The sequence below is a fragment of the Adiantum capillus-veneris genome, chromosome 29 (genome assembly GCF_014529385.1).
Source record: "Adiantum capillus-veneris isolate H3 chromosome 29, ASM1452938v2, whole genome shotgun sequence".
Taxonomy (NCBI): Eukaryota; Viridiplantae; Streptophyta; class Polypodiopsida; order Polypodiales; family Pteridaceae; genus Adiantum; species Adiantum capillus-veneris.
Window position 1 is genome coordinate 96,883,416 of NC_140959.1, and position 118,451 is coordinate 97,001,866.

General features: G+C 44.1%; 1 protein-coding gene across 1 annotated transcript; it reads left to right on the forward strand.

Annotated features, from left to right (window-relative positions):
* The first annotated feature begins 26,071 nt into the window (after nt 1-26,071).
* On the forward strand, nt 26,072-117,107 carry EMB1187 (Protein kinase superfamily protein). Its single transcript, XM_086505574.1, has 11 exons — nt 26,072-26,283; nt 26,378-26,469; nt 50,926-51,032; nt 51,475-51,580; nt 51,666-51,788; nt 51,899-51,990; nt 115,692-115,776; nt 115,896-116,001; nt 116,076-116,142; nt 116,394-116,486; nt 116,565-117,107. Exons 1-11 carry the CDS (start codon nt 26,087-26,089, stop codon nt 116,670-116,672), a joined length of 1,176 nt encoding a protein of 391 aa, XP_086361700.1. The 5' UTR covers nt 26,072-26,086; the 3' UTR covers nt 116,673-117,107.
* The last annotated feature ends 1,344 nt before the right edge of the window (nt 117,108-118,451 follow it).

A 118,451-nucleotide genomic window follows, 5' to 3' on the forward strand; every position in this document is an offset into this window, starting at 1 on the left:
TTTTGGCCTTTCCTATGGCTGTACTAATGGAGATAAACACATGAGGTAATGGTGTTTGCTTAGTATGGTAACTAGGGCATGGTACACCCCCATCTGCTATGGGCTAACATGGTATGATATAACATCATGATAATGCAAATGCGAGGTGCTCCTGACCTTGAATTGGTTTTTTCGCGTCTTTGGTAAACTGTCGGGGTATGTCGGCTGTTCATACTGTGTGTGGTTGGCACCTCTTAGGCTAGTAAAAATAATGACTGGCTGGAATGATTTGACATACATTGGTAGATAGAATTTTTTGCTACCGACTGTTTCTTGCTACTGAGTGTTGTACTGGCTCTTTCTCGAGCAGTCGCTGGTTTATAGCTATTGGTTGTTGTTGGCTCTGCAAGTGGTGCGCTACTGGTTGTAAAAGTGACGTGTGTTCGCATACTGAATGATTGGGGAGCTGTTCTTAACCATTACAGGGCGTTAATTTACATTTTTTTGACATATTGCATGACGTACAGGATTGGAAGCTATATGTTAAAAACTACTTGTGTTAACTTGGCGTGATAAATTGTTGGGCTTTGGTACAGCTTGGCTCTTGTAATTTCATATAAAAACAAATGGTTGGGGTTGTACTCATTGCATCTAGTACCTCTGGTTGATAAACAAGTAAGGTATCTCACTCTGTCAAGGGCCGGACACTGTCGTTCTTGTAAAATGAATAATGACTTGTGGATATCATTGGCATTATAAGGGTAAGTATATGGATGGTATTTTTAGCTTTGGCATAGCTTCCAAGCTATGATTCAAAAAATTGGGATTCCATGTGCTAGAAAAGGTCGGACATGACCTATGTTTGAATAAAGGGATACCAATGATACCATGGGATTACTAAGTCTGAAGGTAAGTATATGGTTGCTATTTTTGGGCATAAGCATAGCTACCGAGCTATGGATCTTGAAATGTTTTTGACTCTTGATGAACTTCACCACTCACATTAAAAAGTAAAATATATCACTCATTTATAAAAAAAAAGAGACTACTAAATAACCTAGCTTGTCTAAAGTAATTAAATCCTATAAGATGGACATGGATAACAACTGATATGGTCCATTGATACCTGTAAAACACATCCAAGGCTAACTGAATTGTTGTCTTTTCTGGATGGATGCAGGTAAGGACTCTATCTTATCTTGGAGGGTTTCTTTTCTTTGGCAAGCAACATTACTGTTATGAAATATCCATTGAAAAACGGGGAAGTTTTTTTACTACCTACCACATTGAAAGAGGATCTCTTTCTTACAATCATTGTACTTAGATAATTCTGATACTGAGTTATTTTTGTACAAATCAGTTCATTGATCCTTGGCCAGTTGTCTTTTGAATGTAAAAGTTCAATTATGTCTTATTAAGTAAGATTTAATACAGCTACGCACACATCCTATACATAAGGTCTCCCCTCAGGGGAAACCGGGATGCTGGCCTAGGAAATTTTCGGTAGAATAGAGCTCTAAATTGGGACCCACAGTCGTTAAATCCTTCATCGGTAGACTGGTGGTAGGTGGCCCGTTTGTTAGACTCTCTTCTGGTCCCCTGCTCACGGCTCATAGTCTCTGACTCAGCCGGTTTAAGGTTTGCAGGACCAAAAAAAAGACACTTTTTCTAATCTTTATATCAACTATGTTTCAGGACTACTCACAATATAGATTGACAGCTCGCATGAGTACAAATTACAACCCTAAGAATCATGCAAAGATCCTTGACCAGATCAAGCTCTTCATTAAAGACCATGCACCAAAAGATACCATAGCTGCTAGAACTAGACCTTTCCTTGCTAGGAAAGCGAAAACATGTATCACATACGATGACAAGAAATAATTTACCTGACCTCAATTTGTTTTGGAGACTCTTGCCCTTTCTCAAGGTTTGGAACTCACCTCGGAGGCCCTCTCTGTGGCCTCGTCTCTGGTCCTCAGATGTATTAGCAGTTTGGATGCGTCACAACTTATTTATGATTCTACCCTAATTTCAGACAAGAATCTTTCAGTCTTACATATGTTATCATTTAATGATTGGGTAAAAATTCTAGCATCTTTAGACAAAGACCCTCTAGAAGGTGTTAATCGACTATCCCAGTACATTGCCCAACTTCCCGTCCTTGCTTCACAATATCAGCAAGAACTTGCCCTGTTCGCTTCATCTAGTGCTGAGCTGACAAATTTCCTTAGAAAACTCTGTGGACTTAATCCATCATTTGTTTGCACCCCTAATACCCCCGCCATCCCTTCAACAGGTGGCATCTTCTATCGGGATAGCGCCACTCTAGAGGCAGTAAAAGAGTTTCAATCTAACCTCTGCTCTCTCAATGATGTCAATCTCCTTGAGATGGTCCCTAAAATCTCAAAAGTCTTCCCTGTATTACCTTTAAGACAAATAGAAATTGAATCTCTTGGTGTAGACCATCAACTCTGGGTTCTACCAAACAAAGCCTTCTTGGCTCCTATTCTTAGTGAAACCTGGGTATACTTGGCCAACCTCCCTTCATCAACGGTGGAGGACTGCAAACTTAAATTCTAAAAGGAGGACATTTCTTGGACAAAGGTGAACTGATTAAAGCCCCTTTTAACCTACACCTGATCGATCACTCCAAATGGCCATCGAACACTGGATTATACATACGTACTAAAGGTAGCATGGAGTTTTCTAAAAGTAATCCGGACTTCTACACAGAGTCTATATGGAATATCTTTCGCCCCTATGTAAAATGTGCTTGCAGATTTCTAGACCCCAAGGCTTCCTGTGAATCAAGCATTATGTGGTTTGACCATGCTATATGGTTTGTACTCAACCTTTTGGAACTTTTATTCCCAGAGAAACCAGTTGACTTTCATCTATCCCTCATCTGCTCTTGGCTAGGTGGACAGGCCAAGCAGATTGTGATTGCGTAAATTGCCTTTAACATCTTCCAAGGACTTATGCATGATATTCTGAAAGAACTAAAAACGGAGGAACCCAGTCTTTACCTCACCACATATGCAAATTACAAAGGAGTCAAATTCATCACTAATCTGCTAAAACCATGTATTGAAGAAGATGATTCCCCTGCTTTTAAAAGAGCTAACTCTTTAGCTACTCCCAACTCCTTTACTTCCTTTTTTACACCTAGCTCCTCATCTAATCGAGGAAAATCTCGTAGCATTACTAGAGGGAGAGGCAGATTCCCGGCTATCAGAAACTTCCCTAAAATCTAACCCTTAAACATATTGCAGGTATTTACAAATCCATGTGGAAGAAGAGTTCTCAGCAAAGTTGATTCGAATTTCGGTGCTACCTACATACACTGTCTTTATCACAACATTCTCCTTGAATGGATCCCACCCAAAAGTTTCTTTTGTGAGTGTCTTGACATATTTTTTGGTAATCATAAACTACTTGACAACATTCTCATTGGATGGAGATATCACCATCCTTTAAAAGGATTAGTTCTTAACAATGACTTTCTTAGACAAAAAACAATCCCTCACTTTACTTGCATTCATTTTCCCACATTCTGTAGGATTTTTAAAGAATGTGGTAACCATGTCTGTACTCAGAACCTCAACATTATGAACAATGCTACAGTACATAAGCTCCTCGCCAAAGGACTTAATCACATTCCAAACTATCCGAAAAACCCCTACCTTGCCTTAGCAGCTTTACTTAGCTGCCTCACTGACCTTGTCAGTACTCTCCGACTAGAGATGACAGTCCTACCGGACTTAAAAGAGTTAGTTAAGGAATGCTTCCTTTAAAAAAATCTCTCTACTTCCTAGAAAATGGCTTTCTTCTTATAATTCTTGGCTTACACCTCAGTTGGCCGCCGACTTTCAACTGATCTCAGAGAATTGGTTGGTAGTAGGGCTTGACAAAAGCTCCAACTACCCTACTATTATGTGTAAACAACTAGCTTGGAAAGTTGCACGGGAACGAGTTGCAGGAAGAGAATTCTATCATACTAACAAAACACCACAAGATATTTCCAAAAAAATATCTAAACATCTAGGACAGCTAAGCTACTCTATCAGTGACACCAAGTTACCAATACTATTTCCGACTTATAAAATCCACAAACATAAATTCAGGTGGATATCTGATGCCTCCAATTGTATCTTCACAGATATCACCAAAGATATTACTCTTTGCCTTGATCTTATTCTCACAGAATTTGAAATCATCTGTGCATAAAAACAAAAAAATTGGAAGGATTTTCTTAATATCCAATGCAATCCCTTCTGGCTTACAAAAAATGCCACAGAAGTTACACTTAACCTTCCTCAACGTATTTTTCACATCTTTACAGCTGATATCACACAGTGCTACGAAAACATCCCACTTAACGGAGATCTTGGCCTTAAAACTGTACTTGCCAAAGTCATTAACTTAGCATTTACCAATGCCAAAAAAAGAAAGCATCTCTTTATCTCTCTTGCCAAAAAACCGAGATGGATTCTAGCATCTCAATCCATTAACCCTTTACATTTTGATGAAACAAAACTATGCTCCTACATTTTCTGGTTGTTAAACAACTGTACTATTGTAGCAGGTGGCAAATGCTATAATCAATGCCTTGGAATCCCAATGGGTTTCTCTTGCTCACCACTTATGTGTAACATCTACTTAGCTTTCTTTGAGTACAAATGGTGCCTGAAAAACATGGAAACCAACCATAAAAATCTCCCACTATTCAAACATACCTTCAAGTATATGGATGACATACTTAGTATCAACAACAGATTATTCTCATCTGAGATTGATCAAATATACCACCATTGCCTAAAAATTGAGCCAACTTCTATCCCGGAGGACTCAACTCTTGGGAACTTCTCCAAAAGAGCTCACTTTCTTAACCTATCAATATCCCTTCACTCTCCGTCTACAGGTGGATATGACTTGAGATTCATCTGGAAAAAGGATCTTCTTAAACTACCACACATAGAATTCATCAAAAGAAACAGCAATAGGCCATACAAATCCTCTATCAGCTCCTATATTGGGCTTCTATACTTAATCTGCTACTCTTCTTCTTCACCTTCCATAGCTTGGGAGGAAATTTCAGTACTTATTAAAAAATACTGCCTAAATGGATTTAATCACAATCAGATCCGTAATACCATCACTCAAGCTCTCATTAGGCACAATAAGCCTGGACTGTTATTCCAAAAAGAGAGTCTTATCCCTCTCATAAGGTAGTAGGCCCATACACAATGGGCCTACTACTGACCCATTGTGTATGGTGCCTGGGTTAGGGCGGGTACACACACACACACACACACACACACACACTATGGTTAAACATCATGAAGTTAGATACTTCTTTCCCTCATAAGGTTCCTCCCTTTTTTTATATATAAAAAAAACAAACCCCCCCCCCCCCCCCGCTATTGACAAAATAGGGCCTTCATTGCTACATTGCACCACCGACTTGGGTATTGGGCAAATGGCTCATAAAAAATCCTCAAAAGTATCATGACAATAAGAAGGCGGCTCCTTCCACCCTCGGACCGTGTAAAGGCGCTCTCTCTCCCCTGACAGTAATGGCTTCTGACGCGTGAGAGGACTCCCACAGCAAGGGGCGGCTCTGCTCTGCTCTCTTCACTTCAGACACTCAGGAAGCGTGCATACCAACCTATAAATTCTAAAGGTGAGGGCACTCCTTTGCCCTCACTTAGCTTGAGAGTCAGTGTTTTGTGTGGGGTAAACCCAATTCTGTGTCATTTCTACTTGAAAGTCCGAAAACAATGGAGCTTGCTGCTCAGACTCCATAGGTATTATAGTTTACCTAGACTGTCTTTTGTCATCAGAGACCGACTGTTGTGTTTTTCTAAAAAATCTTTTAACATGGGGCTTGATCAAGCCTAATGGGTGTTATTCCGTGACCAAATGTGGTTCTTAAGATATTTTAGCATAACATATGGTTGCTAATTACTCAAAGGCTGTTTTTGCAGTCGTTAAACTGACTGCAGATTAGGCATTTTACTGGTTTTTTGGTTTTTTTGAGTACTCTGCCTGACGGGCTCTCTTAGAGCTAGATTGTAGTAGCACAACAATGGGTAAAAAGTTGGTATATAACACTAGGTAACTGGTTCTTTTGGGCCGGGGCATGGTTTAGCATTGCCTTAAAATATTCATATGTATATAATGGGACACTATGGTGGGCCGTTGAACTGCTTGTGCACAGAAAACAACTGTTTTTTTTTCTTGTTTTTTGCCTTTCCTATGACTATACCAACAAAGGAATGGAGTTTGTTTAGTAACTATGGGCATGCCACACCCCTATCTACTATGGGCTGAAATGGTATGATATAAACATCATGGTAATACAAAGGAGAGGTGCTCCTGACCTTGGACTGGTTTTCTGCCGCATCTTTTAGTAAACTATCAGGGTCTGTGTTTTTTTTTTCTTCGTACTGTGTGTGGTTGGCACCGTTTAGTGGTTGTTTTGCAATAAGGGTAGCTTGAGGAAGACTGGTTTTTTCGACAGATATTCGTTGTGGCTCTTAAATATTGGAGCAAGGCATTTTACTATGGGGATAAATACCTAAGGGAGTGATGTTTGTTAACCCTCACGGCTCACGGACACCCCATCACCTACGACGGACGTGTATTATGTATTTGGTAGAGTCAGGTACCGGGCTTGTCGGACCAATAGGAAAAGGGTAAGAGTGATCGCCGATGAGAGGCGCACTCTAACTGGGACATTCAAGGGATTAGTTGGCTAAGCATGGGCGCCCAAGTGTGAATGGGGTGAGCTCATATAAAAGCCAATTAAACCTAAAATTCACTCATTCTCTCATTTGTGCAATAGAAGAGTGCTCTTGCTCCATCTCCATCTCCATCTCCATCTTCTTCTTCACCTCCTCGTGTGTGTGTGTATGTGTGAGAGAGAGAGAGGGAGAGTGTGTGTGCGATCGAGCATTACGAAGGCATGATGGCGGCGAAGCGGTTGAGCGCGGCACGACTGCAGCTTCTTGTTCATCGCAGCGAGGAATCCTCCACGGCATGAGCATAGAGCGGTGAGTGACACACCATTGCCCTCTTTTGAGCTTGCTAGATTAGTCTTGTTGTGTGCTTGGAGCCATTTGTGGCTCGCACATGGTGTATTGGCAAGTCCCTTGCTTCGACAGTGCGGCAAGGAGCGCACATTTTTGGCGCCGCTGCCGGGGAATCGCCTTGCACTAAGCCCAAGAGGCACTTTGTGCTTCTCCTATGAGTTGTTTGTAGTAGGAAAGAAGAGGAATGAGTTGTTTTTCTGCAAGTTGTTAATTTCTGTGTTGTCCGCAAGTTCTGTGATTTCTGCATAATGTTGTGTTTTCTGTTTGCACACAGTCTTTGCACAATTAGTAGTCGTTAGCTTGTTTGCAGTGAATGAATAAGTAGGAAGGCAGTTAGCAATTTCTGTTTGCACACAGTTCTGCACACAGTTTTCTGTCAAGGTTTGGCTACACACAGTGTTTGCACAGCAGGTAGTGAGAGAGGAAGTAGGTGGACAGTTAGCTCACTGTCAGCAAGCAGTTAACAGATTAGTTAGTAGATTAGTTAGTGGTTAGCAGCACAGTTAGTAAGTAGATAAGGTAGTGAGCTGTCTGCGAGCTGTTGACTGGGAGGTTAGGTAGGTGAGAGTGTGTGTGGCCAAGAAAGGGTCACCAAATCCGCGCACGGTCATCGCCCAAAAAAAAAAAAAAAAAAAAACTGAAAATATTTAAGCGTGAGTGACTGGGGGGCTACACTAAAATTTTGATCGGGATCGGGATCATTTCCCCAAGCCCAAGCCCAGGCCCAGGCCTCAGTCCTCAGTCTTATGATATATACTAGACTCACTCTTATATATATATACCCTACTCCCTCAAGAGGGAATGAGAGCATGTGGGGCAAGTCCTCCACTCTCCTCCCTTCTCTTCCCACTTGCACCCTTAGACTTTCTAATTCGGGCCTAGTTCCCTACTAAAAATTGACGGTTTTAGGGATTCCGAGGGCATAAAGTGACCAAACGGAGGGCTGTAAAGCACGGCACGTCCCTCTGACCGAAAGGCTCGTTTTGAGCTATCATACGTTCTATTCTATAGCTGGGTCAGAAAAAAAGGACCAAAAAATCAAAAAAATAAGAAAAGACTTGGGTTGCAAAACACCCAAAATTACTAGGTGAGCAGCCTTCACGGGCCCTCACTGACACTTCTAGGGGATCCAAGTCATGTGAACCTACGCTCTGGACGAGTGTTAGAGCACAAGCACATTGGTAGTGCCTCCATTTACGCGGGTACCCATTATTCCTCCACCCTAGATTCTGGACCTTCGGCCGGGACTCAAGGTAGCGCGACCCAAGATCCTCATATCGCGTCTAGTGATTCTTCCTCTGACTACGAAGTCATGGAGGGGTATCCTACACCAAACCCTGATAGTTCAAGTCAAGACATGCATGCCATGGGCCCACGGCTCGGGTCCAGCATGTTTAGCCGCTTAAAAGAGACCCTTAGTAGAGCTACTCGCTCCGAACATGCGGTTAATGAAATAAATGAAGGGAGTGGGGAAGTAAATTCGTCATTCATACCTAAAATAGACCCTATGCTTCTTGAGAGTGTGCATGTGAATGTTCCATCCACTGCACCTCCTGATCCTTTAGGACTATCTCCCTCTGAGGTTTTACTACTCGATGGTAGGAGTCTTGCCGAAGTGCAAGAGATCTAACGCTATATGCAAGCAACAAGGGAGAGGGAAATTGAGAACCTACGAGGGCTAGAACAAAGTCGAGCCCTGAAAGCAAAGGATCCTATGACAACAATCATGCCAGCCGAGCAACCGAGTGCTCCTAAGGTAGCAGTCACGGAGGGGCAAGCTATGGGGAGCAATAATGCTTCCACTTCAAGGGAAACCTCCAGCACGCCAGGCCTAGATGGGATATTCCTAAACGAAAATTGGGAGTATGACCTACAAGCAGAAGCTTTAACTGATCGGTACATAGGACACACCTATCATGTGGGTTGGTTAGATGTTCTACAATCCACATCGGGTGCTACTAGCATAGATGAGCAACAACAGAAAGTCTGTGATGTCCTCCATAGGATTGTCGAGTTAGAAAGACAAAACACAGGGATCAACATGCCTTCAACAGGCCTAATGAGATTCTTGGATACGGGAAAGGCCAACCAACCAACCCTATCACAAATAGAGACTCCCTCAGTGAGCCCCATTGATCCTCCATATGTTGTTTCGCCAGGAGCCTCAGTACAATCTGAGCCCACAAGTGGCAGCTTTACCTTCCCGGATCTAGCTCATCTTTCTCTTAATGACACTACGGCTACCATGCATATCCCAGTGGTGAGCATGACAAGAAGTACACCATGGAGTTCATTTGTTAACATTGCACCGATGCCTAGTAGCACAGTGCCCCCAACTATACCTACATGTATGTATCAATCATGTGCACCTGTCGTACCTCAGCCTCATGTAGCTCCTACACCTCCGATTATTCCAAGAGCTTACAATCCACAATGGAATTATCCAAGCTCTTATACAAGTGGAGCCATGCCATTTAATAATAACATGCCATATCAGGCACCCCCTATGCCTAGGGCCACGCCTGTAAACTTTGGACCACCGTCTGGTACACCACCATACGAAATATGGGACCCAAGAGCCGTGCGTATGCCAAGGCCAAGGCCAAATCCCATCTCACATGTGGTTCCAGGAGCACATACACCCATTATACCTGCTCAAATAGGAGATTTGGCAGCATTTGCTCAAACTATCGGTCGCTCTATTGCGGAAAACATGCGTAGTGCACCTGATAGAGAGCCTAGGAGCAAGGCAGTTCAAGTAGCTAAGCTCACACAGAAATTCAATGGAGACGGAGATGCTAGAAAGCATATGGAAGTCTTTGAACATGTGTGCGATTCCTTGGAAGAGCACAATGAGCTACATAAGTGTAAGGCTTTGAGTTTGACCCTAAGCGGAAAGGCTGGAGATTGGTATAGAACCTTAAGAGTAGAAGAAAAAACGATCTACTCTACTCTTAGGAGACTGTTCTTAAAAGAATACATATGAGAGGGAGTACTTTGGGGTGTAGCCTCTCAGCTCCAGAAAGCCCAACGAGAAGAAGGCGAATCCGTGAGAGACTTCATTAGTCGCCTAAAGAATTTGAATTCTCGATGCAATCCAAACGAGCGATTCAACAACAACCAATTGCTCGATAGATTCATTAGGGGACTACGACATGAAAGTATCTATAATGGCCTAGTCATTAGAGGTATCACTACTTGGGAAGCAGTCACCATGAATGCAATCCAATTGGAGGATAATTTAATGATTGCAGGAGAAAGAGTGTCTGCCGAGCCGAAATCAAGTAGCTCGCAAGCATCAGGGCATGAGCCAATGAAGATAAAGCCAATCGTGAAAGAGCAAACGATATCTGAGATGACTTTGGCAGATCTCACAAAGGCCATCCAAGAAAGCCTTAGGGGTAATCGTGCTCCACAAAACACTCATATGTATCCAAGAAGGGAGCAACAATGGTGCTCAATTTGCTTGGGCCCACATACTACGAGTGAATGCCCTACTTTCAGAGTAAAGTTTAACGGGACTTGTAACGCGTGTGGTAGGTATGGCCATCAAGCGAAGGATTGCCTAATGCTTAAACGCATCATGGAAAATAGACCGCCTATAGCTTGGGCAGACTCACCTCGAGTTCTGCATTGATGCCTACCCCACCCATGGAGCAACAGTTGCCATTACAACACATGGTCCCTAGAACCCAAAATGTGGTCCAAACCACACCGTTGCCACCTCCAGTGCTAGGACCGCAACCCCCTCATCCAAGAGTTACACCTATGAACCAAATAGGTTGCGAGTCATCTAATACTTATGTAGAATGCGAAGAGGACATAGACTCTAGTATCACCTATGGAGTCGACATGCTTGAGGAGTGTCCCATGTACTATATGGAAGACCATTGGGGACAAATCAAACCGGTATATCAAGCTACTGCGCTAGCAGCAAGAGGCCAAAACATTAATAGTTTTACCAAGAGACCACCTCTTCAGTGCTACGAATGTGGTGGACCACATCGAGTAGCTGAGTGCCCCATTAGAATGCAAAAGAATGCTGCACTAATGCAAACAAGTCAAGGGAGTGCATTGGCAATGCCAATACTCACTTGTAATCGTTGTGGCATAGATCATTTGATCGCACAGTGTCCTAACAATCCAAACGCACCGAAAATCACACCATTGAACATAATAGAGATTGTTGATGGGACACCACCAATTATAAACATAGCACCAGTGAATGCACTCACACGGTCGATGCTCCAAAAGCAAAATTACATCCTCGAAGAGAGAGATGCTGCATCCATTGGCCGAGCGAGAAAGAAGAAAACACGAAGAAAGAAATCCCTTAATGCTTCTAGCTCAAAACCTAGTTCAAAGACTAACATAGGGACAGGAGAGGATCCCGTGTATATGAATGACCCTGAGGATGACTCAGATTCGATAGAGACCACGGAGACCAAAACTGTTACTACAAAGAAAAAAGCCAGTGAGGAGGATCACGAGAGGGAATTACGACAAACACCAAAAGAGTATTCAAAGTTAAACTACCCAGTTGCGAACCCCCAAGATAAGCCACGAGAGACAAAAAATGACAATTGCAAGAGAAAGATTGGAACCTATCCAAACCCAACGGTGGAAATTGAACGAGTCCAACAACTGAGGGGTTTTGTGGAAGAAACTCAACGAACATTAGAACCTAAACCCAAACATATCCAGATGTCGGACACAGTGTTTCCCACACAAGTTCAACCTCACAAGAACTACAGGCCGTTAGCTATACCCAGTATCATTCGGGAAGAGAGTGAGGGTAGGACATCTGAAAGTGGACACACACCTTTCCTACTAGAGAGAATGTTTGGTGAGGGAATGCCCGACCCCCTTGAGAAAGTGGAGATTCCATCTTCACCATTCTCTTGTCAGGGTCCTACATCCCACAAGATGCCATTAAATGTTGCCAAATTGATGGATTTCATGTCTTCAGAAGTTAGAACCACCATCATGTCCAAACTATATAAAGACCCCGAGCTAGTCTCAACTCTTCGAGCCTTCCTCAATGGAGAATTACAGGCCGGATTACCACAGTTTGCACATATGAACAAACCTGACTTGGTAATGAATGATGAGGAACATTTAGCACCACCATCTGACCTAGCGGGACATGAATCTGTAATTGAAGTACCCGTTAACAAGTTGGGGCAATACTTTGAAGGTGATGAATCTAATGCTACTTTACCAATCACTACTAAAGGATTAACTGTAAACGGAGTCCTTGACGGTGGGGCGGGAGTCAGCATGGTGACAAAGAGTTGTTGGGAGTCTATGGGGCGACCTCACCTTGAAGCCACAAGCGTAGTGGTAAAAATGGCTAATGGATCTATTGTTACGCCTATTGGAATGCTAAAGGATCTTAGAATCAAGGTCTTGGGACACAAGGGTAAGGCAGACTTTCATTGTTATGGATTTTTCCAAGCATCCTATGTCATTTGAGATGATCTTAGGGCGTCCATTCATGAGGGAAGCAAAAATGGTGCATGACTGGTCCAAAAACCACGTCTACTTACAGTTCCAAGACTCTGTCATTCGAGTTGATCTTTTAAGTGGTCGAACGCATCCTCTAGGAAATAAATTCATCATTGATAACCGATCAGACACAACAATTCACTCAGCTCCATTACAGTATTGTTACACGTGTAACGAAGACACGGATATTGGGGAGAACTCTCCTTATATGGATATCCTACCCGGAATGGTTGAGTCAGATAATGTCGATTGGGTACACCTAGCGGCAACTATAGATACATAGGGAGCTAGAGCAACAACCTGGGTAACACCAGATGGGGAAGAGATACCACACATTGCACCAGTAAACATGTTAGGTGTAGCGCATGTAACATCCGATGATAAGAAAGAGGCACACCTACCTGAGAGTGAAACTGATGATTCCTCAAAGGCTTCAGGCCAATACACATCAGAAACGGAATCTCAGGGAGAAATGGATTCAGAACCTGAGGAAACATCGAGTGAGCCAAGTATAGAAACTGAACACTCAAGGTCTAGTACGACCATCTATGGTAATTTATATGAGAGTGAAGAAGATACAAGCGAAGACCTATCAAGCGAGTCGAGTTCAAACATTTACCAAAATCAAAACCTTAACAAGAAACAAAGGTCATATAAGAGACGACGATATCGAGCAAATGTGAGAGCTAGGATAAACAAGGAAAGATCTACTGCAGAATGGCTTAGGTATCTAGGGGCATGTGATGCTCATCGAAAGCTAGTAGACAATTGGGGTGAACATCTCCAGAGTGTCATGTGGTGCAGCCCGCGACCCATTGACCTCGCTCAATTGGAGGTTACAGAGCCGGAATTGAGTCGAACTATAAGAAGACGTCAAAACCGAGAGTTAGCACAACAACAAAAGGAGGTAGAACTAAAAGAAAGGTCTCCGTCAGGACAAGATCCTGTTGACTTACATACGGCTCCTGAACATTTTAAATCTTATACCACGGGGGAGCGAAAGGTTGTGTATGCCAAAGCCCAACGAATACCTACCAATGGAAGCAATGGAGTCTATGATGGTCCAGCGGTAGTTAAAGAGATAGAATTAGCAGAACCAGGTGAGGAGTCTAAACCAGTCTTTATTGCTCAAGACCTTATCGAAACTGAAGAGGCTGTACTTAAGGAGCTCCTCAAGGAATACAAGGATATCTTTGCTTGGACATATCATGACATGAAGGGCGTTCCACCTTCTGTGGTGCAACATACAATTCCCATGATCAACACTGCTAAACCCGTCCAGCAACGACCCTATCCAATGAATCCTAAGTACGCCAAAATTGTACAAGAGGAGATTGAAAAACTTATCCAATGTGGATTCATATACCCTATTGAGCACTCAGAATGGGTTTCTCCAATAGTCATTGTGCCAAAAAAGAATGGGAAACTAAGAGCGTGCGTGGACCTCAAGAAAGTTAATGCAGCCACTAGGAGAGATCATTATCCCTTGCCATATTCAGAACATGTGCTTGAAAGAGTTGCGGACAAGGAAGCTTATAGCTTTTTAGATGGGTACTCTGGTTACAATCAAATCACAATTGCATTAGAGGACCAAGCTAAAACTGCTTTTATCACAGAGTTTGAAGTGTTTGCATTTCGTGTTATGGCTTTTGGCTTAACGAATGCCCCTGCTACATTCCAACGATTAATAAACACTGCGTTTAAAGAATTTCTAAGGGAGTTTTGTGAAGCTTTCCTAGACGACCTTTGTGTTTATTCTTCTTGGGAGAAGCATTTGTTATATCTACGAAAAATATTTGAAAGGTGCACATTTTATCGCATCTCATTGAACCCTTTCAAATGACAATTTTGGGTTAAGCACGGAGTCATTCTAGGGCATATAGTGTCCAAGAACGGGATATCCACAGATGACAGTAAGATTAAAGCCATTGCCGATTTGCCACCACCTACTAACTATAAAGGAGTTCAAAGATTTATGGGCCATGTGGGTTATTATCGAAGGTTTATTTTAAACTTTGCCGAGATAGCGCGTCCATTGTACAAGCTTCTTATCGAGTTTCACTGGACGGAAGAATGTCATCAATCTTATGAGTTATTAAAGAAGGCCCTAACAAGTGCTCCAATCCTGCGAACACCTGATTGGAATGTACCTTTTCATGTGCATATTGATGCATCAAATTTTGCTATTGGGTGTGTTCTAACTCAACCAGGAGAACATAAATTGGACTACCCTATTAGCTTTGCAAGTCGCCAATTAAATGATGCCGAGATGAACTACACTACTACAGAGCGCGAAGGTCTAGCTATGATTTACGCAGTAAAGAAATTTCGCTATTACCTTCTTGCTACCAAGTTTGTGTTTTATGTTGATCATCAAGCATTGCTATATTTGGTAAACAAGCCGTGTTCCACATGTCGAATTACATGATGGTTGTTAATTCTTCTTGAGTTTGACTTCACCGTTGTTGTGAGGCCTGGGAGGAAACATGTCATGGCGGATCATTTATCTCGTATCCCTAATGGCGAAGCTCCTACGGGGGTTGATGATGAATTGCCTGATACTCCTTTGTTCATTGTTGAGACAATGCCTAAATGGAGTGAAAAGATTGTTAACTTCTTAGTTAATGGTTTTCCACCCAAAGAACTGCGAAAAGATATAGCTCGAAAATTAATCAAGGAATGCGAACCCTATTGCTTAATGGCTGGAACTCTCTATAAGAGAGGAAAAGATGATGTTCTTAGACGCTGTGCCCGCGAGGATGAGTATTTATATATTCTACAAGAGGTACACATGGGCGTAGCTGGTGGTCACTTTTCAGGAAACTTGACTGCCCGAAAGATCTTACAGTCAGGCTATTGGTGGCCCACTCTGTTTAAGGATGCATCACTTTTTGCAAAGGGATGTGATGAATGCCAACGCTTCAACAAGCCACAAAGAAGGGATAGGATGCCTCTACATCCCATCAAGGTAACCCAACCATTTGAAAAGTGGGGCTTAGACTTTGTAGGACCGATTAGTCCGGCTGCACGTAACACGCAATCACGATATATCATTGTCACTACCGACTATGTAACCAAATGGGCTGAAGCAAAAGCAACACGAAAGGCGGATGCAAAAACAACAGCTAAGTTCCTCTTTGAGAACATTATCACACGTTTTGGATGCCCCTTTGAACTTGTGAGTGACAATGGAACTCATTTTATAAATGAAGTAATAAAAGAACTCACATCAAACTTCATGATATCTCACCACAAGTCTACACCCTATTATCCCCAAGCAAATGGCCAAGCTGAGAGTACCAACAAAACTCTCATCTCCATTTTGACAAAGACAGTCGAGGCTCATCGCACTGATTGGGACCTAAAGCTTACATCATCTTTATGGGCTTATCGTACTGCGTATAAAGTTGCTATTAATTGCACACCGTTTAAGATGGTGTATGGCCAAGAAGCAGTTATGCCATGGGAGTTTGTCATTCCTAGTCTTCGAGTAGCTTCTCAAGAAGGTTGGGATGGTAACCCCTTAGTGGAGCGATTATATATCCTGGAAAGGCTAGATGAAGAAAGGCAATTAGCTGTGCGAAATGCTCTAGTGGAGAAGGATAGGAGAAAGAAGTGGTTTGATAGCCATTTAAAGGATAAAGACATCAAGGTTGGTGATAAAGTTCTTATGTACGGGGTACGTAATGAAAAGAAGAAATTGAAATACGCTGGTAAGGGGCCATATCGAGTGTGTGAAATTACCCCGCAAGGTACCATTCGTTTGGAGACTTTAGATGTTGTTGAAACCATTGGATTCTTGAATGGGAGTAAATTCAAAAGATATTATGATCCTCTAAGCCAGGAAGAGTTGCAAGCCATCCATCAAAAGAAGGCTGCCAAGGAACAAGCAGAGCTTAAAAAAATACAAGCAAGAGTTGAGGCTCAAGAACGACAACAACGTCTTAGACGCCAACGAGAGGCTAATCTGGGAATCACGCAAGCATTTTTCAAGGACACAGATGACGACTCATTAGAATCTGAGCCACCCCTACGATACCCAATTGAGCTAAATAGCCCCTATGGGAAAGTGCTATACAATGCCTTATTAGATACGGGAGCTAAACACAATATGTTATCCTATGGAGTTTGGTGTCAATTAGGGAAACCGCCCCTATCCCCGAGTACGATGCAAGTCAAGGGCATTAATAAAAAGAAAACTGCTATTCTTGGAGTCCTTCAGACCCCTGTTGTCTATGACAATGGAAGCATAGTGCAGAGGTTTCTAGTCATGCCCGCGGGAGATATGGAAGGCCACGTAAACTTGGGACGCACGTGGATGTTGGCAACCAAATTCACTATTGATTGGGATACTGTTAGTGTCACGACGCGACCACCGACTCTTACCCCTATCATTCAAGCAAAGTCACCTACGTTGCAAACTCTAGCAAAGTTGAAGGATAGCCAACATTCACAAGCCAAGGTGGTTAACTCGTCTTCGCCAGCTACCCATGAATCTAGCACTTCAACACTTGTAGTTGCAGCAAGCAGTAATATTGCAAGTACTCAACCTGCACGACCTAAGAGTACATATCAATGGGTCCCCAAGGCCTTACTTCCAACTACCTCAACCCTCCCATCCATTCCAAGAAAAAATTTCCCGGGAAAACCAAGAGCGCGCCCTAGGAGAGTCAAGACCAAATCACGATGGATTCCAAAACAACTATTAGAAGCCCAAGGCTACTATGATGGAAATGAGCAAATTTGGGTACCTAAACGTAAAATGTGTCCTTCCCTATTGACAACAAACCCATATGAGTCAAACAGTGTAACGCTAAAGCCAATGGCAGACCGTGGGAAGGGAAAGATCACAGTATGCTACACACGTAGTCGAGAGCTAGTTTGGGCTCCAAGGCAAAACCAATTTATTCCACCTAGCTCAGGAAGGGGGGAGTTCCATGAAGCTTCTAGCTCCTCATGTAATACATCCATAGAGGTACAAGCTTCTACACAGCCTCCATCTATAGTAATGGACCTCCATGAAGCTACAAAAGAATCCACACCTCCCAGTGTTCAAGAATCACCTGATGAACCACTTCAAGTTCGATCATGGGAGAGTACCTTACCACCCTTGCAACTTGACGAGGCACCTAGGGTAATAAAAAACTAATGGCAAAAATCCTCACCTATTACCAACTGGAACAATTGGTTTCAAAGGGTGACGACATCATTTCAAACGATATGATCTACCCAAGGAAGGGGGGAGTGTTTGTGGACATCCATCATTCACTTGCTTCCCTCTCAACCTTTCTCCCTAACCTCTTAATCTCCGATCTTAGGGAATGTATATATAAAGCCTTATACTCACAAAAACAAGATAAAAAAGTAAAAGAGCAAGAGCCATAACACAAATCATAAAAACAAATTATGCACAAGAACACGACCCTTGTAATATGGGCACTCTAACCATCATCTATTTGCGTGTACACATATGGCTAGTACGCTAGAGTCATCCACTCTTGCCTTGGGTGAGAGGTACCCTCGTTACTTTTCACAAATATTTCACATGGTCTTTCCAGTTCTTGCATGTGAATGGAATTTGATAGGTACGCTAGCATGTGAGAGGAATTTTGAGGAGTTAGAATGGCTGATACGTCTCTTGACCACGTCTGATCCATACTTAGAAGAGAGCGTTTCTCCCATTGCACAAGCCTACCCTTTTGACCAAGATGACTATAGGCGTCTAGTGACCTTCTTAGTAAACATGGGCACCTATGATGAAGAAGAAAATTTACACGACTACACGGATGGCACATATGGTCTCATGGATGATGACTTTGTTTATCTCGACGACGAGGATAGGGGTTCAGCCTTAGAGTTTCCCCCCAACCTCTACAATATCCTATTCCCTTGACTCTCTAGGGGGAGTGCAAATAATTAGGTTAGGGTTCCTTATGTTTTTTGTTGTGTTCAATAAGTGTTGGTACCTTTTTCCACTAATGTGCCTCCTGGAGGTATTCCTTTTGCTTCCTAGTGTGTACAGGAGCGTGTTGCTATTGGTAGGATTTGGACCTTCATGGAATCTTTATCTCAACTCACTCTTCAAATCAAGCGCGACCATTGACACAAACAGGTGTTTCTTGTCCATTAACATTGCCCCTTATCTTTTTTGCATCTATGATTGTCAGCTTTAATTGTGATTGGTAGCCTAATATTCACCGCATTTGCTTAGTATCAAACATTTAATTCAATGTAATTTTTTGTCATAATCAAGTGTCTAGGTTTAAAAATCAAGCAGTCCGACAAACTAGTTTGACCAAGTTAGGTGTTAGAAATCTTCTCTTAATACCATAGGGAATGCCTTCCTAATAATTAATGGTTACTTAGGTTCTTAATCCGATTTAGGCAGCATTGTGTGAAATGTACTAGGGCTTTCTAGTGGGCTTAAGTATTATAAAGGGAGTTTACTAGTGTGATGAGCCTGGGGAGGTGTATCAGTGTTATATGACCCCCCAAAGTTACAAAATTAAAATGCTGAAAATGAACAAACAAAAAATCAAAGTGCCACACTGTGAAATCTTAAGCTGGAAGAGAAATCTCAGCTTGATTTGGTACTTCACTCACATGTATTGCCTATGGTACTAGAGCCCTAGAGGTTCCCAGTATGGGCGCTTTTACTTGAAAAGCAAAAAACCCAAGGCATACAAATTAAGCACACACATCAAAATTGAATCATTGTGAAAAGACTTTGGGGGGTCAAAGAAAAAGTAATCAATCAGACAATGATTTCATGAGAAATTCCTTTTATGGTAACTTAACTACAAGGTCTTCTAGATATAGCCTCTAGTCAGCCCTCGAACATGAATACTTGTCTCTCGCGATTAAACAACTTAATTGACCACAGAAAATTAAGAAGCTTACCCATGGTATTAATATTCGATCTCTAGTGCCTTTCGACCGTCAAATTAGCGACCCAGACTTGTTTTATTTTTTACCTTTACATCTGTTTATGCATTTGATTACATTGCAATTTAATGTTCATTGCTGACAAATTGTTTGAAATTCTTTTACCAATCAATTTTTCTACCTGAAACTGCATATGCTTTTTAATCACTTTTGAGAATGCAATTACTGTGCCAATGTTGTTTGGCTTTGCAGTGACCGAAGAAGGCTAAGGACATTCATCTCAAATGCTCTTCCACCTCGACGAACGAGCTTCAACTCAATAGTTTTTGAGGATGGAATCTACATCAGGAAGGGGGGCATGTTAACCCTCACGGCTCATGGACACCCCATCACCTACGACGGACGTGTATTATGTATTTGGTAGAGTCAAGTACCGGGCTTGTCGGACCAATAGGAAAAGGGTAAGAGTGATCGCCGATGAGAGGCGCACTCTAACTGGGACATTCAAGGGATTAGTTGGCTAAGCATGGGCGCCCAAGTGTGAATGGGGTGAGCTCATATAAAAGCCAACTAAACCTAAAATTCACTCATTCTCTCATTTGTGCAATAGAAGAGTGCTCTTGCTCCATCTCCATCTCCCTCTCCATCTTCTTCATCACCTCCTCGTGTGTGTGTGTATGTGAGAGAGAGAGAGAGAGGGAGTGTGTGTGTGTGTGCGATCGAGCATTACGAAGGCACGACGGCGGCGAAGCGGTTGAGCGCGGCACGACTGCAGCTTCTTCTTCATCGCAACGAGGAATCCTCCACGGCATGAGCATAGAGCGGTGAGTGACACACCATTTCCCTGTTTTGAGCTTGCTAGATTAGTCTTGTTGTGTGCTCGGAGCCATTTGTGGCTCGCACACGGTGTATCGGCAAGTCCCTTGCTTCGACAGTGCGGCAAGGAGCGCACAATGTTAAACTATACAAATGGCCATATTGGGTTACCTGGGCATGAGTTTTTTGTTATGGATTTTTTGTGGTAAGGCACCTGGTTATGAATTATGGCATGGTTGGCTTCAATCGGGAGCTTGTTGGTATACACACTCATTAACTGGTTTTTTTGAATGAAATTACTAGGCCGAAGCATGTTTTAGCATTGCCTTAAAACTTCATATGCATAGAATGGGACATTATGGTAAGCCTTGGGACTGCTTGTGCATAAAAAACAACGGTTTTTTTGGCCTTTCCTATGGCTGTACTAATGGAGATAAACACATGAGGTAATGGTGTTTGCTTAGTATGGTAACTAGGGCATGGTACACCCCCATCTGCTATGGGCTAACATGGTATGATATAACATCATGATAATGCAAATGCGAGGTGCTCCTGACCTTGAATTGGTTTTTTCGCGTCTTTGGTAAATTGTCGGGGTATGTCGGCTGTTCATACTGTGTGTGGTTGGCACCTCTTAGGCTAGTAAAAAATAATGACTGGCTGGAATGATTTGACATACATTGGTAGATAGAATTTTTTGCTACCGACTGTTTCTTGCTACTGAGTGTTGTACTGGCTCTTTCTCGAGCAGTCGCTGGTTTATAGCTATTGGTTGTTGTTGGCTCTGCAAGTGGTGCGCTACTGGTTGTAAAAGTGACGTGTGTGCGCATACTGAATGATTGGGGCGCTGTTCTTAACCATTACAGGGCGTTAATTTACATTTTTTTGACATATTGCATGACGTACAGGATTGGAAGCTATATGTTAAAAACTACTTGTGTTAACTTGGCGTGATAAATTGTTGGGCTTTGGTACAGCTTGGCGCTTGTAATTTCATATAAAAACAAATGGTTGGGGTTGTACTCATTGCATCTAGTACCTCTGGTTGATAAACAAGTAAGGTATCTCACTCTGTCAAGGGCCGGACACTGTCGTTCTTGTAAAATGAATAATGACTTGTGGATATCATTGGCATTATAAGGGTAAGTATATGGATGGTATTTTTAGCTTTGGCATAGCTTCCAAGCTATGATTCAAAAAATTGGGATTCCATGTGCTAGAAAAGGTCGGACATGACCTATGTTTGAATAAAGGGATACCAATGATACCATGGGATTACTAAGTCTGAAGGTAAGTATATGGTTGCTATTTTTGGGCATAAGCATAGCTACCGAGCTATGGATCTTGAAATGTTTTTGACTCTTGATGAACTTCACCACTCACATTAAAAAGTAAAATATATCACTCATTTATAAAAAAAAAGAGACTACTAAATAACCTAGCTTGTCTAAAGTAATTAAATCCTATAAGATGGACATGGATAACAACTGATATGGTCCATTGATACCTGTAAAACACATCCAAGGCTAACTGAATTGTTGTCTTGTTTGGATGGATGCAGGTAAGGACTCTATCTTATCTTGGAGGGTTTCTTTTCTTTGGCAAGCAACATTACTGTTATGAAATATCCATTGAAAAACGGGGAAGTTTTTTTACTACCTACCACATTGAAAGAGGATCTCTTTCTTACAATCATTGTACTTAGATAATTCTGATACTGAGTTATTTTTGTACAAATCAGTTCATTGATCCTTGGCCAGTTGTCTTTTGAATGTAAAAGTTCAATTATGTCTTATTAAGTAAGATTTAATACAGCTACACACACACACACACACACACACACACACACACACACAGAGAGAGAGAGAGAGAGATCCCATTAGGTGTGTAATCTATGCACTCTGGACTGTGCGAGAGTTGGTTGCATGCTCCACTGACACTGTGCATCTCTGCCATGTAAAAGAGCGACGCACGTTGCCATTTAAGTGGATCAGTGTTCACGGTCTCCAATGTCCATGTCCAATGCACCATTGGACATGGGCAATGGCAGTCGAGGGGCAAGGTCACTGAGGTGCTCTGTTTGTGCTGATTCCCATACTAATTTCATGCAGGTGAAACATTGTCCGACGTTCCGACCACCTCCTTCACGTACCTTTACATCACAGAATGATCTTATATAAAATTGATGATGATGCTCCGAGACTAGTCATAGTGACGTGGTGCCACCTCCAAGCATCTCAAGTCCCCAAAAGCCCTTTAGACTACAATGTAGATAGGCAAAGAGTCAATGCTCACGAGTTGGGCTCTAAGGGTGCCTGTTATCACCATTTTTTGTTGCCAAAGCACCTCCTCAATGAATCGAATGCTAGATTAGGTCTTGAAGCCTCTAATATAATCTTGGGCGGGTTTCATGGGCGACCTTATGGAAAGTGTCATTTCATCCTCTAATGCGGTTGAGCTCATGGAAAGTGCCATTTCATGCTCTGATGCCGTCAATGCCTCTCTCTATATTGATGTTACTTAGCTCACCTCACCTCAAGCACCGCAATCCTCTTGGCAAGTTGTCCAGCCTCAAAGCATCACACAATGATTAGATCTTCTCAATATACCCAACAGAGAGCATCCACATTTTCATCACCCAAATATGCAGCTCTTTGCGATGTCTCATGGTAATGGTGATCAAATGGATCTAGACATGCACCAGAGCATTCAAACAAGGGTCATGACAGGATCACAAATCATTGACAACCCTCAAACACCCACTTGCAACAGTGATGATGGTGCATGAGCCTGAGTCATAGCATTTGTCCCCGATGCAGATTCTAATGAGAAAATGCAAAAATCAAACCTCAATCTCTTGCATCTTTTACTTGCATGCACAAAGGTGGTATGAGGTCTCGACTACAAGAGCGATCATGTGAGTATGGAACTCCTTTGTAAAGATTGGCTTTTTATTTAATTGAGGTACTTGAAGCTAGGCTCATGCCCTCTTCTAAAGAGGAGTTGTGCAAGTCTCTAACTAGGATGTCTTTACCCGCATGCGATATGCTAGAGGCCTTCTGTGTACTTTACAATGTGAATCTCATAGGGAGGTTCTACCATCTAACTCTTAACCAGTAATACTAGATAACACCTTATCAGATATACAACACTTCCGATCATTGATCTACACATAGCCTATGACATGCAATGGGAAAATTTTCTTTATGTAGTCGCATTGAGGCCTTGTGGGCCTCCCAAGTTGAGATTGACAGGAACATGGCCTCTGGAGGAGCCATTGATAAGCATAGGGAACAAGCCAACGAACATGGAAAATTCCTTGCACGTGTCTTTGTTTTTCTTCTTAGTCATCTTTGATGACGTCTCAGTTTGGCAGGTGATGACGGCCATCTTCTCTCTCTCTCTCTCTCTCTCTTCTACCACCCATTTCGGAGTCTCTGGCTCTCAAGGTTTGGTAGCCACAATATTGGAGGCTTCTTCCTGTGTCTGTTGCTATTCTCTTTGTATCTACTGGCTTCTTCGCCTCAATCTATGTCACAGCCCTAGGGTAAGGAGACTTGCAACCATCATGTGCTCTGTGTGTGTGTGTGTGTGTGTGTGTGTGTGTGACGTGGGTCTATTTTGGCAAATTGTAGCAGATAGGTGTATTTTTGAAGGAATGGCTTAGCTATGGGTGCAGTAGCATGGAGGCCCACAAGACTCTTGCTTATATACTGATGTGGCCAAGGCCATGTATGCGAGGCTCTTGCAAAGGCCTGCTTCTACCGCCATGCACATCTCAATAAGATAAAATTTTACTATGTTTCCATGTGTTTTATTGATTTAAAGCACACAAAAGCCTCTCAATATGGCATCAATGTGATCTTTTCGCAAGGTTGCGAGGGTAAGAGCTTACAATTTTGAGTTTTGATGGGTTGTGAGAATGAGTGCATGTCCTCCAAATCATTTTCCCTCCGGCCTTCATTATCTTTGGGTGAGAGAGAGAGATTGTGTGTGTGTGTGTGTGTCAGCAGCGTGGAGAGAGAGAGAGAGAGAGAGAGAGAGAGAGAGAGCGAGAGAGAGATATCTGATGTGCATCGTGCAGAGAGAGACTTAAGTCAGCCAGAGAGAGAGAGACTCAAGTTAGCCAGCTCTCTCTCTCTCTCTCTCTCTCTCTCTCTCTCTCTGAGAGAGAGAGAGAGAGAGAGAGAGAGAGAGAGCTGGCTAACTTGAGTCTCTCTCTCTCTGGCTGACTTAAGTCTCTCTCTGCACGATGCACATCAGATCTCTCTCTCTCTCTCTCTCTCTCTCTCTCTCTCTCTCCCCCTAAAACACACACACACACACACACACACACACACACACACACACACACACACACACACACACACACACACACACACACACACACACACACACACACACACACACACACACAGAGTTAGGATTACTGAACATTGCATCATTGGCTTTATGTCCACGTGAGAGAGAGAGAGAGAGAGAGAGAGAGAGAGAGAGAGAGAGAGAGAGAGAGTGGAGGATAGGAGGGGAGAAAGAGAGAGCACTGCAGTGTTAGGGAAAAATCGTTTTGGCAACCAGACAAATCATTTGCTGCTGTAGTTCGGGAAAAATCATTTTGGCAACCAGATTAATCATTTGTTGCTGCAGTTCGGGAAAAAACATTTTGGCAACTAGACAAATCATTGGTTGCTGCAGTTTGGAAAAAAATCATTTTAGCATTTGTTACTGTGCAGGTGATCCTTAGTTAAAGCTCCACTCTCGGCAATTCATGTTGCAAAGTGAGCGGAAGACCCTCACTTTTGAGGGGGGGTGCTGCCCAAGTGAAGGCTTTTTTCTATTACTAATGGTTGTGTGGTAGCGTGGACGAGCGCTCTCTATCACCAGGTCATCCTGAGCCCAGCCTAAGAGGTTATTTGCCAAAATTTAGGAGTATCTAGATAAAAATACACAATTTTTTCCCAAGATATGTAGGTTTTTTCACCCTCAAAATGTATTTCATGAGGTAAATTTCAAATTTTGGAGGTGAGATTACACTAGCTAGACCATCGAGATGTGGTGCAATGATAGAGAGAGAGAGAGAGAGAGAGAGAGAGAGAGAGAGAGAGAGAGAGAGAGACCTTAGAACTAGGGGTTGATTTTTTCCCCCCAAAAAACTTGGTATAATTCTTAAATACACTAGATTTTTCAACTCTTTTAAGGTAGATTTCAAATTTTGAGGTAGATTTCAACTCTTTCAATTCTTTTAAGGTAGATTTCAAATTTTGAAGATGGGATTACACTAGACCTAGGTAATTTTCGAGCACTACTCAATGGATGTGAGAGAGAGAGAGAGAGAGAGAGAGAGAGAGAGAGAGAGTACTTTTCTTGATCTACTTTTATAAGATTTGTCAAGAGCAAGGGGCTTGAGGGTAAGAGGGGCCATGCCGCCGTCGGAGGCGATGTCGTTTTACTAGTATATATTCAAATAATATGTACTGTTTTACTAATATATATGCCAAATAGCATTTAAAGAGCTTTCACACACAAGGAACGCAACTGTGCAAGCCAACTAAAAAATGGAAGAGTTGGCTTGAGCTAGGCCTAATTAACAACCACAAGTTTTTGTAGTGGTAAGTGAACAATCTTGGCTTTACTCTCTTAATGCACATGTGTGAATCATACCCAAATGCGGCGACGGTCGGTTGCTTTTCAGGTCTAGTGATCAACGGTTAAGATTCCAGCACCGACATTCTCAAATCTCCACCCTCGATCCGCTGAAAGAGAAATGCAGAACGCTTTTGAGAGGTTAACGTGCACGACACATGGCAGCAAGCAAGAGAGGGGAGAAAATCAGTGCTAGTCTAGCCCACTCTCAGCCGCTTTCAGGAAGGACGGTAGGCGCACAGCCAATGGGGTACAATGTGAAGGCCGCCATCGCTGGCCCTGACAGCGGAGTTCCTAGCTGCGATCTCTTCATTGAACCTTCTCTGCCCTCTCCGCTGCTTCATTCCAAAGTAAGGTACGACGTGTATACCCTGTGGTTACATGCATGACTTCAATTTCTGTTGTATCCGTGTGGCTACCTAACCTTTCACTCGTCTTGCTTAATTCAGAAATGTGTGCCGTGCTCTGCTCGAGGAATGGTCCCATGTCACGGATGATCAGCTCAACGTTTCCCAAGTTTCTGGGGGGATCACAAATCTTTGTAAGCACAGAGAGAGAGAGAGAGAGAGAGAGAGAGAGAGAGAGAGAGAGAGAGAGAGAGACGTTATATCATCGTCTTCCAAAGGCCAAAATGACCCATGAGACCAAACAATTACATCATAATGAATCTGAAACAAGGTCTGGATAAAAAGAAAGAAACGAACTAAATAGAAACACTACTAGAGTTATAAAAGGTGGGTATTAGAGGTACACATACAAAAAGTGGGTGTTTATCTTGGATATGTGTATCAGAATCCAACAATGGCTCGCATCAGTCCTTGCAGGAGAGGCAAGAAGAGCTAGAAATCAGTGTCTAGAAGTGTGTATGAGAGAGAGAGAGAGAGAGAGAGAGAGAGAGAGAGAGAGAGAGAGAGAGATTATATCATCGTCTTTTAAAGGCCAAAATGACCTATTAGACCAAACATTTACATCATAGTGAATTTGATACAAGGTCTGGATTAAAAAAAAGAAACGAACTACATAATTACTACTAGAGTTATAAAAGGCGGGTATTAGAGGTACACATACAAAAAGTGGGTGTGTATCTCAGAGAATAGATACAAAATGGTGGATATGTGTATTAGAATCCGGAGATGGCTTATCAATTGTTGCCTGATAGAGTCGATAAAGAGTCTGCGCAGGACGTCTTTGATGTCTCGCCAATATAGATCTGATCCTCTGCTGCAACCTCCTCTATGGATGGGAGCATCCCCTCATTCTTAGCCTCTAGGATCTCCCAGCTCTGCTGCTCGATCACTCAATATACCTTTGCTAGCGATGTGCCCTGTATCCCTCCTCTCTGGCTGGTCTCGTCTTTGCTCAATTTTGGATGGAAGAAAACTGTGATATGTCTATGGGTACGTCTCCCGGTGTGTGAGTCAGTAACCCTACTCGTTATTGGTGAATCTCCAATAGATAGAGGCCAAGACATCTTTGATCGTGCTATCTCATAATTCTAGATAGTGTCACAAGCTTGGGCACCACGTGCCAATAGAAACGAATAGACTGAATAGACTTTTAGCACTTCAATAACAACCGAACTGAAAGAGATGCACGACACACGAGACGGGGAGTGGCAGAGTTCCACCCCAAAGAGCATTGGGTCCAAACCTTGGCGCCCCTTTCAATATTTTTTATATTACTTGAACTCGGTACAATGCTGGTACTCACGCTCTGCACCTTCTCTAGGAAGCATGCCAGAGAATGAGCCTTGGCTCATATTTTAAAGGCCTTGGCTTATGAAAAGGTGTTTACATGAAAAGCTATAAACTTAAAAGCAACTGGTCCAAAAGCATATGCCCAAAAGCTGCCAGCGCAAAAGCAGAAATTCGTACAGCTCTATTGCGTCAGTAGCAGTTAGCGTAAAACGCGGAAATCTGTACAGCCTACCAACACAATTTTCGAAAATCCGTACAGTCTACCACGTGGCACTAATAGCGCAAATCACGGGCGTCCGTACAGCTGCCACGTCATCATTTTTTGCGCAAGTTCTTTGGTTGCTTTATTTTAATACCTTTAGTCACTTGGGCCCCATCGGATGGGGTCCCATAAGTTGGTGTGAACTCTTTCGCTTCTTCTTCTTGTGCTGCTTCTGCTTCTGCTTCTTAGGGCTAAGGCCCCTCGGCCGGGATATGAAGGTTGGCTCCGTTCTTCAATGACTTGACACGTTAGCAGTTTGTGACAGAAAGAGGCAGTGACGTATCTCAAAGTATGTTGTACGATTGCATATATAGTGGAGCTCTGTCTCTGGCTCTTTGGCACAGTCGACACAACCTCCCCTCAGGTGAAATGCCTCGAAATCGGCTAGCCTCAATCTCCAACTGGTGTGATGATGTCGATCTGTCCAATAGCTCAAACCACGTTACCATTCGTGCATACCGACATGATGTATCTCCCTCTCTCTCTCTCTCTTATGATGTACAAACATGAGAGAGAGAGAGAGAGAGAGAGAGAGAGAGAGAGAGAGAGAGAGAGTCACAAAGTGATGACGTGTTTGTCCGGGAGCCGAAACCATGTCTGCTATTGAACAAACCCTAACCCTAAAACCTGCAAACCCTAAAATCTGCCAAAACCCCTAAAAACAGCAGAAACCCTCCCCTAACCCTAAAAGTGCAGCAATGCTGATTTCCGAGCTGATGACGTGGTAGAATCCCGTGATTTGCGGCAGAATTTTAGCCTTTTGCAACAACTGCTTTTTGTCTATGCAAATTGAGCATGGGAGAGAGAGAGAAGATTTCATTGCTTTATTTTTATTAAAGCTCTCTTATGTGAGAGAGAAAATTTTGCTTTTGATTCTGAAGCTTTTGGGGCTCTGCTTTTGGCATCCCTTGTAAAACTTTAAATAAATGGTTTTGGGCACACTCTGGAGAGCATCTGGATGCAGAGTCTGAGAGTGAAACCCTAACCGCTCTCTTTTACTGTGAACATTGATTAATACATAAAGAAATGCCGAAAGGGGCGCCAGTCTTTGGGGCCAATATCTCTAGGCACGGAACTCTGTTGGGCCAGTGCAAGTCTATTGTGAACTGTGAACTGTTTTGAAGTGGTTAATTGGTGCTGTCATGATTGATTCTTGACTTGGAGTGTCCAAGTCTGTTACAGTGGTATCAGAGCACGGCCGATTTCTCTTCTATGGGAAATCCGATCCCCAATTTTTTTTTCGCGGCACCTATGGCTTCACGCAAGGATCAGTTGACTCCCTCTGCATCCGGAGATGCTGGCAGGGATCACAATGAAGATTCCGGCAGAGAGTATGGCCCGCCTCGGTCTACTCAGGCGAAGCAACGAGAGATGAAGCTTCGTCAATTGATCGGCGATGCAACAAAGATGATGCTCAGTTTTGCGAAGGACCCGAAATTGGCAAAATATATGAGCGAGACTTCTTTTCAGGAAGTGCATGCGCTGTGGCAAAAAACCACACCACCACCCCCTGATGTCGCTCTCAAGAAACCTTTTGATCACAAGCAATATTCAGAGAAGGAATTAGAAGAGGTGGTTGATGCACGGATTGCTCAGCTTTTTGACGCGTAGAAGAAAGCCAAAAAGCACGGCAAAAAGCAGAAGAAAGGCACTGACTTCCCGGGTTATTTGGGTCGTCAGTCGACATTTGACAAAGCAAAGAAACAGAAGAAGCGTGTTTAATTTGAAGAAGTACCCAGTTCTTCTTCTTCTTCTTCTTCTTTTGACAGTTCTTCTAGCTCTTCAGATTCGAGCGAAGAAGTCAGAAAAGGTAAAAAGCGAAGCAAGAAACAACGCTTCGGAAAGGGCAAGAAAAAGGCAAAGAAGTCTAAATCTCGCCCAGTGAGTGACAGTTCTGCAGAGGACTCGTCTGTAGATAGTTCAGACTTCGATGACGGAAAATTTTATGCGAACAAGAATAATTTTTATAAAGCCAACCAGTATGACTTTTTGGAAGATAAAAAGCAAGAAAAGTGTCAAAATCAAATTTGACACTTTTTCAGGATACAAAGATGCTTCAAAGGCTTTGTCTTTTATACAGCAGTTTGACATCGCTTTCGCGGGAGGACGCTACTCAGAGCACTCCAAGATTCGGAGAGCTACCTCTTACTTTAAGGGGAATGCTCGAACTTGGTGGTCTACGCTTCTTTTAAACAAGACTGCGCCAGTTAAATGGCTGAAATTTAAGAAGCTTTTTATTTCTTCTTGGTTGACGCAAGAGTATGAATGCGATATACGAGCTGCTTGGAACCATCTTCGGATGACCAAGAGAGATACAGTGGATGCTTACTGTGTGAGATTTTGAAGCTCTTTTCTACCCGCCTCTTTATTCAAGAAGATCTCGTTCAAAGAACAGATTGAGCGGTTCACCTTGGGTCTACCTACAGAGATCCGAGATCACTGCTTGGAACAGAAGTCAGCTTCTATTCAAGAGTTGATGAGTCGTGCGAAACGGGGCTTTGCCATTCACTCTGGCAGTCTCACCTACCCCACCGATGAGGTCATGACACAACGAGCCGAACATACTTCTAGGAATGAAAGTAGAAAGAGAGAGAGCAACCTAGAGAAGAAGGATACACGACCCAAGCTTACTCCTCAGGAGAGAGCTCGCTTCATCAGAGATGGGAAGTGCTTTGGATGCGGGGAACATGGACATATCTCCACGAAGTGCCCTAAAAAGGCACAGAAAGAACAAAATGATAAGGACGACGACAGGCCTGAGAGTTCGAGAGCAGCCGAGGAACGTGGCAGAAAAGGCAAGATGAAAACAGGACTGGTTCCAGATTGTGTGGGTACCGATCCCAATACCATGGATGAGAGTACAGAACTTTGCCGAGCTTGGGGCAAAGTGAAAGACCAAGAGGCCCTGATCTTCTTTGATGGAGGAGCCAAGACCAACTTCATTTCACCGAAATTGGCGGCGCGGCTCGAGATCACTCCCGATTGGATGGGACCACTTGCGTAGCGGCACCCGACAGGGACGTAGCCATTACACCTATCATTGGCAAACTTCGGTTGCATTGTCAGGGGTATTTGGGGCATGAGGACTTTTTCATAATGCCTTTGGAGGGTTGTGATGTTCTCTTAGGGATTCCCTGGTACCACAAGAACAACGCCGTGGTCGATTATCGGGCAAGGAAAGAGACATTGGCTACAGAGAAGGACAGAACCATTGTACTTGATACTAAACTGAAGGGCGAGTCTGTCCCTATTGTATCGGCTTTGGCCATTTCTAAATGAATGAAACCCAGTCTGTTTGTTTACTCGATCTTTATGAAAGAATTGAGCGATAAGGATAGGACAAATATGTCTAACCTTGATAAAGAATGCCAAGATTTTCTCCACTCTCATGCCGATTGCTTCTTAGAGGGCCTACCGGGCGAGTTACCACCTGCTCGTCCTGAAGATCATTGATCATACCATTGATCTGATACCTGGAAGCACACCACCGAACCGGCCACCTTACCGTGTGAGTTGAGCACAGAACGAAGAGATTATGAACCAAGTGAAAGACCTCTTGGAAAAGGGTCTTGTCCAGCCTAGTACTTCACCGTATTGCTCTCCAGTGTTGTTGGTTTTGAAGAAAGACGGATCTTGGAGAATGTGCATTGATTATAGAGCTCTCGACAAAGTCACCATCAAGAACAGATTTCGGATTCCTAGGATCGATGATATACTCGACAAATTACAGGGATTCTCGTGCTTTAGCAGGATTGATCTGAAGAGTGTATATCATCAGATCAGGATGGCGCCGGGAGACGTCTACAAGACAACTTTTCGGACGACTTTTGGGTTATTTGAGTTTTTGGTGATGCCTTTTGGCTTAACCAATGCTCCTGCGACATTTAATCGGATGATGGACATGATTTTTCGAGAGTACAGGCTATTTGTTAGCACTTTTTTTGATGATATCATTGTTTTCTCCAAGAATGAGACAGAACACAGAGATCACCTGCTTCAGGTCTTTCAAGCATTACGAGATCACACCAGAGATACACTTTTTGGGACACATTGTCTCAACAGCAGCAGGAGTGCAAATGGATCCGGCCAAGATAGAGACTATCCATGATTGGCCCGATTTGAAGAATGTCCATGAAGTTAGAAGCTTCTTGGGACTGTGTTCGTACTACAGGTGGTTCATTCAAAAGTTTGCAGAGGTTGTTTCCCCTTTGCATATCTTGACACAGAAAGAAGTCCCTTTCTCGTGGGGATCCTCAGAGGTGACTGCCTTTCAGACATTGAAAGAGAAATTGACTACGGGACCACTTTTGACTTTGCCGGACTTGCAGAACTCATTTGAAGTATATTGTGATGCTTGTGGTCGAGTCTGGGTACGGTCTTAATGCAAGAAGGCCATTGCATTGCTTATGAGAGCCGATTGTTCTCAAGGCCGGAGATGACAACACAGATTTATGAGAAAGAGCTTTTGGCGGTTATCCATGCTCTTACTCAGTGGTGGCATTACCTACTCGGAGCGGATTTAACTCGGAGCGGATTTAACTGTCTTTACAGACCATCAGAGTTTGTGCTACTTCTTGTCACAGAAGCAGCTTTCGCAAAAGCAGATGCGGTGGGCGAACATCATGTCACAGTTTCACTTCCAGATTGTCCATGTGCAGGGACAGAAGAATGTGGTGGCAGATGCTTTGTCTCGGAAGCCGTTGGTTCTGGCTATTTCCGCGATACATCATAGGAGCTTCGAGGAAATGGTCGACCAGCATGCCATAGATACAGATTTTGCAGACGTTTTCACATGGATACAGGATGGGGAGACAGCGGGATATTCCATTCGGGATGGCTACTTGATGAGAAAAACCATGTTGTGTGTTACACAGCCGTTGAAGGAAAAGGTTATGATTGAATGTCACTGTCCACCTTTTACGGGTCACCGCGGCATTGCTACCACCATCAAAGGTGTAGAGAGATACTTCTTTTGGCCGCGACTCAAAAAGGATGTGGAAGATTTTGTGCGCAGCTGCTTAGTATGCCAGAAGGTCAAGTTTGACAGACATAAAGCACAGGGATTGTTACAGCCTTTACCCATACCCACCCGCCCCTGGGAAAGTATTGCAATGGATTTCATTTTTGATCTCCCGAGAACACAGAGTGACCACGATGGTATCTGGACTGTTATTGACAGATTTAGCAAACAGGCTCATTTCATTCCAGTAAAGAAAACAATCAAGCCGGATCACTTAGTGAGACTGTTTGTGGCCCAGATCTTCAGATTACATGGCATGCCTCAGACGATTGTCTCCGACAGAGGCCCCAGATTTACAAGTTTGTTTTGGAAGGCAATTTGGGAGAACATTGGCACGCTGTTGCAGTTCTCGTCATCGTTCCACCCGCAGACTGATGGGCAATCCGAGATTGCAAATTCAGTGGTTCTAGATTTATTGAAGTCTTATATCTCAGATCAGAAGACTCAATGGGAAAAGTACTTACCTTTGGTGGAATTTCCCTACAATAACACGATACTCTCTTCGACGGGGAAGGCGCCATTTGAGATTGTTGAAGGTGCTGCGAAGGTTCCACTCTTCCTAAGCACGAAAGATAAGATTTTTGAAGCGGATGAATATACGCGAGACTTAGATACGGCTTTTGCCAAGGTTCGCGAGACTTTGCAAAAGTCTCAAGAACGACAGAAAAAGGGAGCGGATCGCCATCGTCGCGACTTGAAATTGAAGGAGGATGATTGGGCGCTCTTACGTTTTGAGAAGGCACGCCTGAGAAAGAAAAAGGGAAAGGAGAGGCTTTTTCCAAAGCTTAGTATGCGATACTACGGACCTTTCTTGATCACTAAAAAGATAAATGATGTCTCCTTTCGACTGAAACTACCAGATACTTGGAGGATTCACAATGCATTTCATGTGTCTCTTGAAACCTTTCAAAGGTGATGTGCCTGATGATGGGGAGCCTGATGAGCAACCCGAAGTGGAAGAAAACGAGGAGATCCTTGTTCCTGAACAGATTTTGGCACATAAGGATACGAAGAATAAAGGTAAAGTCCGAAGGCGGTTCTTGGTTAAGTTCAAGAACTATCCTGCATTGGATGCAAAGTGGATGGAGGAGGAGGACCTAGCAGATACTCCTCAGATTGTGAAACTTTACCTCGAGGCTTTTGGTTCAGCATAGTCTACTCCAAATGGAACCCGGAATTCACTAGAGTCACTGATGTGTCTTTGAGCTTCAGGGATACTGAAAGCTGACAGTATTTTGGTGTATGACTTTATGAAATGGAATTCCTGATTATGATACTGATTTGTTCTTGACTTCTTTTAAGTGCAGGAATTGATAGACGAAATGACTGCAGCATTTTGGTCCGATTGATCTCGAATAGACATGGTTGCAATAGGGGTTAGTCAATTGGACATCGATGAGGTCGCGATTGGATCTGATGCGATTGCTAGCTACATTGCCGATAAATCATGGTCTAAGATCCGAATGAATGTTGAATGTCATGTGATGTCCTGTGATGTCTAGTGATGTCCTGTGATGTCGTGTGATGTGACTGTTGCTAGATGTGTGTTCCTAGTACGTAGGTACTAACAGTCAGTGTCTGCTAAGACGGTTTATGGCCTCTGTCTGTTTTGCAGACGTAATCGAGGGCGATTACAATGCTTTCAAGAGAGGGGTATGTCACAAAGTGATGACGTGTCTGCCCGGGAGCGGAAACCATGACTGCTGTTGAAAACCCTAAATCTGCAAACCCTAACCCTAAAACCTGCAACCCTAAAATCTGCCAAAAACCCTAAAAACGGCAGAAACCCCCCTAACCCTAACCCTAAAAGTGCAGTAGCGTTGATTTCCGAGCTGATGACGTGGCAGAATCTGCAGCAGAATTTCAGCCTTTTGCGTCAACTGCTTTTTGTCTAAGCAAATTGAGCATGAGAGAGAGAGAGAGAGAGAGAGAGAGAGAGAGAGAGAGAGAGAGAGAGAGAGAGAGAGAAGATTCCATTGCTTTATTTTTACTAAAGCTCTCTTGTGTGTGAGAGAGAGAAAATTTTGCTTTTGATTCTGAAGCTTTTGGGGCTTTGCTTTTGGCATCCCTTGTAAAACTTTAAATAAGTGGTTTTGGGCACACTCTGCAAAGCATTTGGATGCAGAGACTGAGAGTGAAACCCTAACCGCTCTCTTGTACTGTGAACATTGATTAATACATAAAGAAATACCGAAAGGGGCGCCAGTCTTTGGGGCCAATATCTTTAGGCACGGAACTCCGCCGGGCCAGTGCAAGTCTATTGTGAACTGTGAACTGTTTTGAAGTGGTTAATTGGTGCTGTCGTGATTGATTCTTGACTTGGAGTGTCCAAGTCTGTTAGAGAGAGAGAGAGAGAGAGAGAGAGAGAGAGAGAGAGGGCACCAGGTGCCAACGGAAAAGAACAGACGAGATAGACTTTTAAGCACTTCAAACAATTGAATAGAAAGACATGCACGACACACGAGACCGAGTGGCGGAGTTCCACCCCGAGAGAGCATTTTCCATTGGTCCCAAACCCTAGCGCCCCTTTCAGTATTTCTTTATACTACTTCAACTCAGTAGAACACCGGAACCACCCTTCTCTCTGCACCTCCACGTGGAAGATTGCGAGAAAATGGGCCCCAAGCACATATCTAAAGGCCCTAGGTCCACGAAAAGCAATTTACATGAAAAGCTTCAAACTCAAAGGCTTTTGGTCCAAAAGTTGGCGCTGAGAAGCTATCAACACAAATTACGAAAATTCTTACACGTGGCACATCAGCAATGCAATTCGCGGAAGTCAGTACAGCCTGCCACACTATCAGCCAGCATGAAATTTGGGCGTGCGTACAATTGCCATGTCATCAATTTTTACGCTAGGTCTTCTGAGTGTGTGGGTCCTCCTTTTATATTATTGTCTTTTGGTCACTTGGGCCCCCATCGAACGGGGTTCCATAAGTTTGTGGGAACTTCTTTAAAAATTAGGCATTCAGCAAGACTTTGTAAGCTGACAAAACTTTTTTTGCTGCTTCTGCTTCTTTTGCTACTTCTTTAGGCCCCTTGACGGGGATCTGTAGGTAGGCCAGGGTTAGGCTCGGAGAGCCCGAACTTGCCAAGTCTTCAGTGGATCGACACGTCTACAGTTTGTGACATCCTCCCTTCTTGAAAGAAGAGAGTAATTGTCCATTACAGTATATTTGCAAAAGAACTCAAGTTAGCTTAAAAATTTATGAGGGTTATTTTGGTGGGACATTCAATTTTCTCATTCCAGATCAGAGCTCTTGATATTTGAGCATAGCAAAATTAGACATCACACTCAGACCGTGCTGATCTTGAACGGGTGTCTTGATGCACTAAAATTACATACCGAGGCAATCTCACCCAATTAGGATTATTCAGTGGTTGACACATTACAATGCAACATAGTTGCTCACATATGCATGTTACAAGACACAACGAACAGCGTGGCTGAGCACTCCTCCAAGATAGACGGTTTGTGGTATGAAGCTACTCAACGACTACCTCGTCGCTCCCCCACAAGTAACCTAAAAAGGTCCGGGCCATGAGCTCAGAGGACTCATACAACCAAACGCTCCCCAGACCGTAGCCTATGTTGCTTGGAGGTTTCAAGCATACAACTAAATGCTCCACAGTTTTCCAACGTACAATAAAACCCCAGGGGCCAGATATCCTGTTTGAGTCATTTCGAGGTTTTCAAGCATACAACGAAACGCTCCCCAAACATCCCGTCTGTGTCGTCCCGAGGTTCAGACAATACCAAAACAACATTTCTCACTACTACACCCGGAAGTAAATCACCAATCATTGAAACTAGTATTAAAACTAGAGTCAAGTAATTCAAATTGGCACCAAAACAGGCATAGAATAGATACTATCCATTTCAAACAAATCCCAAACAAGATCGCCAAACAATTTTGTATAGGCTTAGTTCAAAGTCATTTAAGTCCCCTCACCGCACTTAATAAGTTGGTAAATACTAGGAATTTAACTCAATCAAGGCACAGTGACAAGGTGGGGTCACCCAGATAAAATCACCCGAGAATTGGGCTACATTGCATTTTTGGACGTGGTCCCAGTGGTGAAAGATGGTCAGATGACCAGTGAGAGTCCAATGGAAGCATTTCCTAAAATTTAGAAAACTGCTATTTTGGGCCATGAAATCTGTTCGCGTAATTAGCTTCAGAATGACAAGAGGAACATTTTATTACTTTGCTGCAAAGTCAACTGATGCACTAGTTAAGAGATTTTTAAGCATGAAGCCCAATGCGGGGAAATTGCATGTATGAGTGCCAAGTGGCACTTTTTGGCCAATTTACCAAGTCTGGGAGAACAGAACTCGTAACTGACTTTTTGGACCAGTTTTGGAGGCTGATAACTCTTGATTTTCAGCCATTTCTCTCCATTTTTGAGCTTCCCATGACTTTATCTCAGACCAAGGAGCTTATTTTTAGCAATGAAAGGTATCAGATGCGTGTTTACAGTGCTGTTTTGCTGGGTTTTCAGCGATACGCAAGTTTTGGCAGCCATGGAAATCTTCCCCTTTTGCATCTATTTGTTCACAGATGCATTACAGGTCAAGCGCAGAAGAGGGGCCGCTCGATTTATGTTGGGGGGATGCTTCATTGAGAACATGTCACAGGTTAAGAGCTATGGAGTGCTTCCTTTCATCTCTATGTACAATGTGGTGCTAGGAGTGATGACCTGCACACTACACATTGCTCTCTCTCCCCCCTACGTGCAGTTATGTGATGCCCCACAAGAGGACTCTTCATTTGACTGATGTACAGTTGTGTGGTTTCATGCTTTTGTGCTGAGGCAAGAGCCTCCTTGAGCAGGAACAAGAGTAGCTAATGGCTACTCCAAAGCAGGCACCGGTGAGGGTCATAATCTCACCAAACAGGTGCATTTTCAGCGCTGTGTATGCGCTGTAATTTGACTGTTTTTCAGCCATACGGACGCCAAAACCATTGGGAACAATGTCCCATTGGCAAAGGACAGTTCGGGGACTGTTTAGGGCTGAAAAAGGGCAAAAACCAGTAAATACAGCGTGCTGAATTTACTGTTTTTGGGCAAGAATCAGAGGGTTTATGCCAGTGGAAGCGAGTTCCAGCAGGGAATTGGTTTCGCGCAAGTTTTGGGGTTATGTTGCTGAAATTTGGCCAAAACAGGTGGTATCTTGCTGGATACAGGTGAAGAATACCCAGGACTCTACTTTGTAATGTATCCTCTCAAAAGTATAAAGAAATACCGAAAGGGGCGCCAATTTTGGGGCCTACAGGTTGTCGGCCTCTGCTCGGGGCATTCTAGCTTCCGAGCCGTGTGTGCGCTTAAGTGTTAATTCCCGTCGCAGGTTCCTTTTTGCAAAGTACTCTCTCTCTTTGTGTGTCTAAAGTAAAGTAAAGAATTTTGGGTGAAAGCCAAAGCCTACCACCCCATTGGCCGGTTTCAAGGTTCCGTTGCCGGGACATCAATCACTTTTTCTTCAAGAAGTAAGCCTCGGTTGTTTTGGGTAAAGACACAGAGTACTGGAATGCGGGATTACATTATGGCCGACAAAGGGAAGGGCATTATGGAAGAGGGTTCCTCTTCATAGGACAGACAAGAAATTCCGCATGTTCGCCCTTCCAAAAAGTGGTCAAACTAGGGCTGATTTTCTGTTGCGTTTTTAGGGTTTGCAAGTATGAACCAAGATGACATAGGGAGAGGTCTCACGGTGGTAGATTGGCCACTAGATCTCGTGCGGGAGAGATGTGGATTTGCCAAGTGGCACGCTGCTCGCCGATTCTCTGAGGCGATTGCTTGGATTCTTTGACGCATTGGTAAATCATCTTGAAATTTGAGCTTACTTGGTCGTGGGTTGTACGCTACAGTGTTGTGGAATTATGCTTGTTTACAGAAGCAAGAGCCTCTTGCGCAGGTAAAAAGTTAAGGGACAGGTTGCAAGATGCTATGTGGTGAAGTTCAAGAACTATCCACCTATGGATGCAAAGTGGGTGGAAGAGCATGAATTGTCAGTGTCCCTAAATGTATTGCAGCTTTACCTTGAAGTCTTTGGGTTACAATCTACTTATGCCCCAACCCAACATGTGCAAAGGAGGGGTAATGATAGGGCTAGCACATCAAATGTACATATGAATTTAGTGTAATAGATGGAAATGACAAAAGTATGAAGGTCTCATTAAGTCATTTATATCTATGTGTTACGACCTTTCTTGCGGATACATGCGATGATAAAAGAGTGCTAACAACACAAGATCATCAGTGGTGTATATTTATGGTATGTAATCGAGGACGTTTGCGATTTCAAGAGGGGGGTATGTCACGAGGACGTGGCAATTGCTAACCTTAGTTGTTGGTTTCTTTCCGATGCTTTTTGTTTAATTTTTGGGACCCTCTTTTTGAAGTTGCAAATGATCGGATATTGTATAGCCAGTGTGAAACAATAGTTTTAGTCGTAGATGGGAAGTTGGTCGGCATTGGAATTCTAGTAGTAAAAGGGTGTCTAGGCTCAGTTCAAAGTCATTTAGGTCCCCTCGTCGCACTTAATAAGTTGGTGGATACTAGGAAATTAACTCAATCGAGGCACAATGACAAGGCGGGGTCACCCAGAGAAAATCACTCGAGAACTGGGCTACATTACATTTTTGGACGTGGTCCCAATGGTGAAAGATTGTCAGATGACCAGTGAGAGTCCAATGGAAGCATTTAATAAAATTTAGTGAACTACTATTTTGGGCCATGAAATATGTTCGCGTCATTAGCTTCGGAATGACAAGGGGAACATTTTATTACTCTGTTGCAAAGTCAACCGATGCACCAGTTAAGAGATTTTTAAGCGAGAAGCCCAATGCGCGGAAATTGCATGTATGAGTGCCAAGTGGCACTTTTTGGCCAAATTACCAAGTCTTGGAGAACAAAACTCGTAACTGACTTTTTGGAGCAATTTTGGAGGCTAATAACTCTGATTTTCAGCCATTTCTCTTCATTTTTGAGCTTCCCAAGACTTCACCTAGGATCAAGGAGCTCATTTTCAACATTGGAAGGCATCAAGTGTGTGTTTACAAGGCTGTTTTGCCGCATTTTCAGCGATACCTAGGTTTTTGAAAGCCATGGAAATCTTCCCCTTTTGCATCTATTTGTTCACAGATGCATTACAGGTCAAGCGCAGAAGAGGGGCGCTCGATTTATGTTGGGGGGATGCTTCATTGAGAACCTGTCAAAGTTAAGAGCTATGGAGTGCTTCCTTTCCTCTCTATGTACAGTGTGGTGCTAGGAGTGATGACCTGCACACTACACACTGCTCTCTCTCCCCCCTACGTGCAGTTATGTGATGCCCCACAAGAGGGCTCTTCATTTGACTGATGTACAGCTGTGCGGTTTTGTCACCAGCGTGTGACTACTATATATCCTTTTTGTTGATTTCTTTCTTATTATTTATTTACTTTCACTTTTTGGAAACACCCCTCGGGAAATCTAATTGCCCTGCATTGCATAGCTAGTGTGGAACCGTTCAAAGGGAGTCCAAGCCTGAGGGCAAGAGAGCACTAAGATTGGACAAAGACTATGGTTAGCCAAAGTGGGGTCATTGACTAGCCAAAGTGGAATCTTGTGCTATAGAGGCTACATTTCAGTTCCGGGTGTGGCTGCAGTGTACAAAGGGGGTCGGATGACCTAGAAAGATACAATGGCAGCATCTCCTAAAATTTAGGGAACTGCTATTTTGGGACCTGAAAATGTATTCGCGTCATTACCTCCGGAACGACAAGAGGAACATTTTATTGCTCTGCTGCCAAGTCAACTGACGCACCAGTTGAGATATTTTTAGCCCCGTTGGCCAAAATCGGAAACTGGTCGAGGTGTCACTCTGTGAGCATTTCTGCTACTCCCGGCCAGAGAAGGGGGTGCCTAAAATGAGAGAGGAGGCTGATTTGAGGTTTTTTTCACAGGTTAAGAGCTATGGAGTGCTTCCTTTCCCTCTTATGTACAGTGCGGTGCCAGGACTCATGCCCCTGCACGCTACGCATTGCCCTCTCTCTCCTCTATGGTAGTATGTTATGCCCCTCTAGTGGGCTTTTCAATTGACCAATGTACAGTTGTGTGGGTTCATGCGTGATTGCAGAGGCAAGAGCCTCTTGCACAGGTATTGGATTAGCTAGAGGCTAATCCCCCGCAGGTACATGTGATTCGGAGAGGTTTCACGTCCGAGATCTCGTCCAATTCAAAGGGCAAGTAGCCCTACAGGTGCGGGAGCTCGAGGGCTTGCTACGGATGCGACCGGCACGCGAAACGGAGCCCGAAATAGTAAATTACAGCCTGCTCTGTAATTTTGCAGGTTTAGGGTTTTGGCCCTAAACGGACCCTAATACTCCCAGGAGGTTCGGGGACGCGAGGGGACCTTTGTACAGGTGATCTGGCGCATTGTTAGGGCTGAAAATAGAGAATTCAGCGTGCTGCAGATTCTCGCCAGGTTTTGCAAAGTGCCCGTATGCGTCGGGAAAGTCATTCAATGCGTGGGAATACTGACTGTGAAGGGTCCTAGTAGAGTTATCTTGCCGAAATCGGGCCGGAACAGTTGAAATTCAGCCAAGCTTGTGCGGGGCAGCTTGTAGGGAACCACAACGTTTATTCCCTCTCTTAAACAATAAAGAAATACCGAAAGGGGCGCCTAAGTTAGGGGCCAATTTGGTGTTGGTCTTCTCATACAAGTGCATTCTAGCAGCTTGTATCCCTTTCCCCTTTGTTGTGTCTTGAAAGTATATGTAAAGTGGGCGACAAATTAAATGGGTGAAAGCAAATAAGGTTTAAGTCTAAGGTCTACCGCTCTCTTTGGATTAAACAGGCCGGTTTCATGGTTCCATCCCCGGGATTAAATCACTTTTTCCCATAGAAGTGAGCCTTGGTCAATTTGGGCTTGAAGACACAGGGGGTCATAGACCAGACACAGGAAATTGCAATTATGGCTGACAGACCAGATGATGTGACTGAAGAGGTTTCCTCTTCGCAGTGTCAACAGACACATGAAGTGGGTGAGTCTTCAAAACCACCTCAGACGGATGATGATATATTTAGGACCGAGTTGGCTATTGTTGTGGCTATGTTCACACACGTAATGCAGAACCCGAGGTTTTTAGCCTTTCTGCAACCTTCTCTTCCGTCTCAGCAAGTTGGGTCACTGGATCATATTCGAAAGCCTGTTAAGGCTCGAGCACAGGTGATTCATACTGCAGAGTCAATGGAAACACCTATACACTTGACGGAGAACATGCAGTCTCCACAACCTGTGCATAAGGTGCAAGAACAAGTGCCAGTACAAATTTTGGTATGGCTGGAATTGCAAATCAACAGCCAAGTATGGCATTTCCAGGTCAACTTAATTGCGGTCAGGGAACACAGATGAACCTTAACAGTGTTCCCATGTTTCAGTCACTTCCATATGACAACTTAATGCCGCTAGAGAGGCCAACTCCGTACAAAGAAGGTGGCAAAGGTGTGACATTCACGACCTTTACAGGGTTTGATGACAGGAAGAAGGCTCTCTCATTCCTCCAACAGTTTGACAAGGCCTATGCAGGGGGAAACTTTACAGAGGCTTCAAAGCTCCGCAAGGTAGCCACTTTCTTGACAGGGAATGCGAGACAATGGTGGACAACTTTATTACTGCAAGGGCAAGCTCCGTCCACATGGATTTACTTCAAGCAGATTTTTGCAGCAGCATGGTTATTTGATGACTTTGAAGCAGATGTCATTACAGAATGGCACCAGCTTAATGCTGCTACTTGCAAGAATCTGGATGATTACAATCGGAAGTTTTGGAAAGCTCTACTTCTAGTAACTTCCTATAGGTTTGTGCCATTGATAGAACAAATTGAAAAATACTGTTGTGGCCTACCCAAAGGATTGAGAAAGTACTGCACGAAGACCAAAGTCACTACTTTGACGCAGCTCATCAAGGTAGCAAACACTGGCAATGGTTTGCTCAAGGGAGAAGATTGTGAATTTAATACTGGCGTCAAGGAAGGATCAACCAAGAAAAATTCAGCGAAGAAGCACGTTCCCAATGAGGTTCCAAAAGGGACTCAGGAGCCAGCCAACGCAGGGAAAGGCAAAGCTATGGCTGAATCAGAAAAGGGACCAGCAAAGAAATGGAAAAGATGTTTTTCTCGCAAGTCGGAAGAGCAAAATAAGGTCCTGAGGTCAGAGAACAAATGCTTTATCTATGAGCAGCCTGGCCACATTGCTTACAATTATCCTACAAAGAAAAGGCCAGCTAATTCTAAAGACAAGGAGGACAGGAAAGGAAAGAAGCCCATGGCTGGTCTAGTGCCAGATATGGTGGGCGACAAGCCAAATTCAGATGCAAGTGAGCTTTGCAGAGCATGGGGAAAGGTCAGGGATCAAACATTGCTTATCTTCTTTGATCCAGGTGCCAAAGCCAACTTCATTTCCCCAGAATTGGCTTCAAAGTTGGGAATCAGACCTAAAGAGATGGGGTATACAGCAGAGGCAGGTTTGGCATGTCCTGGCCATATAGAGGCTGTGACACCCATCATCGGAAAGTTGCGCCTACATATCCAGTCCTATGTAGATGTTGAAGAATTTTACATCATGCCACTGGACGGATGTGATGTGTTGTTAGGTATTCCTTGGTTATTTCGTGTACAGGGAATCATGGATGCCTACAACAAAAAGATCACTGTACAGAGCAGGGGAAAGACTCACATTCTGGATGTAAAGCTTAAAGGGGAGTCTATTCCCACTGTATCAGCTTTTGCTATTACTTCTGTAATGAAAAAGCATCTTTCTGCGTACTTGGTTTTTGCACGTGAAGTGTCAGATTGTGATGAATCAAATTTATCTGTGCTAGATAAAGAAAGGTCAATGTTTTAACAACAGTATAATGACTGTTTTTCCTATTCATTACCGTCTCAATTACCGCCAAAGAGACCCGAGGACCATGCGATAGATTTGGTGCCAGGCAGTAGCCCACCAAATAAGCCTCCGTACAGGGTTAGTTTTGCTAATGAGCCAAGTACAAGAGCTCTTAGAAAAGGGGCTGATTCAGCCCAGTTCATCCCCATTGTGTTCTCCAGTGTTGTTGGTGCAGAAAAAGGATGGCTCATGGCGTATGTGCATCGACTACCGTGCATTGAACAAGAATACCATCAAGAATAGGTTCCCTATACCTAGAATTGATGATATTTTGGACAAATTAGAAGGAGCAGCTATGTTTAGTAGGATAGATTTAAAGAGTGGGTACCATCAGATCCGCATTAGATCAGAGGATGTGCACAAGACTGCTTTTAGAACAACGTTTGGCCTTTACGAATTTCTAGTGATGCCCTATGGTCTCACAAATGCTCCTGCTACGTTCAATAGGATGATGGACAGAATTTTCCGTCCACACCAGCAGCTTGTTGGTACATTCTTTGATGACATGATAGTCTACTCAAAGAATGAAGAGGAGCATAGGCATCACTTGGCCATTGTGTTCAAAGAGCTACGCAGTCATAGGTTGCTCATCAATGCAAAGAAAAGTGAATTTTTTCTGGAAGAGATTCATTTTCTCGGACACATTGTCTCAAAGGATGGTGTCAGAATGGATCCTGCAAAAGTTGAAGCGATCAAGTCATGGCCAGATTTGAAGACGGTGCACGATGTCCGAAGTTTCTTGGGACTATGCTCCTATTACAGAAGGTTTATCCGAAATTTTGCTGAGATTGCTTCACCTTTACATGCTCTTCAAAAGAAGCAAGTCACCTTAGATGGACACAGAAAGAGATTTCAGCTTTTAATCTCTTAAAGGAAAAGATGACTTCAGATCCAATCATTGTGTTGCCAGATCTTAGGAAGTCATTTGTGGTCCAGTGCGACGCTTGCGGTAGTAGCATTGGTGCAGTACTAATGCAAGATGGCAGGGTAGTAGCCTATGAGAGTAGAATCTTGCAAGGGCCAGAAAAGACTATGCAAGTCTATGAAAAAGAACTGCAGGCCGTGATTCATGCACTCTTAAGTTGGAAACACTACCTGCTAGGTGCAGACTTTGTTGTCCAAACGGACCATCAAACCTTGCGATACTTCTTGACACAGGCAAAGTTATCTGAGAAGCATATGCGATGGGCAAATATCTTGTCCATGTTCCATTTTCAGATTGTGCATGTGGAAGGCAAGAAGAACGTTGTGGCTGATGCCTTGTCAAGGAGGCCACAAATTTCAGCTGTGTCAATTCCTTATCATCATGAACTTGATGATATGAGGGAACAATATGCAAATGATGAAGATTTTGCAAGGGTCTTCGAGCAGCTAATGGATGGACAACGTCATGAACACTAACTTCTCAGAGATGGGTTCATGATGATGCATGGCAGATTGTGTGTCACAAAGCCATTGCGACGCAAAGTTATGGAAGAGAGTCATGTCCCACCGTATGCAGGGCATCGTGGTATCGATGCTACAGTTAAAGCGGTTGAGACATTCTTCTATTGGCCTACATTGAGAACAGATGTGGATGCCTTTGTGCGAGAGTGTCTAATTTGCCAGAAGGTCAAGTTTGACCGGCAAAAGGCACCAGGGTTATTGCAACCACTACCTATTCCAGATAAACCATGGGAAAGTATTGCTATGGATTTTATCTTTGATCTTCCGAGAACGCAGACAGGAAACGATGGTATTTGGACCATCATTTGTAGATTCAACAAACAGGCTCATTTTATTCCTGTCAGGAAGAAGATAAAGCCAGATCGGATGGCACGCTTGTTTATGAGCAATATTTTCAAGTATCATGGCATGCCACAGTCGATTGTTAGCGACCGTGATCCACGCATGACAAGTTTGTTATGGAGAGGCTTGTTTGAGAATATGGGCACAACGCTCAAATTCTCTTCGTCATTTCATCCTCAAACAGATGGGCAGTCAGAAGAGGCAAATTCTATTGTCCTAGATCTGTTGAAGTGCTATGTGTGAGAGCATAAAGGAAAGTGGGAGCAGTATTTGCCATTGGTGGAGTATGCATACAATAATACGGTGCATTCATCAACTGGCAAGGCACCTTTTGAGATAGTTTAAGGTGGCAAGAAAGTTCCTCCCATACTGCATACAAAAGACAAGATATTTGAAGCAGATAAGTATGTTCAGGACATGGATGAAATGTACAAGAAGGTCAAAGTGGCCTTGGAAAAGACTCAGGCAAAGCAAAAGAAAGCAGCTGATCGTCACCGTCGTGAAGTGGTATTTTCACTTGGTGATTGGGTGCTTCTACGCTTTAAAAAGGCAAGGTTAAAGAAGATGAAGGGCAAGGAAAGACTGTTTCCAAAGCTCAGCATGCATTACTATGGGCCTTTTCAAGTGTGCGACATAATCAGTGATGTTGCATATAGGCTGAAATTGCTTGACAGTTTGAAGATGCACAATGCGTTTCATGTGAGTCTTCTCAGACCCTATGTGGGTGATGTGCCAGAGGTTATGCCAACTGAAGATCAGCCAGAAGTCGAGGAACTTGACGAGATCTTGGTCCCGGGACAAATTTTGGCACATAAGGAAAGAAAAGTAAAAGGCAAGGTTGCTAGGCGTTACTTGGTAAAGTTCAGAAACTATCCACCAATGGATGCTAAGTGGATGGAAGAAGGTGAACTTGCAGAGTCACCAACTGTGTTATCACTTTACCTTGAAGCCTTCGATTTGCAACCTACCTTGACCCCTTGAGTTTCAAAGCTACATGAATTGTCAGTGTGACAATGGCTTTTGAAACAAATGATGTACATGGTATTTAAAGTGAGCTCAAATCAAGTACATGTTACATGAATGTTAGAGCTGTACAGATTGTCAGTTTGGCAATTGCTCTTATGGAATGTCCAAAAGTTTGGTTAGTGCTATAGAAGTGAGTATTCCTTGTCAGTTTGTCAAGGATACAGTAATTGCTTCTACTAAAGGGTACATGTGTAACTGCATTCTTAAACTGTCGGTTTGGGTATGCTTGAAAGTGTTACTGGATCCAACGTGTACTAAAAGACAATGGCAAAATGTGAAGCTACCATTTTGTCATTGGAAAGTTAATGACTCAAAGCAATGGCATAGTGCGAAGCTACCACTATGTCATTGGGACAAGGTTCACACGCAGACAATACATGTGTCGACGAGGTGTTGAATACACCAAGGTTGACAATGAGCATGTATGTGTCGTACATATGTCGACAGGTGTTGAATACATCAGTGTTGACTGTGAGCATGTACGACATAGATGCAAACGAGGACGTTTGAGATTTCAAGAGGGGGGTATGTCACCAACGTGGGACTACTATATATCCTTTTTGTTGATTTCTTTCTTATTATTTATTTACTTTCACTTTTTGGAAATACCCCTCGGGAAATCTAATTGCCCTGCATTGCATAGCTAGTGTGGAACTGTTCAGAGGGAGTCCATGCCTGAGGGCAAGAGAACACTAAGGTTGGACAAAGACTATGGTTAGCCAAAGTGGGGTCATTAACTAGCCAAAGTGGAATCCTTTGCTACAGAGGCTACATTTCAGTTCTGGGTGTGGCTGCAGTGTACTAAGGGGGTCGGATGACCTAGAAAGATACAATGGCAACATCTCCTAAAATTTAGGGAACCGCTATTTTGGGACCTGAAAATGTATTCGCGTCATTACCTCTGGAATGACAAGAGGAACATTTTATTGCTCTGCTGCCAAGTCAACTGACGCACCAGTTGAGATATTTTTAGCCCCGTTGGCCAAAATCGGAAACTGGGCGAGGTGTCACTCTGTGAGCATTTCTGCTACTCTTGGCCAGAGAAGGGGGCGCCTAAAATGAGAGAGGAGGCTGATTTGAGGTTTTTGTCACAGGTTAAGAGCTATGGAGTGCTTCCTTTCCCTCTTATGTACAGTGCGGTGCCAGGAGTGATGCCCTGCACGCTACGCATTGCCCTCTCTCTCCTCTATGGCAATATGTTATGCCCCTCTAGTGGGCTTTTCAATTGACCAATGTACAGTTGTGTGGGTTCATGCGCGATTGCCGAGGCAAGAGCCTCTTGCACAAGTACTGGATTAGCTAGCGGCTAATCCCCCGCAGGTACATGTGATTCGGAGAGGTTTCACGTCCGAGATCTCGTCCGATTCAAAGGGCAAGTAGCCTTACAGGTGCGGGAGCTCAAGGGCTTGCTACGGATTCGACCGGCACGCGAAATGGAGCCCGAAACAGTAAATTACAGCCTGCTGTGTATTTTTGCAGGTTTAGGGTTTTGGCCCTAAACGGACCCTAATACCCCCAGGAGGTTCGGGGACACGAGGGGACCGCTGTACAAGTGATCCGGCGCATTTTCAGGGCTGAAAATAGAGAATTCAGCGTGCTGCAGATTCTTGCCAGGTTTTGCAAAGTGCCTGTATGCGTTGGGAAAGTCATTGAATGCGTGGGAATACTGATTGTGAAGGGTCCTAGTACAGTCATGCTGCCGAAATTGGGCCGGAACAGTTGAAATTCAGCCAAGCTTGTGCGGGACAGCTTGTAGGGAACCACATAAAGAAATGCCGAAAGGGGTGCCTAAGTTAGGGGCCAATTTGGTGTCGGTCTTCTCATACAGGTGCATTCTAGTAGCCTGTATTCCTTTCCCCTTTGTTTATCTTGAAAGTACAGGTAAAGTGGGCGGCAAATTAAATGGGTGAAAGCAAATAAGGTTTAAGTCTAAGGTCTACCGCCCTCTTTGGATTAAACAAGCCGGTTTCAGGTTTCATGCTTTTGTGCTGAGGCAAGAGCCTCCTTGAGCAGGAACAGGAGTAGCTAATTACTACTCCAAAGCAGGCACCGGTGAGGGTCATAACCTCACCAAATAGGTGCGTTTTCAGCGCCGTGTATGCGCTGTAATTTGATTGTTTTTCAGCCATATAGACACCAGAGCCATTGGGAACAGTGCTCCACTGGCAGAGGATAGTTCGGAGACTTTTTAGGGCTGAAAACAGGGCAAAAACCAGTAAATACAGCATGCTGAAGTTACTGTTTTTGGGCAGGAATCAGAGGGTTTATGTCACGTGCACATCTAACCCTATGTGTACGTGGACAGGCTACTTTATGACAGGGGTTCAGTTAGCCTAGTTTAGGAAGTGTTCTGGCACTTTTGCGAGTTTGTTCGCAAACCGTGCATGTCCAGGCACTTAGAGTAGATGCATATCCTCTGGTTGCACACAGCATGATCATCAACATTACCATTAGAATCCATCAAGAGCATTTTCTAGTGCATTAAACCTAATTTCCCTATTTTAGCCATTTTTTCACTTAAAAACTTTTGTTGGGAACTGGGTAGGGCAATTGAACTAAGCAAGTATAAAAGAAAACCTAGCGCTAGTGCATTCTGGCAGAAGAGCAGGAAGTGCACAGGCAAGCGAACTTGCAGTAGGCATCTCTCGCTCTCTCTCAAGCAAGAACCTTGAAGACCTGGCGTTTTCTCCAAGCAAAAGCCAGTGTTTTTCAGCAGCCCTTTGACCAGCGTTTTTCAGCCTCTATTCTCAGCGTTTTTCAGTCAACAACAGCAGCAATTTCAGCCAAGATCCATAGCTTGTGGGTGACTACCATGGGTCTTTACCTTGCACTACCCTTTAAGGGTGAATCTTGGCTTATCTTGGATTCATCTAGGTATAGCATGTGGGCAAGCTATGATAGACTGAGATCATTGCCAAGGAATATGCCGGTCTTCTTTGATGTGGGCCTTTTCTTAAAAAACTCTTTCTTCGCCTCAATAGTGGGAAAGTGCAAAATGAGAGCACGTTCCTTCGATGTCTCTCCAATACCTCCACTTCTTTTACTGACTCTCCATGCCTTTGTGTGCGTCCGTTTATCTATTCCCATCAACTCCATGAGCTCACTTACTTCTTCCTCGACTTTATCTTTATCTTTTAGACCGGTGACTCTCACATGTACAACACGTGAGCGTCTTCGTTGTTCCTCCTCTAATGTCATGTTGATGATACCTAGTGTGGGGGTTGATGCCTCCTTCCCTTTTCCTTTCTTGGCGACCTCTATCCACTTCTCCGCTTCATCCATCTTCTTTTGCGTCTTGGTGATCACCTCCACCCATGTAGATGTCTTTGCTTCATGTTGCTTCTCATCCTCTTTGATCGCCTGCACTTGCTCCTTGATGACTTTGAGCTCTTTGATCACTGAGGGCTGAAATTCTCCTTCTTCGAGTTCCCCTCTTGTCTTAACTTCAGCCTGCACTTTTTTAAGGGTAGATACCTCCCCTTTGAGCGCGTTGATTTGAGTCCGCATGCTCTCCTTCTCCGCTTTCCATTGTTCCTCTTTGCTAGCTTGCTTATGGAGGAAACCTGCCTTTTACTTCCTCCAACCTTCCATCTCCGCTTTCCACTCCATCTCTTTTCCCATCTCTGTGAGCTGTTTGTGTGTGAGCATGAAAGTCGCCTTCAGCGTCCTGGGGGGTGTTTTGTTGTGTGGAGAAGCCATCATCTTGCGCGATGATGGGGGGGGGGGGGGGGGGAAGAGAGATTTTAAGAGAGTAAACATTATATGGCTAGAGGAGAAAAAGCTTGTCTAAAGTGTGTGCATGCAGATGAATGCTTGAAGATTGTAAGATGCATGAGGTAGGGTTTTGGGTGGTTCTTGAAGGTGTATGTGTATTTGATTCATTCTAGTCAAAAGTATGCACTTTTTGGCTTTAGTTGACCATTAAAGGCAAGTGTCTTGATCATTCTGTCTAATGAACACCATTCTGAAGGTAGAAGGGTCAAGAGGAAGCAAGATAGGCTCCTAAAGCCTTTATTCAGCATCAATAAGGTTTTCTGCCTTTTTGTTAAGACCGAATGTTGAAGAGGAAGATCCTCAAGGAAAATTCAATCTAGTAATCTAGCATGTTTGATATGGCCAGAGGGCCAGTAAAAAGGGTTTTGCTTCCAAGGGCCTCATAGGAAAATTTGACCAATTACACTCTTGACTTCAGTTTCGATAAATGTGCCAGCAAAACTGCATTCAATTTTGTACATCTGTTGTGTCAGTATAAACTAACAGACCCAATTTTGGCAGTATTAAAGGTATCGAGAAAAACAAGCAGAGGTGAAGATGATTCTGTGACTGTCCGAATTTTCGGTCCGAACACTGATGAAGTCATTGACAGGAAACGAGAGTTGCAGGTTTGTGCATACTTGTCTCTTGTTTGGGCAATTCATCCTTTTTACATGCAGTGCCCATTAACCAATTAGATTTGAGACTCTTTGTGTTTGCTTAAACTGGTTTACGAGACGGTTTGTTTTGTTGAAGAAAGAGGTTTAAAGGATTGGGTGTTGTAAGAATAGTGTTCGTTCTTTTATACTGAAGAGAGGAGTGAAGTTGATTACATAATTAAGACATGAGGCATATGGCATGTGTAATTTTTTTTTTTCTCATGAAATAAAAGCTTTGAGACTGTAGGGATTGATGAAGAACAATGCATAGAGTGTGTTTGCATTTTTATACATGAGAGTTGTTGAGGATTGTGTGTTTTTTTCAAAGGGCTCATCATGTTACAACCCCTGTTTGATCTCTTGTTCGCATTTGTATGGGCATGCTGAGAAATGACTTACTCGAACTGGGTAGGTCATCCGACCGTTGTCTGATGCAGGGTTTGGAGCAAAGCTACTTGGTGTGTTTCAAAATGGAATGGTGCAATCATTTATTGATGCAAGGACGCTAACATCATCTGGTATGCTTCACAACACAAGAATATTCAGTTATTAGTTCTTGTATGATTTAGTGCTGCTTGAGATTCTGATTATTATGTGATTCAGAGATGACTACACCAAAGTTAGCTTCATTGATTGCAAAGGAAGTGAGGAGGTTACATGAACTGGTTCTTCCTGGCCCTAAGGATGCCCAATTATGGACAGATATGTCTAGACTCTTGGAGAAAGGTTAAAGCTTGAGCCTTTGATTTGCTTCAGAGTTAGTTTTTTCTGATTGGGTTTATATGTGCTGGATCCAACCTCTCTTAGAGATCTTTAATTGTAAGTTTCTTATACAGCTTCCAGTATATCTTTTGAGGATGACATAAAGCAGCGAAGATACGAATCAATCTCGTTTAAGAAACTAAGAGAAGAGGTTCAGAGTTTAAAGGTGATTCTTCTCCTGTTATAATTATTGCATGTTAAATATACCTTATTTGGCTTGAAGGGTGTGCATGTGGAGGTTAGAACTTGTTTTTTCTGCTTCATGGCTCTCTTTTTGTCGAGAATGGGTAATAGCCAATCACTCCTTCATTCTGAGGCTTATTATGGATGGCATCACTTTCACAGTTACTGCACTGAAATCGTTGGTTGCCATTGCATGCTAGAGTGATGATAATCTTCTGCATAATGTGTTGGATATCATCAGTTGACTAGCTAGACGAGTAAATGAATTCTTTGGCATTAATTTGAGCAATGTGATTGAATAAGTGACCGTAGATATAAGGTCAAGGTGTGCTAGCTTGAGCAAGTTAGTTATATGTAGGTATTAGCTCTGTTATTTGTCAAGTAATTCACATTGCAAGCCTAGTCTGGGGGCATTCAAAAAGACTTTAATTGTTATATTTATCTTCATACCTTTGAGTATATGAATACCAGATGCCTAAGTCCTTCATATGACAGTGCAACAGGATCTTTAAGAGTCCTCTGTATGGTAGGAGGTTTTATCTAACATTCCCCCCTTATGACCGACTGCTGACAAACTGCGAAACATGTGGACATGAGAAGGACTCTAAGAAGCCATCTGTAACAAGAGTTGAAGGTGCCCCCCCCCCCCCCCACACACACACACACACACACACACACACACACACTCAACATAGGGTGCGTGCGCTTCGCCCTTAAGACAATCAGAATGGGACAACAGACATCCACTCGACCACAAACAACATACATAGACAATGAGGGTGGTCTTAGGGTGGTCTTACTTTATGCACATGCATAGGTAGTGTCTATACCCTTTACATGTTTTGTTCATAGGACAACAATTATTGACATGTAAATTTGAGACAAATAAAAAAAGCATAGACGTCTCAGACCGATCTACAAACGTTTGTCTTTGAAGAATGACAATCCTTTGTAGCTTTTCTTCTTCGTTCCATTCATACACATGTATAGCGGGAAAGTGATGATTCAGACAAACCTTCAGCTGACATTCTTTCACATGTATGTGTTGGTAGTTGTCAACACCTTGTGGTATCTTTTTACTGGACATTTTGACCTCTTCATAACGCAGTCATAGTTACTTGTGTCACAACTTGTTTGCATGTATGTCCTTGGCTAGTGCGATTTCTTCATAGATTTTGTGATATTTAAGCTCATGAGAGCATTAAGTTGAGCTCAAATAATCTATGCCCTTCGAAAGTCAGTCGACTGATAGAATAAAACAACGGAGCTTTAATCCAGCTTCAAAGTACAGATTGCTTTGTTCTTCAATTAAAAATTCTACGAATCAAACCTTATTGAAAAAAACATTTTTCTGAAAGCGGTGAGGAACCGTTTGAACCAAGCATGCACGATTGAAGCTGGATTCACTGTTTGAGGGTAGTACCATGGTCGCCCAATGCTGGCAAAACGTCGAGTCTGATTGTGTCGGCTTGCCTCAGATGATCCATTTGATGCGCCATATCAATTCGATGGTCGTGCTGATTGCTGATGAAAATTAAAGAAAATGTTTTTTTTTTTCACCCTTAATTCACTAAGGTCTTGAGGAAAGCCAATTAAAGCTTGTGTATATGCAACTGGTCCCTTTCGGGTGGAACAACACCTTCATAGCTGTAGATTAGTTCGTATGGCAGTAGCTGCAGATCATCAACTAGGTTATATGTTGAGAACGACCTGTAAGTCGCCAACGACTACAAGAGAAGACTGAGAGCTCTATTGCTGGATTGAGAAGATTGATTGGTGCCTTTGATATCGCTATTACCAGTTCAAGGCTTGAGCAACAAGGCCGCTATAGCTGAGAGTTCAACAAAGGAGAGATGCCGACCAGGAAACATACGAGCGCAGCTTTTATTAAAAGAACTCTCTACATATATAGCCATCAAAATGGTAGGTGCATGCATACTCTGTACGACTCAGCCATTTTGTCACAAAGTGATGATGTGGCGGACAGCAGAAACCCTAATTTCCGGAAATCACGGAGGCTGAATTTTTTTTTTTTTTTGGAAAATGATGAGCGACGCAAATTTTGCTTTTTCTCTACTTAAATGAGAAAGAGAGAGAGAATGCTTTTGCTTTCATGTTTTGAGACTCTGTGAGAGAGAGAGAGCAATTGCTTTTGATTTGAAGCTTTTGGGGCTCTGCTTTTGGGCATCCCTTGTAACCTTTAAATTAGTGGTGAGGGCCTCACTTCTCAGAGCATCTGGACGCAGAGTCTGAGAGTGAAACCCTAACCGCTCTCTTGTACTTTGATGATTGATTAATATAAAAAGAAATACCGAAAGGGGCGCCAGTCTTTGGGGCCAATATCTCTAGGCACGGAACTCCGCTGGGCTAGTGCAAATCTATTGTGATCTGTGAATTGTTTTGAAGTGGTTATTTGGTGCTGTCGCGGTTGATTCTTGACTTGGAGTGTCCAAGTCTACTACACATTTAATTTCACAAAGTGATGATGTGGCATGAACAACGGTCAACTTGAAGGACTAGCCGAGAGAACAAGGGGTTAGAGTTTAAAAACTCTAACCTAGAAGAACTGAACCCATAAAGAACTTGCAGATATATGGCCGAGAGGCCTAAAGGGGTTGCAGAGTTTTAAAACTCTCAACCTGACCAACTTATGGAGCACCGACCGAGGGGCCTAATGTTAAAGTTGTAGCATCTTAAATGAATAGTCCAATGTGATATTTATTTTGGCTTTAGGTATTTGTTTTACTTATTTGTCAAAGTCTTGGGTATAGCAATTTGCTTGATTTTTGTGTTTTGGGGGGGGAGGCAGGGGGGGTACTTAAGGCAGCGCGCAGGGAGATTCGCTCTCTCTGCAGGTGATGCAACAGATGCAAGGCAGCAAGAGGTGACGTAGCAAGTACAAGGCACGCAGAGACTGTAGCAGGTTCAGCGCGCAGGCTGAAGAGGGCACAGGTGCAGGACACGCAGAGGCTGCAGCAGGCGAGCTTCTCCCACAGAAGGGGGTTGCGCGTGGATTGAGCCAGCGCCCAATAGGGGCCTGTTTGAGCCATGAGCTGACTCTGCTGGGTGGGGGGGGGGGGGGGGGGGGGGGGGGGGGGGGGGGGCACGTGCATTTCTCTGCCACTGCGGAGCACATCGAGTGCAAGGCCTTCATTTGAGTTGCCTCGGTTGCTTATGCCCGTAGTGGGTTGAGCTGATGTATACACCCGCATCGGGGGGTTTGCCGAGCTGAGGAGGATACACCCTCGCTCGCCTATCCTTGTTTTTGGATAGGTTTCTAGTGTGCCCTGTCCGCATGGACTCAGCCGAGCCAGAGCATCGAGCTATATCCGCATCGGCAATGGAGGCCATGAGCGCTTTGCCAGTGGAGGCCATGAGCGCTTTGCCAATGGAGGCCATGATCATTTTGCCGATATGTAAGCCCCATACAAAGGCAACTTTTGCGCTTACAAACAAGCGGATAACACAAATGGAAAGGGAGATGAAAGAATGGAAAGCAGAGACGGAAGGATGGTGGAAAGAGAAGGCAAGCCTTCTTCAAATGTTTCTTAATGAAAGCGCGCAATGGAAGAAGGAGAAAGAGGACTTGCACGCAGAGCTACAAGCATTTAAGGCGGATTCGCAGGCACTTAGAGAAGAGGTCACAGCCCTCAAGCAAGAACTTGCGGATAGAGTAAGCAGTGGACTGGAAGAAGGGGAATTTCAGCCCTCGGTGATAGACGAGATCAAGGTCATCAAGGAGCAGGTACGGATGATCACAGAGGAGGAGAACAGAAGGTGGTAAAGACGTCTTCGTGGATGGATGTGATCACGAAGACACAGAAGAAGGCGGATGAGGCCGAGAAATGGATAGAAGTCGCTAAGAAAGGGAAAGGGAAAGAAACCACATCTGTCCCCACTCCTACAATCATCAACATGACTATAGAAGAAGAGAAATGAAGGAAAACTAGAGCATTGCATATAAGAGTAACCGGTCTAAAAGAACGAGATATGTGGAAGGGGAAGTTGAAGAACTTCTCCGCATGATGGGTAGTGAGGCTACTCATACAAAGGCATGGAGGGTAGGGAAGAAGACACAAGGCAATGGGGAGACTTCAAAAGGGAGAGCTTTAATCATCCGTTTTCCATCCATGGAGGCAAAGAAGGAAGCGCCCTACACTAAAGAAAACGGGCATATTCCTCGGAGATGACCTCACTCTCACACAGCTGGCGCATATGAGAGAGGTAATGCAAGAGATCAAGCGGCAAGGGAGAAGGGAAAGACGGCCTTCTACATAGATGGCCGAGTGGTGATTATAGAGCGGCGCTCCACATGACGGTGCGAGACCTATGGGACCACACTCAAAGTTGCCACCTGGAATTGCAATGGATCTATGCGCCTTGATGTGGGTGCCTTTGAGGATAGTTTTACGGGAAGAGACATCGTCTTCTACTCTGAGACACATCAGGCACCGGGGAAATCTATGCCTCATATTAGTGGATATAGATAGGAGACAGCCTGTAGACAGGAGACATGATCAGAGCACAGAGGGCTGGGCTCAGGAGGAGTGGCAGTGTTATTTAGGGAGGAGTTGCAGCCATTGATACATATAGCCCGCAAGGATGAGCAAGCTAGGTACATGTGGGTGAGATTGAGATCAGAGACGGGCAGATATCTTTACATTGCTATTTGCTACTTTCCCCCGAGTACGTCAGTTTATGCACCACCTAGAGGACAATCCCCCTTCTCTATTCTGGATGATGACATATGGGAGTTCTCTAGAGATGGTGACATCATCATTCTAGGGGATTTCAATGCTAGGACTGCCCATCATCAGTCAGTATTTTATGATACTCAGAGGAGATGCTGAGAGAGTTGGATGTTGCAGAGACGGGCCTATCCAGACTATCATAGGATAGAGAACACACTGAGTATGGACGACACTTGATAGACATGGGGACTACACACGGATTGGCCATCTTGAATGGCCTACGGAGATTTCCCGCTGTCGGGGGTTTTACGTGCTTTCCACACAGACATGGAGCCAACACAGTGGATTATGTCATGGCACAGTCGAGCGTCATCTCTAGTATCGAGGACCTTACGGTTGGACCCAGACCTGTTGGTGTGACAATGGATCATGCTCTTGTGTTGCTGACCATTTCTTTTCAGCTTAGTGTAGCATAGGCGACGGGCAGTAGCCCCTACTCGCTACACCTTTACACGGGGAGACGGACTCTGTATACATAGATGGGATCTATAGACGCCTGTGCACAGAGGAGCCAGGGCGACCTCTGGAGGAGCTTACTACTATACTGACACAGACACTACATGATGCAGCAGCAGAGGCATACCCACGTACCCAGCCTGAGTAGAGAAGCCGTTCGGGAAGCATGCCCCAGAACAACTGTTATGATGAGCAATGCCGGGACAGTAGAGCTAGACTTCAGAAGGAGGTGCTTTTGGGGGACATCACTCACATGCAGTCACAGATTGACTTCCGACGCCTAGTGCGGCGGAAGAAGAGGGCTTTTTTGGCTCGCCTAGAGCAGGATCTATACCAGCTATTCTCGAGTCCGGACTCACGTGAGGCATGGAGGCTCTTTCATGAGCACTCCCCCCCCCCCCCCTGCCATCACTTCTACAGAGGGTTGGGGCCAGTATGCATCATCTTTGTACACAGTTCCTGAGCAGCCACCCCTTCCCGATCCCCCCGATCCATGCCCACACACATGTGCTTTTTTCATCGTTGAGATGGTGAGGAAGGCCATTGACAGGATGAGGACTGGGAGAGCATATGATCATGATGGCCTAGTGGCTGAGCATTTCACGCATGCCAGAGATTTACTAGCAGAGCTTCTAGCAGTTATGTTTAACCGTGCTGTGTGTGAGGCTTTGCATGATACTTGGAGCCTATCTACTATTGTACCTATCTTCAAGTCGGAAGACCCCATGGAGCCTGGGAACTATCGCACTATCATGATTGGACACACATTGGCACGGTTGTACGCATCTATTCTTGAGCAGCAGCTGAGTAGATGGGCAGAGAGGGAGGGGATTGTTGCTAATTGGACTATTTTCTTATTTTTAATGATTAATCTCTTTTTTTAGGATATTTTATTATGTGCACTAAGAACTGTTAAAAGATTGTAGCTACAGGAACTGCCATCAAGAACGGACAACTCTGATGTGTCATTTGATGGGTGAGGGTAAACATCGCGAAGGAGTTTCCGTAAGTTCGGTGGAAAGGGCCGGGTTACGAGTGCCCCTGATGCGTCACACGATGGGTGACGAGTGCACCAGTAAGGGGGCATCCCGTAGGCTAAGGAGGAAATCCGAACTGAGTAAGAAAATACGCGTAAGAACGCAAGCACAAGAATAAAGATGGGTTCAATGAAGCTTTTTACGAAAAGCAGGAACAGTCACGGGAGGGCAGATGCTTTCCCGCGAGGAGTCTGTGTCTGCATTGCATTTGTGTCGTGTCCTGCACCCAGGGACGCCTGGAATGTGTCCGTGTAGCATTGATTTCATTAACTAAGTGAGTTTTTAAAGTTTGAACAGGTTCACACTTTATTTTATTAAGTGGCCGGTCACTTTTTAAGTGACCAGGCCTTTATTAATAAAATAAAGGAAGTCCTTAAAAAAAAGCCAGCGCTAATAGGCTACGCAGGCTGAAATCTGCGATCTCTCTCTCTCTCTCTCTCCTCTCTCTAAAAAGCGCCAACACCAGCGATCTATCTCTCTCCTCTCTCTAGGGTGCCAAGACGCTGCTTTTGCGGCTCTATTCCTGCCGGGTGCCAGACCCTATAAAAGGGTAGCCAGCATTTCAGTTTTAGAACAGACCGGAAGCAGCAGAAAGCACTAGCGCTAGGATTCTGGAGCAGAGACAGGCGACGGAAAATTGCAAGTGTTCGTGTGACGACTGAGTACGGAGGTCGCTTTTCCGAGCAAGGAGCGACAGGTATAAGGTGTTGATACACATTGAGAATTAATGCTTTGTGTGGTTTGTTTTGTAGGAACCTCCCGTCTTACGGGAAAGCCCTTCACTGTCACGATTGTGACTATGTTAACAGCAATACATCTACTCCTAGTTGCAGATACGCGAAGTGCCATGCCAAGCAGAACCCCTACGCTTGGATGGTCACACCCCTTCGCCCAAAAGACGTGCCTCTTCGTCAAAAGCCACACTCCTTCGACGACTGGTCACACCCCTTCGCTCTACGGGTGCGACTCTTCGCCGAAAGGATGTGTCTTTACGTCTAAAATCATGTCTCTTCACTAAGAGACATGTCTTTTCATTTATGTCTCTTCGTCTCCTATATAAGGAGCCTATTGTACTCAGTTTTCAAGAAGTCATCAATCAATCAAACACAGAGTCTTCTAAGTCTTGTTCTAAGTTCAGTTTCAGTTTCTTAAGTCTTAATCATGAGTTTAAGTACTTAATTAAGGATTAGTACCTAGAATCCTTACAGTGGTATCAGAGAAAATTTTTCCCGGGACCCGAAGGTTGTGAGCCTCTCACCCTCGCCGCTACCCTCTCCCCCCCTTCCCGGAGTTGCATGGAAGCAGAAGAAAGGTGGTACACGCACACATATGCGTGCATGAGGTAACATGAATTTTTGTGTTCCAATTACATAAATACAGGACAGAAACACGGATGTGTGTGTGGCATACCCGGTGAATTTTTGGAAACCCTCTGCTGGTGACCCTTTGTGTGCCCCTCCATCAGGTTGTGCCCCTTCACACCCGTGTGCTCGCAGCCCTTCATGCGAGAGGTCACTGAACGCTGGCAAGCGGCCACCTCTTCCCCTTTGTGCTCGCACCTCTTCATGTGAAAGGGCAGCACCTCTTCACTTTGCTGGCACCCTTTTGTATATGGGAATATCTTTCTGCTGGTCTGGCTCTCTGTGTGCTGGCGGTTGAATACTCTCGCTGACTGCTGCAAATCAATGGGCATGCTTGTTCGTGAAAGGTCACCCCTTGTCCTTTGCTCGCACCCCTTTGTGCAATTCGCTGCTGAAATATCATGCGCTGCACCCCTTCGGCAACTCTTTACGCTGGCTGTTTTGCGATATAGTCCAACTGCAACGTATACATAGCTCCAATTTTAATGTTTTTAAAATGGCCGCCCAGCCGTTAAATTATTCCCAATGTGAACCACCCTATTAAGTGCACCTCTTGAGCCAAGAAAAATAAATAAATTGACAATGCATGCCAGCGAGCGTTATCAGATTGGCCACGCTGCCCCACTATCTCACCCTCTAGCGTTGGCCCTCTATTTCTCCTCTCTGCACCATCGGAACCGCACCCACCGAAGACGATGAGTTTTGGGTGCCCATCCCTTTTTCTGTCGTACATAGACGAGGTTCCGGACGCCGACTTGCTAGAAAACTGTTCCCAGATTCTCCTACCCCAGAGCCGGAACCTGCTCCAGAAACAGTTTCTGCTCTCGAAGTATCAGTTCGTGAGCTTATTTTAAGTTAACAGTTACTCTTGCTGAGCAATCACATGGCCTGATCACAAGATGGCAACGACCATAATATGCCGAAGGACTCGATAGTAGTTCTCAAAGTGCAGATGGCAGCACTTTCTAGGAGCCTCGCATCAATTCACACTCGCTTGGATCAGATGCAAATGCAAAGGTCTTCTCGGAGTCACCCAACAGCTTATCAGACAATACACGCATCTTCTTCCGACGCTTTAGTGGTCGACCAGAAAGAACCACTCAAACATAAGCCTTCGGAACTAAAATTTTCTCACCCAAAGCATGGTTTCTCAGAGACAACTAGACGCAAAGTACCTTCGTGCGAGCAGCAACAATCTCAGCATGAATATTCTTGGAAATGTTACAGTACTAAGCAACCAACTTCTTATTGAAATCATCAGCAACAAAAGCAGCAATATGAAGCTTCCAACAGATCATCAGCAATATCAAGATGGGCTTACTTAGTGGCACATATATCCGACCCTAGTCGAGTACTCGGTTGTGAATGCCGCGACGTTGGACAAGTTTCCCCTCGCGAGCCATGCCCTACATTTAAGTCTTTCTTATCTGATGGTAATAAAGTTGAAGATTTATTGATCCTTTCCTTGTGCAAGAGGATTCTGCAGAGGTCTAAGAGGAAACAGCTCCCTCAATCTCTCCCTTCCCAACTGGAAGCCTTAATACCCGCTGAAACAGCTGAAGATTCAGAAGATTCAGGTTCTTGTGTGACAACGGACAAGCACATAAACCCTTCTATGGCCATGATTCAGGCAGAAAAAGTCGCCTCACCACCGCCCTTGCAGAATACAGTCTTTGTTTCTGAACAGATACCAAATGTAGTGGTGAATGATAATTTTTCAAAGTTGAAGACTCCATTCCTTACCTTCAGCGGTGCAAAGGATAAAGCACATACAGACTCTTGCAGCATGACTTTAGTCGCTGCAAATGAATCCTTTGACACGAATTGTTCTAGTGATAAACCTTTACAGATGGATATACCTCCAAACACTACTCTGTCTCAATCTACGACATCCCTTCAGGAGGATCTTACTGTTCAGGACAAACCAATGAAATACCTTACAGATTTCCAACCAATGGTCATCATTCAACAGAAAACTCAAGTCAGTTTACCAATAAGCTCACTCGAAGCAGATACAGATTCAATCTTTTCTTGGACAAAGCTCGAAGTTACAAATGACTTTGACAAAGGCACTTATCAAGTTGCAGATATGATCAGTTTTCAGTTTGGCAAAATAGTCATGGTCAATAATAGTGCCATGATGTGGGACTTAACAGAAAGAGCTTTGGATGCAGAAGCACAACAACAATACATTTCCTTCTCCCGGAGTTTCTTCAACTACCTTGGGTTTTCTTTAAAGAGGGAGGGAATGTCACGATTGTGACTATGTTAACAGCAATACATCTGCTCCTAGTTGCAGATACGCGAAGTGCCATGCCAAGCAGAACCCCTACGGTTGGATGGTCACACCCCTTCGCCCAAAAGACGTGCCTCTTCGTCAAAAGCCACACTCCTTCGACGACTGGTCACACCCCTTCGCTCTACAGGTGCGACTCTTCGCTCAATGGTTGCAGCTCTTCGCCGAAAGGATGTGTCTTTACGTCTAAAATCATGTCTCTTCACTAAGAGACATGTCTTTTCATTTATGTCTCTTCGTCTCCTATATAACGAGCTTATTGTACTCAGTTTTCAAGAAGTCATCAATCAATCAAACACAGAGTCTTCTAAGTCTTGTTCTAAGTTCAGTTTCAGTTTCTTAAGTCTTAATCATGAGTTTAAGTACTTAATTAAGGATTAGTACCTAGAATCCTTACATTCATGGGAAGTACGGCTATACGCCAAAGTCCTTTACGGGAAGTGCGGCTTTACGCCTAAGTCCCTTACGAGAAAGTAAGGCTTCGCGCCTAAGTCCCTTACGGGAAGGAACGGCCTTGTGCCCAAGCCCTTTACGGGAAAGCACGACCTTCGGGTCTAAGATTACAAAACGGAGGGGTTTCCTCGGGTTCTCGTGCTTGTATAAGAATTCTCCCTGAATAAAAGAATACTCTTAACGGGGGGGGGACCAGCCCATCTTCTGGTCCCCAATACTGTGTCGATCTTCTCCCTTCTCTCCCTTTTGCAAAGTACTATATTTTTCAGATTTCTAAGTGCTCGTGTACGCTCCCGTTTTGTGACAGTGGTATCAGAGCTCGGACTCCTCTCTTTCTCTGCAAAGAAGGAGGATTCCGGGAAGAACAGGAAGAACCATGTCGAGCCAAGGGAGAAGCGTTGAAGAGGAGCTTCAACAAGTGCAAGCTCAGCTTGCGGAGTTGCAACAAATCTTACTGTTGCCAGACGTCCAAAAGCTTTTGGGCGGAATGAAGAAAACGAATGGAACTGATGCAGCCAAACATCCAGACAACACTGTTGGCGTGAGACCACAGGAGGTAAGAGAAGAAGAACGTGCCGAGGTGCACAAAGGATCTTCGGATCGGAATGAACGGCCTACTTCAAGGAAAGGCCAGGAAAAAGCGCTCTCTCTGCTAGACGAGAGCAAGGACATCTCAATCTCATCACCATCTTACTCTCTTGATTATACTTCTACTTCTCGATCATCTCGTCAGAAGAAGGAATCCGCTACTGCCACTACCCTACATCAACCTAAAGATAAGCCTCGATTCAAGAAGCAAGGTCGCAAGTCTCAACATCGCATGAGAGTCTTCAAATCAGGCGACAAGGACATCAAGTTCGAAACCTACAACGGACGGAGAGACATCTCCAAAGCACTGTCCTTCATCAGACAGTTTGAAGTCGCCTTTACCAATGGGCACTTCACAGAAAAATCCAAATTATGCCATGTGGGGATGCATCTCAAGGAAACGGCAAGTAATTGGTGGTTAGCCAAGATTCTGGAAGGTTCTCAGGCCAGAACTTGGGAGAGCTTCAAATCTGAATTTTATGAACAATTTCTTCCGCCTGACTTCGAGCAGGACATACGGAAGGAATGGGACTGGCTTGCCCAAAAGGAACATGAAAGAGTAACTACTTATGTGGACTAGTATTGGTCGGTTCTTCTGAAGGTCACTCCCTTCATGAAGATTGCCGACGAGGAAAAGAAAAGAAAGTTCGAAGCGGGTCTCCAACCGCAGCTTCGAAAGAGTATGAAGGTGTATCCGCATGATACTCTTCAGAGGATGATGGAGTCGGCAATCATTGTTGAGGATTTGCACTCAACTGGGACGCCCAGAAAAATGGAGCATAGCACTTACCGTGCAAGACAAAGAGGAGTCTACGATGATCATGGGGGCCAAGGATGAAAACGTCCTCCATCTAGGGACGATGATCATTCTAAGAAGCCAGAGGGCACTGACAAGCGAACTAAGTATCTTTCCCCTACTCAACTTCAAACTTTCAGAGAGGAAGGAAGATGCTTCTACTGTGGCGAGAAAGGACATATGAAACTGGACTGCCCGCTAAAGCAGCAACGGCAAGAGCAAGCCTCTACGAGGCAAGAGAAAGCAAGGAAGGAACCCGCACCACCAAGCTCGAACTCAATTCCAGATGTTCAAGGAAACACAGAAACGGAGGAAGGGAAGCGTCAACTTCTGAAGGGCTGGGGGTCTTTGAACAACCAGCGAGTACTGATTCTTTATGATCCAGGATCCACGGATAACTTCATCTCCCTGGATACTACGGAACGATTGTGCCTCACACCGGCTCAGCTTGGCACACCGGTTACATCCGGATCGGCATTCGAGGGGTTGACAACCAATGCAACTCCCGTGCAAGGACAACTCAATCTTCGGATTGGCGAGTACAAGGACCGCGAATCATTTTTGATGGCACCTATCGAGGGATGTGATATCATCTTGGGTATGCCATGGCACTTTCACATGACACCTATTCCCGATTATGTGGAAAAGACCCTCACTTTTGATCATGGGGGTAAGAAAATAAAGATTCAAGCTGATGCAGGAGATTGGCAGTTCCCAATTGTAAGCCATATCTCCATTAAGAAAGAAATGAAGAAGTGTGTTTCTACTTAACTTGATTTTTGCAAAGGATAAAACTAGTAGGGACTCTCTCTAGTCTGGAAATTAAGCGTCTTCAATTTATTGAAAAGTACAAGGATTGTTTCACGGAAACACTTCCTGATGAACTCCCTCCGGTACGCCCGCAAGATCACGGCATAGATCTCATACTGGGTAGCTCGCCTCCAAATCAACCCCCTTATCGGGTGAGTCTTGCTTAGCAAGAGGAAATTTTGAAGCAAGTCAACGAGCTTCTAGAGAAAGGGTTAGTACGGCCAAGTGCTTCACCCTACTGCTCTCCAGTTCTACTGGTGCAGAAGAAAGATGGCACGTTTCGAATGTGCATAGACTACAGGTCTTTAAACAAGATCACAATAAAGAATCGCTTTCCGATCCCTCGGATTGATGATATACTTGATAAGTTGCAGGGTGCAAGTGTCTTTAGTCGCATAGACTTAAAGAGTGGGTATCATCAGATACGGATTGCCCCTGAGGATGTCCATAAGACTGCTTTCAGCACAACCTTTGGACTATATGAATTCTTGGTAATGCCTTTCGGCTTGACCAATGCTCCTGCGACGTTCAATCCCATGATGGACCGCATTTTCAGCCCGTATCGAGCTTTTACGGGAGTATTCTTTGACGACATACTCATCTTCTCTAAGTCAGAAGAGGAACATCGGAAGCACTTGGACTTTGTGTTTCAAGAATTGCGAAAGCATGAGTTGCATGTGAATGCAAAGAAGAGCGAGTTCTTTCTCTCAGAGATACACTATCTCGGCCATATAGTCTCTCACAATCAAGTGAGTATGGATCCTGCCAAGATCCGAGTGGTAGAAGATTGGCCTATTCCCACTACGGTACATGATGTACGTAGCTTCTTGGGATTATGTTCATATTATCGAAGGTTTGTCCGAGGATTTGCTCATGTAGCAGGACCACTTCATGATTTGACAAAGAAGAAGATTCCTTTCAAATGGGGATCGAGACAACAAGGAGCTTTTGATCGGCTCAAGTACTTGCTAAGCCATGGACCTATTTTGATAGTGCCTGCCTTAAGGAAACCATTTGAGATTCACTGCGATGCTTCAGGCGATTGCATCGGAGCAGTGTTAAATCAAGAAGGCCATGCAGTGGCCTACGAAAGCAGACGGCTTAAGGATGCAGAGTTGCATGCATCAATCTACGAAAAGGAACTCACGGCTGTGATTCACGCCTTATCCAACTGGAAGCACTATCTTCTAGGAGCGGATTTTGTGATCAAGACTGATCACCAGAGTTTGCAGTATTTTCTTACGCAAAGGAAACTATTTGAGAAGCAGATGAGGTGGGCAAACTTTTTGTCTATGTTTTACTTCCAGATCCTTCACACGGCTGGGAGTAAGAATTTAGTCGCAGACGCACTGTCTAGGCGGCCAAGGGTGAACGCTATCACTTCGGTGTATCACCAAGAATTAGAAGCACTACCGGATTTATATCCGAATGATCCAGACTTCTCCACCATTTGGGGAAAGCTACAACGTGGAGAGAATGAGTTCCCTTATTCCATTCGGGATGGTTATCTCTACCACCATCAGGCCATATGTGTGGCGGAACCATTAAGAAAGAAGATCATGGATGAAGCACACGCTTCGCCTTATGCGGGTCATCGGGGTATTCTCCCTACAACCTTAGCAATGGAAAGATATTTCTTTTGGCCTAGCCTTAAAGCAGACATTGATAAGTATGTCAGGGAATGCTTGGTTTGCCAAAAAGTGAAGTATGATCGGCATAACACGCCTGGGTTGCTACAACCTTTGCTTGTGCCTAATGAACCTTGGGAAAGTATTGCCATGGACTTTATCATGGACCTCCCTAGAACTTAGACTGAAAATGACGCGATCTGGACCATTGTGGACAGGTTTAGCAAGCAAGCACACTTTGTACCAGTCAAGAAAACGATCAAAGCAGATCATATGGCTAGGGTCTTCCTAGCACAGATCTTTAAGCATCATGGAATGCCTAAGTCTATTGTGAGTGATCGAGATCCTCGCATGACAGGAAATTTTTGGCGTGCCTTGATGGATAAACTTGGTACGAAGCTGAATTTTTCATCTGCCTACCATCCTCAAACGGACGGGCAAAGTGAGATAGCCAATTCCACAGTATTGGATATGTTAAAAGCTTATGTGTCAGACCGGCAATCTGATTGGGAGAAATATTTGCCTCTTGTCGAGTATGTGTATAACAATACCATACACTCATCGACGGGGAAAGCACCTTTTGAGATTCTCTATGGTAAGCCTTTGCTTCCACCCATCCTTTTAACTAAGGACAAGATCTTTGCAGCATATGAATTTGTCCAGGATTTGGACACAGCCTACGGGCAAGTTAGGAGAGCTATTCTACGCTCTCAGGAAAAGCATAAGAAAGCTGCAGACAAGCACAGGAGGAATCTCGACTTAACAGTCGGATAGTTAGTCTTACTCAAGTTTGAGAAGGCAAGACTTAAGAAACAAGCGTCTCATAAGGGGAAGGTGGTGAAACTTTCTACCCGTTATTATGGGCCGTTTAAGATCACTGAGCGAGTGAATGATGTCACTTTCCGATTAGAGCTACCGCCTAATTGGAAGATCCATAATGCTTTCCATGTCAGTTTACTCCGGCCGTATGTGGGACCGCCTCCAAGCCAGCCTAGTGCTGAGGAACCTCCTGAGGTTGAGGAAACAGAAGAAATACTCCAACCGGAGCAGATAGTAAGTCGTCAGGAGCGGTCTCTCAAATCCGGAAAGATAACATGGAAGTATTTGGTTAAGTTTAAGAACTATTCGAATCTAGATGCTCAGTGGATGACGCAGGAGGAATTAGCAGCTTATCCCGAGATACTGGAGGTATATGTCCAAGCACTACAGTTGAGGTCAACTGTTTAGAAGCCAGAGGGATGTTGCTAATTGGACTATTTTCTTATTTTTAATGATTAATCTCTTTTTTTAGGATATTTTATTATGTGCACTAAGAACTGTTAAAAGATTGTAGCTACAGGAACTGCCATCAAGAACGGACAACTCTGATGTGTCATTTGATGGGTGACGGTAAACATCGTGAAGGAGTTTCCGTAAGTTCGGTGGAAAGGGCCGGGTTACGAGTGCCCCTGATGCGTCACATGATGGGTGACGAGTGCATCAGTAAGGGGGCATCCCGTAGGCTAAGGAGGAAATCCGAACTGAGTAAGAAAATACGCGTAAGAACGCAAGCACAAGAATAAAGATGGGTTCAATGAAGCTTTTTACGAAAAGCAGGAACAATCGCGGGAGGGCAGATGCTTTCCCGCGAGGAGTCTGTGTCTGCATTGCATTTGTGTCGTGTCCTGCACCCAGGGACGCCTGGAATGTGTCCGTGTAGCATTGATTTCATTAACTAAGTGAGTTTTTAAAGTTTGAACAGGTTCACACTTTATTTTATTAAGTGGCCGGTCACTTTTTAAGTGACCAGGCCTTTATTAATAAAATAAAGCAAGTCCTTAAAAAAAAGCCAGCGCTAATAGGCTACGCAGGCTGAAATCTGCGATCTCTCTCTCTCCTCTCTCTAAAAGCGCCAACACCAGCAATCTCTCTCTCCTCTCTCTAGGGCGCCAGGACGCTGCTTTTGCGGCTCTATTCCCGCCGGGTGCCAGACCCTATAAAAGGGTAGCCAGCATTTCAGTTTTAGAACAGACCGGAAGCAGCAGAAAGCACTAGCGCTGGGATTCTGGAGAAGAGACGGGCGACAGAAAATTGCAAGTGTTCGTGTGACGACTGAGTACGGAGGTCGCTTTTCCGAGCAAGGAGCGACAGGTATAAGGTGTTGATACGCATTGAGAATTATTGCTTTGTGTGGTTTGTTTTGCAGGAACCTCCCGTCTTACGGGAAAGCCCTTCACGGGAAGTACGGCTTTACGCCAAAGTCCTTTACGGGAAGTACTGCTTCGCGCCTAAGTCCCTTACGGGAAGGAACGGCCTTGTGCCCAAGCCCTTTACGGGAAAGCACGACCTTCGGGTCTAAGATTACAGAACGGAGGGGTTTCCTCGGGTTCTCGTGCTTGTATAAGAATTCTTCCTGAATAAAAGAATACTCTTAACGAGGGGGGGACCAGCCCATCTTCTGGTCCCCAATATTGTGTCGATCTTCTCCCTTCTCTCCCTTTTGCAAAGTATTATATTTTTCAGATTTCTAAGTGCTCGTGTACGCTCCCGTTTTGTGACAGGGATACGCGCAGCCGGGCAGGCAGGTTTCAGGAGGGGTTTTTCCACTCTTGACCATATCTTGACACATTGAGCCATCATTGAGGAGGGCAGAGGGCATGGGAGACGGATCTATTGTAGCTTTGTGGATTTCCGCAAAGGATTTGACACAGTGCCCAGAGCTAGATTGATGCGCAAATTACAGCAGATGGGAGTACCCAAAGAGCTCATTTGGGGGGTCATGGCATTATACAGGTCAGTAGTGGGGCATGTACGCACCCCAGAGGGTCTATCCACACCGGTTTACTCTACTATTGGGGTGAAGCAGGGCTGCCCGCTCTCTCCTACTCTATTTGGTATCTATGTAGATGAATCTTCTGACTACATTGAGAGAGATGGTGATAGAGGTGCACAACTGGTAGGGACATGGATTCCACTATTGTTATATGCTGATGATATTGTGTTAATCTCCGACTCTCCGGAGGGGATGCAACATCACTTGGATGCTTTGCATAGGTTTGCCCAAGAAAGTGGTTTGTCCGTAAACCTTGGTAAAACCAAGGTCATGGTATTAAATACCACCCCACAGTGGATTAGGAGGTCAGCACCTGCCTTCACATACGGCCAGGAGAAGGTGGAGTATATAGATGCTTACACTTACCTTGGAGTGGTTTTTAGTGGGCCAGCATTTTCATTAAGGAGGGCAGCAGAGACTAGATTGACCAGAGCCCATGCAGCATTGGGTAGATTGGAAAGGATGTGTTCACAGGTTCAGTTTCAGGAGCCTCGGACGAAGCTTTGGCTCTTTAACACTCTGGTGGCTTCTGCATTGCTTTATGGAGCTGAGATTTGGGGACCTTCATTGGATCATCATGGGAGGACAGGCTGCAGTGATGGATGGGGGGACATGGAGAAGCCTCTGGTCTCTATGATCTCGTGGCTCATTAGAGCCAAGGCTTCAGTACCACGTGCTATTGTACGAGCAGAGCTAGCTGCCCCCCGACTATAGCTCTGCCCCCCCACTGGTGGTTGAGGCGCTCACCAGACCTGTCTCCTTCATGCACCGCATATGGGAACTTCCCAGAGACTTATATGCACGCCTTGCACTTGAGTCCTCTCGACAGTTAGCCATGGAGGGAGATACAACATGCTGGTATGGGGAGATGACATCGTGGTTTCAGACGCATGGGTTCAACATAGACAGATTGCCCCCCTTCCAGTACTCACTGGATGCGCCCTCTCTGACTCTTACAAAGTCCGAGATAACCAAGCTCATTCGCCAGGATTTGACTAGCTAGACACCAAGAGGACATGGATACAGCCAGTACAGGAGCTAGGCACGAAGATGGCTTTTTACAGAGAGCATCTCCTCCAGCTTACGGAGGATGGTTTTGTGACGAGGCCCAGATACATGGACACTCACTTGTCTCATGGAATACGATGTGCTATTGGCCAGATTCGCACATCTTCACACCAGCTGCGGATCGAGACCGGGAGATACAACGGAATACTAGCAGAGGCCAGGACATGCCCCATGTGTGACATCGAGCCTGAGACAGAGTTGCACTACACATGCCACTGCCCCATCTACTACGAGATACGAGGCCGCTTCCATTGCTTGTTCAGAGAGGGCTTTGGACCATTCGATAGAGTCATGCGGTACGAGGATCAGAGATGCCTAGGTTTGTTTTTGCTTGAGCTGCGCAGACACAGAGAGAGCCTGATGAGAGGAGAGGCTAACCAATCTCAGAGACAGATCACAGACTTCTTTAGAGCTGCCACTGGACACTCGGAGGAGTTACTACCACAGCAGAGCCCGTCGCTTTACACTAGAGGCACACTGATCGACCGAGCGACTGAACTAGGGGGATCCCGACGCCCACGATTGGGGAGGACTACACAGCATCGACAGAGGCTGCACTAGAGGATTCGGGTCACCTTGGCTCGACATGCACGACGCCCGGTCAGACTACTGACCATGGAGGAGATTGATGAGATCCGCCAGCGACGACCGATGCTGGATCTCCTGTGGTCTAGCTATCCCAGCTAGTTGTTAAGCTGCTTAGTCCACACCTAGCAGTTTAGGATTCCATAGTATTTTATCTCGTCATTTTGTCATTTTGTCATTTTGTCATCTTGTTACTCTGACTTTGTATCAGATCCACCACATTGTAACTTTCTGGTCTCATAGGTCACTTTGGCCTTTTGAAGACGTTAACATTTCATTTCATTTTCTCTCTCTCTCTCTCTCTCTCTCTCTCTCTCTCTCTCTCTCTCTCTCTCTCTCTCGCATTCTGTCCCGTGGTTCTACGCTTTTACATTGTAACATTTAATGGCCTAGTAACTTGTGTGTAGCGGAAAATAGCACGAACATAGTGAGCATTTCATTAGAATAGATTCCTAATGAGATTAACAAGAGTGCTTGGGTGGAGAAAGCAACAAAAACGATAACACCTAGTTAGATAGCATGAACAATACTTCAAAAGAGAGAGAAATTAAGCAATTGACAACAGTTGAGGACCGGATTTGCATGGAGCCGGTCCCCCTCTAAAAGGCTTTGTATTATGGTTTCTCCCATCAAAAGAGACATTTTACAATACAATTTCTTGTGTTCCTTCTATACTAGCTAGTGCAATGAAGATGGAAACTTCATGCACCAAGTGTCACCAGCCAATGGCAATTCCATTTTTGTTTATTTTCTCTTTCTTTGGGGAAATTCGTTTGTTTTACCTTTTGGAAACACCCCTCTAAAAAGGTAAACACCCCTCTGGAAATCTAATTGCCCTGCATTGCATAGCCAGTGTGGAACTGTTCAGAGAGAGTCCAGGCCTGAGGGCTAAAGAGCACTAAGGTTGGACAAGGACTATGGTTAGCCAAAGTGGGGTCATTGGCCAGCCAAAGGGGAATCCTTTGCTACATAGGCTACATTTCAGTTCTGGGTGTGGCTGCAGTGTACAAAGAGAGTCAGATGACCTAGAAGAATCTAATGGCAGAAACTCCTAAATTTTAGGGACTGCTATTTTTGGACGGCAAAATGTCTTCGCGTCATTACGTGCAGTTTGACATGGGGATCATTTTGTTACTCTGTGGCCAAGTCAACAGAGGCTGCAAGTGAGATATTTTTAGACACGAGGGTCTAAGCGGGAAAATGCACAAATGAGTGACACTTGGCACTCTGAGGCCAGTTTACTACTTAAAGAGAAGGCAAAAACGTGATTTTCAGCGGTGAGCTCGTTTTTGAGTGCTGTCACAGGTGGGAGAGCTTCAATGGAGTGTTGGCTTACCCTCTATGTACAGTGAAGTGCAGGATGTCATGACCTGCACACCTCTCACTGCTCTCTCTCACCCCTATGGCAGTATGTTATGCCCCTCTAGTGGGCTTTTCAATTGACCAATGTACAATTGTGTGGGTTCATGCGTGATTGCCAAGGCAAGAGCCTCTTGCACAGGTACTGGATTAGCTAGCGGCTAATCCCCCGTAGGTACAGGTGAATTCGGAGAGGTTTCGCGTGCGAAATCCCGTTCGATTCAAAGGGCAAGTAGCCCTACAGGTGCGGGAGCTCGAGGACTTGCTACAGATGCGACCGGCACGCGAAACGGAGCCCAAAACAGTGAATTACAGCCTGCTGTGTATTTTTGCAGGTTTAGGGTTTCGGCCCTAAACGGACCCTAATACCCCCAGGAGGTTCGGGGACGCGAGGGGACCGCTGTATAGGTGATCTGGCGCATTTTCAGGGCAGAAAACAAAGAATTCAGCGTGCTGCAGATTCTCGCCAGGTTTTGCAAAGTGTCCGTATGCGTCGGGAAAGTCATCTAATGCGTGGGGATACTGACTGTGAAGGGTCCTAGTACAGTTATGCTGCCGAAATCGGGCCAGAGCAGAAGAAATTCAGCCCAGATTGTGGGGGGCAGCTTGTAGGGAACCACAACTTTTATTCCCTCTTTTAAAGAATAAAGAAATACCGAAAGGGGCGCCTATTTAGGAGCCAATCTGGTGTTAGACTTGCATACAGATGCATTCTAGCATCTGTATCCCATTCCCCTGTCTTTTGTCATTATAGCACATGTAGAATAGATGACTAATAATGGGTGAAAGTTAAATCAAGGTTTGAAGTAAAGTCTACCGCCCTTTTTGAAGTTAACAGGCCGGTTACATGGTTCCATCGACGGGATTAAATCACTTTTTCCTCAAAAAGTGAGCCTTGGTCAGTTTGGGTTAAAGACACAGAGAGAGTTTGGGATGACCTTGAAAACACAGAGAGTTTGAAAGTAGATCGAGTGGATTTACAGGTGAGAAAGGCTACGAGTCTTTCTTTGGATACAGGATGGATGGCAACAAGGAAGAGGTTTCCTCTTCAGAGGATAGACAGCCTATTCCAATTGCACATGAAATTGGCGAGAGTTTAGGCCAAGCAGAGAAAGCTTTGCAGGTTGTTACTGTTGTGACCATGTCCAAGCAATTGATGGAAAATCCAAGATTTATGGAGTTCATACAATCTTCATCAATAGCACATCAAGTTCAAGGCAGTTTTGGAATGCCAGGAACAGTGTTTAGGGGTATGCAAGGCATGGTGCCCAACCCCATGTATGCAAACATTGGTTTGCACCCAAGATTTCAGGGCACACAAGGTCAGTTTGGGGTGTCACAAGGCAACTTGGGTATGGTTGGTTTTTCAATCCCATCAGTGAATATGACACCTGCACATCAACATGTTACTGGCCAAGGAGTACAGATGGCTGCCACAGGTGTACCCATTATGCAAACTGTCTCTTTTGACAATTTGGAGTCAATGGATAAGCTAAAGCCATACAAAGAAGATGATCAGTGAGTCCATTGACACATTCAATGGCTTTGATGAGAGGACAAAGGTTTTCTCTTTCCTCGAATAGTTCGACAAAGCATTTGTTGGAAGGAGCATTTAAAGTCAGGAAAGCTGCCACTTTTCTGGAAAACAAAAAATGCAAGTCAGTGGTGGAATACACTGTTGTTACAAGGACAGACTTCTTCCACTTGGAATGATTTTATACAGGTACCGAATTAACTAAAGGCTAATTCAAAACAGGTACAGGATTATTCAACAAGATTTCTTGCGAATCTCGTGTAAATCAAAGGGCAAGTAGTCTTACTGATGCAGAAGATCAAAGGCTACGAATTGGTGCGATTGGCACACAAAACAGAGCCCGAAAGAAGAAAATACAGCTTGCTGTATTTTTCTGCAGATTTAGGGTTTTGACCCTATTTGATGCCTTTTTGTCCCAAGAGCTTCGGGGAAGCTAGAGGACAGTAATACAAGTGATCTGGAGCATTTTAGGAGCTAAAAACAGAGAATTCAGCGTGCTGAATTTCCAGGACAGGTTTGCAAAAGTGCTCTATTATGCGTGGATAATCACTTGGATATGTGGATTTTTGGTTGTGAAGGTTTCTACTACAGTTATGCTGCCAAAATATCAAAAAGAGAATTCACAGCATAAGGGTAGATCACAGGTTAATCTCCAAAGATCAAGATGAAGAGAAGAGAAAGATTGTTTTCGATGCTCAGTATGCAAATCAGTGATATTGTATAAAGGTTGAAATTGCCTGAGAGTTGGAAGATTCACAATGCGTTTCACGTGAGTCTTCTCAGACCCTATGTGGGTGATGTGCCAGAAGATATGCCAGCTGAAGATCAGCCGGAAGTCGAGGAACTTGACGAGATCTTGGTCCCGGAACAGATTTTGGCACATAAAGAAAGAAAAGAAAAGGCAAGGTTGCAAGGTGCTGTTTGGTAAAGTTCAAAAGCTATTCACCTATAGATGTCAAGTGGATGAAAAAAGTGAACTTGCAGAGTCACTAAAAGTATGGGAACTTAAAACCTTGGTTTGCAACCTACCTTGACCCCTTGAGATTCAGAGCTACATGGATTGTCAGTGTGACAATGGCTTCTGAAAGAAATGATGTACATGTTACTTACAGTGAGCTCAAATGAAGTGCATGTTACATGAATATTAGAGTTGTACAAATTGTCAGTTTGGCAATTGCTCTTATGGAATGTCCAAAAGTTTGTTTAGTGCTATAGAAGTGAGTATTTCTTATCAGTTTGTCAAGGGTACAACAATTATTTCTATTGAAGAGTACATGTGTAACTGCATTCTTAAAGTGTCGGTTTGGGTTACTGGATCCAACGTGTACTAAAAGACAGTGGCAAAATGTGACGCTTCCATTTTGTCATTGGAAAGTTATGGACTCAAAGCAATGGCAGAGTGTGACGCTTCCACTATGTCATTGGGACAGGGCTCACACACAAGCAATACATGTGTCAACGAGGTGTTGACTGTGAGCATGTATGTGTCGTACATGTGTCGACACGGGTCCGGACACCCGAGTGCTGACTGTAAGCATGTACGACATAGGTGCAAACGAGGACGTTTGAGATTTCAAGAGGGGGGTATGTCACTAGCCAGTGGCAATTCCGTTTTTGTTTATTTTCTCTTTCTTTGGGGAAATTCGTTTGTTTTACCTTTTGGAAACACCCCTCTGGAAATCTAACTGCCTTGCATTGCATAGCCAGTGTGGAACTGTTCAGAGAGAGTCCAGGCCTGAGGGCTAAAGAGCACTAAGGTTGGACAAGGACTATGGTTAGCCAAAGTGGGGTCATTGGCCAGCCAAAGCGGAATCCTTTGCTACATAGGCTACATTTCAGTTCTGGGTGTGGCTGCAGTGTACAAAGAGGGTCAGATGACCTAGAAGAATGTAATGGCAGAAACTCCTAAATTTTAGGGACTGCTATTTTTGGACGGCAAAATGTCTTCGCGTCATTACGTGCAGTTTGACATGGGGATCCTTTTGTTACTCTGTGGCCAAGTCAACAGAGGCTGCAGGTGAGATATTTTTAGACCCGAGGGTCTAAGGCGGGAAAATGCACAAATGAGTGACACTTGGCACTCTGAGGCCAGTTTACTACTTAAAGAGAAGGCAAAAACGTGATTTTCAGTGATGAGCTCGTTTTTGATTGCTCTCACAGGTGGGAGAGGTTCAATGGAGTGCTGGCTTACCCTCTATGTACAGTGAGGTGCAGGATGTCATGACCTGCACACCTCTCACTGCTCTCTCTCTCCCCTATTCTTTATGGTTATGCCCCTCTAGTGGGCTTTTCATTTGACCAATGTACAGTTATGTGGGTTCATGCGCGATTGCCGAGGCAAGAGCCTCTTGCACAGGTACTGGAATAGCTAGCGGCTAATCCCCCGCAGGTACAGGTGAATTAGAAGAGGTTTCACGTGCGAAATCCCGTTCGATTCAAAGGGCAAGTAGCCCTACAGGTGCGGGAGCTCGAGGACTTGCTACGGATGCGACCGGCACGCGAAACGGAGCCCGAAACAGTGAAATACAGCCTGCTGTGTATTTTTGCAGGTTTAGGGTTTCGGCCCTAAACGGACCCTAATACCCCCAGGAGGTTCGGGGACGCGAGGGGACCGCTGTACAGGTGATCTGGCGCATTTTCAGGGCAGAAAACAGAGAATTCAGCGTGCTGCAGATTCTCGCCAGGTTTTGCAAAGTGTCCGTATGCGTCGGGAAAGTCATCTAATGCGTGGGGATACTGACTATGAACGGTCCTAGTACAGTTATGTTGCCGAAATCAGGCCAGAACAGAAGAAATTCAGCCCAGATTGTGCGGGGCAGCTTGTACGGAACCACAACTTTTATTCCCTCTTTTAAAGAATAAAGAAATACCGAAAGGGGCGCCTATTTAGGGGCCAATCTGGTGTCTGACTCGCATACAGATGCATTCTAGCATTTGTATCCCATTCCCATCTCTTGTGTCATTATAGCACAGGTTAAATCAAGGTTTGAAGTAATGTCTACCGCCCTTTTTGAAGTTAACAGGCCGGTTACACTAAGCTAAACACTTATCAAACACAACAAAAATTCTCACGGTCTCAGACCCAAGACCTCACACACCTTCAAAGATGGTGAGAGCTAGCGGGGTATGAGAGTAGATTGAGAGGAAGGAGTATTCTTACCTGAAAGATGTACATCTCCTCACATATCACTCGTATTAGCATAGCTTAGCTTAGTAATTAGCATGGTAGAGGAGATGAGAATGAATTGAAGCTTGGCTCTTGGTTGGATTTGCATCACAAAGCCAAGAGTTGTTGGTGTAGGCCTCCCTTCTCACAAGCTTGGAGTAGGTGGTAAGCTTTCCATTAAAGCTTGAGAAGGAGAGAGAGTCTTCTTTTCTTCACACATGAGATTGTGTGAGTGTGTGTGTGATAATGCCTTGAGCCCCCTCTCTCTCTTGGTCGACCCCCCTTCCAATTTTCTCTTGCTACAGTCCTATTGGACCTCCCCAGGCCTAACCAATGGGAATTAAGTAGTATAAGTGATAGCCTTCTGACATGCGTCTCCCTTTCCTCTTTTGTGAGAGCTTTAGGTAATTATTTAATTCAACTAAACTCTCATTGGACCCCTTTGCCTCCTGGCCAATAGGAATCAAGAAGCCATTGGGCTGTTGAATGCTCATTGGTCCCCTTGGGAGACTGTCCAATAGTCTTCTAAAGAGCTTAATTCTTATTGGTTCTTTTTTTTAAGTGTTTTTTAATTAATTAAACTAGATTTACTCTAGCCTAATTCTCATTGATCCACCTCCAAGGCCATCCAATAGGAATTGGGTACACCTTGTGGGCATCTAGGCTAGGGAGCTTACATGTGTCCCTCATTGCCTTTGTGTAAAGGGAGCTTGTGTGTGTGTGTGTGTGTGTGTGTGAGTTTCTCTCTCATCCCCTACTTGCAAGGCTCGCCCCCTCCTATGTAGAGATTGATAGAGCCTTTTTGTGACACACACTAAGCATCCAATTTCCCTAGTGTTTGGCCTTTGGACACAACCTTTGAGTTTTGGAACCTTAGCATTTTGGAAGTCTTAATGGGCTAAACCTTAGGGTCTTTTAAGCCCATTGTTGCACATTGCTCTTTTGCAGATGGCCCCCCCTTTGGATCCCTATTTTCCCTCCTTTGGATCCCTACTGTGGCCGGTCTGCTAGCTTAACCAATATTCTAGCTTTTTCTCCCCTGGCACTTCCCCATATTAAATGATCAGTTTAACATGAGAAAATCATTTAGGAGAATTAGATATTGATTATTATGACATTTCCTCTCTCTTGAAATCATATTCATTAGTCCTTTTCCTAGCGGGTAGAGGATCCCTATGTTACCCTATGACATCGTTCCAGAATGGGTAACTAGTCCATTTGGCTCTTGAGAGCCTAAGCTTGCCGCAAGCATGTTTGCACATTAGTCTTATTAGTCTTCCATAGTAGAGTGACAAGCTCTACTTGGTGTTCGGGAGACGTCGTCTAACTTGATCTAAGCATGCATACTACTTCATTTTTGTGCACAATAAAGAAAAAGAGAGTCTTATAAGACAAAAACTTTGTTCATTTTAAACATTTGTACATTTGCTTACTCTAGGGAAGCATTGTAAGCATTGACAAGGTTTAGGTTATCCTTTAATTGTATGCCTTGCATCCATCTAGCATCTTCAAAAGGATAATTCTTAAACTTAATAAGGTATCGTCGGATAGTCTTACCGCCTCTTAGTACCGTGTCTTCATGTTGGAGATTGGACTCGGGCTGCAGCACCTCTTCTTGGTCCTCGATCTCCGGTGGGTCTTCAATAGTTGGTTCTTGAGGTGACTCTCCTATGTAAGGCTTTAGTAGGCTCACATGGAAAGCATTGTGTATGAGCCAATGGTTGGGCAAAGAGTTGATAGGCCATCTCATTGATTGGCCTAAGAATCTGGAAGGGACCATAGTACCTTTTTACTAACTTAGCATAGTACTTTTGATGTCCCGTAGGAATGTTGCCCGTCGTGTGCCTTAATCGAGTCTTGGGAAATTTGAGTAAGACCCAATCATTTTCTTTAAAGGCTTGGGCTCTTTTGTGCTTGTCAGCAACAGCCTTTTGCATTTGCTGTGAGATAGAGATAGCATCCTTCATCTTTTGGAAAGATTCTTGTAAGTCTTGGCTATACTCATCTGCAGCGAAGATCTTCCCGTGTACCTTAAGTAGCAAGGGACTTTTTGATCTTCCCTCAATTACCTCAAAAGATGCTCTTCTCATGGAAGTATGTACAGTGTTATTGTAGGCATACTCCACTAAGGGTAAGTACTTCTCCCATTGTGATCTTTGATCTTCTTCCGTTACATAGGCTTTTAGTAGATCGAGAATTGCTAGGTTAGCTATTTCACTTTGGCCATCCGTTTGTGGGTGATGGGTCAAAGAGAAGTTTAGCCTTGTTCCTAAATTCTCAAAGAGACCCTTCCAGAAATTACTGGTCATTCTAGGATCTCTATCCAACACTATAAGCCATGGTACTTGAAGATTTGTGAAATGAAGAGGGTTGCCATTTGATGGGCTTTGATAGTCTTTTTGACAGGTATAAAATGAGCTTGTTTACTGAACCTGTCTACTATCGTCCATATTCCCGTGGATAGACTTAGGCAATCCAAAGATAAAATCCATGGATATGCTCTCCCATGGATTGCCTAAGTCTATTCCCATGGATAGACTTAGGCAATCCAAAGATAAAATCCATGGATATGCTCTCCCATGGTGAATTAGGGATTGGCAAAGGTTGAAGCAATCCAGGTTGCTTCCCTCTATCAAACTTCGTCTTTTGGCATACCACACATTTAGAAACATACTCTTGTATGTTTGCTTTTATGGTAGGCCAATAGAAATATGTTTTAATCCCCTTTAGAGTAGACTGAATCCCTCTATGCCCTGCATAAGGAGGAGCATGAGATTCATACATTACTTTCTCACGTAGTGAGCTAGTAACGCATAGTCTATTGCCGTAGAGAAGATAACCATCTTGTAAAATAAATGGTTCCTCTTTCTTTCCTAGTGCAAGGGCTGGAATCACATCCCTAAAATCGGGATCAATAGCATACTGATCTATCATAGAAGATAGATCATTGTGAGTTGCTATGGAAACCGCATTCACTCTCGCATAAGGAGGAGAATGAGATTCATACATTACTTTCTCACGTAGTGAGCTAGTAACGCATAGTCTATTGCCGTAGAGAAGATAACCATCTTGTAAAATAAATGGTTCCTCTTTCTTTCCTAGTGCAAGGGCTGGAATCACATCCCTAAAATCGGGATCAATAGCATACTCATCTATCATAGAAGATAGATCATTGTGAGTTGCTATGGAAACCGCATTCACTCTCGGCCGTCTTGAGAGTGCATCGGCTATTTGATTATGCTTGCTAGCAATGTGAGCAATATGAAAATGAAATTGCGAAAGAAAGTTTGCCCACCTCATTTGTTTGTCGGAGAGCTTGGGCTACGTCTTGAAGTACTTAAGACTTTGGTGATCCGTTCGCAGAATGAAAGGAGTCCCCAATAAATAGTGCTTTCATGAGTCTAAGGCATGTAGAACTGCAAGGAGTTCCTTTTCATATGTACCTAGAGCTTGCTCAACAGGGACGAGCCTTCGACTTTCATAGCCTATGGCGTTCCCTTCTTGAAGCAAAACAGCTCCAAGGCAATCACCACAAGCATCACATTGGACCTCAAACGGCTTTGAGAGATCCGGTAATGTAAGCACAGGTTGAGAGAGAAGCTTTTCGAAAGCATTGTTCTCCTTGGCAGACCATGTGTACCTAATGTTTTTCTTTGTTAGGTAATGTAATGGTCCTGCTATTAGTGAGAACTTTTCTATGAAGCGTCTATAGTATGCGCACATACCTATAAAGCTTCTTAACTCATGAAGATTCCTTGGTTTAGGCCATCCTTTTATTACCTCTAACTTGGATGGATCCATTTGGATGCCATCTTGAGAGATAATGTGACCTAAATACTGAATCTCTTGCAAGAAAAATTCACTTTTCTTTCGATTAATATAAAGTTTATTCTCTCTTAGAACTTGAAATATTTACTTGGAGGTGTCGCTTGTGTTCGTCTAATGAATTAGAGTAGATGATGATATCATTAAAGAACACTCCAACAGAGGTTCGGTGAGGCCTGGATAGCTTCTCCATCAAGCGGTTGAATGTGGCTGGTGCATTGGTCAAGCCAAAAGGCATGACAATGTATTCGTAAAGACCAAACGTAGTGCAAAATGCGGTCTTTACAATGTCTTGATTTAACTATCCTTATTTGATGATAGCCACTTTTTAGGCCAATCCTACTAAAGTAGGTGGATCCTTGTAGCTTATCAAATAGGTCTTCTACCCGTGGAACGGGAAACCTATTCTTGATAGTGATCCTATTTAGTGCTCTATAGTCGACACACATACGATATGTGCCGTCTTTCTTTTGCACTAGTAGCACAGGAGAACAAAATGGAGATGAGCTAGGCCCAACCATGCCCTTCTCAACTAACTCATACACTTGCCGCATAATCTCCTCTTGTTGAGCTTGAGAAACTCTACAAAGAGGTTTGTTAGGCAGTGAGCTTCCTGGAAGAAGTTCAATTGCATGGTCATCATTACCTCGTTTAGGAGGTAGCTCACAAGGGATGTCGTCAATAAAGACATCTTGAAACTCCTTGAGAAAATTGAATAACTCTAATTCCTTTTGATTGTGTATATTTTCTTTTGCTAAAACATTAGGTTCATTTTGAGAATCTTTAACAAAAATCATGTACACGGAAATAGAGCTCTTTATTGACTTGTTGAAAGCTTGTGTATGTACAATGGCTATAGTGTTACCCATTTCCTTAGCATCTATCTACATATCTTTTTTCCTGAACTTAAAGGAGATTCTCCTTTCAGGGAATTTAACATTGGCAGCCATGCTATCAAACCATGGTGCCCCTAGGATTACATCCTCATGCTTGAGAGGAGCGATAAAGAAGTCCTTTTTGTTTACATAGCTTTGGACATGGAGCCTCAATTTCCCGATTAAGGGAGTGAATGAAGCTTCTTGTCCCTTGAAAGCACCTTCTGCGGGTAGGACATCTCCCATCTCGTAGGCTTGTATGCTTAGCTTGGTGGCCAACTCTATAGATATAAAATTGTGAGTAGAACCAGGGTCAAAGAGAATAAAAGCATCATGTTCTCTTACCTTTCCCCAAGCATGGCATAGAGGAGATCCTTTATGGTGAATTTCCTCCTCTTGGATTTCGACCAAGGTAGCTCTAGGAGGTTCATGGCGGGTGTTCTTTTGGGGACAAGCGCGGTACGTATGCCCTTGCTCGCCGCACTTGAAACAGCGGTTATCCTTGCGATAACGCTCAAGCTCTTCAAGAGAGAGTTTATTTTTGCCTTTGTAAACTCCCTTCTCTTTAGCTTTGTTGGAGTTGCCCTTATGAGACTTTTGGACATTGTCCTTCCCCTTAGGCTCATTGGAACCCTTGTTTTCCGTGGGCTTAATATTTCTTTTAGCCCCCGTTTGGAAATTGATTCGAGAGGCCACCATAGTATGGCGTATAACCACCGATATGGTGCGTGGCCTTTGGGAGTTGACATACTCCGCCATTTCTTCAGTTAAGCCCGCACAAAATTGTTGCTTTTGCTCTCCAAAATCCAACTTTTTGAAGAGAGTGGCTTTGAGTTGTAGGTCCCAAAACTTGTCTACATATTTGTGAATGGATTTATAGGGAGAGAGCTTCAAGCTTCGCCATTCGGTGAGTACTTTGTCTTTGGCATCGGTGGCCAAAAACTGCTTCATAATGGAAGCTCTTAAAGCTTTCCATGTTCGTGGAGCTTCAACGTTGGCCCGTAGGCTAGACCACCATTGCTTGGCGGACTTTTGAAAGTGCATAGCTACATGGCGTAGCTTAGACGATTCCGTGAAGCCCTCATCTCCAAACGCCGCGTCGAATTGTTGGATAAAGGCCAAGACTTTGTCCGTAGCACCAAAAGTGCCATCGTAGGTAAGGAAAGAGATGCTCTTCCCTCCCTCTTTGAACTTCTTGAGCTTGGATGACCTCTTCCACGCGGCATAGGATTTCCTATGTCCTCTTCTTTTTTATGGTTCAAAGGTTGCACCATCACTTTCTTCAGAAGATGAAGAATTTGAGGAAGAGGGAGAAGAGGGTGACCTCTTTCTCGCCTTTTTCTTACCTTGATCTTCGTTGTCTTCACCATCACTTTCATAAGAGGAAGAGGATGAAGAAGATGGAGAAGAGGGTGTTCTCTTTCTCGCCTTTTTCTTCTCTTGCTTTTTGTCATCCCTCTTTGAAGTATGGTGTGGAGAAGTATGCGATGGTCTTCTCCGTTTTGGAGGCGATGGAGAGCGTTTAGCCCGCCGTCTTCGTGGAGCCATCTTTGCCGAGGTGGCGGGAGCATAGCAAAAGGGAATGGCCATTTTCAGGTCTCCGTTCCCCGTTCCCATCCCAATTTCCCGTTCCGGATTCCCGTTCCGTGTTTCAAACGTGAGTATTCGAAACAGGGAATGGCATTTCATGCATGTTGCCGTTCCCTGTTCCCTGTTCCGATTTCCCGTTCCGGGTAACTATGTGAAACCGGCCTATTAACTTCAAAAAGGGCGGTAGACTTTACTTCAAACCTTGATTTAGCTTTCACCCATTATTAGTCGTCTATTCTACCTGTGCTATAATGACACACGAAAGGGGAATGGGATACAGATGCTAGAATGTATCTGTATGCGAGTCAGACACCAGATTGGCCCCTAAATAGGCGCCCCTTTCGGTATTTCTTTATTCTTTAAAAGAGGGAATAAAAGCTGTGGTTCCCTACAAGCTGCCCCGCATAATCTGGGCTGAATTTCTCCTGTTCTGGCTTGATTTCAGCAGCATAACTGTACTAGGACCCTTCACAGTCAGTATCCCCACGCATTAGATGACTTTCCCGACGCATACGGACACTTTGCAAAACCTGGCGAGAATCTGCAGCACGCTGAATTCTCTATTTTCTGCCCTGAAAATGCGCCAGATCACCTGTACAGTGGTCCCCTCGCGTCCCCGAACCTCCTGGGGGTACTGGGGTCCGTTTAGGGCCAAAACCCTAAACCTGGAAAAATACACAGCAGGCTGTAATTCACTGTTTCGGGCTCCGTTTCGCGTGCCGATCGCATCCATAGCAAGTCCTCAAGCTCCCGCACCTGTAGGGCTACTTGCCCTTTGAATTGGACGGGATTTTGCACGTGAAACCTCTCCGAATTCACCTGTACCTACGGGGGATTAGCCGCTAGCTAATCCAGTACCTGTGCAAGAGGCTCTTGCCTCGGCAATCACGCATGAACCCACACAATTGTACATTGGTCAATTGAAAAGCCCACTAGAGGGGCATAACATACTGCCATAGGGGTGAGAGAGAGCAGTGAGAGGTGTGCAGGTCATGACATCCTGCACTTCACTGTACATAGAGGGTAAGCCAACACTCCATTGAAGCTCTCCCACCTGTGACAGCACTCAAAAACGAGCTCACAGCTGAAAATCACGTTTTTGCCTTCTCTTTAAGTAGTAAACTGGCCTCAAGAGTGCCAAGTGTCACTCATTTGTGCATTTTCTTGCTTTAGACCCTCGGGTTTAAAAATATCTCACTTGCAGCCTCTGTTGACTTGGCCACAGAGTAACAAAATGATCCCCATGTCAAACTGCACGTAATGACGCGAAGACATTTTGCCGTCCAAAAATAGCAGTCCTTAAAATTTGGGAGTTTCTGCCATTACATTCTTCCAGGTCATCTGACCCTCTTTGTACACTGCAGCCACACCCATAACTGAAATGTAGCCTATGTAGCAAAGGATTCCGCTTTGGCTGGCCAATGACCCCGCTTTGGCTAACCATAGTCCTTGTCCAACCTTAGTGCTCTTTAGTCCTCAGGCCTAGACTCTCTCTGAACAGTTTGACACTGGCTATGCAATGCAGGGCAGTTAGATTTCTTGAGGGGTGTTTCCAAGAGGTAAAACAAACGAAATTCCCCAAAGAAAGAGAAAATAAACAAAAATGGAATTGCCACTGGTTGGTGACACTATGGGCGGGAGACTCACTTTCTCGTTCCTTCAGTGGAGGCTCTTAAGTTTTCCTTGAGAAAGAGATGCGTCATCAAGGAGCAAATTTCTGAGCCCTTCATAGGGATCCTCTTCTTCTTCCCGAATCGGAGAGACCTCTTTTGGAAGTCTCGCAAGGAGGCTTCCTAGGTGTTCTCTTGTCATGGTGGGGAGCTTGGAGAATCCCATGAGCACGAAGCTGTCATTGCACTCTCTTTGGAGGGATGGATTTCCCATGGCTTGTTGAAGCCTAGAAACAAGATAGTTAACAAGCATCGGGGCATCATTAGTAGCTTGCTCATTAGCAAAATCAAAGTTATCAACATTAATTTCACTCTCTGTACTATTGTCAGCCATTCTAACAACTTTTAGGTGTAAACTTTTTAGGTGTACTTTGGCACTTCAAGTCCTAGTTGTTACTCCTCTTTACTCGTTTAGAAAAAGCACGCAAGCTACTGTACCCGTGGCTCTAATACCATTAATTGCAAGGAATAGAAGAGAGGGTCGTTCAACACCAAAACAACACCGGCTCCTGTCAAGCTTCTAATAGCTCAATAGTGGTTAAGCCGTAGGCAAGCCTCGTAGGACTCCACTATTAAGACCATAGCTCTCGACGGTGATGCCCCGTTAACTGCACAAAGGCAGGCGCATTGCAAGGCTGAAAAATCCCTATTCTACCTAGTCACATGCAATAAATAGTAACAACCATTTATAGCTAGCTTGAGGACCTTCCTTCTTGAGCAAGAAAAGAGAAACCTTGTGCTTTGATACCAATGTAACATTTAATGGCCTAGTAACTTGTGTGTAGCGGAAGATAGCATGAACATAGTTAGAATAGATTCCTAAAGAGATTAACAAGAGTGCTTGGGTGGAGAAAGCAACAAAAAGCATAACAATACTTCAAAAGAGAGAAATTAAGCAATTGACAACAGTTGAGGACCGGATTTACATGGAGCCGGTCCCCCCTTCAAAAGGCTTTGTATTATGGTTTCTCCCATCAAGAGAGACATTTTACAATACAATTTCTTGTGTTCCTTCAATACTAGCTAGTGCAATGAAGATGGAAACTTCATGCACTAAGCAAAACACTTATCAAACACAACATCAATTCCCTCACGGTCTCAGACCCAAGACCTCACACACCTTCAAAGATGGTGAGAGCTAGCGGGGTATAAGAGTAGATTGAGAGGAAGGAGTATTCTTGCGAGAAAGATGTACATCTCCTCACATAATCACTCATATTAGCATAGCTTAGCTTAGTAATTAGCATGGTAGAGGAGATGAGCATGCATTGAAGCTTGGCTCTTGGTTGGATTTGCATCACAAAGCCAAGAGTTATTGGTGTAGGCCTCCCTTCTCACAAGCTTGGAGTAGGTGGTAAGCTTTCCATTAAAGCTTGAGAAGGAGAGAGAGTCTTCTTTTCTTCACACATGAGATTGTGTGAGTGTGTGTGTGTGTGATAATGCCTTGCAAAAATCAGCCCCCTCTCTCTCTCTCTCTTGGTCGACCCCCCTTCCAAAATGCTCTTGCTACAGTCCTATTGGACCTCCCCAAGCCTAGCCAATGGAAATTAAGCAGTATAAGTGATAGCCTTCTGACATCTGTCCCCCTTTCCCCTTTTGTGAGAGCTTTAGGTAATTATTTAATTCAACTAAACTCTCATTGGACCCCTTTGCCTCCTCGCCAATAGGAATCAAGCAAGCCATTGGGCTGCTGAATGTTGATTGGTCCCCTTGGGAGACTGTCCAATAGTCTTCTAGAGAGCTTAATTCTTATTGGTTCTTTTATTAAGTGTTTTTAAATTAATTAAATTAGATTTACTCTAGCTTAATTCTCATTGGTCCACCTCCAAGGCCATCCAATAGGAATTGGGTACACCTTGTGGGCATCTAGGCTATGGAGCTGACATGTATCCCTCATTCCCTTTGTGTAAAGGGAGCTTGTGTGTGTGCGTGTGAGTTTGTCTCTCATCCCCTACTTGCAAGGCTCGCCCCCTCCTATGTAGGGATTGATAAAGACTTTTTGTGACACACTCTAAGCATCCAATTTCCCTAGTGTTTGGCCTTTGGACACAACCTTGGAATTTTGGAACCTTAGCATTTTGGAAGTCTTAATGGGCTGAACCTTAGGGTCTTTTAAGCCCATTGTTGCACATTGCTCTTTTGCAGATGCCCCTCTCTACTGTGGCCGATCTGCTAGCTTAACCAATATTCTAACTTTTTCTCCCCTGGCAGTTCCCCGTATTAAATGATCAGTTTAAATGAGAAAATCATTTAGGAGAATTAGATATTGATTATTATGACACACGTTGTCTACTTTCGACATGGTATTAGAGCCTTGTGCTCGATGACCTTGGGAGGAATTGGGCGTGGAGGAGGAATAGTCGAGTACTTGGAGAACCATGGTAGTTTCGGCGCCAAGAAGAGGAGCACCGGCATTGTGTTTTGAAAACACTTAGGGAAAAAAAAAAGTGCAATGTTTCCTTGTCCCGACAGCGTTTAGGAGCGTCTAAGCCATAGTGTTTTGGAACTCATTGGAAGATGGCTACTGTGTAAGGCGATTATTTGGGAACGCTAAGCTTTTTGGGAGCGTTTTGAAATTCCTAGAACGTGGAGAGCTAGTTGAAGGGCAAGCTATGCAGGCGGGCAAGGAAAAGCCAGTGTATTGAAATGCTAGGACTTAGTGACCCTCCCAAGCGACGACAATTGTTTGGCGTTTTGATATGTTGCTATGAGCAATGGCAAAGCTATGGCCTCCGCTTCAAGGAAACAATAACCAACACCAACTAAAGGCTATGGAAAGTGGATCGGCTAGCACCGAGCTACCAGCCTATGCACGATAGAAGTTCTCAAGTTGGGTGAGATTGGGCAGCAGTACATGAGCGTACATTTCCTAAAAACCTATAGTGATGAGGTTTTGGGACCTTCTTATTAAAATTGGCCATTTGGCCACTTGGACAATGTGTGAAACCTTTAAAAATAGGCCAAGTGGCCCAAAGGCCAATAAATGGAGTATGATGCGGGTAGAGGCCCAAAATATTCACGTGTGCACTGCAGTTGCGCCAGGTGGACTAGCTTCTGTTACAGTCTAGCGTTCGTCTTAGTTTAGCTTAGGATCTAGCCTGGCAATTTGTGAGCCTCTAGCAGGACGTTCATGCCCAGGTAGATCGTAGTTGCATACCCTCTCTTGCACAATCAAGTCACTTAAGCATATAGACATACGAATAGGCACTTGTGTCATTTTATAAATAAGTGACATTTTCAGTATTATTTTCCCAAGGTCGTAGGGCTGAAGAGAAGGCTGCTCTACCCAGCATCATTTTCCTACATAAGTGATCTGGTGGGTCATCGCTTAAGGCAAGAAGAAGCAGAAGAACTGGAGTCAGGATCCACAGTACCAAGCACCGAAGTACCCGCAGCATCAGTACCAGCATTTCCTGCCATACATCAACAGCGTTTTTCAGCAATTAGCCCAGATCGCCAGCGTTTTCCTCAGCCTATCCTCACCATCAGCGTTTTCCTAGATCAGCCAGTATTAGTACCTAGCGTTTTTACAGCAGTTCAGCCCTAGCATCGTCATCCACATTCAGGCCTCAGATGAGCCAGCGTTTTTGAGGTTTTAGCCCATCGCCGCCACCGGCGATAGCAGATCAGCCCATAGCCTCGACACTCTAGCGCTTCTAGCATATCAGCCTTAGCCTTGCAGCATCAAACATCTACACCAAGTACCATCAGTATCTCAGCATTAGCATCATTGTATCAGCATTCGTGCAAGTAATAAAGGAAATACTTGCTCTGGCAACAGAGCAAGGGGGCCATTGAGGGTGGTTAGGACCCGACATGCAATGTCATCTTCTCTCTCTCTCTCTCTCTCTCTCACCAGCGTGTGACTACTATCTATCCTTTTTGTTGATTTCTTTCTTATTATCTATTTACTTTCACTTTTTGGAAACACCCCTCGGGAAATCTAACTGCCCTGCATTGCATAGCTAGTGTGGAACTGTCCAGAGGGAGTCCAGGCCTGAGGGCAAGAGAGCACTAAGGTTGGACAAGAACTATGGTTAGCCAAAGCGGGGTCATTGACTAGCCAAAGTGGAATCCTTTGCTACAGAGGCTACATTTCAGTTCTGGGTGTGGCTGCAGTGTACAAAGGGGGTCGGATGACCTAGAAAGATATAATGGCAGCATCTCCTAAAATTGAGGGAACTGCTATTTTGGGACCTGAAAATGTCTTCGCGTCATTACGTGGAGTTTGACATGGGGATCATTTTGTTACTCTGTGGCCAAGTCAACAGAGGCTACAGGTGAGATATTTTTAGACCCGAGGGTCTAAAGCGGGAAAATGCACAAATGAGTGACACTTGGCACTCTGAGGCCAGTTTACTACTTATAGAGAAGGCAACAACGTGATTTTCAGTTGTGAACTCATTTTCAAGTTTCCTGTCACAGGTTAAGAGCTATCGAGTGCTTGCTTTCCCTCCTATGTACAGTGCGGTGCCAGGAGTGATGCCCTGTACGCTACGCACTGCCCTCTCTCTCCCCTATGGCAGTATGTTATGCCCCTCTAGTGGGATTTTCATTTGACCAATGTACAGTTGTGTGGGTTCATGCGCGATTGCCGAGGCAAGAGCCTCTTGCACAGGTACTGGATTAGCTAGCGGCTAATCCCTCGCAGGTACAGGTGAATTCGGAGAGGTTTCACGCTAGAAATCTCGTCCGATTCAAAGGGCAAGTATCCCTACAGGTGCGGGAGCTCGAGGACTTGCTACGGATGCGACCGGCACGCGAAACGGAGCCCGAAACAGTAAATTACAGCCTGCTGTGTATTTTTGCAGGTTTAGGGTTTTGGCCCTAAACGGTCCCTAATACCCCCAGGAGGTTCGGGGACGTGAGGGGACCGCTGTACAAGTGATCTGACGCATTTTCGGGGCTGAAAACAGAGAATTCAGCATGCTGCAGATTCTCGCCAGGTTTTGCAAAGTGCCCGTATGTGTCGGGAAGGTCATTCCATGCGTGGGAATACTGACTGTGAAGGATCCTAGTACAGTTATGCTGCCGAAATCGGGCCGGAACAGTTGAAATTCAGCCAAGTTTGTGCGGGGCAGCTTGTAGGGAACCACAATGTTTATTCTCTGTTTTAAACAATAAAGAAATACCGAAAGGGGCGCCTAAGTTAGGGGCCAAGTACAGGAGCTGTTAGAAAAGGGGCTGACTCAGCCCAGTTCATCCCCATTCTGTTCTCCAGTGCTGTTGGTGCAGAAAAAGGATGGCTCATGGCGTATGTGCATCGACTACCGTGCACTGAACAAGAATACCATCAAGAATAGGTTCCCTATACCTAGAATTGATGACATTCTAGACAAATTAGAAGGAGCAGCTATGTTTAGCAGGATAGATCTAAAGAGTGGGTACCAACAAATGCGCATTAGATCAGAGGATGTGCACAAGACTGCTTTTAGAACAACGTTTGGCCTTTACGAATTTTTAGTGATGCCCTATGGTCTCACAAATGCTCCTGCTACGTTCAATAGGATGATGGACTGAATTTTCCGTCCACACCAGCAGTTTGTTGGTACATTCTTTGATGACATGATAGTCTACTCAAAGAATGAAGAGGAGCATAGGCATCACTTGGCCATTGTGTTCAAAGAGCTACGTAGTCATAGGTTGCTCATCAATGCAAAGAAAAGTGAATTTTTTTCTGGAAGAGATTCATTTTCTCGGACACATTGTCTCAAAGGATGGTGTCAGAATGGATCTTGCTAAAGTTGAAGCGATCAAGTCATGGCCAGATTTGAAGACGGTGCACGATGTCCGAAGTTTCTTGGGACTATGCTCCTATTACAGAAGGTTTATCCGAAATTTCGTTGAGATTGCTTCACCTTTACATGCTCTTCAAAAGAAGCAAGTCACCTTTAGATGGACACAGAAAGAGATTTCAGCTTTTAATCTTTTAAAGGAAAAGACGACTTCAGATCCAGTCATTGTGTTGCTAGATCTTAGGAAGTCATTTGTGGTCCAGTGTGACGCCTGTGGTAGTAGCATTGGTGCAGTGCTAATGCAAGATGGCAGGGTAGTAGCCTATGAGAGATAAACCATGGGAAAGTATTGCTATGGATTTTAGCTTTGATCTTCCGAGAACGTAGACAAGAAACGATGGTATTTGGACCATCATTTGCAGATTCAGCAAACAGGCTCATTTTATTCCTGTCAGGAAGAAGATGAAGCCAGATCAGATGGCACGCTTCTTTATGAGCAATATTTTCAAGTATCATGGCATGCCACAGTCGATTGTTAGCGACCGTGATCCACGCATGACAAGTTTCTTCTGGAGAGGCTTGTTTGAGAATATGGGCACAACGCTCAAATTCTCTTCGTCATTGCATCCTCAAACAGATGGGCAGTCAGAAGAGGCAAATTCTACTGTCCTAGATCTGCTTAAGTGCTATGTGTCAGAGCATAAAGGAAAGTGGGAGCAGTATTTGCCATTGGTGGAGTATGCATACAATAATACAGTGCATTCATCAACTGGCAAGGCACCTTTTGAGATAGTTGAAGGTGGCAAGAAAGTTCCTCCCATACTGCATACAAAGGACAAGATATTTGAAGCAGATAAGTATGTTCAGGACATGGATGAAATGTACAAGAAGGTCAAAGTGGCCTTAGAAAAGACTCAGGCAAAGCAAAAGAAAGCAGCTGATCGTCATCGTCGTGAAGTGGTATATTCACTTGGTGATCTCAGCATGCATTACTATGGGCCTTTTCAAGTGTGCGACATAATCAGTGATGTTGCATATAGGCTTGAATTGCCTGACAGTTGGAAGATTCACAATGCGTTTCATGTGAGTCTTCTCAGACCCTATGTGGGTGATGTGCTAGAAGATATGACAGCTGAAGATCAGTCGGATGTCGAGGAACTTGAGGAGATCTTGGTCCCGGAACAGATTTTGGCACATAAAGAAAGAAAAGTGAAAGGCAAGGTTGCTAGGCGTTACTTGGTAAAGTTCAGAAACTATCCACCAATGGATGCTAAGTGGATGGAAGAAGGTGAACTTGCAGAGTCACCAACTGTGTTATCACTTTACCTTGAAGCCTTCGATTTGCAACCTACCTTGACCCCTTGAGTTTCAAAGCTACATGGATTGTCAGTGTGACAATTGCTTCTGATACAAATGATGTACATGGTATTTAAAGTGAGCTCAAATCAAGTACATGTTACATGAATGTTAGAGCTGTACAGATTGTCACTTTGGCAATTGCTCTTATGGAATGTCCAAAAGTTTGGTTAGTGCTATAGAAGTGAGTATTTCTTGTCAGTTTGTCAAGGATACAGTAATTACTTCTATTAAAGGGTACATGTGTAACTGCATTGTTAAACTGTCTGTTTGGGTATGCTCGAAAGTGTTACTGGGCCCAACGTGTACTATAAGACAGTGGCAAAATGTGTGGCTATCATTTTGTCATTGAAAAGTTAGTGACTCAAAGCAATGGCAGAGTGCGAAGCTACCACTATGTCATTGGGACAGGGTTCACACGCAGGCAATACATGTGTCGACGAGGTGTTGAATACACCGGGGTTGACAATGAGGATGTATGTGTCGTACATGTGTCGACAGGTGTTTCTCTTTCTCTCTCTCATGGTACATCCGAGCTTCATCTCTGCATTCAGGTTTTCACAATAGGACCAAGACCAATAGGTGTAGCAGTGGATCATGTTCTCTTGACACTTTCCGTCTCCTTTCAATACAATACAACCCAGGTGTCAGGAGGGAGGACACATACCCGCTATACATTTACATCAGAGACTGACTATGTTTATACAAAGGAGATCTATAGCCGTCTATGTACAACAGCCAGGCCAGGACTCTCAATGGAGGAGATCACCACTTTACTGACTAAGACATTGCATGATGTAGCAACAGAGGCTCACTTACACACACAGCCTAATTAGAGATGCCATTCTCGGACTATGCCTTAACAGTTGGTATGACGAGGAGTGTAGAGAGACGAGAGCACAGCTTTAGAGGGATCTTCTCCTAGGGGTCATCAATCACAGACAGTCTCGGATAGCCTTAGGCGCCTTGTGCGACGGAAGAAGCGAGCATTCCGAACTCAAATGGAACGAGACTTATACCAATTATTCTTGAGTAGAGACTCAAGAGAGGCATGGTGTTTCTTTCTTGAGCACTCCCCTCCCCCAGTGATTACTTCTCCTGATGTGTGGGGTCAGTACTGAGTATGCAACATCCTTATGTATAGTCCCTGGACAGTTGGAGCTTTTGGGGCTCGGTTGTTTTATTTCAGAGAAGCTTTTGATTACTGCTTTTGGGGCTCTGCTTTGGGCATCCCTTGTAACTTATAATAAGTGGGCAAGGCCCTCACTTCTCAGAGCATCTCGACGCAGAGTCTAAGAGTGAGCACCCTCCCACTCTCTTGTACTTTGAACTCAGATTAATACAAAAAGAAATACCGAAAGGGGCGCTAGTCTTTGGGGCCAATATCTCTAGGCACGAAACTTCGCCGGGCCGTGTCGAATCAAGTGTGATTTGTGAACTGTTTGAAGTGAATCTCTGCTGTGTCATGGTAGAATCTTGACTTGGAGTGTGTAAGTTTGTTACAGTGGTATCAGAGCGCAAAAAGATTCTTCTACACAGGATCTGGTCCTTTTTACAGCGCACAGAGCTTTTGGGAAAGAATCTTTGTGCCTCGACCCCGGACTTATTAGCCACTCCCACCCTTCATGCATCGCGCATCGGGCACGCTCCCGTCTTCATCGCTCTGTCTTACAGGGCATATAAAGCCATTAAGAATACCAGATTACACATGGGTTCTTTTGAAGAACCTGACACCTCTCAGTGTAAAGGCAAAGAAAAGTTGAAGATCTGGCGCGGGAACTGAAGAAAAGAATGAAGATTTGGCCAAATTTTTTTTTCGGACGAGTTTGCCAGAAAAGGAGTACAAACGTCAATTGCAGATTGGCATATGTGTGAACAGATTGATTAAGTACTCCAGGGACCCGAGATTGGTGATACACCTGAAGGATTACCCGATTGATAAGATTTACTTGAGATGGCGTGTGGCCATTGCTTCTCCTCTCAGGTAGGGAGTAAAGCCGAAAAGACAGACGAGTGCAAAGCTTTGGAAAGGGCAAGAAAAAGGCAAAGAAGCCTAGATTTCGCTAAGTTTTTGACAGTTCTACAGAGGAGTCATCTCAAAAAGTTCCGACTCTTAACGATCACAAATTTTACACAAAGAAGAAGCATTTCTATAAAGCCAACCAGTATGACTTCCTCGAAGATAATAGTAAGAAAGTTCGAGAATTTAAAGAAGGTGGGCAGTCAATTAAGTTTGACACTTTTTTTGGATTCCAAGATGCTTCGAGGGCTTTGGCCTTCATACAGCAGTTTGATATAGCTTTCTCTGGAGGACATTACTCAGAGCACTCCAAGATTCGCGAGGCTACCTCTTTCTTCAAGCAAAATGCTCGAACATGGTGGTCCATCCTGCTATTGAACAAGGAAGCTCCGATTCAATGGTTGAAATTCAAAAGGCTTTTTTATTTCTACTTGGCTGACTCGGGAATACGAACGAGATATACGAACTGCTTGGAATCATCTTCAGATGACCAAGGGAGATTCTTTGGACGCTTATTGCGAGAGATTTTGGAACTCTTTTCTACTAGCCTCTTCATTTACGAAGGTCTTGTTTAAGGAACAGATTGAGCGGTTCTGCTGCGGACTTCCTAAAGAGATCCGAGACTACTGCTTGGAACAGACGTTGAATACTTTTGAAGAATTGATGGGTCATGTGAAACGGGGTTTTGCGATACATTTGGAAAATTTGACTTACCCCACTGATGAGATCTTGACTCAGAGAACCCAACAGACCTCTCACAATGGAAGTAGAAAGAGAAAGAGTTCCCAGAACAAAGAAAAGAAAGAGACACATCCCCGACAAACTCTTAGAGAAAGGGTTATCTATCTCAAAGAGGCGAAGTGTTTTGGATGCGGGGAACATGGGCACATCTCCTCAAAGTGCCCCAAAAAGGCACAACAAGAACATACTAAAGACAGGTTAGAGAGTTCTAGAGCAGCAGAGGAATGTGGCAGAAAAGGCAGATGAAAACAAAACTAATATCACATTGCGTGGGGCCCAAACCGAATCAAATGAACAAAAGTACAAACTTTGCCGCACTTAGGGCAAAGTGAAAGATCAGGAAGCCCTCATTTTCTTTGATGAAGGAGCCAAGGCCAACTTGAATTGATGGCTCGATTTGGAATTACGCCCGACAGGCTGAGGCCACAGGCGGAGGTAGTTCTAGCGGCACCTGAACGGGATGATGCCATCACACCAATGTCAGGGGTGTTTAGGGCACGAGGACTTCTATGTAATGCCCTTGGGAGGTTGTGACGTCCTCCTCGAAATCCCTTGGTACCATAAGAACAATATCGTGGTTGACTATCGGACTGAGAAAGCGACTTCGACAAATGAAGGGCAAAGAGATTATACTTGATGAAATTCAATTTCTTTACTCGATTTTCTGGAGAGAACTGAATGATGATTGAAGGTCGAATATGTTTTGACCTTGATAAAGAAGGCTAGGATTTTCTCCATACTCATGCCAATTGCTTTTCAGAGGGCCTGCCAGGCGGGTTGCCACCAGCTCGCTGTGAGGATCATACTATTGATTTGATACCTGGAAGCACACCACCGAACCAGCTAGCCACCTTACCGTGTGAGCCGAGCCCAGAATGAAGAGATTATGAACCAAGTGAAAGACCTCTTGGAAAAGGACCTTATCCAGCCGAGTACTTCACCTTACTGCTCTCTGGTGTTGTTGGTTTTGAAGAAAGACGGATCTTGGAGAATGTGCATTGATTATAGAGCTCTCAATAAAATCACCATCAAGAACAGATTTCCAATTCCGAGGATCGATGATATTCTTGATAGACTACATGGATCCTCTTGTTTTAGCAGGATCGATTTGAAAAGTGGATATCATCAGATCCGAATGGTGCCGGGAGATGTCTACAAGACAGCTTTTCGGACGACCTTCGGTTTATATGAATTTTTGGTAATGCCTTTTGGCCTTACCAATGCTCCAACAACTTTTAACCGAATAATGGACATGATTTTCAGAGAGTACAGATCTTTTGTTGGCACTTTCTATGATGACATTATTGTCTTCTCCAAGGAAGAGGCAGAACATAAACATCATCTGGTACAGGTCTCTCAGGCATTGCGAGATCACAAGTTGGTAATCAATGCCAAGAAGAGTGAATTTTTCCTACGAAACATACACTTTTTGGGACACATCGTCTCAGCAGCAGGAGTTCAGATGGACCCGGCCAAGATTGAGACTATTCGTGATTGGCCCGATATGAAGAATATCCATGAAGTTAAAAGCTTCTTGGGCTTATGTTCTTACTAGCGGCAGCTCATTAGAAAGTTTGTAGAGGTTGCTTCTCCTTTGCATATCTTGACACAAAAAGGAGTCCCTTTCTCGTGGAAACCCACATAGGTGACTGCCTTTCAGACTTTGAAAGAGAAATCGACTACAGGACCAGTTTTGACTTTGCCGGATTTGCAGAAGTCATTCGAAGTATATTGTGATGCTTGTGGTCGTAGTCTGGGTGCGGTCTTAATGCAAGAAGGCCATGTCATTGCCTATGAGAGCCGATTGTTTTCAAGGCCGGAATTGACGGCACAGATATATGAGAAAGAGCTTTTGGCGGTTATCCATGCTCTTACTCAGTGGCGACATTACCTACTCGGAGCCGATTTTACGGTCTTCACTGACCATCAGAGTTTACGCTACTTCTTGTCTCAGAAGCAGCTTTTGGAAAAGCAGATGCGGTGGGTAAACATCTTGTCACAGTTTCACTTCCAGATTGTCCATGTGCAGTACAGAAGAACTTGGTGGCAGATGCTTTGTCTCGGAAGCCGTTGGTTCTGGCAATTTCCGCGATACACCATAGAAGCTTCGAGGACATAGTCGATCAGTATGCCATAGATACAGATTTTTCAGATGTATTTAGTCGAATACAAAATGGGGAGGTAGTAGCCGGATATTCCATTCGGGATGGCTACTTGATGAAGAAAACGATGTTGTGCGTTACACAACCGTTGAGAGAAAAGGTTATAACCGAATGTCACTGTCCACCATTTACGGGTCACCGCGACATTGATACCACCTTGAAAGGTGTGGAGCGATAATTCTTTTGGTCGAGACTCAAGAAGGACGTGGACGATTTTGTATGCCAGAAGGTCAAGTTTGACAGGCATAAAGCACAAGGATTGTTACAGCCTTTACCCATTCCCACCTGCCCCTGGGAAAGTATTGCAATGGATTTCATTTTTGATCTCCCGAAGACAGAGAGTGGGCAGGATGGTATCTGGACTATTATTGACAGATTTAGCAAGCAAGCTCATTTCATTCCAATAAAGAAAACAGTCAAGCCGGATCATTTAGCGAGACTGTTCATTGCCCAGATATTCAGATTACATGGCATGCCTGAGACAATTGTCTCTGACAGAGATCCCCAATTCACGAGTTTGTTTTGGAAGGGTATTTGGGAGAACATTGGCACACGGTTGCAATTCTTGTCATCTTTTCACTCGCAGACAGATGGGCACTCTGAGATTGCAAATTCACTCGTACTGGATTTGTTGAAGTCTTCTTCTTTGGACGAGAAGACTACATGGGAAAAGTATTTTGTCCTTGGTGGAATTTGCCTACAAAAAGGGGAAGGCGCCATTTGAGATTATTGAATTCGCTATGAAGGTTCCACCCTTTCTTAGCACGAAAGATAAGATTTTTGAAGCCGACCAGTTCACAAAAAACTTGGACTTGGTACGGGAGGCTTTAGAGAAATCTCAAGAAAGACTTAAGAAGGCAGCAGATCGACATGGTCACGATTTGAAATTAAAGGAAAACGATTGGGTGCTCTTACGTTTTGAGAAGCCACGCTCGAGAAAGAAAAAGGGAAAGGAGTGGCTTTTTCCAAAGCTTAGCATGAGATACTATGAACCTTTCCAAATAACCAAAAAGATAAATGATGTCTCCTTTAGACTGAAGCTGCCCGCTACTTGGAGAATTCACAATGCTTTTCATGTGAGTTTCTTGAAGCCTTTCAAAGGCGATGTGCCCGATGATGGGGAGCTAGATGAGCAACCCGAAGTGGAGGAAAGCGAGGAGATACTCGTTCCAGAACAGATATTGACACATAAAGATAGAAAGATAAAAGGTAAATTGATAAGGCGGTTCTTGGTTAAATTGAAGAACTATTCCGCATTGGATGCGAAGTGGATGGTGGAGGAGGACCTGGCAGATACTCCTCAGATTGTGAATCTTTACCTTGAAGCATTCAGTTTAGCATAGTCTACTCCGATAGAACCTCGATTTCAGCATGGGCGGAATTTGGTGCAGCGGGTTTGCACAAGAGGGGAGTCGCTCCTCTCCTTTGTCAACAGATTGCTCTGAATTTTGATAATAAAGTAACTAATGTCCCTATTGGGTTTCAGGGATACTGTGGACTGAGCGGCGACACTATTTTACTCAAGGATCCGATCGCAGTTTTCAAAAAGCAGATGACAGCAATTTCAACAAGCCTTGAATCAATTCACACTCGCTTGGAGCATATACAAATGCAAACCTCTTCTTGGAGTTACCCAACTGCTTCTCGGACTACACAAGCTGTTTCTTTGCCATCTTCTTTCGACGCTTCAGTGGTCGACTAGGAAAGAACTACTCAAATCAAAGGCTTTGGAACTCAGATTTTCTAACCCAAAGCATGGTGTCACGTGACACATCCAACCCTATGTGTCCGTGGACAAGCTACAGCATGATCAGGGTTCAGTCAGTCTAGATTTAGAAGTGATCTGGCACTTTTGTGAGTCTATTCGTAGACCGTGCATGCCCAGTCACTTGGTATAGATGCATATCCTCTTGTTGCACACAGCATGATCATCAGTATTCCCTTCAAAATCCATCAGATTCAGTCAGGGGAATTTTCCAGTGCATTTAGCCTATTTTCCCTATTTTTGGTATTTTCACTTATTATTTTTAAGTGACTTTCCAACAAAAGTAGGTAGGGCAATTTTGCTAAGTTATTATATAAGCAAACCCAAGTTAGCACTAAATGGAAGAAGAGGCAATAGGAGCTCCCGCTCAACAAGCACCTTCTCAACAAGAACCCCATCAGATCTCAGGCGTTTTGTGTTTTCTTCACCGCCAAAACCTCACATAGCCTAGCGTTTTGGATCGCGATCACCTCCTAGCTATTCCCTGGCGCTTTCAGCCCTGATCATCGCCATCAACCCCAGATCACCTCAGCGTTTTACTAACGCTACAACAGATGCCCAGCGTTTTTGGTTTTCAGCCATTCCGCAGCAAAAGAGGCAGCGCTTTTAGCAGTCAAACTCAGCAGCAGATTCAGCCCTAAATGATTGCAGAAGATCTCCATAACGCAGCCAAAACAGTCATTTTCAGCCACCCACAACCCCCCAAAGATTTGCAGATTTTCAGCAGATAGAAGACCACAGATTTCAGCGCTAAAGTCGTCGTCGTCATCCCCGTCATCGTCATCGGCATAGTCCCAGATTGCATCAGTCCATTGCATCGTCATTGTACCACTTTGTGCAATCATAAGTAGACCACTCTCGCCGACGAGAGTGGGGCCTTCAGAGGAGGGTTTTACAACGTCTCTGGTGTCGTATTCTCTTCTCTCTCTATCTCTCAGTCTCATACACTTGCACGCACATTGTCCATTCACTTTGTCCGTGATCATAGCATTCTCTCATTAAGAACGGACTTCAACTACTTCAATTGAATCTTTGGACACGAATTGTTCTATTGATAAACCTTTACAGATGGATGTACCTCCAAATACTACTCTGTCTCAGTCTACGACATCCCTTCAGGAGGATTTTACTGTTCTAGACAAACCAATGGAATACCTTACAGATTTCCAACCAGTGGTCTTCACTCAACAAAAAACTCAAGTCAGTTTACCAATAGTTTTCCTCGAAGCAGATAAAGATTCAATCTTTTATTGGACAAAGCTCCAAGTTATAGATGACTTTGACAAAAGCACTAATCAAGTTGCGGATGTGATACTGATACTTTTGACAAAGATGAGACAAGTTGCAGTGTAGCAAACTCCTGACGTGTCAAAGCCTAAAGAATGGAGCCAACTTACAGATGCCGGCCGAGGGACCTAAACCCTAAGAAGAACAAGTAACAGAAGAAGTGTCACAAAGTGATGACATGGTTGCCTGAGAGCAGAAACCCTAACCCTAATTTTTGCCAAAAACCCTAACTGTTGAAACCCTAATTCTGGAAACCCTAACCCTAAAACCTGCAAACCCTAATTTAATGCCAGAAACCCTAAAACTGCAGAAACCCTAATTCTGGAAACCCTAACCCTAAAACCTGCAAACCCTAATTCTGTTGCCAGAAACCCTAAAACTGCAGAAACCCTAATTCTGGAAACCCTAACCCTAAAACCTGCAAACTCTAATTCTGTTGCCAGAAACCCTAAAACTACAGAAACCCTAACCCTAACCCTAAGGGCAGATTTCCGCGTCTTGCGTTGGTTGATGGCGTGGCAGGCTGTACAGATTTTCGTGATTTACGTTGGCAGCTTTTGGACCAGAAGCTTTTGAGTTCTAAAAGCTTTTTTATTGTATTTGCTTTTTAGGCCAAGGGCCTTTAAATATGAGGCTAGGGCTCATTCTCTGGCATGCTTCCTGGAGAAGGTGCAGAGTATGGAGTACCGGCTTGTACTTTGATGATGCAATATAAAGAAATACTGAAAGGGGCGCCAAGGTTTGGGGCCAATACTCTGTGGGGTGGAATTCCGCCACTCCGTGTCGCGTGTCGTCTCTCTCTTTCAGTTCAGTTGTTATTGAAGTGCTAAAAGTCTGTTCAATCTGTTCTTTTCTATTGGCACATGGTGCCTGCCTTGTGACATGCAGATATGATCCGTTTTCAGTCTGGCAAAATAGTTATGGTCAATAACAGTGCAATGACATGGGACTTAACAATTAGAGCTTTGGATGTGGAAGCAAGCAGGAATACATTCTCCTTCTATCGTGCAATTATCCTGGGTTTTAATTTGAATGGGAGGGAATGTCACAATTGTGACTATGTTACAGTATTACACCTACTCCTTGTTGCAGATATGCGAAGTGCCATGCCAAGTAGGACCCCTATGCTTGGATGGTTGCGACTCTTTGCTCAAAGGACATGCCTCTTCGTCAAAAACCACACTCCTTCGACGTCTGGTCACACCCCTTCGCTCTATGGGTGCGACTCTTCGCCCAATGGTTGCAACTCTTCGTCCAAGGGATGTGTCTCTACGCCTGAAGTCATGTCTATTCGCCATGAGATGTGTCTTTTCATTTGTGTCTCTTCGTCTCCTATATAAGGAGCCTATTGTACTCCGTTTTCAAGCATTCAAGCAATCAAACACAGAGTCTTCTGAGTCTTGTCTCTGAGTACAATTCAAGTTTCTTAAGTCTTAATCATTAGTTTAAGTACTTAATTAAGATTAGTAACTAGAATCCTCGCAGTTATGGTGTTTAACACCACACCACAGTGGATCAGGAGATCAATACCTACATTCACTTATGATCAGGAGACTGTGGAGTACGCAGATGCATACACTTATCTTGGGGTAGTTTCTTTGAAGAGAGCAGCAGAGAGTAGACTGACCAGAGCGTATGCGGCCTTTGGAGGATTGGAGAGGATATGTTGATAGGTTCAGTTCTAGGAACCCTGAACAAAGCTCTGGCTCTTTGATACCTGGTAGCTTCAACTATGCTCTATGGGGTTCAGGATTGGGGACCCTCTATGGGTCAGGATGGGTGGAGAGGCCCTTGGTATCTATGATCTCTCAGCCGATTAGAGCCAAGGCTTGCGTGACACACTAGATTAATGTAGAGTGGAGCTAGCCCCCCCCCCATGGAGATAGAGGCGCTTACTAGATAGTCTCCTTTATGCACAGCTTATGGGATACTACCAGAGACAAATATGCCAGATTGGCCCTTGAGACTTGAGTCCTAGCTTTACAGGGGGAAACATCATGCTGGTATGCATAGATGTCATCATGGTTCCATATACATGGCTTCAGCATGGACAGCTTGCCTCCCTTCCAGTACTCCCTTGATGCACCATTGTTGTCTCTTAAAGGGGTGGAGATTACTAGGCTCATTTGCCAGGACGTGACCCAGTTGGACATTAGGAGGACATGGATAGAGCCGACACAGGAGTTGGGCACAAAGATGGCTTTCTATAAATAGCATCTTCTCCAACTCACAGGGGATAGGTTTGTGATTCGACCCAGCTACATGGATACACATCTATCTCATGGGTTACGGTGTGCCATTGGTCAGATACGAACATCTTCACACCAACTTGAGATCAAGACTGGTAGATTCAGAGGGATACCAACAACGAGTTGAATATGCCGCCTATGCCATGCAGAGCCAGAGACGGAGACACATTATATATGTCAATGCACAGTGTATTACGAGATACAGGGTCGCTTCCACTGTCTATTCAGAGAAGGCTTCCGACCCTTCTCGAGAGTCGTGAGCTACGAGGACCTATATCTACTTGAGTTACACAGACTCAAAGATAGAGATCTGGAGAGAGATATCAACCAAACACTGGATAGATAGAGGAGCAGCCACCACTGCAAAGCTCAGGTCATACTCACACCCCCGGAACTCTCATTGACCGAGCATTGGAGCTAGGGAGGTCGAGACGCCCACGACTGAGGGGAGGAGCTTCACAGCATCGACGAAGACTACAACAGAGGATTCGAGCCATAGTATCTTGACATCTAGAGTACAGATGAGGATGGATTCATCACCCATTGTATTTTTCTCTTGCATTGGGCACCCCATGTATCAATGATCAGACATACCCCACACAGTTCCAGCTAGTAGCACTTCTAGATTCATTTTAGTATCTCTTTTTTTGTACTCTGACACGGTACCAAATTCACAAGTTTGTAACGAATTGGTCTCATAGGTCATTTTGGCCTTTTGAAGACGTTAATATATCATTTCATCTCTCTCTCTCTCTCTCTCTCTCTCTCTCTCTCTCTCTCTCTCTCTCTCTCTCTCTCTCTCACGATTGTGACTTGTTACACTCTTCTTGATTCATTACAGATGCAGATGCGAAGTGTGACTAACCCAGGAGGACTCCTGTTCTCGAATGGTCACACCCCTTCGCCCAAAAGGCATACCTCTTCGCCAAAAGCCACACTCCTTCGACGACTGGTCACACCCCTTCACCATACGGATGCGACTCTTCACCCAATGGTTGCAGCTCTTCGCCGAAAGGATGTGTCTTTTCGCCTAAAGTCATGTCTCTTCACAAAGAGACATGCCTCTTCACTGATGACTATTGAATTCCTATAAAAGGAACCCTTGGATCACACTTTCAATCAATCAAACACAGAGTCTTATAAGTCTTGTTCTAAGTTCAGTTTCAGTTTCTTAAGTCTTAATCATGAGTTTAAGTACTTAATTAAGGATTAGCGACTAGAATCCTTACAATGGTATCAGAGCAAATTTTTTCCGGGGACTCGAAGGTTACGAGCCTCTCACCCTCGCCGCTACTCTCCCCCTTCCCGGAGTTGTATGGAAGCAGAAGAAAGATGGCCAGGACCCATGTTAGCATGAGGTAATCTTTTCTCAAACACATACATAAAGATAAGCAGAAGATGGCAGACAGAGTAGGTGTTGCGGCGTACCGATTGCAATTCCAGACTCTTCGCGAGGACAGGATGGGTTGCACTCTTTCCTTCTTGCGCAAGTGACGCGACCCAGTGCATCCAGGCCGCCCCTTCACCCGGCACCTCACTCACGGCAGCCCCATGTTGGCAGCGCTGGCTGTTTTTCCAAGAGGCAGCAACGTTCGAATTAAAAGGCAGCTACGCAGCGTTTCACTTTAACTCCCAGCGCTGATTTAAATTGGGGCCACCTTTTCATTTTAAAAGGTTTATTGGCTGGCCGCCCAACTTAATTTTAAGTGGGCACCCTTGGGCACCCCTTTGTAGAAAAATTAAACAAAAAAAAAAACCAAGAGGCCAGCGGCAGCCAGCGCAATGGCAAAACAGCGCCATCATGAGAGAAATTCAGCGCACCCTCTTCTGCTAACTTCCAGCGTCACCAATTCTAGCCATCAACAGACGCGCACGCGGGCTTGTTCAGAGTCATGGACGACGATGCCTTCGACGTTCCCGTCAATTTTCTCTCGTACATAGACGAGGTACTCGAAGAAATATTGCCAGAAAATCCTCCTCCGGCTCCCGAAGTGATAATTATACCAAATACCCCCGAAGCAGAACCCGTACCCGAACTGGAACCCGCATTCGAACCGGAAGTCATTCTTATTTCGGATTCCCCGTCTCCAGTTCCAGTTCGAGAGGAAAGACAGGTTCCTGACTTCATTCCGGCACCCGAGCCTGCTCCTGTACCTGCATTACAGCCAGCAGTGTTGCCCCAAAATTACCTGGTTTATGTCACCCATCGGCATGCCTCCCGCTCACAGGGCTGGGTGGTGTGGCATATCATCGTTACATGCGAGCCTCTTCATTTGCCACACTACGAGCATATACTGAGCCTGTACCCCCACTTGGCCTATTCTCTGACGGAGTGTCACGCGGATTCAATAAACGACATCATTTCCCAACAGCCTTTAGTTCGGGTTCACAGCGAGTTACAGCTTCCGGACTACACGCCTTTGACGCCAGACGACACCTCCTATCGACGAGGTGGAAGATATCGAGGATTCGGATCTTGGACCAGATTTCTTAGGGGAGTGGGACGCAGCATCAACTGCAGCTTCACCTTTTTACGGCAACCACACCTCTCCAGCTTCTCCGAGATATTCCCTCTGAGCCGTTAGAATGTCAGAGACAGGCAGTGCTGCACCAGACGATCCGATAGCCATCCTCAGAGAACAGATGTCCGTCCTCCAGGAGGCCCTCTCCACCGGTCTTGCATCGATGACCGCACGTTTAGATGTCCTGCAGACCTTTTCTTCTTCGAGGACGCAGCCAGCTACCCATTCAGTTTCTTCGGTAACAGAGTCAGTTCCTGAGCAAGTCGACGCTCCGGAACCAGAGGTAGACAATCCTGAATTGAAATATCTTTTTAAGATAATAAACACAGCACAAAAAAAGAAGATAGATGCAAAGTTGCCCGAGCCATACAACAGTCGCCGCGATAAGCGCGTGCTGGACCATTGGCTTTTCAAAATGGAGGTCTACTTTTCAAATATTGATCTCATTGAAAGCAAGAAAGTTGCTTTGGCTAGCTCTCTACTAAAGGATACTGCATTCCTTTGGTGGCGTCGCCGCATCAAAGATGGAAAGATCACCGCTACTTGGGACAAATTCCGGCGCGTTCTTTGCAAGGCTTTTGAGCCTGCAAATGCCGATTTCCACGACCGGTCTTCTCTCCGCCGCCTGAGCCAAACTGGCTCCTTGGCCGCGTACATCTCAGAGTTTCAGAAATTAACTCTGGAGATAGAGACACTCAGTCCTTCCGACAAACTCCACAGTTTTGTTGACGGACTTGAGCCTTCCCTGCGAGATGATGTCCATAAATTTAACCCTGCCACATTGGATGCTGCAATCGCTTATGTTGAGCGTCTTGGTGACAATCGGCGCCCACTCAGAAGTTTCCTTCCTGGTGATCGAGTTTCCAATTCTGCAAGCTCTTCACAACGTAATTACCAAGGACAAGGTGGTCAGAATCAGCGTTCTTTCTCATGAGCTCACTCTTCGAGACAATACTCTGCTGGACAAACTTCTTTCCGACCCCAATCTTCTGGACAAGCAGCCACTTCCAGAGCCTCCTCTTCGGCAAATAATCAGAATCGACGAAACCATCGTCCCAATCATAGAAGGAATGGTCGTCGTGATTTTCGGCCGAATACGTCCTCTGAACAGCAATCCTCTTCATCAACTCCTTCAAGCTCCAACTCCAACCGTATAGGATTATGTACAATTTGTCATGGAGATCACAGATGGTATGAATGCCCCAAGAAGCCAAATCCTTCAAATCCTCACCAGAATTCTCACATGGAGACGTCAATTGCAGAACCTATCCACAACCAACCTCCTTTCCCAGACAAAGACAAACAGGCAGCACGTTGTGTTCGAGTTTCCAAGGTTGTAAGTGCCTTAATGATGAATGCTCGGAATCACGTTACTACTCCAGTGGATCTTTCGAATCAGGTTCTCAGCCTCCTTGGCTTTGTTGGCAAGCAGCCAATCAACGTTCTTGTGGACAGTGGGTGTTCTACTAATTTCGTCAGCACATCTTTGATTACTAAATTGCGCCTTCAAACTCAACCTAGTGAGGCAGCTTACCAAGTAGAACTTGCTAATGGTTCCTTCCTCGAGTGCAAAAAAAGGATTGAAAAGCTGGATTTTCAGATACAGGATTACCAAGATCAGCTTGGTTTTTCAGTTATGCCCTTGTCACATTACGACTTGATCCTTGGCCAATCTTAGTTATTTCAGTATGATCCAATAATCAGTTTCAGAGATCACTCAATTCGGCTCTTTCACAAGCAACAAGAAATAGAGCTTCGTGGTCTTTTCAGTGCCAAACCCATTATATTGGTTTCTGCTTTACAAGTCAAACGGCTGGTTCGAAAACGTGATTGTGCTACTGCCTTAATCATGTTAAGAGATGTTAAACCCGGTGCAGAAGAAGCAGAAGTTAAATCCTCCTCAAATATTGCCTATTTGCAGCAACCCTTCTTTCAACCACATTTGGACTTGTTTCCCGATGAGCTACCAACAACTTTGCCTCCTCGGCGTCCCATAGATCATCCCATTGATTTGATCCCCGGCCAACCTCCACCAATTCGAGCCCCTTATCGAGTTTTATACTCAGAGTCTCAAGAGATACAGCGGCAGCTAGAAGATTTGTTGGATAAGGGTCATATTCGCCCAAGCAAAAGTCCCTTTGGAGCTCCTGTTCTGTTGGTCAAAAAGAAGGATGGATCTATGTGTCTTTGCATCGACTATCATGCTTTGAATAAGTTGACGATCAAAAACAAGTTTCCCTTGCCTCGCATTGACGAGTTATTTGATCAGTTACTGGGAGCAAAGATCTACTCAAAAATTGATCTAAAATCAGGGTATCACCAAATTCGCATTCGTATTGGTGATGAGTACAAGACAACTTTTCGCACCAAGTATGGTCACTATGAATTTCTGGTATTACCATTCGGGTTAACCAATGCCCCGGCCTCTTTCATGACGCCGATGAACGAAATATTCGGAACATACTTGGACAAGTTCGTGATCGTGTATTTGGATGACATTTTAGTTTTCAGTCGAACGATGGCTGGAACGATGGCTGGTCACAAGGAACATTTGATGCTTGTCTTCCAAGTTTTGCGAATCAATGTGCTATACATCAATAAGAAGAAAAGTGATTTCTTCAAGAATCAGGTGGAATACCTTGGTCACATTATTTCTGCCAGTGGTGTTGCAGTCGATCCCAAGAAAATACAGGTCATAGTGGATTGGCCTTTACCGCTCACCATCTCAGATGTGCACTCCTTTTTGGGACTTGCAAACTTTTATCATACCAAGCTCCACAAATTCTCCGATATTGCAGCTCCTTTGACTGAGCTTACCAAGCAGGATAAACTTCAATGGACTGAAGAAGCAGAACAATCGTTCAAAGCCCTTAAACATGCCTTGATGACAACTCCAGTTTTGGCTATTGCAGATCCTACTCAACCTTTTCAGGTCATGACGGATGCGTCAAATCGTGCTTCTGGAGGTGTTCTTATGTAGAATGAGCGTGTCATTGCTTTTGACAGCCGCAAATTTTCAGCCATACAAATGAGATACCCAGTTTATGACAAGGAATTTTTAGCCATTGTTCATGCTTACCGCACTTGGAAACACTATCTTCTTGGCGCAGATTCCGTGGTGCAAACAGATCATCAGTCATTAACATACATTTTTACTCAACCGGTGATGAATCCTCGTCAAGGACGATGGGTTGAGTTCTTGGCAAATTTTCATATGATTATTCAATACATGCCAGGCCTTGCAAATGCAGTTGCAGATGCCTTAAGCCGTCTTCCTCGAGCCATCAACTTTGCCATTTCCGGTGTGCAGATGGAAATGCCTGCTTGTTTCAAGCATGAGTATTTGACAGATCGAGATTTTGGGGATGCATTTCAAGCCCTTAAATCCTCTACTCCGACTCCTGCAGAGATGAATATGTTTGCAGCTTACACCATTGTCAATGACTTGTTGTATTACATTGATCGCATTTGTGTTCCACACAATACACCATTGCGGAAAAGTTTGATCCAAGAACATCATGAAGTTCCTTTTGCTGCTCATCCAGGCATCAACAAGACATACAGATTGTTATCTGCGACATATTTTTGGCCACAAATGCAACAAGATGTTATCAAGTTTGTCAAAGCTTGTCATTCCTGTCAAACAATGAAGGCCTCTCGACAACTTCCTCAAGGGTTACTTCATCCTTTGCCCGTACCTCAAGAAAGATGGGAAAGTGTCAGCATGGATTTTATCACTACATTGCCTCGTTCTCAAAAAGGCAATGCACAGATGCTCGTAGTGGTGGATCGGTTTTCAAAGATGGCACATTTTATTCCTTGCAAGAAAGCTGCCTCGGCACCAGACGTTGCGTAATTGTTTGTGCAACACATTTTCAGATTACATGGATTACCAAAGTCTATTGTTTCAGACAGAGATCCAAAATTCACAGGGCATTTTTGGACATCCCTTTTCAAATCCCTTGGTACAAATTTGTTATTCAGCTCAGTATACCATCCTCAAACTGATGGGCAGAAAGAAAGAGTGAATCAAATTTTGGAAGAAATGCTTCGACATTACATACAAATTCGATTGGGATCATGGGAAGAGTATTTGCCACTTGTAGAGTTCGCATACAATAACTCTATCCATTCAGTAACTGGCATGACTCCATTCCAAGCAGCTTATGGGCATACTCCTCTTATACCGACAAACTTTGTTCTTCAACACAAAGTAGCTCTAGCAGATCAGTTGGTTCAAGAAATGCAAGATGTACTTATTCAAGTACGTGACAAGTTGGTTCATGTCCAACAAAAGTACCAGAAACAAGCCAATAAGCATAGACGACATGCATATTTCCAAGAGGGAGATTTGGTTTTATTATATGTAGCACCTCATCGCTACAAAACTGTGAAATCGGTCTTTCCAAAGTTGCACCCTCACTTCTATGGACCTTTCAAAATAATCAAGAAGTACTCAGTTGTCAGTTACAAGTTGGAACTTCCACTCTCATGGGGAAAACTTCATCCAACTTTCCACATTTCTTGGCTCAAACAATACATATAAGGAGATTCGCCAATTCCAGACTTCTCTTCTTATGTGCCAGAAATTGAAGATGAACACATAATTCTTGTTCCAGAAAAGATTCTTGATGTAAGACAAAAAGAAACAAGATGAAAGATCACAATAGAATTTCTTGTCAAGTGGATGGATCTTGATGAGTCAGACTCAACTTGGTAGACGAATGAAGATATGCAGCAGTACCCAAACCGCTTCACGATTTCTTTGAAAACCGGAAGACTTTCATCTAAACACGGGGTTTTAATGTAAATGGGAGGGAATGTCACGATTGTGACTTGTTACACTCTTCTTGATTCATTACAGATGCAGATGCGAAGTGTGACTGACCCAGGAGGATTCCTGTTCTCGAATGGTCACACCCCTTCGCCCAAAAGACATACCTCTTCGCCAAAAGCCACACTCCTTCGACGACTGGTCACACCCCTTCACCATACGGATGCGACTCTTCACCCAATGGTTGCAACTCTTCGCCGAAAGGATGTGTCTTTTCGCCTAAAGTCATGTCTCTTCACAAAGAGACATGCCTCTTCACTGATGACTATTCAATTCCTATAAAAGGAACCCTTGTATCACACTTTCAATCAATCAAACACAGAGTTTTCTAAGTCTTGTTCTAAGTTCAGTTTCAGTTTCTTAAGTCTTAATCATGAGTTTAAGTACTTAATTAAGGATTAGCGACTAGAATCCAAACACTCTCTCTCTCTCTCTCTCTCTCTCTCTCTCTCTCTCTCTATATATATATATATATATATATATATATATATAGTTGTTTTGAAGTGCTAAAAGTTTGCTCCAGTCTCTTCTTTTCTGTTGGCATGTGGTGCCCTCCCATTACATTGAAAGTGCAGCAGACCTCAACGCAACGCTGAAAACACAGCTGATGATGGCACGATGTATGGGCAGCAGATGAACACAAAATCAAGGGTGATTGGGCTCTAGAGTGAGGGCGACTCCGGTTGCTAGGACTCGGAATGGACTACAAGAGGAGTCGATGAAGATGATGGAAAGACGCAGCCACGAGGAGGGTGATCCAAATCTAAAACCCTAGCTATAGAGAGAGTGGGTGGTTCGAGAGAAAACGCTAGAGAGATAGGGCACTCTCAGATTATAGTTGCAATATGAGGGGAGGTTTTATAGGGATCTAGTGGCCTAGACGATCACAAGACAAATGGATGCCTTGTGAGTGCACACGTGCACATAATTGAATTTTTGGCGCTATTTTATCTCTCTAACCAATGATGCACTTGCCCTCGGAACTGGACCGACATATTCCCCTAGCACTGAACTACATGCTCGTGTTTCTGGATGCCCACCAAAGGGTAACAACAACAATCAAACACATGTACAAACCATTTATGCAAGGGGTTCCAAAACTAGAAGTGTGATCACGAAGTTGCCATAACTAAATTCTTTGGACTTTGTAGACAACCTTGGCTCCAAAGACATAGTAACTGCATGTCCACGTGGCACATCAGAGCCATGTGCATGTGACAGGACATGAGGGGACTTAGAACATGCTCACAAAATTGCCGGAACTAAATCCCTCGATGGAAAAACTATAGTAGTAGCATATCCACGTGCCACAAAAAGCCATGTGCACGGGACAATATCAGCAGGAATTGAGCATACCATTTATATGCCAGCATTTTGGCTTCACATCTCTCTCTCTCTCGCTCTTCCTCTCTCCATCTCTCTCTAGCTTTTCTCTCATTGCTAGGTATCTCTCCCTCTCTTTGCATTTTCTACAGGGTACATCCTTTGTCCCCCTCAGGTCGAGGGAAACCCCATTCATAGGTTTTCCCTTGTAGTGAAGGCTGCCTATCATATGTAGGCTGATTTGAGGAGGATTTTCATTGTGGAGATTTTCTTCTCTGTGGTTATCATCGCATTCCTGTACCAAACCTAACATTATCACACATCCTATGACCTAAGCGACCTCTCTCAAGGTTAGGTACCGGGTTTATAGAGGTGTGCATCTCCCAGCATTATGGTGGCTGCTTATACAGTCTTCAAGAAGAAGAACACGTCATTGCAAGGTGTACCAGCCATAGTTCCTCGGAACGGGAACGGGAGGGTGAGGAACGGGACAGTAACGGGAGGTAGGAGGGGGCCCGAACGGGAACAGGAACGGGACCGGAACGGTAGACCAAAGAAACTATATATATTATATGTATTATAGGCTCATATGTTAGTGAAAAACTTTAAGCTAAGCTTTTGAATTTGACCATATTTAGACATGTTTTATGATGACGGAGCTTGAGACAAGGATGGAGTTTGACTCTTGAAGAGAGAGAGAGAGAGAGAGAGAGAGAGAGAGAGGGGGGGGGCGGGGGGAATGGAGCTTGAGAAAGAGAGGTAGAAGCCACATTTGTTCTCTTAGGGTGTTGTGCTTTCCGCCAAAAAAGAACAGGTAGAATCTAGAGCTCCATGTCCAAGCTTAAAGCTTCAACAAGGAGAGTAGCTCAATAGAGATGTCGAGAGCTCGAGGAGAGACGAGCCTCCAAATCAGCCCCAAATCAACCCTCCAAATAGCATCCAAACAACCTCAAATCAGCCCTCAAAATAGCCCCAAATCTGTTCCTAAATAGATCCAAATCTGCCTCCAAACAGCCCCAAACATGCCCCCAAATGGCTAGTTAAAAAATCATTGACTTTTTTGGTTGACTGTTCCAGATTACCGTTCCGCCGTTCCTGGTGCCCTTCCACCCCGTCCCCCCATGTTTTGGGTCAGCGTTCCGATTACACCCCATTCCGGAACGGCGTTCCGTTCCCGACTCCGTTTTGGAAGCCACAAACCTGTTCAGAATGCCGTTTCGGAATGTTTAGGGTGCGTTACGCCCGTTCCGTGTTACTATGGTACAAGCTCTTCATTGTAGAGAAGAGGTGTACTTGCATCTGTGTTGTTGTTGTCACGGGTTTCCATCCATCTTTTGTCATCGATTCTCACAAGAGCTTGAATAGACATGGAGACCACACAACTTGTGTGTGGTGAGCATCTGGGACTCAAGGGTGAGAGCCTTAAGCAGAGTATCACGGGTGGCTTGGTTGTAAGAACTTGAAATTTCTATGTCAAGTATGCACACTTTGTCTTATGTCCCTAGTGTACTTGTTGTTAGACTTACACCACTCTGTTGCTTCACAGGTCTAGGGCATACATGTACGGCTAGTTGTGCCTTCGGGCTGGCCACCCTTTGCATATGCATTTAGAATGCACTGTCCGGCCGCCCACCTTGTCTGGGCGCCCTCATATTTCATTTATTTTTTGTTGGGTCATGGGGGATTTTATCTGGCATTGCCCTACCTCCCCTTGGGCACCTTTATATGGGGCAAGGGAGGGGGGTACCCACTTCCATAGATCACAGATATCATCTGGCATTTGTACGGGTTTTCTGCTCTGGTAGTCGTGGGGGGCTGATCGCCCCCTCTTCCCTACACCAGCGTTTGTGGTCACTTTGGCTTGACATGCACGACGCCCGGTCAGACTACTGACCATGGAGGAGATTGATGAGATCCGCCAACGACCGATGCTGGATCTCCTGTGATCTAGTTATCCCAGCTAGCTGTTTAGCTGCTTAGTCCACACCTAGCAGCAGTAGCAGTTTAGGATTCCATAGTATTTTATTTTGTCATTCTATCATTTTGTCATCTTGTTACTCTGACTCTGTATCAGATCCACCACATTGTAACTTTTTGGTCTCATAGGTCACTTTGGCCTTTTGAAGACGTTAATATAAAATTTCATTTCATTTCATTCTCTCTCTCTCTCTCTCTCTCTCTCTCTCTCTCTCTCTCTCTCTCTCTCTCTCTCTCTCTCTCTCACACACACACACACACACACACATGGTATTAGTAGCTTCAGGCTCTGATGATCCAAGGCGCATCTCCGCATCAGGTTCTCCTCTCAAGGGATCACATCAGCAGCGTTTTTGCATGAGCCAGACACTCGATGGGACATGCTGCGTTTTCATCGTGGAGGACTCCCTTCCATCTGCGTTTTTGCAGATCAGGCCAGTGGTTTTTCTTCTGGCTGCTGCCAGCGCTACACTTCTGGGGCATTTTTGTAGTCGCGACATCCCTCCCTCTACTTGCGTTTTTGGCCAGATCTGCGTGTTTTGGACCTTGCTGCATTTTTTGGTTTGCTGCTGCGTTTTCAGCAGAAGACGGGAGCACTGGGCCTTGCTCTCTACAGATCTTGCCTACATCACCGACTTGGCATCCGGTGGTCCGTGCGGTCTATCGCTGACTGCTGCAGCTTACGGTAGCTTCTACAGTGCAAACTGTTTAGTTTGGCTTTCCTTGTTTCGGAGGACATTTATGGTGCAGATTGCTACATCTGGCCTTCCTGGAGTTTTACACAGCTTAGCCACCTGGCCTCATTGGGTTACAGGTTCATGCATTGACAAGCTTCCGGTCATTCTTATGATGGTTCTTGGGCTTCCCCATTTTCTCCAGATGGTTTGACTACAGACACCACAAATCCTATTGGTCAGGACACTTACAGGTCTATTGGCACTTCTTTCACAACAAGGAGTTGTTTTCACACTCAGTTCGGGACCTTCACGCAGTATCTTCACCCTGTATCGGCAGAGTACAGTAGTTTGCTACACTACTCGTGATGGCACTTCACCATGGAGATTTCTTGACGGTCGGGCTACCCCAGACCGTTGCTACACTCGTGGAGTTCGCTGGAGTACTGTCTTTCAGTGGACATTGCAGCAGACATCTTCATCATTTGCCTCATCATCTTCGGCTTCATGCGGTTTGTTCAGCATCAGGTGCTGAGAGGGGGTGTTAAGACGTACACCACTCTGCTGCTTCACAGGTCTAGGGCATACATGTACCTCTAGTGTGCCTCCGGGATGGCCACCCTTTGCATATTCATTTAGATTGCATTGTCCGGCCACCCACTTCTGAGCCGGCTGCCCACCTTGTCTGGGCGCCCTCATATTTCATTTATTTCTTGTTGGGTCGTGGCATTGCCCTACCTCCCCTTGGGCACCTATATATGGGGGCAGGGGGGTACACACTTCCATAGATCACAGATATCATCTGGCATTTGTACAGGTCTTCTGCTATGATAGTCATGGGGGGCTGATTGCCCCCTCTTCCCTACACCAGCGTTTGTGGTCTCTCTCTCTCTCTCTCTCTCTCTCTCTCTCTCTCTCTCTCTCTCTCTCTCTCTCTCTCTCTCTCGCGCGCGCGCCCAACAAGCCGCCCATTTTTTGCTTAGTCTTTTGCTTGGTTCACATCGATCAACTTAGGACCCCATAGTATATATCTTTGTTTTGTACTGTTGTTAGGTTATTTTGTTACTCTGACTTTGTATCAGATCCACCACTTTGTAACTTTCGGGTCTCATTGGTCTTTATGGCCTTTTGAAGACGTTAATATAACATTTCATTTCTCTCTCTCTCTCTCTCTCTCTCTCTCTCTCTCTCTCTCTCTCTCTCTCTCTCTCTCTCTCTCTCTCTCTCTAGCTTGATGCATTCTCATGATTGTACTACATTGAGCATATAGACATGCATATACCCCTAGAGATAGAGCTCCATCCCTCCTCAGATACTCCACTACCTACATTCAGTTCAGTTTTGTATCAGTTTTGTTTCATTTGTCTTTCCGATAGACGGATGACATACACACCATGTACATTTGATTTGTCTCATAGGCCGATTTCGGCCTGACATAGACGTTAAAAATCTTTCTTTCTTTCTCTCTCTCTCTCTCTCTCTCTCTCTCTCTCTCTCTCTCTCTCTCTCTCTCTCTCTCTCTCTCTCTCTCTCTCTCTCTCTCTCTCGCGCGCGCGCGCACTCTCACACTTGTTATGGTTTCTTGTACTGAGCACTTTCAAGGAATGGTGGCCGGCGGGCCGTTCTGAACAGCATATATTTTTTTGTTTTGGAATCTAGCAACCGTGATGAGCTCCTTGGCTATAGCGTAGCTGATTGTGGAATTGCAGCAATTAAGTTTGTGCACCTTATATCTTGATGTGTGAGAGATTTATACAGAAAACTTGTTTCTTGTATTTTCTTTATCCTTTTGGTTCACTATGCTTTAAGGTAAATTGTTGATTTTTTCCTTTTTTAATGAAGTAAAAATTTGAGTAGTTGCCAATTACTTAATTTAATTGGCATCTTCTTCCTTTTAGAGGTGTGTACATTTCGCTTTTGATTTGTGTGTTTTGTGAGTGTTTAAGCCCTTGTCTTACCTTCATAAGGTAAGAGAATACCAAAAGCTTAGGTTGTAAAAGTTTTAATTTGCGCCACAACAGGAGACGATTGCCAATGACAACAGCAGATGACTGTCAATGCTTATTATATTAAAGGTAATGTAGACATATTTTACAGGGTTTAAAGGGGAGAGAGGGCGCGTCGGGGGTTTTCTCTTGGAGAACGCAGGGAGAATGATTCACTAAATGGGGACAGGCTTGTCTTTGGTTAGTACTCAAAAAATCGACCATCATCTTTTCAGGATCAGGATAGCATATGGACTTTTGGAAGTCTTTAAGTTTCGCTAAGAAAGTAACTGTAAAGATTTCAAGCATGCTTAATGTAAAATGAGGATTGAAGTTGTTTGCTGTGATTAAAGATTTGTCAAGCGCCTCATTTTGTAGAAATTTTCTTGTGCAGGATCTCAGTAAGCAGTTGAAATCGCCAGTGGTTTTTTCACACAATGATTTGCTATCAGGAAATGTTATGTACAGTGATGAAGAAGGTGATTTTTTCAGTGCTTTCTTCAACTAAAATTACTGCTTTTCTCAGCCGAGTTTGTATAATAACAGGAAATAAATTTTTGTTCTTAAAAATATGGTTTTCTCTGTTTGTTTATGTTAGATAAGCTCTATCTTATAGATTTTGAGTATGGCTCTTACAATTACCGGGGATTTGACCTTGGGAATCATTTTGCCGAATATGCTGGTTTCGACTGTGACTACAGCTTGTAAGCTGCAAGCATTATGGTAGATTATCTGTTGGTTCTTTACTTCATCTCATTACTGTATTGTAAATGTGTAGATATCCCAACAAGGAGACGCAATATCATTTTTTTCGACATTACTTGAATGCAGACGAACCAAACATGGTAGCTTCCTATGTTTCTTCAGAAGTGTATGCGTGTGCGTGCGTATATGAGGAGCCATGTGACCTTTTCATTGTTTTATATGGCTTTTTGATTAGCTCTTCTAGTAACAGGCTCTGAGTAATTGGCTAATTTGAGATTGTTTCAAGTAACAGGGCTTTTAAGTCATCTTGCACATAGGCTAATTTGCATGCTTTGCGTGGAGGATTCTTTTGGTTTGAGGAATAATTAGAGTGGATGTTTGTTGGATGCAGGTCATAGAATCAGAACTTGAGAAGCTGTATGTTGAAACTAATTTCTTTTGTCTTGCAAGCCATCTCTTTTGGGCTGTTTGGGCTATCGTTCAGGTGCGATTAAGGAATTTTGATTAATGATAAATAGGTGCTTCAAGTGAGTCCTTACGGGAAATTTTCGTGTTTATGCAGGCCAAGTACTCTTCTATTGACTTTGATTATCTAGACTATTTCTTCCTGCGGTACAAAGAGTTTGAGAGTCGAAAGAGTGAATTTATGTCCCTTGCGATGGTTCGTTAAACAAAGAAAAGACTATAATTGGCCACTCATTTTTTCGAGAAATGTCTCGTGTCGAGACGTTCATTGCTAACCATTTTCTGTGTGAGCTCTGATGCAGAGGGTGTATGGTTGAATGTTGTGCTCACTTGTATGCATATTTGGTGTCACTACAGTAGTGGTTCTATTTATTCATTCTTTCTAGAGTAGTTATCTGTGTTCAAGCGTCGCAAACTCGCTGACTTTATATTTCTGGGTTAGCTTATGGACTTTGAAGCATATGAAGCTCTCAATTCTTTGTGGTCGCAGGCATGAGTTTTTTTGCTCGTGCCTGTCTCGAGCATTGATTTCACAGAGCCGATTTTAGCCTGATTGTAACCTAATCATGCTATGATAGTGGTCAATACATTGTCAATTAGTTCTATTAAAGATCTAATCTTTAGATCATATTAGGTCTTATGTTATGTGGGTGACATTGGATGTTTCTAAGCTGTTTGAATTTGTATCTGTACAATCTTGTGTAGGTCTTAGCTCTCACCTTATTTTGGTCTGAGTGTTTCTCCTTCTCTTTGATATAATGGATGATTAATAAAGCATTTTGACTTTTTCTTTTTCACCTCACAATCTTCTCTCTTAAAATCACCATGATTCTCCTAGAAGGTGCAAGGAAATTGACAAAAGTTCAAATGCTCAGCTACACAAATTGTCTACATTTATGGGCTCCTTGTGTTTTGTATGCAAAGAGTTGCAAGCATGCCCAGGTATGTCTTATTGGGCCTTATTTAGGGCCCCTAGTCTCTCCTGGTTGAAAGAAAGTATCAGAGTTTTTATTAGTTATAAAAACCCACTCATTATTTTTCTCCAAATTGCCAGTGTTCAACATAAGAGTGCAAGACATGTGGCGCAGATTGTCACTGTTATTTACAAAACGACTTTAACATAAACAATTCAGTTATGTAGGGGATTTGCAAGTTTATTGCACCCATGTTCTCTCTTTAAAGCTTCTCCGTCCCATGTCTTGGTATATTTCTCTCCCCCCCTATCTATTGTAGATATGCAATTTGCTTTATTAAAATGACATGTAAAAAGTCTAAATTTTGAGGGTACTCACATTATTTTTGGTGAATTGGATGTGAAACTGACTTGGATGAGACACTAAAGATGGTGTCATAGATAGGGGTAAAGCAAATTCTACATGGAATGGTAAAGCTCAACATACTTCTCCAAAGGTGTTCCAAAAATGCCAGAGTTTGCGAAATTAATGTAACTGATTCAAGATTTATCAATTAGTAAATGGCATGGGAAGCAAAGTGGAAAGAATTAAATGATGCTATAGATGGAGCATCGGATGTTGTACATGACGAGTGAAACATCTTGCATGTTATGAGATAGACATGCGGTTGTACTAGAAGATCTTATGATAAAATCATTTGTGCATTTGGTAATTGTAGATTTATTTGAACAAATTTAAGAAGCTGCCATAGAATATGGAACCAATTGGGAGTGTTTCAAAGAAGCTGTTCTGCAAGCAAGTGATGATATATGGCTATGGAACTTGGATACAAAGGTGGGCAAGATGTAGATTTTTTCAAAGTATACGAAGCTACATAGAGGACTGGGATCAGGTTCTTGCAAAACTGAAAGGCGTGATATATGTTTGTCTTAAGTAGGATGATTTTTTCTTAGAGGTTAATGCTTTGGGGAATGTTGAAAGAGCATCTAAAGTCAAAATTGAAGCTAATGGATACTTTTCTATGTGCGCTACTGGTGCGAATGCCTATCTAGAAGGGGTGCATGATAGCT

Coding starts and splice junctions, on each gene's coding strand:
- EMB1187 (XM_086505574.1), top strand. CDS start 26,087: ATGGCAGCAAGCAAGAGAGGGGAGAAAATCAGTGCTAGTCTAGCCCAC. Junction 26,284..26,377: donor CTGCTTCATTCCAAAGTAAG/GTACGACGTGTA, acceptor TGCTTAATTCAG/AAATGTGTGCCGTGCTCTGC. Junction 51,991..115,691: donor AAGAGGTTCAGAGTTTAAAG/GTGATTCTTCTC, acceptor TTTCTTGTGCAG/GATCTCAGTAAGCAGTTGAA.